General features: G+C 37.5%; 4 protein-coding genes and 2 long non-coding RNA genes across 10 annotated transcripts; 1 reads left to right on the top strand and 5 right to left on the bottom strand.

Annotated features, from left to right (window-relative positions):
- Nucleotides 1–25,825: 25,825 nt before the first annotated feature.
- On the top strand, nt 25,826–33,758 carry LOC103418946 (T-complex protein 1 subunit eta). 3 transcript variants are annotated; one of them, XM_070807350.1, is made up of 14 exons: nt 25,826–26,036; nt 26,145–26,405; nt 26,785–26,910; nt 27,029–27,229; nt 29,171–29,340; nt 29,429–29,564; nt 30,765–30,881; nt 31,027–31,146; nt 31,282–31,380; nt 31,468–31,557; nt 32,573–32,660; nt 32,892–32,980; nt 33,075–33,149; nt 33,298–33,758. In XM_070807350.1, the coding sequence occupies exons 1-14, from the start codon at nt 26,022–26,024 to the stop codon at nt 33,388–33,390; spliced, it is 1,680 nt and encodes a 559-aa protein (XP_070663451.1). In that variant the 5' UTR covers nt 25,826–26,021; the 3' UTR covers nt 33,391–33,758. The 3 variants fall into 3 exon arrangements, with proteins under 3 accessions (XP_070663451.1, XP_070663452.1, NP_001315758.1); XM_070807351.1 differs by having other exon boundaries at nt 33,263–33,758; NM_001328829.1 differs by having other exon boundaries at nt 25,931–26,036; nt 33,301–33,709.
- A 536-nt stretch (nt 33,759–34,294) lies between these two features.
- On the bottom strand, nt 34,295–47,989 carry LOC139189296 (NADH--cytochrome b5 reductase 1-like). Of its 2 annotated transcripts, none has more exons than XM_070807968.1 (9): nt 47,722–47,989; nt 45,506–45,647; nt 37,475–37,565; nt 37,296–37,373; nt 36,618–36,698; nt 36,419–36,508; nt 35,345–35,410; nt 34,711–34,797; nt 34,295–34,622 (listed from the first exon to the last, which is right to left on the bottom strand). In XM_070807968.1, the coding sequence occupies exons 1-9, from the start codon at nt 47,834–47,836 to the stop codon at nt 34,530–34,532; spliced, it is 843 nt and encodes a 280-aa protein (XP_070664069.1). In that variant the 5' UTR covers nt 47,837–47,989; the 3' UTR covers nt 34,295–34,529. The 2 variants fall into 2 exon arrangements, with proteins under 2 accessions (XP_070664069.1, XP_070664070.1); XM_070807969.1 differs by having other exon boundaries at nt 45,506–47,524; nt 47,722–47,922.
- Nucleotides 47,990–51,443: 3,454 nt separating this feature from the next.
- On the bottom strand, nt 51,444–120,787 carry LOC139189297 (uncharacterized). 2 transcript variants are annotated; one of them, XR_011573067.1, is made up of 4 exons: nt 120,522–120,756; nt 120,208–120,345; nt 119,532–119,589; nt 51,444–51,509 (listed from the first exon to the last, which is right to left on the bottom strand). It is a non-coding gene; the product is annotated as an uncharacterized lncRNA (long non-coding RNA). The 2 variants fall into 2 exon arrangements; XR_011573066.1 differs by lacking the exon at nt 51,444–51,509 and adding an exon at nt 118,511–118,630 and having other exon boundaries at nt 120,522–120,787.
- Nucleotides 84,071–87,021, bottom strand: LOC103413114 (zeaxanthin epoxidase, chloroplastic). The gene is made up of 5 exons (XM_008351605.4): nt 86,424–87,021; nt 86,117–86,181; nt 85,940–86,000; nt 84,927–85,073; nt 84,071–84,315 (listed from the first exon to the last, which is right to left on the bottom strand). Exons 1-5 carry the CDS (start codon nt 86,698–86,700, stop codon nt 84,194–84,196), a joined length of 672 nt encoding a protein of 223 aa, XP_008349827.1. The 5' UTR covers nt 86,701–87,021; the 3' UTR covers nt 84,071–84,193.
- On the bottom strand, nt 95,120–103,170 carry LOC103413115 (molybdopterin biosynthesis protein CNX1). The gene is made up of 12 exons (XM_029088745.2): nt 102,648–103,170; nt 101,856–101,986; nt 101,101–101,202; nt 100,869–100,952; nt 98,916–99,143; nt 98,543–98,733; nt 98,338–98,442; nt 97,879–98,184; nt 96,343–96,500; nt 96,130–96,236; nt 95,789–95,845; nt 95,120–95,593 (listed from the first exon to the last, which is right to left on the bottom strand). Exons 1-12 carry the CDS (start codon nt 103,027–103,029, stop codon nt 95,375–95,377), a joined length of 2,070 nt encoding a protein of 689 aa, XP_028944578.2. The 5' UTR covers nt 103,030–103,170; the 3' UTR covers nt 95,120–95,374.
- Nucleotides 108,938–112,204, bottom strand: LOC139189348 (uncharacterized). The gene is made up of 3 exons (XR_011573211.1): nt 111,537–112,204; nt 109,263–109,390; nt 108,938–108,975 (listed from the first exon to the last, which is right to left on the bottom strand). It is a non-coding gene; the product is annotated as an uncharacterized lncRNA (long non-coding RNA).
- Nucleotides 120,788–144,179: the final 23,392 nt, after the last annotated feature.

Genomic DNA, 144,179 nt, shown 5'->3' with positions numbered 1-144,179 from the left:
AAGAGTTCATAACTGGAATTTATCAAATTATATTGCACACATAATCATGGCTTTGAAATCACCTCTAGCCAAGAGGGGTTTAGCCACTCGTATTTACAACAAAACAAAAGGAAATGAATTTAAATATTAGAAACAAAAGAAAGAAAACACCTAAACGCTCCAACGATCCAAGTTGGACAGCAAGCACGTCCAAGCACTTTCCTTCCCTTCCTTTGCTACGACACAAGGTGTTGGTGAGTGTTTGAAGGTTTGTTTGTATGGAGGAATGGATGTGAAGATGAATGGATGTGTTTAGATGAAGGTTGTGTTGAAATGGGAGTGAATGATCTAACAAAGTATGAACTCCATTTATGTTACACACACTTCTTTTTATAGAGGAAGTGCAAGGCAAAGCATGGGTAGAATGGAGTGGTGTTGAAATGATTCAAAGGTGAAAGTGAAGTAATGATGCAAAGCATGGGTAAAATGGAGTGGTGTTGAAATGATTCAAAGGTGAAAGTGAAGTGATGATTGATGCAAGAATTAAACATGGATGGAGTGCACGGCAAAGGTTTGTTATGGTACAAGGAACCCTTAATTTGCGTCCTAAAATGCATAGGAAACCTTCAATGTTGCTGGAACTTAGGGATATTTAGGATTTAGGAAAGATCAAACCAAAATAGGAAACCTTGGCTTAACTTTCCTACTTCAAGTAGGAATCCTCATCATTAGGTCTTCATTTTCGTCCATTCCTTTAGTTCCAAGCATGTGATATTTATTCCAAGCCCAAAATTGCTCCAAAAGTCTCCAAAATGCACACTTTTGCATACTTTGTCCTTAGAACCTGAAATTGCACAAAAATGACTTTAAACCCTAAAACTACTAAGGAATAACAACATAAATGCATGAGAACAAGCTAACTCAGTCGCATAAATATGCTTCTATCAAATTCCCCTACACTTAGCTTTTGCTAGTCCTTGAGCAAAACAAAAAAAACAAACGAATCAAAACAAACAGAACACAACTTAACCTTCCAACATTTGCCTCAGGGATTTCCAATGCACATGACCTGTTAAAAATCATCATTCCCACAGCTTTTAGTTATCTTCACACTTGAGCACATACTTAATTACAGTCACCACTTACTAGTTCACAATTAACCAATTAAAACGATATTTTGAATGTAGTAACATGCCTTAGAGAATTTGCTCAATTCCTTACAAGATACTCTTTATTTTCACACACATTTTCTGACTACACACCCTACACTAGTTATATGTGAGCAGATTGATGTAAACATGGAAGACTAGTACTCACATATGTTATAACAAAGAAAGCAATTTTTGGAGTTAATAAGCATGTTTAGATATGATCTCATGAATGGAATGCTACTACTTAGATGCGAGAACCAGTGACACTATATGCTCATACCAATTTCAAACTCCACGAATTGAAACACAAAACACTCAAGATTGAAGTCAAGGGTTGTAACGGGGCTTGGGGGTAATGGCTAACAAAGAAAGGATAGGGATAGCAAACGTTCTTAAAGCGATAACAAGCAAAGTAATGAAATAGACACTTGGAATTCACTTAATAATGCAGAAATTAACTTTTAAACACAAATGGAAGATTCAAGCAACACTTAGGGCCGAATTCAATATTTTGGACCCTTTTTTAACAAACTTTTTTCTTTTCACTCTTTTTTTTTTCTACCCGTACCTTATTAAGGACTTTGGCACACACACACAAGAATCACTTCCCCCCACACTTGCTTTTTGCAATACATTGATAAAAAAAAAGGTTCATTTTAGGTCATGCTTTACTATGCTTCAAGAACAAGGGTATGGATGGTCCTAAAACTAGGCTAGGTAAGGATAGTGTGGATTCACAAAGAACATAGGCTTAACAAGGCTCAACAGGGTTAAACTTAAACACATAATGAAACAGGGGCACGGCAATTTGGCTTTGGTGGTCACTACACAACTTCATCTTGAATATGTGTTATGCAAATCAATAGCATGCTTTGAATGAAATAGGCATGAGTTTTAGCATTTGGAACTAAATGATGAAACGCCTTCTAAGTAGCAACCAAGCAAAGAAAAATGAGATCATGCAACGACTTTAGAAAACAATGATGCACAGATTATTAACTCTCAAAATAAACATTTAGGCTCAAGTCTCACAAGGTTGTAGCGTTCATTTGAGTTCCTTCCTTCAGGCATCTTACAAAAATTGATTTTTCCTTTATGATTGCATGTGAATTCATAAATTATAACCACAACCAAGCATACACCAAAGAGTAAATCAAATTTTCATCCATGTTTATAACTCTTTTTAACAGTCATGTAATTAAAAACCAAATCCTCGTCATTGTGTTGGAAGGTACCCTAAGACACAAACAAACACATAAAAACAACTCTCTTTTTGGGTTTTTCAAAACAATTTTTCAAATTTTTATGAGATTTTCGGATTTTTATGTCAAAACACACTAAAACACTCCAAAATAGCTTAAAACAGCAAGGAACAACACTAGAAGTAATGGGTGATAAACTCCTACGAATTTCATGCAAAACAACTTGGTTACCCCCCTCCCCCACACTTAAATCAAACATTGTCCTCAATGTTTCAAGCATAAACTCACACAAAAACAAGCAAAAAAACAAACAACGAATAAACATGACAAGTATAGCAAAGTAAAAACCAGACAGAGTAGAGTTTAAGAACGCAAATCTGGTTTTGGAGATAGATGATCTTGTTAACTTTCCACAGCTTTGATCTCGAACTGGTTTGGAATTCTAAGTGAGGAATATCAGAGTTCCTTGGTTATGCAGTCTACATTCTTCTCTGCTTGTTTCGACAAATTGCCCGTGATTCAGTAAACTGAGTGCATGCGACAGATGCTGACACGTCTGGAAAAGCAAATGCCTCTCTGATTTCTGAGCTTGCCTCTTCGATTTCTGGGCTCTGTCGAGTGCAGAGGTCGCATATGACAAGTGTGGACAAATCTGGAATAGAGGATGGCCCGTGGTTTCTGAGCAAGCCCAGCTTTTGAGAAAGCTAATGCCTCTTCAATTTTTGAATTGGCTTCTTCGATTTCTGAAATCCCGTCACGTGCTGATTTTTATAGAGGATAAGCAGTTCGTTTCTAAGCACACTTGAATTTCTGCCCATAGAAACTCCCTTCATTGCACTTTTAAGATCCCGATTTGTCCGACCCCTTTTTTCTTCAACACCTTTGAAAATGTCTGGCCCCTCCGACCATCGTTTTGACTTGAACCTTGGTGAAGAGGCATCCATGCCTTCTCCAAACAACATATGGCGCCCATCCTTCATATCCCTTACTGGTCCTCTTACCGTTGGGAATTCGATGATGAAGAATGATATGACCGCTACGGTGGTGGCCCGGAACCTTGTCACTCCCAAAGATAACAGACTACTTTCCAAATGGTCTGATGAGTTGGTTGTTAAGGATTATCTGGCTCTCAATGTGCAGTGTGCGGGTTCTGTGTCTAATATGGCCCAACGTCTATTTGTTCGAACCCATCAAGTTGAATCATTGGCGGCTGAAGTGATGAGTCTCAAACAGGAGATTAGAGGGCTCAAGCATGAGAATAAACAGTTGCACAAGCTTGCACATAACTATGCTACAAACATGAAGAGGAAGATTGACCAGATGCAGGAATCTGATGGTTAGATTTTACTTGATTATCAGAGGTTTGTGGGTTTGTTCCAACAGCATTTGCCTTCGTCTTCTGGGACTGTACCGCGTAGTGAAGCTCCAAATGATCAACCTCCAATACCTCCTCCTTCTATAGCTCCGCCGACTGCTAATGCTTCGCCGACTACTTAGACTTCTCCTAAGCAGCCTTTGTGAAGGCTCCTCTTGTATTTTTCTGCCTCCTGTTCATTTTCAACGAATTTTAATGTAAAATACCTTGCATATTTGTCAATGTTTCAAAAATAAACCCACAACAAAAACAATTAAACAGGCAACAAATAAAAAAGACAATCATGGCAAAATAAAATTGCAGAAAAGGGAAGGTTTTTAGGAACGCAAAACATGGGTTGCCTCCCAAGAAGCGTTTTCTTTAACGTCTTGCAACCAGATGAAACTTCCTTCTAAGCTTGGATAGGGCCCACGACACTGAGTGGGATTTCTTCCACAATCTGCCCCACATCACTCTCATAGTATAGTTTCAGGCGAGGCCCGTTCACTTTGAATTCGTCGTCGTTCCTTAAACTTTTAACTTGGACTGCACCATGGGGAAAAACATTAGTGACAACAAATGGCCCAATCCACTTAGACCGTAACTTACCAGGGAACAATCGTAGACGGGAATTGAATAATAGCACTTTCTGTCCAATTGAGAATGTTTTTCCCCGAATCATTTTGTCATGAAACGCCTTTGTTTTCTCCTTATAAATTCATGCATTCTCATAGGCTTCATTCCGTATCTCCTCAAGTTCATTTAGTTGGAGCTTCCTATTCATTCCAGCAGCATCTAAGTCTAAATTGAATGTTTTCACAGCCCAGTGCGCTTTGTGCTCCAGCTCCACAAGTAGGTGACATGGCTTACCATAGATTAGTCGAAATGGAGACATCCCTAGAGGTGTTTTGTAGGCAGTGCGATATGCCCACAGTGCATCATCTAAACGCAAGTTCCAATCCTTTCGGTTTGGCCCAACAGTCTTCTCCAAGATTTGCTTGATTTCTCTATTCTAGACTTCGACTTGGCCACTTGTTTGAGGGTGGTATGGCGTGGAAACCCGATGCTTCACATTGTACTTTTTAAACAGCGCCTCAATGGTGCGATTGCAAAAATGGGAGCCTCCATCGCTTATGAACACCTTCGGCATGCCAAATCTGGAAAAGATGTTAGCCTTGATAAAATCTGCCACCACTCTAGAATCATTAGTATGGGTGGCTTTGGCATCCACCCATTTCAACACATAATCAACGGCTAGCAAAATATAAGTAAAACCATATGAGGGCGGAAATGGTTCCATGAAATTCATACCCCATACATCAAAGATCTCCACATTAAAGATGGGGGTTTGCGGCATTTGGTCTTTGGCACCGATTGTACCTGTTATTTGGCATCTATCACAAGTTATACAAAATGTTCTAGCATCCTTAAACAATGTAGGCCAATAGAAACCACTCTCTAAAACCTTAAGGGTTGTCCTTTGGGTGCCAAAATTGAAGGATGATTTTGTGAAAACATGTTCATTTAAGCAACATCTATAGCATGCAATTAACAATTAAAAGGTGGAATCATGCTTGTATGCACTTAAAAACAAAACATTGCCCATTAAATTCAAAGCCTAGTAGATTGGTGAACCTTGACTCAACTTAAAACAACATTTGTTAGTTGAGAAATTATACCTTTGTAGATTCCTCTTTGCATAAGCAAAGGCTAATCACCCAAAGAGAGGGCCTTCATTCCTTGCATCTTAGATCTATGGATTTAGATGGATGAAATGGTTCTCCAAGTTCCCAAAATTGAGAACCTCTAAGTCTCTTCACCAAGGTTAGATTGGAGAAGAAATGAGTGACCTTGGAGTAGTAGGATTGCTAGCTAAACCCTCCAAGGAGGCCGGCCACTTTAGAGAGAAATGAGAGCTTATGTTCTCATCCTTTCCCCAAAAGAAAACCCTAAATGAATTTTGGCTATAAAGTCATATTTATACCTTAATTCATTGGAGTGGCAAACTTGTAAATAAGTCCAAAACCCACTCCATCTCTAAATGGCCGGCCATAGGGATTCATTGGGCTATTTGGGCCTTTGTGAATCATTATTCATTAAGTTGTCATACAACTTAAGTCAATGGACTTGACGTTCGAAGCCCATTGGGCCTTAAGGTCCAAAACTATCCCGAGGTCTTTAACGAACTTATTCGTTTGATTAATTAACATATTAATTAATCCTTGCCATAAATAATTAAACCATTTAATTATTCTTACTCATCTCCGATTTTTCTTCAATCTCTACCTTACTCGGTGTACGATCCATTAGGTTCCTTTTAGCGAGGCAGTGGGCGATTAAAACCATTTCAAATCGATTGTGAATTGAAACTTACTTTCAATTCTCCCTTCAGTGATTATACACGTTTAGGGCTTCCACAAACCATGAGTGACACCTAGCAGCATATTATGGTTACCCAAGCTAATCAGAAGATGTGGAGAACCTATTCAGTTTAGGATTACAAATGCAATACGGTCTTTCTCTAATACAATACTCTTGACCACATTGTTTGGTTTGATACTTTATTCATGTCTACTATCCAATGTGATTTGTGTGCTTATATGATTACCTTGAATGTGATTTGGAACGACTTCCTAAATCTCATTCATACTCTGGCCAGAGATTCTTAATCATATCATAGAGTATTCTCCCCCAAACGGTTTGAAGGTTAGAGATCCCTTGTTGCGCATTCACTTGCCTCCATGGCTATGAGGCTTAACCCCGACGATGCCGTGGACACCCGCGGATGGGGTGACTTTGACATAATCAAAGATCAAGGACCTAACCACAAGACAACTATGATACCTCAGGTCAAATGACTACTTTGCATTATCCCAACCATGAGTTCTCATGTGACATGAGTATGAGAACTTTTCGTTGATTGTGTTCAGTGAACTCATTCTCTATTGAGCACATACGTACTTGTCTTGATGTCACACACACCAATGACTCGAGACTAGTCACTCTCCCTGAGAAAAGACATAACACGTACTGATCTTAACAGACTGTCAAAGCCCAATTGGCAATCCTATGATCAGGAACGTTTAGGATATGTATACGAAAGAGAATGGTCTCATAAATCTAACTTGTTTAAATTACATTCTCCTAATTACATATTCCTTGGACTTATCGTTTAAGCATATAACATTTATATGAGACGGCTCAAACAATAATCTTTGCCCTTGATATTAAACTAGATTAGTTTAACATGTGAAATGTCCGTAAAGTATCATCATATGATTGGTTTTAGGGCACATTTCCAACAATCTCCCACTTGCACTAGAGCCAATCAACTTGGTCATCAGTGATGATACCTCTTCTATAGTCATTTCATAAATGGCTGAGTAGTAGGCCTAGACAATGGATATCTATATGTTATCCATAGAAGCAACCTTGAGAATAACGACGTCACCATTATACATGATTCTTAATCATGTGGTTCAGTCTCTCATTTGAGTTCGGATCTTGATGAGACCTTGATTCCCTAGCTTGAGTTATCGCCCCATTAGTGTCCTAGTGTCGGTACACTAGAGACACTTTCTGGTTGGAACCGAATAGAGAGTTCATAAATGAACTTTCCCATCCAAACAACATTGTTGTAAGCTTCTATATGGCAATATATTTTGCATTCATAATGGAACACACTAAAGTCATTACTTTTAATGTTTCCATCCAAATATCTCTTTAGTCATAATAAAGAGATATCTGATTATCTCTTCATTCATAATGAAGAAATATCCAATGATGGATTAGATTCATAATCTAATACATTTACGCTTCCATTACGTTACTCTAATTCTTCCTCATTCTTTGAGGAATCTATCCTTTAGTATTTCTTAAATACTTAAGGACTCACTTGACAGTTGCCGCGGTTCTGATCCTGGGCTTGCACTGATATCGTCTTGTACCTTTCTAGGTACAACTCATATCAATGTTTTTCATACAATATGAAATACATAAATCACCTCTATGCGTATGCATAAAGGATTCTATTTACGCATTATTTCTTTGGGAGTCAAAGGGTAAGTTCCCTATCTTGTGGTATAGGAACTAGGTTGTTATATTTGTTGATCACTATCTTGTTTCTTAAAGAACCATTCTTTGAGTTCTATCCCTCGTTCATTTGCTCTATCTTGGGCAAATCCTAGTGTAGGATTACAATGAACTACCCAACAAACAACATTTGTTAGTTGGTTTATAGAAGTGATATCCAAATGTTAATTTAAGGATATCCACAAGATAATTCTCAAACAAATATTGCTTATTAGCACACAACCCCAAATCTTAACATGATTAAGATTTGTCTTTCTTTCCAACTACATCTTATGGAGTCATGAAAATTTTGGAAGATATTCTAATTGACAGTCATATTGTCTTAGAAGCATATATCCTATATATGGGTAATTGATAACATCCAACGAACTAAATCTTATTCAAGTTCGTTCTTCTCCTAATGGAGAAATCCATTATCTTTTTATGCTTCTTTCCTTGATATTTTTCAAGGAAACTGTTCTAAAATGTTATCTTTCCTTGGATCAAATCTAAGGAGGCAAATACTTTAGACGTCTTACTCATCAACTTACATTTCTTGAATTCTTTGAAACCTTTTGCAAAGTATTCGGACTTGTGCTTATTCAAAATAAACTATAGTCCAACCGAGAGTGATCTTCGGTGAATGTCATACAACATGAGTAGTATTATGTTGTGGACAAGTACCACTAACATCTAAGTGAATTAACCTCAACAACTTTGTGATTCTTTCTTCTTTCCAAAAGAACAAAGATTCGAACATTTCGCCTCCATACAATTTTAATAAGAAGGTATTGGATCCGGATCTAACGATCTAAAGCATCCATCTTTGACCAACTCGTAATTTATGTTTTAGAGGTATCACAACTTTAGTTGGGATTAGTCACTACCTTGCAACCTTTTGGGTTTTAAGCATCGTTATATTCTAAACACTACCATATCATCTCTACTATAGAGACAATCAATTAGATTACTATAATCCAATCATTGATTAATAAAGAACAATGTTTTGTCAAACAAAACATTCATCCATCTCTACTATAGTGACAGAATTAAGTTCCTTAAAATTGGAATGTAAAGACAATCTTTGGTTTTTCCAATTTCTTTGGTAGTTCATATGAGGAAGTAAGTACTATCTGCTTTCGCAGAGATCTATATTTTATTCACGTTCCAAATGTGAAGCACATTTTTCTTCTCTCATATATCTTCTACTTCTTATTAGTCACACTTTTACAACGATTGTAAAACATAGTTACTAATACGGAATCAAGCATTCAAGTAGAAGAACCAACTGTTTTGAACTATTCAAGAACAATTTACAACACCTTCGAAAGGTGTGTTCTTGACACTTGCAAGACATTTCTTGCAAATACCCCTTCCAATGTCCATCATTTCATAAAGAAAGTTTGTTCCCTTGGAGTTAATTTTATCTTCTTTATTTGACTTCTCCTTTGACTACAATAGTCATGGTCCCTAAACTCCCACTATCTCTCTTGAAACTTATTTCAATTGTGTTATACATATCAAACGATTTGGAGATTGTGTGGTTATTGTTCACTATATAGCTTACAATAAACTTAGTGAACCATTTGGATAGGGACACAAAGGTGAAGTCCTTGCCTAGTTTCCGTTTCTAGAAGTGGTTTAACACTTCAACACTCAATGATTCAAAATCATCATAAGTCCATGTCGATGGACTATTTTTGTCAACCAACCATTATGTTCTAAACATAATTACAAACTTTCAAGAGTTGTTCAAGGCAACTCTCATTTCTTCATACAACAATTTGTAAGTGAAGAATCATGGCACATAAAGTGTCCATGCCCTTGTGCTTTCTTCTTAAGTTCCTTGTTCATGTAACAAAGAAACAAGCACTAATGTTTGCGTTAGTTAAGGGTTGTTCAAAGCAACTCTTATTTCTTCATACAACGATTTGTAATTGAAGAATTATGACTTTAAAAGTGTTGTCCTCTTTATGATAGACATTTTCTAACATATTCTTCTAATGATACATTATCAATAGGAAGACTGTGAGGATGAGACTACTTAGGTACATTTACAAGCCATTAAAGACAATCTATGGTTTTGTAGTACCAAGTCCGGAAACTAAAGCTTTTGGCTTTTCTTTGTCAAGTTTTGGATAGCGTTTGCAAATATATAGGTAAACAAATACAAACAAATATAAATTGATTGATTTTAAGCCATTTGATTCGGGTCTTTAAATCAAATTGCACCACCCACTATTTTTGGCAAATTCCATATCCCTCATTGGAATTCGAGAGTTTTGGAGGAAACTCTTAGTAGGGTATGGGAGACTCACTACTACCAAGCCCACCTCACAATGATATGATATTGGCTAGCATTAATAATAATGAGAGAGTACACTTACTCATTTGCATCTCTTGCAAGTACCGATCTAATTTGGTCTCTAGAGAATGTAACCTCACAATGATATGATATTGGCTCCATTGCACTTAGTTAAGTCATTCCCACCATGCAAGTTCGGGTAGGGGTTCAAGAACAACCTCACAATGATATGATATTGATCATTCTCGTTGCCTACCTTTCACAACATCAAGTATGCATATAGACTCCTCCTGAGTGTAAGCACGCACTTTGTACTCCCCCATGATAGGGTGAAGTCGGTGTACGAATCACAAACGATCGGAGCCTACCACGGTGGAAGGCCACAAAAGAGTGTTCAAAGCACTCTCACGCTTGTCAACTTAATAATGGTTTGGTTGAGGGTTTTTAGGTCTCATCACATATAAATATTCATTTTAATCTTTATTAAAACAATTTTGGTCCTATTACAACTATTGGTCCATTTGATTGTTTTAGTTGTATATAATACTCCCACTATGCTTATAAAATGGTTTTTAAAGCAAGAGTATATGATACTACTAACATAAACTTTGCATTCATTTGATGGACTATATAGTTGCCTTAGGGCCTTAGGGCCTTAGGATGACTATGAACCTTTGATTAGATTCAACACGAGCCTAGTGTTGAATCTTGGTCTAGGGATGGTGATTGATTTTAGTTACGCGTTTAAACACATTAAGGCGTGTTGTCTTAAGGGTGTTGGACCCTCTACTCCATTTTCATGCATATCAAATAATACAAGAAAGGAGTACTTCAAAGTAAAGATGAGCTTATGCTCTTTACAACATTTGAATAATACAAATTACTTTAAAGTAAAGAAGAGCTTATGCTCTTTTGCAACATTTGATCAAATCAAATTACAACCAAAATCTAATCTACACATTCCTATGGTTCAAACAAATTTGAAATGGCCTTTCACATAGCTCAATTATCGTAGGCTTAGGTTCATAATCACCCTTTAATTAATTAACGCTTTAACTAATTAAACTTGAATGCAACATTTTCATTTGGTTTTTTTATCCATAAAATTGATTTAAATGGAGCTAAATGAAATGAAAATCCAATTCTCATTTGAAGAGACAAAACAATTTTGTTCTCAACCTAATTTGGGCCAATATGCAATTACCACAACCTTTTGGGCTATATTGCAAAACACAAACTTTTGGGGTCACTTTGTAAAAACACAAAAGTCCACAACTTCATGTAATTACAACTAGAACCCAAAAATTTCAATAAATATAAAAACTTCATTAAAGGAGCAAAACAATTTGTCCTTTAGCGTTTTTAGGCCTTAACGTCAAAACGTAAAATTTCGGGTCAAAATACAAATACACAAAAGTATCAAAACTTTATGTAATTGCATAAAAGCCCCAAAAAACCCTATTTTAATTGGGTGGCCGGTTTTAGGGAGAAAAGAGAGAAAAGATAAGTCCACAAAAATTTGGAAATTTTTTCAACAAATTCATAAAGCCTTGAACCATGCAAGTGGAAATAAGTTGGTGTGTGTGTAAGAGAAGTACTTCTTACACATCCATCAACATTTCTATCACCTTACACAATTTCAATCACATTAAACATTTGATAAAGCACAAAACAAATACTTTATGAAATTAACCAAAACTTTGAATCAAAACACCAAACTTTATGTTCTTGGCAAGAACATCAAGAACAATGAAGAACATCCATGAAAACCCATAAGAGCTCCATGAACATTTTCACTCAATAAAACTCAAATTTTCTTCACTCAAAATGGGGCTAACATCCTGGGGTACTTAGGGGTTCCAAAAGTCACTTTAAAACACCTTTAACAAGTCAAACAAGAACCCAAAAATCCACCCTTTGGATTTGGCCGAATTTTCCCAAAAACATGGCACCAAATTTTAGCTCCAATATTCATGCTCATATGAACTACATCTACAACATTTGAGATGGCAAATTTTCCAACAAAATTTACATTCAAAGAAACAAGAATAAAGCTTGTAACATATTACAACATTTAAATCAAAGACTATGAACTACAAAACCCAAAAGGATTCACCAACTACTAGACCTAGGCTCTGATACCACTTGAAGGATGATTTTGTGAAAACATGTTCATTTAAGCAACATCTATAGCATGCAATTAACAATTAAAAGGCGGAATCATGCTTGTATGCACTTAAAAACAAAACATTACCCATTAAATTCAAAGCCTAGTAGATTGGTGAACCTTGACTCAACTTAAAACAACATTTGTTAGTTGAGAAATTATACCTTTGTAGATTCCTCTTTGCATAAGCAAAGGCTAATCACCCAAAGAGAGGGCATTCATTCCTTGCATCTTAGATCTATGGATTTAGATGGATGAAATGGTTCTCCAAGTTCCCAAAATTGAGAACCTCTAAGTCTCTTCACCAAGGTTAGATTGGAGAAGAAATGAATGACCTTGGAGTAGTAAGATTGCTAGCTAAACCCTCCAAGGAGGCCGGCCACTTTAGAGAGAAAAAAGAGCTTATGTTCTCATCCTTTCCCCAAAAGAAAACCCTAAATGAATTTTGGCTATAAAGTCATATTTATACCTTAATTCATTGGAGTGGCAAACTTGTAAATAAGTCCAAAACCCACTCCATCTCTAAATGGCCGGCCATAGGGATTCATTGGGCTATTTGGGCCTTTGTGAATCATTATTCATTAAGTTGTCATACAACTTAAGTCAATGGAATTGACGTTCGAAGCCCATTGGGCCTTAAGGTCTAAAACTATCCCGAAGTCTTTAACGAACTTATTCGTTTGATTAATTAACATGTTAATTAATCCTTGCTATAAATAATTAAACCATTTAATTATTCTTACTCATCTATGATTTTTCTTCAATCTCTACCTTACTCGGTGTACTATCCATTAGGTTCCTTTTAGCGAGGCAGTGGGCGATTAAAACCATTTCAAATCGATTGTGAATTGAAACTTACTTTCAATTCTCCCTTCAGTGATTATACACGTTTAGAACTTATACAAACCATGAGTGACACCTAGCAGCATATCATGGTTACCCAAGCTAATCAGAAGAGGTGGAGAACCTATTCAGTTTAGGATTACAAATGCAATACGGTCTTTCTCTAATACAATACTCTTGACCACATTGTTTGGTTTGATAGTTTATTCATGTCTACTATCCAATGTGATTCGTGTGCTTATATGATTACCTTGAATGTGATTTGGAACGACTTCCTAAATCTCATTCATACTCTGGCCAGAGATTCTTAATCATATCATAGAGTATTCTCCCCCAAACGGTTTGAAGGTTAGAGATCCCTTGTTGCGCATTCACTTGCCTCCATGGCTAAGAGGCTTAACCCCGACGATGCCGTGGACACCCGCGGATGGGGTGACTTTGACATAATCAAAGATCAAGGACCTAACCACAAGACAACTATGATGCCTCAGGTCAAATGACTACTTTGCATTATCCCAACCATGAGTTCTCATGTGACATGAGTATGAGAACTCTTCGTTGATCGTGTTCAGTGAACTCATTCTCTATTGAGCACCTACGTACTTGTCTTGATGTCACACACACCAATGACTCGAGACTAGTCACTCTCCCTGAGAGAAGACACAGCACGTACTGATCTTAACGGACTGTCAAAGCCCAATTGGCAATCCTATGATCAGGAACGTTTAGGATATGTATACGAAAGAGAATGGTCTCATAAATCTAACTTGTTTAAATTACATTCTCCTAATTACATATTCCTTGGACTTATCGTTTAAGCATATAACATTTATATGAGACGGCTCAAACAATAATCTTTGCCCTTGATATTAAACTAGATTAGTTTAACATGTGAAATGTCCGTAAAGTATCATCATATAATTGGTTTTAGGGCACATTTCCAACAAAAATGACCCCCCATATGCATAACTATGGCAAAATGCAAGAATTGAATTAAACTCGGAATTGTGCACACATCTACGAATAATCTGGTCAGGACAATACTTCTACAAATATGGATCATCCTACACATAAAATCGTGTATCATTTCTGAGTTTATCACGCTTGTATTTATCTATAGTGCTAGGAACTTGTTTTGTGACCAAATAATTGACCAAATCAGCATACCAGGGCTCACTTACCTCTAGGGATAGCAATTGCTCATCAGGGAAGGTCTCTAGAATGGGTAAGAAGTCATCCTCGTGCACCAAACGGCTGAGGTGGTCAGCCACCACGTTTTCACTCCCCTTTTTGCCTCTTATTTCAATGTTGAACTCTTAAAGTAGGAACATCCAACGAATCAGCCTTGGTTTGGCCTCCTTCTTGGTGAGGAGGTACTTCAATGCTGCATGGTCAGAATATACAATCAGTTTAGTGCCAAGTAAGTATAAACGAAATTTATCTAAAGTAAATACAACTGCAAGAAGTTCTTTCTCAGTGGTAGAATAATTCAATTGAGCATCATTTAGTGTCCGGGAAGCGTAGTGGATGATGTAGGGCTGTTTGTTCCTCCTTTGGCCTAAAACATCACCAATGGCATAATCAGATGCATCACATATTAGCTCAAATGGAAGGCTCCAATCTAGTGGCATGATGATGGGGGCCGACGTCAACATGTCCTTGAAGGTTTTGAAAGCGGTCTCACACTTCTTGTTGAACTCGAAGGCTACTTCCTTTTAGAGTAAACGGCAAAGGGGTTGGGCGATTTTTGAGAAATCATTGATGAATCTCCAATAAAATCCTGCATGGCCAAGAAAAGAACGAACCTCCCTCACCGAAGTGGGAGAGGGTAAGTAACGTACAAGATCTATTTTACATTTATCAACCTCAATCCCTTTTTCTGATATGATATGCCCCAAAACTATACCTTGTTTTACCATAAAATGGCACTTTTTCCAATTCAAGACAAGATTAGTTTCGATGCATCGTTGTAAGATCAGAGTAAGATTATTCAAGCATGCATCAAATGAGTCACCAAAGACACTAAAGTCATCCATAAACACTTCAATGATCTTTTCCACAAATTCTGAGAAAATACTTACCATACACCTTTGGAATGTGGTTGGTGCGTTGCATAGCCCAAATGGCATGCGTCGATAAGCAAACGTACCAAAGGGACATGTGAAGGTAGTCTTTTCTTGGTCATCGGGAGCTATCATAATCTGATTATAACCCGAATAGCCATCAAGAAAACAATAAAATGAATGACCGGCTAACCTTTCCAACATTTGATCAATAAAGGGCAGCGGGAAATGATCTTTTCTTGTCGTAGCGTTGAGCTTCCGATAGTCAATACAAACTCTCCATCCGGTTTGGATTCGGGTAGGCACAAGCTCATTATCTTCATTTTTTACCACAGTGACTCCGGACTTCTTAGGAACAACTTGGACCGGCAAGACCCAATGGCTATCAGAAATTAGGTAAATCACTCCACAATCTAGTAGCTTGATGATTTCCTTCTTCACAACGTCCATCATGGGTGGATTGAGTCGGCGTTGTGCTTCTCTAGATGGTTTGGCTCCTTCTTCCAAGAGTATTCGATGCATACAAGTGGTAGGGCTAATTCCCTTGATATCGGCCAATGTCCACCCAATGGCAATTCTGTATTCCCGAAGCACCCTCACCAACTTGTCTTCCTCTTGTGCAGTGAGTGAAGAAGAGATGATGACGGGCATCGTCTCTTGCTCTCTCAAAAACACATATTTTAAATGGCTAGGCAATGGTTTAAGCTCTAGGGAAGTGGGCTGGATTACAGAAGGAAGCAACTTGTTAGTAGAAATGGGAATTGAAATTAGGTTAGGAGTGTTGGAAATATGCCCTGAAAGTTAATCTTTGGAAGAAACCTTTCAGGACAATGAATGTGTGTATAGATGACTCTTATACATCAAAAGGCAAAGATACTAATTAGGACTATCTCAATAAACGATATATGTCCTAAATAGTGAATCCATGGACAATGGATCGATGTAAGAAGTAATCTAATGATGTTAGACTACAGAGACCTTCTTCACATAACCATCATGTCCAAAAAGGTTCCTGGTCATATGATTTTCAGAAGGACACTGACAATGCAAAGACCAGTACATACTATGTCCCCTTCAATTGGAAGGATGGAAAGTCTTATCCCATTCGTGTAGTGACACTAAGACAGGTATGTAGGTGCTCATTAAGGGAATGAGTTCACTGAACACAATTGAACGAGAGTACTTGCATGGAGGTCTACTCACATGTCAAGCAAGTAACTCTAATGGTTGGAATAATGTAAGTAGTCCTTTGACCTGAGGCATCATAGTTGTCTTGTGGTTAGGTCCTTAATCTTTGATTATGTCAAAGTCACTCCATTCGCGGGTGTCCACGGCATAATTGGGGTTAAGCCACTTAGCCATGGAGGCAAGTAAATGCGCAACAAGGGATCTCTAATCCTCGTTATGAGAGGAAGAATACTCTAAGATATGATTCGGGAATCTTCAGCCGAAGTATCGAGCGTAATAAAGGAAAACGTTCCTATACGACTCAATTGAATCATATAACATGGAATAATCACATTAGGGGGTTGACATAATATATCCATACCCTAATAGTGTGATTAAGAGTATTGTTTTAGAGAAGGATCGAATTACATTGTAATTCCAACTGAATAGGTTCTCCGAACAAATTCTACATTAGCTTGGGTAGCCATGATATATGGTTAGATGTCACTCATGGCTTGTGAGTTCTTCTAGATGATTAAATAATTAGTCATCAAAGAAGAAGGAGAATTAAAAGTAAGTTTTAATTCACTAAGTGATTGGATTAAATATAATCAATTGGATTGGTACCAATCACCTCACAGCCTTGCTAATTAGAACCTAAAATGATTGTACACCGATAAACTCTTGTAGTGAGACAACTAATGGATGATGGAAATAATTAATTGGATTGATTAAGTGTTGTGATTAATTAGAAAGTCTAAGAAATCATAAAAGCGATAAAAGATCGTTTTGGGCTTAAAGAAAAGTTCGGGTTAATATGGGCCCATTAAGCCCAAACCCATTGGGCTTTTATTTAAGCATAGGATGACTTGAAATAATAAAAGCCCAAAGCCCAAACAACACTAAAGGGGGCCGGCCAAATAAAGGGAAAGGGAGAGAGAGGAAGTCAAATTGTTGACTTGTTTCTTTGTGTTATAAAAGGAACTTTATAGTGAAAAATTAATTAGGGTTTTGTGTGTTGATTTTTCACAAAAGAAGAAAATCTCTCTCTCCCAAAAAACCACACACAAGGCCGACCACCAAAAGGGGGTTTAGCTAATCATCTTCTCACCCTTTGGTTATTCCTCCATCCATCTTACTTCACTAGTGGGTGTGGATTTTTAGAGGTCTTCAATCTTGGAGACTAAAGGAGAACCAAGGAGCACTCATTCTAACAAAGTGGAGGAGGCAAGGAGGGAGGCTAGGCTCAAGGACTTCCAAGAGCAAAGGGCTTGGAGGTGGTCTATCCTTGGTCTCAAGTCTAGATCAAGAGGTATAAATCTACTCCTACACTTTGTTCTTCAATAAAATGTTTTGATGCATCTTATATAAACCTATGCTTCTTGAAGGGGATTTGCATGACTATAGCTTTGATATTATTAGATAACATGCTTCTGTTGCTTATGTATATAAATTTTGAATTGTATATGCATGCTAGTCACTAGAAATCCCACATGAATCTCATTATTTTCCCTTCAAGGAGACTTACCAATATGCCTTGGATTTGACTCTAGGGCAGCAACCATCTCCACCAATTCTTTTTTAATAGGCACGGCAAGATGTTCCTTGTTGTTGCCGTGTGCATGCCTAAGTGCTAACCCTTTGTTTTTGAGTCCAATGCTTTGCGTGAGAGTCTTTTCAAGTGCATCCTCATTCAAATCATCAAGGAATTCCTGCGCCCAAGGGTCAATCACATCAATAGAGAAACAAGAGCGACCATCATGAGGATATCGCATAGCATCAGAAATATTGAAATTAATAACTTCCCCATCAAATTCCATGGTCAATGTTCCCTTGAATACATCTATCTTTGTACGGGCAGTCTTCATGAATGGTCGGCCAAGTAATATTGGTAATTGAGAGGAATGGTTCGAGTCTTCCATTTCAAGCACGTAGAAGTCCGCCAGAAAGACTAGGTGATTCACCTGCACTAAAACATCCTCCAAAACACCTTGGGATACACATTAGATCTATCGGCCAGTTGAATGATCACTCCATCATTTTTTAATCCTCCCAAGTTTATAGATGCATATATTGAATGAGGCATGACATTTATTGATGCACTTAGATCTAACATGGCAGATTCAAAGCGAGTATTTCTTATAACACAAGGAATTGTAAAACTGCCTAGATCTTTGCACTTAAGAGGTAGTTTTCGTTGCAACACAGCTGAGACATTCTCACTTACCCTTACCACCTCTTTGTTTGAAGCCCTTTTCCTTGTAGTGCACAACTCTTTCAGGAACTTAGCATACTTGAGGACTTGTTTAATTGCATCTAGAAGTGGAATGTTGACTTGCACCTTTCTAAATGTGTCAAGGATGTCTTTGTCACTCTCATCCTTCTTTGATTGCATAAACCTACGAAGAAATGGTGCATTGGTTGGAATGGAATTAGAAGTCATGGAATTTGAACCTAACTTACCTTTGGTGGTCGAATTAGGGTGTGTAGGTGGCTGCGGCAACAATTGCTCAATCCTTGCCGAGGGCAGGCCTTGTTCTTTCTCCTCAGATTGCATCTTTTCGTCCTCATTTTGATTGGATTTAGATGGGCTGGGATCAGATCCAACTTTTTGTCCACTTCGCAAGGTGATGGCTTTGGCAGATTCGAAGCCTCCCTTTGAATTCACATCCGTCGAACTAGGTAACTTACCTGGCTCTCTACTAAATTGCCCCATGAACTCAGCCATTTGTCCCATCTGTCTCTTCAATTCAGTCACCTCTCAAGCTTGATTTTGCACTTCCTTGGCGTAATTGTGCATATCTTTGGCTTGATTTTCCTGACCCTTCGCCAATGTGGTTAGTAACTGAATAACTTGAGCATTATCAAAAGACGAACCTGAGTTATTTTGGGCAGGTTGTGTTTGGGGTTGTGACGGTGCGTACGGCCTTTGATAGAATCCCGGAGGTTGTTGTCTGAATGCACTTTGTTGTTGGGTTTGTTAGGGCTCCCTCCATTTGAAATTTGGATGATCTCTCCAACCTGGATTGTATGTATTCGAGAATGGATCATTCCTTGGTTGGTTTTGACTTCTAAAACCCACGGCGTTGGCAGATTCCCACCCTCCGTTCTCGATCAATTGAGGGCACTTATCTGTGAGATGTCCATTCATTGAGCACACGCCACAAGCAGCTACACTTTGTTCTTTTGGTTTTTCAACCACTTGTGAAAGAAGAGTAGTAAGATTAGCCATTTGATTTTGAAGTTCAGAAATAGCACTTACCTCATTAACTTATTGATGCCATGGGTTGTCTTTTTGACCAACGCCTTCATATTGTTGAGCATTTAATGCTTGATTAGCAATTAAGGTCTTGGCAGCCATGGGTGTTTTGTCCACCAAAGCTCCTCCTGCTAAGGCGTCTAACATTTGGTGTTCAATTGGTAGAAACCCTTCGTAGAAATATTGAAGAAAAAGCTCCTCCTTCATCTGGTGTTGTGGACATGAAGCAACAAGGGTTTTAAAACGCTTATAGTAAGTGGGAAAAGATTCACCTTGGTTTTGCTGAATGCCACTAATCCTTTTGCGTAGTAGAATGACTCGAGAAGTTGGGAAAAACTTCTCCAAAAATGCCCGTTTCATACTCTCCCATGATGTGACAGTTCCGGGGGCTAGCTCATACAACCAATATTTAGCTTTTTCCAAGAGAGAAAAGGGAAAGGCCTTCATTTTCATAATGCTCCCATCAACATTCATAGGGGTCATGCTCGAACAAACAACCTCGAACTCCTTCAAATGTTTATTAGGATCTTCCATGGACAACCCATGAAACTTAGGAATATAATGCAATAAACTGGACTTTAATTCGAACTCGTCGGTTTTGTTTTGGGCCTCCCTTGGATATTGAATGCATAAAGGCAGAGCATTGTCCAATCCCGAAGCGGAAAGCTTCTTGATTGTTCGATTGTCTACTGCCATATCTTGGACTTCTTCAAAAGTCCTTGCCATGGCCTCCTCTTGGTCTTCTACTTTGTCTTCTTCAAGATCTGGTGCAAGTTGAGATGGTTGGGGATCTTGTTGATTCCTTGCTCGTCTCAAAGTTCGTTCAAAATCGTCGTCAAATTCAAAGATGTGCTTATGAACAGGTTGAGAACTTCGAGTCATAAACCACCTAAAACAAGAAAACAAGTAAAATCAACAACTAGGAACAAAAATACATGAAAATAAACAAAAAGAAATAATAAGGGATTAGCAAAGTTGCTAATCCCCACCAACGGCACCAAAAACTTGATGCGAAAATTATCTTAACATACAAATTTAACCCTTTTTTGACAATTGTAGTACAAGTATAAGTAGGGATCGTTCTGGACCGGGGATTATGAGGGCTTGCTAATAACCTCTAAACTGACTCAAAAACATAAAACTACAAAAACACTTAACAAGACTCACAAGACTCAAAGCAAACTTAAAATACTCAAAACAGCTTAAAACAACTAAATAAACTTAAACTAGACACTAGGAATGACTTTGGACGAAAATTGACTTTTACTTGAATCAAAACATTTAAAAACAGAAATTAAAACAGATTCTAACTAATTAGACACACTCAAGTAAAGAGGGATTCAGTTTTGGACGAAGTTGAAACAAACAAACTAGTATGAAAAACTAGACAGATTGTAAAACAAATTTGAGAAATAAGATGATGGATGGGATAGCTAGAGGCTTTTTCTCCACACATGATATGTATGCAAACAACTCGATTTCCAGTTACTACTTCATTGAATTATGAACGACAATGCTCCAAATTAACCGTGACATCACTAATTAACTCTCAGATTTTCCTTGTTTTATTGGATTGGATGACATCATTTGACAACCCAAAACATTCTTCTAAAGTTCCCTACATGACATCATAATAGAGATACAATCAAAGATCATTACGTTTAATGAAAATCATAAGCATTGACAAAGCACTTGCAACTATGACATCATGTCACTCATGCTAGGAATTGAACTTAACGCGATCGTTTATAAGCGACCTTCACTACATGTGAGTATAAGTTTGTAACGATTATGTGAAACTTCCTTATATTCTAACAACGGATTTATGCATGCCAATTAAGTGTCGATCCTTAATTAACAAATACAAATAAGTTATCAATCAAATAGTTAAGCCAATTGCATTCACGATTCAAGAGTTCATAACTGGAATTTATCAAATTATATTGCACACATAATCATGGCTTTGAAATCACCCCTAGCCAAGAGGGGTTTAGCCACTCATATTTACAACAAAACGAAAGGAAATGAATTTAAACATTAGAAACAAAAGAAAGAAAACACCTAAACGTTCCAACGATCCAAGTTGGACAGCAAGCACGTCTAAGCACTTTCCTTCCCTTCATTTTCTACGGCACAAAGTGTTGGTGAGTGTTTGAAGGTTTGTTTGTATGGAGGAATGGATGTGAAGATGAATGGATGTGTTTGGATGAAGGTTGTGTTGAAATGGGAGTGAATGATCTAACAAAGTATGAACTCCATTTATGTTACACACACTTCCTTTTATAGAGGAAGTGCAAGGCAAAGCATGGGTAAAATGGAGTGGTGTTGAAATGATTCAAAGGTGAAAGTGAAGTAATGATGCAAAGCATGGGTAAAATGAAGTGGTGTTGAAATAATTCAAAGGTGAAAGTGAAGTAATGATGCAAAGCATGGGTAAAATGGAGTGAAGTAATGATGCAAAGCATGGGTAAAATGGAGTGAAGTAATGATGCAAAGCATAGGTAAAATGAAGTGGTGTTGAAATGATTCAAAGGTGAAAGTGAAGTGATGATTGATGCAAGAATTAAACATGGATGGAGTGCACGGCAAAGGTTTGTTATGGTACAAGGAACCCTTAATTTGTGTCCTAAAATGCATAGGAAACCTTCAATGTTACTGGAACTTAGAGACATTTAGGATTTAGGAAAGATCAAACCAAAATAGGAAACCTTGGCTTAACTTTCCTACTTCAAGTAGGAATCCTCATCTTTAGGTCATCAATTTTGTCCATTTCTTTAGTTCCAAGCATGTGATATTTATTCCAAGCCCAAAATTGCTCCAAAAGGCTCCAAAATGCACATTTTTGCATACTTTGTCCTTAGAATCTGAAATTGCACAAAAATGACTTTAAACACTAAAACTACTAAGGAATAACAACATAAATGTATGAGAACAAGCTAACTCAGTCGCATAAATATGCTCCTATCAATGCACATCATAATAGAGATACAATCAAAGATCATTAAGTTGTATGAAAATCATAAGCATTGACAAAACATTCGTAACTATGACATCATGATACTCCTACTAAGAATTTAACTTAACATGATCGTGACCAGCGACCTTCACTACTTGTGAATATAAGTTTGTAACGATTATGTGAAACTCCCTTATATTCTAGCATCAGATTCAAGCATGCAAACTAAGTAGGCTTCCTTAATCAACATACAAGAATAAGTTTTGAATAAAACAGTTAAGCAAATTGCATTGACACTTTATGAAATCACAACTGGAATTAGTCAATTCATACTGCAAATATGATCATGGTTTCGAAATTCCCCCTAGCTATAAGGGGTTTAGCTTATCATGTTCACAAAACAAAGATACATAAACTTAGACATTGAAATCAAAAGATAGATTACACCTAAAAATGATCCAGCAATCCAAACTTGAATAACAAGCACTCTAAGGGTCCTCCTTCTCTTTGTTGTGGCACAAGGGTTGGGTGAAGGTTTGAGTGGTGATTTGTATGAAAGAATGGCTGAAATTGTGTATGGTAGTGAATGGATGGATTGTAGGCTGTGAAAAGGATGTTGGTGTGTGTCTCTGTGGTGATGAATGGTCTCTGTCGATTACTAGCTAAAAAGGCCACGGCCAGGACTTATTTATTTAGTTAAGTATGTAAAAACCCTAGTGAATTAAGGCTAGGGTGCAGCAGAATCTTTAGAGAAAGGGAAAATGGTTTTTGGCAGAAAATAGGAAAGGGAATGGTTTCCCTTGTGCGGCAAGGAAGAGGGAAACACTTAAGGAGGTGCGGCATCCTACTAGGGCTGGGATTTAGGTGTCCCAAAGTATCCTAGAGAAGAATGGAAAGGTTTTACATGGTTTAGGAATAGGGAAACATGGCAAGGGGAAATGCTGCATAAGGAGGGACAAAAAGGGGACAAAGGGGAGACAAGGTGCCACCTTTGTAGGAATAGGTTGAATTATGTCTTTCCTTGTCTTCCAAGCTTCCATTCTAACTTTTCTTGACTTCTAGCCCCTTTTGGTCTTCAATTTCGTCCATCCACCTTGCTCCATGCATATGCTATCCATTCTATACCCAAAACTGCTCCAAAAAGCCCCAAAATGCACTTCTTTGCCACTTTAGCCATTTGGACCTATAAACACACGAACTAACAACATAAATGTAAGAAAACAAGCTAACTAAGTCGCATAAATATGCTCCTATCAGGACAACACAGACCACATTTGAACTTTCTGTGAATATGGATCAATTCATTACATTCCTAGCTTTAATTTGGTCTTTGTAGAATTGTTTTTGGTTGAGAATCGAGCTCGTTAGGAGCTCTGGAAGTTGGACCTCAGGAACTAGTGAAGAAGGTGAGTACCGCTGCACTTGCAGGCGTGTGAGCGTGCGTGGTCTCACATGGGTCCTCAGCGCGTGCAGCCGCTTGTGGCAGTGTGTGGTGGTGTGTCCGGCCTCCGATTAACCTTCTGTCAATATGTGTAGGTTCGTGACGTTGAGTAGATCGATTTAGTATATTCAAACCTTATGTTTGGGCAATCTACGGAGGTTTTATTTAAGTTTCCATTTATGTGTTATTAAACTAAGTTAATTAGTAATTTCACATATAGGGGAAACGTATCTTGAGGGAGTACGGGGTCAAGTAAGGCTTGGAGGCTTCATTTCGACTGTGTATCTGTGAGTGGGCAGTTTTTTTGTACCTATACATATTTATAGTTTCCCTAAATACATAGTTACTTCACTTTTACGTTTATATTGCCAAGTATTTGTTATTGTGATATTAATTGTGATAAATGCTGCTATATGGTTGAGATATTATTGTCATGACATTCATACATATTTGTACATGCTCATCTTGCTGCACTAGTGTTAGTACTCGCCCCAGGGCCAGGGCTAGTCCTTCACGTGTATGTTTACATCGTACCGTTTGCTCGCCTTGTATCCAAGTTAGGTGCCAGTACTGTCGTGCAGATTGCATTAGGCAATTCGACTTGTATGTGATTGTGCTTCTGCACCAGCCTTCACGTAATCGTAGTACTAGAGCGTATTGATTAACTAGTTCTGTTCATGTCAGAAATTATATGTTCGAACTCGTGTGTCAGCTTAGATGGATGAGCACTTAGCTATACTTGATTATCACATGATTTTTATTATTGTGGCGTTGATACATCATGACTTGGCATATTTTCTGGTTATATTGTTGTTATTGTTGTTTACATACATATGTAGTATGCTTTAAGGAAACTATATTTGTTTTACAACGAGGGGTTACTATATTTGAAAATAAAGGTTTCATATAAGCATTGTTTTGCTAACCCACCCAACTTTATTTTTCACCCCTCCAGGTTTAGTAGTTGGGCTTACGTGTAAACGAGGGTTCTGGTAAAATCTCAGGAGATGGTTATTTTCAGTGGTATAACCCTCACCTTAATTACTGTACTGTTCTTATTCTTTACCATCACGAGTGAAATGGGTGCAATCCCTCTCACCGGCACACTTTTCTGTTTAGGCAATTTTAAGTTTAAATTTATTCACATTCTTTTTCCACTACACTTTATGACTTTGTCACCCTTCAGCTGTCGGTTAACACAACTCGATTCGGAGTTCAAGTGGACTTTCCAAATCAGGGTGTGTCACTTAGGATCCCATCCTTTTTCCCTTGAAAATCACCTCATTTTTTTTACTAAAAAATCTTCAGTAAGCTGAAGTGGCAGATTTTGAACTAGTAGATCTTAACGGATGGTTGGAATTAAAACTAAAGGACAATTAGGAACAAGGATTCAGAGGATCCATGTTTTTTTATTTTATTTTATATATATTTAGGAGGGGTATTTAATTGAGATTTTGAAGGATTTTAATTCTTTTAATGAATATATGAGTCTTCAATCAAGATTTTAAGTGATTCTTTGAAATTCAAGCTGTATTCAATTAGAATTTTAAGATGATTTATTAAAATTCTTAAAAATTCAGGTGTATTCAATTAGGATTTTAAAAAAATTTATAACATTTCAGGTATATTCAATTAGAAATTAATTTGAAAGAATTTGAGAAAGTTGAGGAATTAGAAAGAATTAGAGAGATTTTGTAGTGTATTTTAAACATCCACAAATCTTACATTTTTCTATAAAATTTCAAGAAATCTAAATCAAAATTTTATATAAAATATCTACAAATCATTTAAATTCTATAAAAGATTTATAAATTCATTAAAATATTTCAAATTCTCAATTGAATACCCTTAAATTTTGTTCGTGGGCAAAGGGGATCCAGGTCATTTCAGAATAGCAAAAAACTAGAAGGAGCCAGAGAAACTCACTTTTGAGTATAAACCCTAGCTCTCTGTTTCCAACGCTACTCCTTCGCTCTCTCTCACTCTCACTCTCTCTCTCTCCCTCTCTCTTCCCTCCTCCGTCGCTCCCTCCGTTGTCCGCCTTAACATCCGCATCGGCAACGATGTCATCCATGCTGGTACGCTCTCTGTCTTTCATTTTCTTTGCGTATGAGCTACTGTTTTGTGTTGTGCTTGCTAACTGTTTGTGAAAATGCCCGAACCGGACAAATTGAAATCGAAAACAGCAACCACAGATCATACTGTTGAAGGAGGGTACGGATACGTCGCAAGGGAAGGCGCAGCTGGTGAGCAATATAAACGCCTGCACGGCGGTGGCCGATGTGGTGAGGACCACGCTGGGTCCTAGGGGCATGGACAAGCTTATTCACGACGACAAGGGCAGCGTTACTATTTCCAATGATGGCGCCACCATCATGAAGTTGCTCGATATTGTTCACCCCGCTGCCAAGATCCTTGTCGACATCGCCAAGTCTCAGGATTCTGAGGTATGGGTTTTGAATGTTATCCGAATTCTATTTTACTTAATTACAAGCTCAAGAATTACGCTTGTGCTATGGAATTGCCGAATCAGTACTAGTGAATGTTTGGGAGTAATGCAGATGGAATGCCTACTTCAATTATATTTTTTTTCCAGCATATGTAGTGTTTGAAAGCGGGTGGGTGGCCTTGTAGCTTCGAAAGAATTTCTGTTAGGATTCAGCTTCCTGGCCAAAAATGAAAAATGAAAAATAAAAAACTAAAAAAGGAATGGTAGATCTGACAACCGACTTGGTATACTGCGGTATCTTCTGTTATAAGTGATGATAAAACCTTTCCATATTACATGGTTTAGAAGATTTTTAACCGTTTTTGTTTCCGGTGCAGGTTGGTGACGGAACCACAACAGTTGTTCTGCTTGCAGGGGAATTTCTGAAGGAGGCCAAGCCTTTCATTGAGGATGGGGTGCACCCACAAAGCTTGATAAAAAGTTATCGTACTGCTAGCTATTTGGTATGTGATAGGAATTAAATTTTCAATTACTACGTCTGATTCTTATAAAGAAATCTCTGTATGATTGAGATGTTTACTCTGGTATCTTTGTATCTTAAATATTATACATTGTGTGTAGGCAATTGAGAAAATCAAAGAACTTGCTGTAAGTATGGGCAAAAGCCTTGAAGAGAAGAAGCACCTGCTAGCTAAATGTGCGGCTACAACACTATCTTCAAAACTCATTGGTGGAGAAAAGGAATTTTTTGCATCCATGGTCGTGGATGCTGTCATTGCGATTGGTGATGAAGATCGTCTCAACATGATTGGAATAAAGAAGGTAAATTCCTAAAATAGATTTAGGAAGACCTCAATTTGAATGGTGTCCTTTGCCCATATTAAATATCTCTTTGTAATCCGCCAACTGTGTTAATAAGAGTTTTCCTGTGGCTTTAGACTTCTGACTGCATTTCAATAGACTGCATTCATTGAAATGATCAGAATAAGACATGTTCCATGAACCACTAGGATATTCGTTTAAGTTTGTTCTGAGCCCTTTATTGTTTGTTTTTTTCCGTACTAGTTAATCACAATGTAGGAGTAAAACATGAAGTTCACAAAGGGCTGCTTTACTGAAGTTCACAAAGAAGAATTTTGTCTTCTTTTCGGATCCTTTTTCTTTCTTCCATGTTGTTTGTGACATTTTATGTTCTTAAGATGTCCCTTGGATGTGCCTAGATTGAGACAGAAACATGGGCTAATTATTTCTGATGCGATGAAGAACATGTGGCCGCGACGAGATATGCCAATTAATAACTGCTCTATTGTCATGCTAAAGTCGGAGTATTTCAACCCAAAACCAATTGGCTATGGGTCGAGAGAACTCATGATTTTAAAATCGATATTTAATGCTTAGAAGTCCCATGTACTATGCATTTTATATGATTGAAATATTGAAACGATTTGACAATGGGTAAACCAAATTGTGGATAACACCTAGAAGCACAACCGGGTTTGAAAGGGTGAATCTGAATTTGTCCTAAAGTGTAGGAAGTCTGACTTGTTCTCACTATAAGCTATGGTTGATTTGGATGTCATTGCTGATGATGATGAATAGTATGCATTTAAAATTGCAAGTAAAATAGCCAACAAAATGCGCATTGAGACTTGGATTCTGATTCTGAATTTCAGACCAGTGGTTTCCGGTGACGGGGCAGAGCTGTTAACTGTTTTTCTCCATGAGTTTATGAAAACTAACTGTTAAGGACACCGTGAGGGTACAACAACAGCAAAGGAGGTTGGGAACGTACAGGCTGGTGCTGTGAGAGAGGGCTGGTGCTAAGGTACACGATTAGAGGGAGGGAGAGATGGGTTGGCAATGGGAGGAGTATATAGAGTTAAGAAAGAGAGAGAAAGAGGTAGGGGTGGGGGTGGGGTTGGGAATGGAAACTTAAGGATTGAGAGATGAGGGTGTGGGATATAGGTAAGTTAAAGAGGTTACAGGATTAACTTGGATAGGATAACTCACCAGTTTAGTTTCAAGGCATATTGTACGGAAAAATGGATGAATACTTCCAAATTTTGTCCAAGCTGAAGGTAGATGGTAGGCATGAAGGAAAGTTGTCCCTTCTAATCTTACTATTATTTATTGGGATTAGAAGGGACAACTTTCTTTATGAATAGTCCATCTTTTACCTTCAACCTGGACAGAAAATTGGGAAGTTTCATCCATTTTTTATTCAAGATGCGTTGAATCTAGTGAGCTATTTTATCCCAGCCAATTTTCCCTAACTCACCCTAAAAGATTTAACTTGTTGGATTTATATATCATCTTCTTCAAATGAGCATCAAGTTAAATAAAAGAACTCAAAACATGTGTCACCTATATTTAGTTTTTTTCACTAAAAAAAAAGCTTATGTATGTTAATTAAATTTTTGGACATTTGAATTTTGATTACTGTTTATGATAAAAGAGTTCCATACTGGTATGTTGTGATTGTTTTACATTCATTACACCATGTTTTATTGTCTCAACAAAAGTTACATTATCGTTTTTTTTTGGTCTTCAAAGTCTCCTTTTCCGTTTCTGTTTATCTGGCTTTTGATTTAGACTCTGGCACTATGTTCTGAAATTTTTTTGGGACAAGAATTGTTGTGGGTATTGATATTTCTTGGTTGTTTTCATTGTAGTAAAAGAAGGCTTAGTAGTGAACAACTAGTTTTGGCAGGACATGATAGCTTGAATTGAATGATGTGTAATGAGAAACTGGTTGCTTTACAGGTTTCTGGGGGCAACATGCGTGACTCCTTTTTAGTAAATGGTGTTGCCTTCAAGAAGACATTTTCATATGCTGGGTTTGAACAACAGCCAAAGAAGTTTCTTAATCCCAAAATACTTCTACTGAACATTGAATTGGAACTGAAATCTGAGAAAGAAAATGCTGAGATAAGGTAGGATTATTTGTTTCCTTTTGATATATTATAGTTGAATTCTATTACAATTTGTTTATACCACTTGAGGTTTTTCTTTCCACTGCAGGTTGTCGGATCCATCCCAGTATCAGTCCATTGTTGATGCAGAATGGAATATTATTTATGACAAGTTGGATAAGTGTGTGCAGAGTGGGGCCAAGGTTGTTCTTTCACGGCTGGCTATAGGCGATCTGGCAACACAGGTGGAAATTTTATCCTTGCTAAATGAGTTCAAAACTTGTTATCCACTTGATTGCTTTAATTTGTTTGGTAAAAGATCCAAAGAGAATTGGTAAAGTTTTTTCTGATTATTTTAATTTTTTAGGTAAATTCTGCACAAAATCTGTTTTCATGATTTCGGTAATGCAAAGAAGTGTATAAAAATCAAAGTTTGAATTGGCGTTGCACAAGGTGTTGCTTTGGGCTACGCAGTCTCGCACTATGTAGTGGTGATGCGTAAGCTATTCAAGACTTGCGTAGAGAATAGTGAAAAAAATATATACATACTTTCACCCAAAGCACAATTCAACAACATTTTCACATTCATGCATAATATAGAACTAAAGACATAGTTCAAGTTCAAGAACACCATAAACTTTAAAAAATAACCAAATTTTTATAAACATAATGATGATCTTATACTCCTATAAAAGCATCAGCACACTTATTTCACAAAACCCATTTGGTACAAATTAGAAGGAAAACTAACGAAGATCATCACAAAACCCAAACAAAATAAAAAAGTTACCCGGTTTGGCTGAAGGGCTGGCAAAATCGGAGGGTGATGGAGGAAGAGGCGTGAAACTTGATGGACCATGAAGGCTGCTGGAAAAAATTGAAAAGAAAAAGCACCAGGATATGAAAATTTATTGCACGTTTCATATCATATCTCATACATATTCACGAGATTTGGGGTATTCCGTTATATTTTTATGATATGTCACAAAAATACCGTCTGTGATTTGAGATCTCGCGTTATATTGCGCAATCTTGTGCGATATTTCAAATTATGATAGAAATTGAGAGCGTTTTGTCTGATCAGGCAAAAAGGCAATTTTCCCCTTAATTAAGTTTTATTCCAGGTTATACAATTTTAACCTTTTCACAAGATGACAACACAATCTTCATTTTATCACCGCTGGAAAATACAAATCTATGTTTAGCTCTGAGTTGTCCTAGTATGCATGACATTTGGTGGTTTGATTTTGATCCTGGTAGAACAACACAAGTAAAAATCAGTGATATTATGAAGTTTCATGGTTTCAATTTTTATAAAATGGTTGGATTGATAACTTGATATGTGATAATTTATATCATCCTGATAGTAAGTAAAATATCTTTGTGGCCATGTTAATGATGTAGAGTTTTATTGACAAATTTTCTTCTTTTCTTTCTGTGAACAGTATTTTGCAGATAGAGATATATTCTGTGCTGGACGCGTAACTGAAGAAGATCTGCACCGGGTAGCTGCTGCCACTGGTGGGACTGTGCAAACATCCATCAACAATGTTATTGATGAGGTTCCTACCTCATGCTCTTTCAGACCATATTTTATGTAGAATTGTGGGCATTTTTTCCTAGAGTTATGTTAGTGCCCTTCTTGAGTTGGGAAGCATCTCGCTTGTTCTCAGTCAACTGAAACTGTTTAGTTTTATTGATTTCTAGGTCCTCGGAACGTGCGAGTGTTTTGAGGAAAGGCAAGTTGGAAATGAGAGGTTTAATATATTTAGTGGATGTCCGTCAGGTAGGACAGCTACAATTGTTCTTCGTGGTGGAGCTGATCAAGTATGTCATTTGTTGAAGTTACTCAATTTGTCACATGTTCATAAGAACTCTTTGTTTCCTGTTTTCTTGTTTACTTTTTTGAAGTTTTGTTTTTTTCAATTCTGACCTCCATTATTCCCTGGGATTCTTATTTAGTTTATTGAGGAAGCTGAGCGAAGTTTACATGATGCTATTATGATTGTCAGAAGAGCGCTAAAGAATTCAACTGTAGTTGCTGGTGGTGGTGCTATAGATGTATGCATTTCTTAGCATTAGTGAGATCTCACGGTATCTGAGAAATATTGTAGGCCTTTATGATTGTTTTGTTAATTTTGATGGCAGATGGAAATCAGCCGGTACTTGCGGCAGAAAGCACATGAAATCAGGGGGAAGTCTCAGTTTTTCATCAACTCTTATGCAAAAGCTCTTGAGGTATGCTTTGTTGGGCTTTTATGTTACGCTGTAGTGGCTTAAACCAGTGCCAATACTTAAACTGCTCACCATTAAGAATTTTAAGGTCCCCGATAAATCTCTTATGTAATATGTATCTACTTCTGATTTCTAACTCATTGATATGGAATAGATGAACTTACTCATGCATTGTTTCCAAATTAATATTTAGTTTGAAACTTTTGAAATTAACATATAATCTTGGGTAATACTGGATTCTATGTTTAATAATTTAGTTTTTGCTTTGATCCAAGGATTTCAGTTCACTTCTCAATTGTAGTCATTGGAACTTGTTTCAAAGTTGGATTTTTATACTTTTAGTTTTTCCTTGGTCAACAGGGTCTATTCTTTTAGTTTAGCAGTTTTTGGATTTTTATTTCTTGAAGCTGTTCTCCTGAATTTCAAATGAGACAGAATGCCAGAATGAACTGTCATCACAGCCAATAGAGCTCTAGGTTTTTAATGTTTGCTTGGTTGGGCTTTGTGAGGAGTTGAACTGTTTTAGTACTTCAATGTAGCTGGGGTAACTATTGCCTCAAGCACCTAAGGTTAGTACTGCTTCTTTTATGTAGAGTGTAGTAAGATAGGGTTAACGTGTTTTTTCTGTTGGCTTATGTGTTTCATGGACTACTGGTCCATGCTTATCGTATTCATTGTGTTATCTCCGAATAATTGTTGTGTTTCTTATAAACAAAAAACAAAGAAGACTGTAGTACTCTTTGTGGCATTTATTTGTCATGATATCTAACCACTCTTGATATTAGTTTTACTATTTAAATAAATTTTTGTTTGTCTTGAATAACAACATTATTATGATATGTTTGGGATATAAGAAACATATCATAAACATGATACGTTAATGTTTTTTGTGCTGGGAATATAATGTCCAAAGGCTTTCTTAAGATGGAAAAAAATAAACGCTTTCTTTCTACTGCGAATGTATTTTGAATGAAGCGTAATTGTTGTCTTAATCAGCAGTGTTCCACTTATGTTGCAGGTTATCCCACGGCAGCTCTGTGATAATGCGGGATTTGATGCGACTGATGTGCTAAACAAACTTAGACAGAAACATGCGCATCCATCTGGTTGGGTTCTCACTTTATTTGACCTTGTTTATCTATGTATTTCATTATTTTGTTTGTAAGTTACAACTCATGCGTTGGAGCCAAAACAAACGTTCATTTCTTCTATTTATTGAAGGCAAGATTACTCTGTTAACTGCAAAGATGTAATGTGTTGGATGGTTATTCTAGTATTTGGCTTTTGATTAGTGATTAATTATATTTATTCGCTGAACGATTTAAACTTTTTAACAGGCGAGGGTGCACTTTATGGAGTAGACATCAACACAGGTGGAATTGCTGATTCATTTGCTAACTTTGTCTGGGAGCCAGCTGTTGTGAAGGTATCCTGTTATCTTTCTAACTGCGTAGATGTGTCACACACGAGTTAGTGATTTATTAGTTTTTAACAACGTAACACCCCATCATTTCCTGTAGATCAATGCTATAAATGCTGCTACCGAGGCTGCTTGCCTTGTTTTAAGTGTCGACGAGACAGTTAAAAACCCAAAGGTAATGTGATTTCCGTTTTCTATTTCTATGATTATGCCTACCTCACTTTCATATCTCCTGGAAAGTAGTCTTTTCGGACGTTCCTCTTAATCATAATTGTAGAGTTTATTTAGATATCAGGTAGCTAACTGTTGATATGGTGGTAAAGCAGTCCGAGAGTGCACAGGGAGAAGCTGCTGCAAGTGCCATGGGAGGTCGAGGGCGTGGAGGCGGTCGTGGGCGCGGGATGCGAAGACGATAGATTTGAGAAGGTTCTCAAAAACTCTGGAAGCTTTTTGTGTCAAGTCAGATGTGCTAAGTAGTCACTGGTCGGGAGGGATGTCGTATCTCTTGTTTGAACCAACGTTCCTGTCTATTCGCACTCTCCGCTGCCTCTCGGGGCCTTTTTATTTTTTTTAATTATGTTTTTACAAAAGACGCATCTTAAATTAATCTGAACTGCAAAAGAGGATTCGAACTTGGTTGCACAGAGGGGCGCACATTTGTTTAAGCCAATTTGGCAACTCTCACGTCTGCAGATTTAGGCATTGTTTGGTATCAAAGTGCAAAAGTATTTAACATTTTGTAGATGGATAATTCATTTGTTAATTTAGAATCAGTGTTGGGCTATGTGTTTTCAATTTTGGTTAGTTTTGTAAAAGTTAGAAAATGTAGGATATATTTCAATAGGTGACCCTTAAAATGGCCGTATTTCAAAAAATTTCCCAATGTTTTAGGGGTATAAATTGACAAAATCGGAAGGTCGTGGCCCACTTCGATGTACGCCCCCAAACGTTGGTGTAAAATGCACTCTATCCTATTTAAAAATACTCAAAAAACAGAGGAAATGACAGATTTTTGAATGAAGATGAAGATGGTCGATTGCGAATGTTGCAAATGCAATTTCGTTAAAAAATTTTAGTCATCCTAGCATTACCCTAGAGGCTAGGAGAGTGTTGGAAACATCTTAAAATTTAACCCAAAATAGTCATCCTGAACTCTCCTCTCTAAATTTTTGTTTTCAATAGGGGCGATAACGACGTTAAAATAACTTTTTGAGAATTTAAATCACGATTGAGAATTTACCAAAAATTGCAGTGCTTCTTAGTAGAAATGCAGCAAGCGCTTCCTAAAGAAGCACTTTGTCGTGTGATTTTGTCAGAAGCTGATTGAAGAGCCTTGCTTTTTCTACTTGGAATCAATGTTAAGGAGTTCCATCCATACAAAAGAAAAGAGCGAAGGCATTTCTGTGGTTAATGCTAAAACAAGTTATGAAGCAAATTTTGGGTGTCCGAGGACAAAATAAATAATGGTAATCCTGAACAAACACGCTCCTTATTTATGTTATTGCTAGAGATAGGAAACCCCGCCGGAGATCATCACAAAAGCTCCATGAATGACCTAAAACTGGAACTGCATTTCGGGACTGTATCCCAGACTCGCGAGGTTAGCAGCCATAGCCTTGTTCATCGGTGGTGGTCCGCATCGCAAAATCTGGTAACACCAAGGTTTCGAATTAGAAAGAAAGAAGGTTTGGAATTAGAGAGAGTGAGAGAGGGAGAGAGAGAGAGGGAGAAGTTACCTTAATATCCGGTGCTGGCGCCGGGCAGTAAGATTGAATAATTTCTCTTGATATGAATCCAACACCACCTTCCCATTGTTCAGGGGGCTGAAGATGGTATTTAACATTAATTATTTGAAATGCATAGAGAATATAAGCAAAGCAAGTTTCTGAAACGACATTCATCGTGTTCAAAACGAGAAAATCCAGAATGCCACACTGTTGTACATACTACAAAATTCTGAGCATCAATTTGTTTGACAGAAATGTGACAAATAGACAATCAAACGTATCAAACAAACACTAATCGCATACTGAACATATAACAACGCAATGTTGTAAGTTATTCATCTTTCACAAGATATTCTGAAAGGAAGAAATCCCCCCGGTAAAAGAATTTGTATTCAACTTCGGAAATAAATTTTGTGGAAAAGATCACGAGGCGCCCTTATGTGATTTCAAACTTTCTGGTATACCTAAAGCCTTTGCCACAAACTTTAACCGGATTACCTCGAGCTTGACGCTAATTTGACAATGTTTCGTTTGCAGTGTAATGTATCATATGTAATGATGTTGTGCAACACAGAGAGAAAGCAACTCGTCAAATTGGAAGTTTACAGACATAAGAGTGGCTTCAAAACCAAATTAAAGATACCTGATTCAAAACATAATAAATGTTGAAACGATTGGGAAAGTTACAGGAAAGATTGTCCAGCTCTTCCTGCATAGACAAAAATTATATAAAGTTAGACAATCGGCTAAACCTCCCAGTTTTACGGATTGTAAGCCAGGCAATTAACCATAATAAAACATCAATATTCGGCAAGTCTGTCAAACAATTAAGGATATATGAAGTTGTCAATGACATTATGCCATCAATGCTTTCATAAGAGAAACTGGACAGTAAATAGGACAAGTGATCCATCAAAAGAAAAAGAGAAGAGCATTGACACAAACAACTACATCTAGATTACGAAACCAAAATTAATCATGACACTGCAGACTTTTCCATCTTCAATAATATTGTACAGAGATGTGCTCCTAATGGTAAGAGAGACAGAAACCAAAGCAGTGCCCAGAACTTGACCTTGTCCCACACCTCCATTTCCTTCCCCCCGACATCTTCAAAGACCTACTGATTCCTTTCTAACCATATAACCCAACTCATGGCCACCATGACGACCCGTTTTAATCTGCCTTTTCTCTGCCACTTGATACTTTAAACTTCTCACTCGACAAACCCAACAAACATTAACCTCATTAAATATAGAGCATCACAGCTTTCAGCTCAATGGGCAAGAAAAGAAAAAACGTGATCCACTCTCCCCTGATCTTTTGCATAAAATACACCAACGTGAGCAAAAACAGGAAACTGGCTTTCGTGGAGTAAATCTCAGCTGTCAACCTTCCCATGTACCGCCAACCAAGCCAAAATATTTACCTTGTGAGGAACCTTTATTTCCAAATTAAGCTGAAAGGACAAGGACTGCCTGCTACGTGTCCAAACTTATTAGAATAGGATTTACAAGAAAATTTTGCCCTAAGGCTCAACTTTTACAACTGAACTTCTTGAAAGCATTGGTAAAAAAAAGATTACCTTACATGTATTGGACATATAGATATGAATACATACAACCTAATGTATAGATCTTTACTCTGGATATGGGTAAGTATTGAACGAATGGGAAAATGGAGCGCACAGAGAGAGAGAGAGAGAGAGAGAGTTTACTTTCAATAGGATGTCCTCATATGTGACGTTGGCATATAGAAGATGTACATTTGTTCTGTCACTGGGATTTTCCAATATGGCTCTAGCAACCTGTGAAACCAGAAGGACAAATAAAAACAATTATACCATCCCAAATGACGTGTGCAGAAAACAGAAGAAAAGTACCTTGTGTAATGCTCAGACAAACTCAATTACGTACCTGGAACATCGGAGTGACGCCAGTGCCTCCAGCTAGCATCCCAAAAGCTCTAACTTGGTTAGGTTGATACTTGAATCGTCCCTGGATGATTATATGGAAAAGGATTAACATCGCTTCAATTAATGTAGATAGTGCATTGCCTGAGAGATCTTTCGAAAATGAGGTATTAGTCCTAGAGAGAACTGAACGACAGTACTCCGCCAGTACTAATATATCAATTGTGGTGTCTGTCTCAACCAATAAGGGATGGTATCATAAACACATTTTATGGTTTCTCTACACCCGAGATTTTGAAAGTAGATTGACCTTGAATGCTTCAATAATTGCAGTAATTCCAATGAAGGGGAACACGTAGAATGTTAAGTTCCATAGACCTGTTAATCTATTTGGAGGGGATTAGAAGCTCCTAGCTTAAGTGTAGAAAGTCTGGAGGACTAACTTGTAGGGAAGTACTAGTTAACGTCATGAATGATTCAAAATCTCATAGAAAATACTGTATTTTTACCTAGAGTCTTTAACCTTGGTCCTAAAACAGCATCCTGATTATCCCGGGGTGATATTTACTGAAAATGCTGTTCAACGAATGGGTTTTAATGCTTTTTTCTTTTGTTCTACAGCTTTGTCTTCTTTGTTCCTTTTTAGTTGATATGGACTCTCAATTGATAGGAAAAAAATTACCTTAGGTCCTTTCACAGCTAGATAATCACCTTCACGCATCATTTGGAAGTGGTGAGACATCCTTCCTTGTGGATACATCTACCCATACGATAAAAAAAAAAATTAAAAAGTTATCAAACCATACAACATAGGCCAAGCAGGATAAGTGATTCATGAGAAATTTTAAAAAGAAAACAAACCTTTATGACTAATTCAAAGTATCCAACATCTGAATCCAAAGTTGTTGGGGTATATGGTTTGACGACTACTTCATTAAGGCTGTCCTTCCCTCTGTATGAAAACCCAACGAGTTACAAGAAACTAACCAATGAGTTACAAGAAACTATCAACAACAACAACAACAACAACAAAGCCTTTTCCCACTAAGTGGGGTCGGCTATATGAATCCTAGAACGCCATTGCGCTCGGTTTTGTGTCATGTCCTCCGTTAGATCCAAGTACTCAAGTCTTTTCTTAGGATCTCTTCCAAAGTTTTCCTAGGTCTTCCTCTACCCCTTCGGCCCTGAACCTCTGTCCCGTAGTCACATTTTCGAACCGGAGCGTCAGTAGGCCTTCTTTGCACATGTCCAAACCACCGGAACCGATTTTCTCTCATATTTCCTTCAATTTTGGCTACTCCTACTTTACCTCGGATATCCTCATTCCCAATCTTATCCTTTCTCGTGTGCCCATACATCCCACGAAGCATCCTCATCTCCGCTACACCCATTTTGTGTACGTGTTGATGCTTCACCGCCCAACATTCTGTGCCATACAACATCGCTGGCCTTATTGCCGTCCTATAAAATAAAATTTTCCCTTGAGCTTCAGTGGCCTACGACGGTCACACAACACGCCGGATGCACTCTTACACTTCATCCATCCAGCTTGTATTCTATGGTTGAGATCTCCATCTAATTCTCCGTTCTCTTGCAAGATAGATCCTAGGTAGCGAAAACGGTCACTTTTTGTGATATTCGCTAGATTGCTCCGGTCATTAGTGAGGATAAGTATATAAATGGATAGAGATAGGAAAGCAAACACAAGATGTACGTGGTTCACTCAGATTGGCTACGTCCACGGAATAGAGGAGTTCTTATTAATTGTGAAGGGTTTACACAAGTACATAGGTTCAAGCTCTCCTTTAGTGAGTACAAGTGAATGATTTAGTACAAATGACATTAGGAAATATTGTGGGAGAATGATCTCATAACCACGAAACTTCTAAGTACCGGAGTGTGGTATCGTCTTGACTTTCCTTATCTGTCTCATAGGTAGATATGGCATCTTCTCTGGAAGTACTCTTCCTCCATCCAGGGGTGGTATCTGTAACTGGTGGAGATGCACAAGGTAATGTATCAATGTCACTTGAAGCTTACTTGTAGTTTCAGGCTTGGTCAAGCGCGATACAAACCATGTAGTAGGAGTCCCCCAAGTCGCCGAGCTAGGGGATCTGCTGAAAGAGGTGACAGACAAGGTAAGCAATCAGAGATCCGGCTGATTGTTCACATTCTCCCTATCTTGCAGGCAGCATGAAGGATAAAGAGAAGAAAAATGAGAAAAGATGATATGGGATACTTTTGCTTTTGAAGAAGTAACTTTCCACAGGCTTATTCTTGAACTGGGCTGGAGGGTTTTCTGGTTTCCTCCAGAGTATAAGGCCGACTGAAGAATTTGAGGGTCAAAACAAGTCCATCAAATCTAGAGTACGTTCGACCCTGCTGATATAGGATACTTTTGCTTTTGACAAAGTAGTGGATGTATCGGCACTTGTGTTGTTACGCTTGTCTCCACATGCTTCCTTGTATCCTTCTCACTTGCCCTATCTGTTCCTCAGGCAGATGCGGTATCTTCCCTGGAAGCATAAGATGTTGAAGATGAGTACTCGAGAGCAATGCCAGGTAAGTAATCAGGTAAGGGGTTCCAGGCAGTCAGTTCCTGGCTGGAAGCTTGATTCCAAGTGCTGACTGATTGCTCTCTTTCTCCTTGTCTTGCAGGTAAGAACAAGGCCAAAGGAAAAGACGGGGAAAAAGCATGATATGGGATACTCTTGCTTTTAACCCTGATGATATGAGATATTCTTGCTCTAGTATAGCTTGTTTACAGAGGTATTATCGGGGGGAAAGAAAGCTGAATATTTCGAAAGGCTTCGTTGGGAGTGCCCTCTCAGATAAGAGGAAGGGTTGAGCATTTTTGCAGGTCTGCCTGTCCGTTGGGGATGGAGGTCGACATATATAGGAGTCTCCCTAACATCAAGTAATAATGCTATTCCTTTACCCTGCTTGGTCATAGCACGGTAGTGGGAGCTGCTAGCTTCACAAGTTTTAACTCTGTCAGAGCACTTTGAAAAAGTGGTCTGTGGTATCTGGAAAGTTGATGTTGCGTGTGAAGATTACAGACAAGCTTTATCCAAGGAGATCCAGCTCTTGAAGTTGGGAAAGTGGTGCCTCTTCGGTTTTCGAACAAGCAATCCTGTCGGGGATCCGGCTCTCGAGATTCGGAGAACGATGCCTCTTCGATTTTTGAGAAAGCAATCCTGCTGGGGGTCTGGCTCTCGAGATTCGGAGAGCGATGTCTTCGATTTTTGAGAAAGTAATCATGTTGGGAGTCTGGCTCTCGAGATTCGGAGGGCGGTGCCTCTTCGATTTTGGAGCAAGCAATCTTGTTGGGAGTGTTTTCTCGAATGTGAGTAAAGGTTGGGCATGTTTGCTAGTCTACCTTGCCACGAAGCACAGAGGTTGACACACAGGGACTTTCCAATTATCCAGCAGTGGTACTGTTCCTTTACCCTCTCTTCGATTTTTGAGAAAGTAATCATGTTAGGAGTTTGGCTCTCGAGATTCGGAGGGCGGTGCCTCTTCGATTTTGGAGCAAGCAATCTTGTTGGGAGTGTTTTCTCGAATGTGAGTAAAGGTTGGACATGTTTGCTAGTCTACCTTGCCACGAAGCACAAAGGTTGACACACAGGGACTTTCCAATTATCCAGCAGTGGTACTGTTCCTTTACCCTCTCTTCGATTTTTGAGAAAGTAATCGTGTTGGGAGTTTGGCTCTCGAGATTCGGAGGGCGGTGCCTCTTCGATTTTGGAGCAAGCAATCTTGTTGGGAGTGTTTTCTCGAATGTGAGTAAAGGTTGGGCATGTTTGCTAGTCTACCTTGCCACGAAGCACAGAGGTTGACACACCGGAACTTTCCAATTATCCAGCAGTGGTACTGTTCCTTTACCCTTGTGGGTAATAATATGGTAGCTAGACCTTCAAAATTTATGTGTCTAACTTTGTTAGTGTTGTTTCTTTGCTATTCTTTTACCCTTCTTGGTCAGAGCGATGTAGTGGGAGCTGCAAGCTTCACGTGACTCAACTTTGTCAGAGAACTTTGGCAAAGTTATATGTGGTACCCATGAGCTACTGTTGCGTGTGGGAAGTGGGTGATTGAACAGTACGATTCATGTGTTTTCTACTTCGCCAAAAATCTTCGACAGAATGCCCATAATTTCCGCAAAGCTGAGTGTGCGTGTGACAGGTGCTGACAAGGCTGGAAAAGTAGGTGCCTCTTCAATTTCTAAGATCGGCCCTCGTGGTCTCTGAGCAGCCCAGCTTTTGAGAAAGCAAGCCTCTTCGATTTCTGAGATCGGCCTTCGTGGTCTTTGAGCAGCCCAGCTTTTGAGAAAGCAAACGCCTCTTCGATTTCTGAGATCGACCCTCGTGGTCTCTGAGCAGCCCAGCTTTTGAGAAAGCAAACGCCTCTTCGATTTCTGAGCAGGCGCCTCTTCGATTTCTGAAGCTTCGTCGAGTGCAGATTTTTATAGGGGCTGACATTAAGTTCCAAAGCACACTTGAATATCCACCAGTAGAAGCTCCATTCTTGCACTTCTAAGATCTTGATTTGTCCGACCTCTTCTCTCTTCAACACCTTTGAAAATGTCTGGCCCCTCCGACCGTCGTTTTGACTTGAACCTTGTTGAAGAGGCAGCCCCGCCTTCTCCAGACAACATATGGCGCCCATCCTTCGTCTCCCCTACTGGTCCTCTTACCGTTGGGGATTCCGTGATGAAGAATGATATGACCGTTGCGGTAGTGGCTAGGAACCTTCTCACTCCCAAAGATAACAGACTACTTTCCAAACGGTCTGAAGAGTTGGCTGTTAAGGATTCTCTGGCTCTTAGTGTTCAGTGTGCAGGTTCTATGTCTAATATGGCCTAACGTCTATTTGCTCGAACCCGCCAAGTTGAATCATTGGCGGCTGAAGTGATGAGTCTCAAACAGGAGATTAGAGGGCTCAAGCATGAGAATAAACAGTTGCACCGGCTCGCACATGACTATGCTACAAACATGAAGAGGAAGCTTGACCAGATGAAGGAATCTGATGGTCAGGTTTTACTTGATCATCAGAGATTTGTGGGTTTGTTCCAAAGGCATTTATTGCCTTCGTCTTCTGGGGCTGTACCGCGTAATGAAGCTCCAAATGATCAACCTCTGATGCCTCCTCCTTCTAGGGTTCTGTCCAGTACTGAGGCTCCGAATGATCCCCCTCCGGTGCCTTCTCTTTCTGGGGCTCTACCGACTGCTGAGACTTCTCCTAAGCAACCTTTGTGAAGGCTCCCTCTTGTTTGTTTATTTTGACTCAAGTATATGTACATATTTGTAACTTATCGGGGATATCAATTAATAAGCTTTCCTTCATTTCAACGTATTGTGTTAAATACACCAAAGCCTTCTTCGCTAAGTTCTTTGAATTTTCTTTTGTTGAAGCTTGTATGTTGAAGCTTTGTGAGTAGAGCATGTAGGTTGAGGGAGTGTTCCCTTAATTTCCCGAGTGAGGAAAACTTCTCGGTTGGAGACTTGGAAAATCCAAGTCACTGAGTGGGATCGGCTATATGAATCTTAGAACGCCATTGTGTTCTGTCCTGTGTCATGTCCTCCGTTAGATCCAAGTACTCTAAGTCTTTTCTTAGGGTCTCTTCCTAGGTTTTCCTAGGTCTTCCTCTACCCCTTCGGCCCTGAACCTCTGTCCCATAGTCGCATCTTCTAATCGGAGCGTCAGTAGGCCTTCTTTGCACATGTCCAAACCACCGTAACCGATTTTCTCTCATCTTTCCTTCAATTTCTGCTACTCCTACTTTACCCCGGATATCCTCATTCCTAATCTTATCCTTTCTCGTGTGCCCACACATCCAACGAAGCATCCTCATCTCCGCTACACCCATTTTGTGTACGTGTTGATGCTTCACCGCCCAACATTCTGTGCCATACAGCATCGCCGGCCTTATTGCCGTCCTATAAAATCTTCCCTTGAGCTTCAGTGGCATACGGCGGTCACACAACACGCCGGATGCACTCTTCCACTTCATCCATCCAGCTTGTATTCTATGGTTGAGATCTCCATCTAATTCTCCGTTCTTTTGCAAGATAGATCCTAGGTAACGAAAACGGTCGCTCTTTGGTATTTCTTGATCTCCAATCCTCACCCCTAACTCGTTTTGGCCTCCATTTGCACTGAACTTGCACTCCATATATTCTGTCTTTGATCGGCTTAGGCGAAGACCTTTAGATTCCAACACTTCTCTCCAAAGGTTAAGCTTTGCATTTACCCCTTCCTGAGTTTCATCTATCAACACTATATCGTCTGCGAAAAGCATACACCAAGGAATATCATCTTGAATATGTCCTGTTAACTCATCCATTACCAACGCAAAAAGGTAAGGACTTAAGGATGAGCCTTGATGTAATCCTACAGTTATGGGAAAGCTTTCGATTTGTCCTTCATGAGTTCTTACGGCAGTCTTTGCTCCTTCATACATATCCTGTATAGCTTGGATATATGCTACTCGTACTCCTTTCTTCTCTAAAATCCTCCAAAGAATGTCTCTTGGGACCCTATCATACGCTTTTTCCAAATCTATAAAGACCATGTGTAAATCCTTTTTCCCATCTCTATATCTTTCCATCAATCTTCGTAAGAGATAGATTGCCTCCATGGTTGAGCGCCCTGGCATGAACCCGAATTGGTTGTCCGAAACCCGTGTCTCTTGCCTCAATCTATGCTCAATGACTCTCCCAGAGCTTCATTGTATGACTCATTAGCTTAATACCCCTATAGTTCATGCAATTTTGTACATCGCCCTTATTCTTGTAGATAGGCACCAAAGTGCTCGTTCGCCACTCATTTGGCATCTTCTTCGTTTTCAAAATCCTATTGAAAAAGTCAGTGAGCCATGTTATACCTGTCTCTCCCAAAACTTTCCACACTTCGATTGGTATATCGTCTGGGCCTACTGCTTTTCTATGCTTCATCTTCTTCAAAGCTACAACCACTTCTTCCTTCCGGATTCTACGATAAAAAGAGTAGTTTCTACACTCTTCTGAGTTACTCAACTCCCCTAAAGAAGCACTCCTTTCATGTCCTTCATTGAAAAGATTATGAAAATAACCTTTCCATCTGTCTTTAACCGCGTTCTCTGTAGCAAGAACCTTTCCATCCTCATCCTTGATGCACCTCACTTGGTTTAGGTCCCTTGTCTTCTTTTCCCTTGCTCTAGCTAGTTTATAGATATCCAACTCTCCTTTGGTATCTAGTCGCTTATACATATCGTCATAAGCCGCTAACTTAGCTTCTCTCACAGCTTTCTTCGCCTCTTGCTTCGCTTTTCTATACCTTTCACCATTTTCATCGGTCCTATCCTTGTATAAGGCTTCACAACATTCCTTCTTAGCCTTCACCTTTGTTTGTACCTCCTCATTCCACCACCACGATTCATTTTGGTGTGGGGCAAAGCCCTTGGACTCTCCTAATATCTCTTTTGCTACTTTTCGGATACAACTAGCCATGGAATCCCACATTTGGTTAGCTTCCCCCTCTCTATCCCACACACACTGGGTGATTACTTTCTCTTTGAAAATGGCTTGTTTTTCTTCTTTTAGATTCCACCATCTAGTCCTTGGGCACTTCCAAGTCTTGTTCTTTTTTCTCACTCTTTTGATATGTACATCCATCACCAACAAGCGATGTTGATTAGCCACGCTCTCTCCTGGTATAACTTTGCAATCCTTACAAGTTATACGATCCCCTTTCCTCATTAGGAGAAAATCTATTTGTGTTTTTGACGACCCACTCTTGTAGGTGATCACATGTTCTTCTCTCTTCTTAAAGAAGGTGTTGGCTAAGAAGAGATCATATGCCATTGCAAAATCCAAGATAGCTTCCCCATCCTCGTTTCTCTCCCCAAAACCATGGCCACCATGAAAACCTCCATAGTTGCCTGTCTCCCTGCCCACGTGTCCATTTAAATCTCCTCCTATAAATAACTTCTCCGTCTGAGCAATTCCTTGCACCAAGTCTCCAAGGTCTTCCCAAAATTTCTCCTTCGAACTCGTATCCAACCCTACTTGAGGTGCGTACGCACTAATCACATTGATAAGTTCTTGTCCTATTACAATCTTGATTGCCATGATTCTATCTCCTACCCTCTTAACATCTACAACATCTTGTGTCAAGGTCTTGTCCACGATGATGCCAACACCGTTTCTCGTTCTATTTGTGCCCGAATACCATAGTTTAAACCCTGAGTTTTCTAGATCCTTTGCCTTACGCCCAACCCACTTAGTTTCTTGTAGGCACATAAAATTTATCCTTCTCCTCACCATAACTTCTACTACTTCCATAGATTTTCCCGTCAAGGTTCCTATATTCCACGTTCCTAAACGCATTTTGCTCTCTTGAACTCTACCCTTCTGTCCTAGCTTCTTCACCCTTCCCCGTCTAATAGGATCAAAGTACTTCTTTTGTGTGTCCCGTGTAAAGTTGATAGGAGCATATGCTCCCAAACAACTTTGAGTGGAGTCGTTCGAAAAGAAGTTTCTATAGCCCCCTTGCTCATTTAACACTGCATCCGGGTGCCGATGGAGATACAGCGACCCTTGCTCACTTATCACTGTGCTCGGGCCACACAGCACGCCACTTACGGGTGACGCCCTAGCTTTAGCGCGATTTCGTTCTGGATTCATTTTCATAAGGATTCGACGTAATCATGGAGTGCCGGCTGTCGACTACCTGACGCCCTCCCCCTCCTCCTTTATCCGGGCTTGGGACCGGCAATGTAAGATAAACTTACACGGCGGAGTTAGTTACAAGAAACTATCATGATAGCAAAAATCAAGCATACAAGAATTATAGAAGTATCAAACATGTTGAAACTAAGCATGACCTGTTCAAAGGAATAAAAACGAACCAAACCTGCAACTCATATGCTGTCCAATAGGGAGTCCCAACACTGCTGATGGAGTTGGAAGAGCAAATTTAAATTTAGCAACATTATGGCTGAGCTGAGTGCGTTTAACAAGTTTAAATTCCTTGAATTTGTCAGGATCCAAGCAACCTAAGAAGACACATGGTATTAGGCATATTCTGCAAACGCATATCCACAGAAATATATGGAGCATACAGTGAAGACAAATGTTAATCAACTAGAAATTCCTTGAAAGTAGGACTTCTTGTTGTCTTGGGGATATGACATTTTAATTACAGAATGGTGAATGCCACAAAAGGTAAAATGCTAAAATTATGATATAACTATCAGTCGTCTGCAAATGGTTCTTTGCAATATCAAGTAAGCTTCCTGTGATTTGGTTTTACTTAAATTCTTATTGTATTCCTTCAGCTCCTGTACATTTGAAGCACAAGAAATGTCCAAAGGGGCTTTCAATATAGCAAATGTATAAAAATATGAGTGGCGGTTCGATTAGATTCCCACAAATAGTGAAAGCTGCAGATGTCCTCCAGCCATCTCGTTTGTAGTTCAATAATAAAAAAGGACTAACTTTTAGGTTCTTCAAGGTTCACTGCTTGAAAAAATAAGCAATATCGGAAATCATTTGATCATCTAAACTGTGATGACAAACAACCAATATGATGATGGTAATCAAATGGTTATATAAATCTTGATCTGGCTGATTATTTTGCAAGCATGAACTTAAAGGCGGACTCAAAAGATGGATAGTGCTACGCAAGTCAGAAGTGAACGTCCAAACAAGCAGGATTCATTCAATCACTGAATTTTCTTTCAACAGAAATATAAGTCTTTGGGAGATAACAGAACAGAGAAGTAGTTGAAACCAAGTGAAGAAGAATAAAAATAAAATAAGTAGCTGAAAATAACTATGCTTCTGCAAATGCAACAAAGGAAACTAATGACTGGAAAGGAAAGGCATGAATGACATGTACGTAGGAAGTCTGCAAATTCCAAAAGTCACTTGTTCTACTCTGCGGCCGAGTAAACTTAGAACAGATGAGTGTATAAAAACAAGAAGAAACAAAATATGTTTCTTACAATCTTTGATCTTCCTTCCACCATGAAGATAACATAAAGATGAGTCATACATTGCAAACAATCACACGTGCAATATGATGTCATCACGGCTCATATTGGTTGGGGTTAAAACTCTAGAAGGTCAAGCAAAAGCAGTAGATTGAACCTTTTGGATGCAGCATGTTGTTCTATAATGCATTGCACAGTCAGTATTAGCATGAAAGATTGATTTTGCTCAAATCAGAATCGTTGAACTTGTAGAATATTTCATAGGGTAAAAGGAAAGATAACTATTAAAATAGCAGAGGTGCCCAGCTCTATATGATAAGTGTAAATTTCTTTAATAAATAATGAACCTAATCATACTCGTATCAACAGCCACTCGCACACACGCCCTCAAGTCGCTAATCAATATTTTGCTTTTGTTTGTCCTGATTCTAACACCACACTGAGTACTCCTCCTTTGATTCTTAGAAACGGTAAGCTAGAACCGGCCTGCCAAATACATCTAAGTTTCTTACTAATAAATGAAGCCTAGTGGCACCCGCATAAATTCTCAAAGAACAAGCCCCCTACCGGCCATAGGAAAAGGATAAGTATCATTTCTGAAATCAAATATCTGCTTTCTATATATAATTATAGTAGGAATTGCAAAGTATTTTTCTTGTAATGACAGAAAACTGCGTTAGGAATTGTGAATGTAATAGATTCGTTATCATAGGGCGCCATGTCGAAAAAAGTTGATATAGCTGACCAAAAACTAGAAAGAATTAAGGTCTAGTAGAACTGAGAGTTTGAATCCGAATCGAATTTAATCACAGACTAGATTCATCATTCATAGCATAGCATAGCATAGCATAGCAATCAACTTGATATTTGAACCATGTCAGTGTCCCTGGAGCCCTGGAGCCCTGGAGCACATTGCGCGCGCACACACACATAGCAATCTGCTTGAAACCCATCATCAAAACAGTCAACGCAACAGGTAGAATCCAATCAGTCCATCTGAATGATATGGTTTCAAATGAATCCAGGTATATTCCGGAAAGCTTAAAAAAAGAAAACTTGGACTGACAAATAAAGCATAGAAAGGGAAGAATGGATGACTGGAAGAAGAAGAAGAAGAAGAAGAAGAAGAAGAGACCTTTCTGTTTTGTTTTGTTGGTGATGTAGAAATAGTAGGCCGTACCAACACCAATGACCACCACAGCCATTGCGATGCTTACCGTTTCTGCTCTGTGCCTCTGCAACAATTCCATTCTTCTTCTTCTTCCTTCCCACTCCCACACCAAACACAAACAAAAACTCAAGACTCACAACAACTCTCTCCCTTTTTCCGGTATGCAAAAATTTGGTCGCAGTTTTTTTCTGCTTAATTTCTTTTTGTTTTCTATTTATAAAAGTCGTCGGACATTTTTTGTTTTGTTTTGTTTTTATATTTAAAAAATAATAACTCACGCTCGGAATGCAGCACGTGTGAGAACTAGTGTCTTATTTTGGGGTCTTGCTCTCCCAAGGTTTCATCTGAGTATATGTAAGAATCAAATTCATATTAGTCACAAGATTGCATTAGTTTCTAAATGCTTAAAATATTTGACAAATTAATAAAGCAAAACTAACTTAAAATCTATCAAATATGTCACTTAGTACTAAATCTGGTGGTATTCCTCTTCACTTGTAAGTGAGTCATTTTAGGTTAAAATCTCGTAGATGGCGAATTATGAACCAAATTAGGTTGCTCATTGTGTGGCTTAACCGAACTCCTCCCTTCCCTTAGTGTAAAAATATATCTTTATAATAAATAAATAAAATCCATCAACCATTAGGAAACTTATTTTCTTGTTTTACTTTATTAAGTTGTTAAATATGTCTTTGGATCTAAAACTAATTCAATCTTGTAGCTAATATGCATTTGGTCCACGCAGGTCCTGAAAATGAGGACCTTAGGAGAGCATGGCTCTTGATGATTGTATAAAATGGATAAAACTTTCCTCCTCTATAAGAAGGATTTCATCCGACAAATAACATCATTAAAAGATCAAGTATAAAAATTATTCGCTTTGAAGACTATTTAGTCATCATATGAATCGAATAAAAAGGATCCTTTCGTTGTTAATAAAACTCTACTTCAACTCATTTTTCTCTAACAAAAAGAGTTTAATGTGTTTTGTGAATGATTAGGAGTATGACACTTGTCAATTAAGTGTTGCATTCTTGTGATTCACAAAGCACGTGATGTTGCCACATGACTGAGAATTTGAATTGTCACATTCCGGCCCAAGCCCCCCACATTTTGGGCTCGACTCCGCCGTAGCACGATATTATCCTCTTTGGGCCCCAACCATGTCCTCATGGTTTTGTTTATGGGAACTCACACGAGAACTTCCCAGTGAGTCACCCATCATGGGATTTCTCTCGGGCGAACTCACTTAACTTCGGAGTTCCGATGGAACCTGAAGTCAGTGAGCTCCCAAAATGCCTCGTGCTAGGTAGAGATGGGAATATACATATAAGACTTACATTATCCACTCCCATGGGTGATATGGGATGTTACAATCCACCCCCCTTAGGGGCCTGACATCTTCGTCGGCACACTCTCGGCCAGTGATTGGCTCTGATACCAAATTGTCACATCTCGACCCGGGCCCCCATCACATTCTGGGCTCAACTCCGCCGTAGCACGATATTGTCCGCTTTGGGCCCCAACCACGCCCTTACGGTATTGTTTTTGGGAACTCAAACGAGAACTTCCCAATGGGTCTCGCGCGAACTCGTTTAACTTCGGAGTTCCGATGGAGCCCGAAGCCAGTGAGCTCCCAAAAGGCCTCGTGCTAGGTAGAGATGGGAATATACATATAAGGCTTACAAGATCCATTCCCCTCGATGATGTGGGATGTTACATGAGGTGTGACATTACTCCCATCAAAATGAATTTGGTTTATACATATTACTAGAAAGCGCTGTTGCGCGTTGTCGTGGGTAAAAAAACTGCATCAAATAGTCTTGGAATGATGCAGAGATAGTGTCATAGAATATTAACATTATTGATAGCGGAAAGGTTTAAATATTTTTATAAAGAAAATGCTTGATATATGCAACCTGCATAGAAGAGATTGCAACATTTTTGTTTGTGTGCACACAAAAATAATACAGTCATCCATTATACTTTAGTAGTTTCTTATGGTTTTCGATTGGTACCAGCATTTATATACAAAAGATTATAAAATGCTGGTGTATATGCATGCAAAAAATATTGGGTGATCTAGATTACAGAGAGCTATTTACATGTCAAGAAATATCAGAAATGATGTTTGATGTACATTGGCAAAGGACTGTATATTTTTTGGGTGGAATAGTAGAAATTGTGATCGAGCATTTTTCACTATTAGCAAAGTAACCTAGGCAAAGGAAAAAGAAATTCAAACATTTTAAGAGGTGTTAAATTTATGGTTGAAGATACTATGATTTCTCTTAGCAACGTTTGTGGAGTTGTTGGTTCCAAGATTGTAACTTTTGAAACGTTGTAAATGAGAACATCATTTGAATTGAAGTTGTTTCTTCTATTTCCAAAGCAGAGGTGAAAATTTTTCTTTTGTCTTATCAATCATAAAAACTCATTTATTAATTGTTGTTGTTCCACTAATCCAAAATGTTTTTCACCGGATTTCCCAAGTATCAAAGCATTGATCTTATTGTTTCACCTTCAAGAACCAATGAAATATAAGTGTTTGTAAAATTATTTATGATGATCCTGTTTGTAAAATTATAGACTGTTATATGAAATTTGCTTTCAGATGAGCTGTATTAGTGATTTTAAACCAAATATTTGTTTTTGATGATTTTATAAAAATCTATGATTTTGTTGTATTTGCATTGCACACAATTTATCACTTTATCTAAAAAAATGTTTGACATTTTTATCAGTAATGACTCATTATTAATATGTAGATGAAAAAGATTAAATTTAAATGGTTTGAACATTTGAAGTTATTTAGATAACCACGTGAATATGCATGGGTAAACATGGGAAAAGATGTGTGCAAACTGAAAGACAAATTTTGTGTTATTGTATAAGAAAAAAAGACTAAAATCCGGATTCACAACACCTAGAGCAAAACTGTCAATAATTGTTACAAATCTGTGATCGTTATTTGTATCTCTTATTGTAGCTATATAACTATAAAAGAGCTTTTAAATGTTACAAAGTTTGTAGCAGATGTTGGAAACAAACAAAAAAAAATTGTTGTACATACATGGATTATATTGTTATTCATAGGTTTAGTCCCTGTATTTTCAAAGAGGGGCTAATTAATTTTCTAATTCTATTTAATATGCTTTTAATCTATAGTAGATTGAAGATTATATGTGTGATATACTATGATTGTAATATTTCTTATACCAATGTGTTAAATGCAAAATCATATGTATGTTAAATTGGCAAAACTATTACCCATTAACTACATTAGTATATGTTATAGAAAAAAAATTAAAGATGGAAATATTTGAAGTGATAAGTGACAAAATTGAAACACAGTGTGTTAGATATTAAATTTGGTTTGGGTGTTTTTGGCAAATCAGTTGTCCAGTTGCTGAATCCTAATGTATTTGTTTGACACAATTTGGACAAGCACTATAACACCACTTATAGCGATGTCAAAGCGTCTTAGACGCTTTGCACAAAAATGTATCGTCTTGTAAAATATTTAATAGACATTTGTGTAGGAGCAATTACTATAATACAACTGACACACCCCGTCCCGAAGGAGGGCATGCTGGCCGTCACGTGAGAGTGACGTAACCATTTGCACAGTACGGAAGCTTTAATTATACAATTTATAAGTTGATACACCCGAAGGTGAGTCCTAATTTTGTCCAATCTGTCAGAACCCCGCTGTATTCCTCGTAGTCACCACACCTTTGTGATTCCTGAACCTGGAGGGGCGCAAAACCAAAATTGAGTGGGTCAGTAAAACAATTCTTTTCCAAATCCAAACATTTTTCAAAACGTTGTAACCCCTCTCCGTAAAACCTGTATACTTTCCCAGAAATGTAAAATATAAATATACATATATATTCTCAAGACTTCAAGTCGTTAACTCAACATTTTCATAACAATTATGTCATGCCACATCATCTCAACATTTCTCATATTAATTATGCCATGCCACATCATCTCAACAATAATAAGGTATGAATACATCAACATAATCATATCAGGTGCAAGAAAGTAATCAACCGTAGGCCCTCTAATAGCCCTGTACGGTTGAACCTAGAGCTCAAAATCTATCACTATCACTCTACCGGAGTCACCTCTGTGACCTGTCCGGCCTTCTGCACACAAGTTACGCTCTAGTGCTTCTCATAAATCATCTGTGCACATAATCTAAGGTCACCCACCAGTCGGAATCTCACTAACACTCTCGCGACTGGCCTGTCGTACCCACTCCGCGTGGACTGTACGACTAGCATCTACTTGGATCCAAGGCGAGCGTGCGATGCGGTGAATACTATAAGCACTAAACCATGGTGCAGGATTTGAGCTCAATATATATCATCATCATCATAACAGTAATTAAATACTCACCTGTGCGTCCACCGCACCATTTCATACATATGCATCATAAATCAATTCTTACTTGTGCGTCCACCGCACCAATTCATACATATGCATCATAAATCAATTCTTACTTGTGCGTCCACCGCACCAATTCATACATATGCATCATATATTAATTCATGCATGGCATTTCAACTCACATTTCTATATACTTTTCATATCAATTCTATGCATGGTATTTCACTTCCCGTTTTTCCACATAACTCATATGCATTTCATTTTAAACATATTTTCATTTCAATTCAATTCCTGGGAAACGTCAAGTATATATATATATACGGAAAACAAAACTGCCCACTCACCTGGAGTTCGCCCTACAACTCCCTAGCACAATACGCCAAGGCGTCATGACGATCGGCGCCTAAAACAATAATCAATTCCAACCTCAGAATTCATATCGATAGAATATATAACTTATATAAAATACGTCACTACGTAGATTGATCCGGAAGATCCACCCCTCAGATTTTAAATCCATAACTTCCAGAGGTCCACATTATACCTCTAGGACAACAACCTAAAATTTCATTACCATCCAACGGTCGGATCTCCGTCAATTTCCAAAACTAAGTGACGGTTAACATTTTATATTATGGACTTACAATTCCAATTCCGGAAGATCCGCAAATCGGATTCCCAATCTGTAAGTTCCAATAATCCTCAAATATTACGTATTGCAACGTATCAAAGTTTGGTGACGATCCAACGGTCGGATCGTCAATTCACATTTTCACCTAAATGTGAAAATTATAAAACGTTATTTGAACACCTAACCAACAATCCTCAATAACTTTCTCATACGGTGTTCAATTTAGGTATATGAATATACCACAGTGATCTACTCGACGTCACGAACGTCGACATATTTTTAAAATAATTTTATTTTTATTTTTTATTTTTACTGTAGCACCTTCTTCTTCCTTGGGTCGCCGGACTGGTTTTTCCGGCGGCCGTTTTCCGGGCAGTTTTTCAAATTGCCATAACTTTGTCATTTATCAACGAAATCAAGTGATTCAAAAACGAAAGTTGTAGCCCTTGAAGAGACAAAGAGAATGGTACCTTGCACAACACCTAGTTAGCCGTGGTTTGGCCGGAAACTGCCTCGAAAGCCTCGGAGGTCGCCGGAAACTGGGTATTTTTCAAATGGGTATAACTTCTTCAATACTCAACGAAATTGAGTGAAACAAAAAGGAAAGTTGTAGTACTTGACGAGACGAAGAGATTGATACCTACCTCTACTCCTAACTCGCCGGGGATTCGCCGGAAAACGCCTCGAAAGCTCCGGCCAAACTTTGAACTTGTCGATCTCCGTGTTCTTACGTCCAAAAACTTCCAACTAAGCACTCCGAGCTTCCTTGGGACCTTACTAAACTCGCTGTGATCTTGTTTTAGCCTAAAATTTAACCAATTCAAAGCTCATGAACAGTGTCATCTCACGGCAACTTTAGAACTAGGGTTTTCGAAGTGAAACTCACCTGAAATTGGTATCCCCGTGCTCGTGAAGTCCCCAGGATCACGATGGTGGTCTTAAATGGAACGTTGGTACAAGATTGTGGTGGTTCTTGGTGGTTGCCGTGAGTTCGAGAGTAAGAGAGAGAATGAGAGAGTTTTCAGAAAAGAATAAGAGAGAGAGAGTCTGGAATGAAAGAAGAAGAGAGAAGAAAGGTTACGGGTTTTAGGGAGGGAATTCAGGGTAGGAGGCCCTACCTAAGTCCAAGCACAAATTAACACATACAAATATAAATCTAACCCTAGTTTAGGATCTTAAAGTAAAACAAATGTCATACATTTACACACCTTAATCCCGTTTAAGGTCACATTGGTCATCTCACGTCCTCGGAATTAATAATTCCGGGACGGGCTGTGACAACAACTGTGACTAAAGATGTAAAAATATAGTTATAGGTTCTTAACAAAAGATAAAAAGCTGTAATGACGTTTTATACCTTGTATAAATCAGGATCTAAAAGAGCTAACTCGTCAACTATGACTTTCTTGGTTGTCTGCATAATTTCAGCTTCTTTTGCTTGCTTTGAAGAGGGTGACAATATTTTTATTAGGTTCTGTGCAATTGAAAAACTGTAGGATTTAAAATATGATATTATTTGAGTAACTTTATAAAAAAAAAATATTTCTTTTGTTATAAGAATAATAAATATGCTTTTATTTTCTTTTAAATATGGTAAATACACTTACATTGATATGAATTTATTTCCGGGATGTCTGGATCAATGAAGAAAAGTGTAGAACCAGTGTTGTTTAAGACAAAAGTTCTTTGTGTGTAAAAAAAATGATAAAAAAAACGTGTAAACAAAGCAATAATAAATATTTTAAATAACGTAATCTAAGTTTAAAAAATAAATGCAATTTGTGATTCATACAACTCCAGGTTTGGCTAAATATAGCTAGAAAATAATTAATCACAATTATTGAGCACCAATAAATTTAGACACTTGGAAGCCAATCACTTACAAAGAAAGGAAGCGTAGAATTGCAAATTAAAATTGGGAACTTTAACGAAAAGCACCCGGTACTGTTCACTTTAACAAAAAACCACATTTTTACACTAAAAAGTCAATCCTGGTACTATTCATTTTACCCTTTATTTTGTCCTTATCATTAAAACTCAAAGTTTTCAAGCCTTTTTCATTAGTTTTCCTATTAAAATTAACAAAACAATTGTATTCCAAAGCAATTAAGAAAAAGTAATAACAATTGTGTTTTCAATTATTAGATTGTAAACAAAATATATGAACATTGGTTTTAGCATTTATACTAAGGCCCCGTTTGGGATTGAGGTGATTTTAAAAAAAGCCACTGTCAAAAAAAGCTGAGGATCATTTTTGTGTTTGGTAAACTGAAAAAAAATGGCTTATTTTGGAAGCTGCTGTGAGAATAAGCTGAAAATCAAAGAAAAAGCTGAAGCTGCTATTTGCTGCTTTGAAAAAAAGCCAGTTTTTTCAAAGCACACGGAGCTACAGTGCTCCTTTAATGAAAAGACACACTATCATCCTGCTTTTTTTTCCAAAAGCACTTTCACAAAAAAGTTTACCAAACACTCTACTGGCTTTATTTCACAGCCGCTTATTCTCACAGCACAGCTGCTTATTCTCACAGCAGCTTTTTTTCAAAGCACAGCAATACCAAACCAGCCCTAAATCTTATAAAAATTTGATTATAAGGAGTAGATACCTTGAATGTGACGACCCGTCCCTAATTTTCCTATGTAATTTCTCCCCGAGTTTGTATTTTGACGATTATGCCCTTATGGGCAAGTGACGTGGACGTCTTCGTATCGTTTTTATTCTATTTCTCGCTACCGTATCTAAATTGTGCACGTTGTTACAAGAGTACAATTATTTTTTTTTACAGTGTGAAAACACTATTTCGGATAGATTTTTATACCCCATTTTCTGTACAAATCTAAAACCCTATCCCTAGCTTTTACCTAGCCCATCCCGTGCACCCTCCTCCATTATTCACTCTCTCACCAATCATATCTCTCCCTCATTTCTATCCCCCAATCAGAAAAGAGAAAAAAGAACTCTCTTTCCCTCTCTCTCTCTCTCCTATATGCTCTCTCTCTGCAAAACCTTCAAACGAGCTTCAAAGCTTGTAGATCGAACCCAAAAACCACACCATTGTACTCCTCTCATCTTCACGATCACAACCATGTTCTTGAAACCTGGTTTAGACAAGTTTTGACTCGTTAACTCGTGAGGTCCGAACTCGGGCACACTGAGTTCGACGTATCCTACTTATGATCTCGAATTGGCAGCGATCATCTTTGCTTTGAAAATTTGGAGGCACTATCTTTATAGGGGAAAATGTAAGATCTTCACTGATCATAAGAGCCTTAGGTATATCTTCACTCAGCCAGATCTTAATCTCTGGCAACGGAGGTGGGTAGAGTTGCTCAGTGATTATGACTGCATCATTGAGTATCACCCAGATTGTGCCAATTCGGTAACTAATGCTCTTAGTAGGAAGTCTCATGGTCAACTTAATGCTCTTTATGCTAGTCGCATTCCTCTTTTGACTGACCTAAGATCCACTGGAGTAGCTTTGAAAGAGGGTCGTCGGGGGGCCCTAATAGCCAGTTTTCAGGTCAAACCGGTTCTGTTGGATCGTGTTCTCGAAGCCTAGAGGAATGATACAAAATCTCAGGAATTGATACAGGCAGTGTCAGACGGGAAAAAGAAGGACCTCTGGATTAGAGATCCTGACGACATGCTTATCCAAGGGGATCAGATGTATGTATCGAATGTTGAGGAACTAAAGAGAGACACATTGGATAAAGCACATATTTCTGCTTATGCGATGCATCCAGGGAGTACCAAGATGTATCATACCGTTGGACACTTCTATTATTGGCCGGGTATGAAAAGAGAAATTGCAGAGTATGTTAGTTGTTGTGCAATTTGCTAGCAGGTTAAGGCAGAAAGGAAAAAGCCATTTGGATTGCTACAACCACTCCCGATACCTCAGTGGAAATGGGAAGATATTACAATGGATTTCGTGTACAAATTACCTTGTACGCGAAATGGTTACGATGGTATCTAGGTGGTAGTCAATCAGCATACCAAGTCAGCGCACTTCATACCCGTTCGTGAAAATTACTCATTAAGTTAGTTGGCCGAGCGATTCATCTCTGAAGTGGTTAGGTACCACGGAGTTCCAGTTAGTATTATTTCTGACCGGGATCCCCGATTTACTTCGAAGTTCTGGGTAGCATTTCAGGAAGCTTTGGGATTGAGATTACTCTACAACACCGCCTATCATCCTCAAACTGATGGACAATTAAAGAAAACTATTCAGACTTTGGAAGATATGTTGAGATCGTCAGTTCTACAGTTTGGAGACACTTGGCACAAGCGCTTACCGTTGATAGAGTTCGCGTACAACAACAGCTTCCATTCTAGTATTGGTATGGCACCATTTGAAGTGTTGTATGGGAAACCGTGTCGTACTCCACTTTGTTGGTCTGAGGTCAATGAACGAGTTTTGGTGGGCTCGAAGATCGTGGATGAGACGACACAGAACATTTAGGTGATAAAGGCTAACCTGAAAGTGGCCCAAGATCGGCAGAAGAGTATCACAGACAGACATTCTACTGACATAGTTTATGAGGTTGGTGATTGGGTATTCTTGAAGTTATCGTCGTTGAAAGGTGTTGTGCGATTCGGAAAGAAAGGGAAGCTCAGCCTTAGGTACATCGAATCGTACCAGATAGTTGAACGAGTTGGTGAAGTTGCTTATCGACTTGCCTTGACACCAGAGTTGGCAAGAGTGCACAATGTGTTTCACGTATCGATGCTACGAAGGTACGTCTCTAATCTGTCACACGTGATTCCTCATCAGCCATTGGAGATCAATCCAGATTTGACCTATGATGAAGTTCCGGTGACTATCCTTGATTGGAAGGATAAGGTTCTTAGGAACAAGACCATGTGGATGGTGAAAGTTTTGTGAAGGAACCACTCGGTCGAGGAAGCTACTTGGGAGATGGAACGTATGCGAGATATGTATCCACGTCTGTTTTATGGCTTTGATTTGTAGTCAGTGTTGAAATTTCGAGGATGAAAGTTTTATAGGGGGGTAGATTGTGATGACCCGTCCCTAATTTTCCTATGTAATTTCTCCCCGAGTATGTATTTTTATAAGGGGGTAGATTGTGACGACCCATCCCTAATTTTCCTATGTAATTTCTCCCCGAGTATGTATTTTGACGATTATGCCCTTATAGGCAAGTGACGTGGAAGTATTCGTATCGCTTTTATTCTATTTCTCTCTACCGTATCTAAATTGTGCACGTTGTTACGAGAGTATGATTATTTTTTTTACAGTGTGAAAACACTTTTTCGAATAGATTTTTATACCTCCTTTTCTGTACAAATCTAAAACCCTATCCCTAGCTTTTAAATGTCCCTTAATCAGAAAAAAGAAAAATGAACTCTCTTTCTCTCTCTTCCCCCTCTCTCCCGTATGCTCTCTCTCTGCAAAACCTTCAAACGAGCTTCAAAGCTCGCAAATCGAACCCAAAACCACACCATTGTACTCCTCTCATCTTCACGATCACAACCATGTTCTTGAAACCTGGTTTAGACGAGTTTTGACTCGTTAACTCGTGAGGTCCAAACTCGGGCACACTGAGTTAGGCGTGTTTTTGAACGAGTTAGGACATTTTGAAACTTGGGAAAGCTTCTACACGTCATTCTAAAGGTCCTAAGCTTGTTTTGGAAGAAGGTCGACGTGAAACGACTGAGTTTCGAAAAGTTCACTTTTGGCCGGAACTTTTGAGGCTTTTTCCGGCGACCTCCGTCCACTTTTTGGACTCCAAATAGATATAACGCGATTCTACTCTTTCCTAGCTTCAAATCCATATATAGTACGTCGAAAATGGTTGAGAAATGAAGGAGAATAGTGAATTTGAAAATTTTCCAGAAATCCGGCAAAAAACAGAATTGCAAACGGCGGCGACGGCGAGGCTCACCGAAGAACGAGACGGAATATTTCTGACTGCGTCAGGTAACACCGTTAACTTCTGTTAGCTTTTAACAGAATATTCCGTGGAATATTCCTGACGGATGTCAGGCACTGGCTTGGGCGTGGGGCTCGTCTAGCCGTGCCCTTGATGGCGGGTGGGGGCGCGTGAGCCGTCCAAAATTTTTTTCTGTTAATTTAGGGATGTTCGTGACATCGAGTAGGTCACGATGGTATATTTAAACCCTAGGTTTGAGCAGACTATGGGGGTTTTATTTAGGTTTCTGTATATGTGCTTTAATTAATTTTATTTTAGTTATTTCACATATAGGGGAAGCGTATCCCGAGGACGTTTAAGGCCAAGCTAGGCTCGGGGGTTATGACCCAGTGACGTACTTGTGAGTGGGCAATTTTTTTTCATACCTATACATATTTATAGTTTCCATAAATGCGTATTTACTTCACTTTTGCGCTTATTTTTCCAAGTATCGTTCTTGTGATATTAATTGCGATAAATACTGCTGTATGATTGGGATATTACTGTCATGGCATTCATACAGATTTGTACATGCTCATCTTGCTGCACCCCGATGTTAGTATTCGCCCTAGGGCCAGGGCCAGTCCTTCACGTGTATGTTCACATCGCACCATTCGTTCGCCTTGGATCCAAGTTAGGTGCCAGTCCTGTCGGGTAGATTGCATTAGTCAATCCGACTTGTATGTGATGTGTTTATGCACCAGTCTTCACATGATCGTAGTACTAGAGCATATTGAATACACCCAGTCCTGTTCGTGTCAGAAATTATCTGTTCGAACTCGTGTGTTAGTTTAGATGGATGAGCACTTAGTTATACTTGATTATCACATGATTATATTATTGTTGCATTCAATGCATCATGATTTGGCATACTTCTGGTTATAATACTGTTATATTATTGTTGTTTTATTGTTAACATACTTACGTAGTATGTTTTAAGGAAACTATACTTGTTTTACGGTGAGGGGTTAGTATATTCGAAAAAAAAAAGGATTTCGTATAAGCATTGTTTTGCTGACCCACTCAACTTTGTTTTTTTTCCCCTCCAGGACCTAGATAGCTGTACTCTTTGTGGCACTCGAGGAATCTCAGCAGTTCTGACATTCTCTTCTGATTTGACGTACGAACTTAGCACTGTTGTGTAATAAGTGTACTTTAGTTACTTTGACTACTCTTCTGTAATCTCACTGTCTATTTCGCTCTGAATAAGTGTAGTGGGTTCATCCCACGATTGCGTACTCTTTCCCTTTCATTATTTAGTATAATTAGTTCTATTTAGCTTCAATTTCTTTCACTTTCTGCATCACTTACCCTTATGGTTACGTCACCTCACGGTGATGGCCAGCATGCTTTGACCTTTCTGGGTCGGGGTGTGTCATTGAACTTTTACGATGACATAACAACTGTATTCCAAAGCAGTTAAGAAAATAACATATGTAATAACAATTGTGTTTTCAATTATTAGTTTGTAAACAAAAGATATGAACACTGGTTTTAGCATTCATTCTAAATCTTATAAAAATTTGATTATAAGGTGTAGATACCTTGAACTTTTACGATGACAAAACATCAACATTGTTTAGATGTAATAATAGTTGAAAAAAAAACAAAATAAAGATATGAAATAGGTTTTTGATTGAGTTAAATACTTAGGAACAACTTTACTTTTAAACTTGTGAAAGCATCAATGATTAGTGAGGACACGCTTCCATTGACAAAGAAGAAAAACTCTGTAACATTTGCCCATAATGTAATCCTCAACTCTTCTTTTTCTGTGGGAAAAACAAATTTCAAACAAATTGTCAAGAGGCAGTGAAAAATCTATTTAAATTTTTATTAATAGGGTGACGAGTTAATATGATGAGCATTATTTAATTGTTTAATAGCGCACAATTGTTAGCTAACATTTCAAATTTTTGTAATGTCAATATAACAGATGTGCAAAACAATTTACAGTCATAGTAATTACAGAGAAGAAACTACTTGATATTTTCAATAACTATGTTGTACATGTGTGTAATTCTTTGGTTGATTTGTTTCGGTTCCAAATGTTGCACTGCAGTTATACGACCCATGATATCTCGCAATTTAACAGATAAATATAGGTAGATTGTCAAAATCAATTTTACAAAAACATACTAACGTTTTCTAATGTTTGTATATATATATATATATATATATATATGCATTATTATTACCTGTAAGGATGCCAAGTCTGTTGAGGCGAGGATAAAATGTGTTATAGTCTTGCAACAAAATCAGTGTCAAGGGATAGGTGGAAATACACTTGTAATTTTTTTAAAGTAGTTTTTCCAGTGAACACAACCCGTGTGTCATGTGGCACGACTCTGTATTGAGCTCTCATTCGTATGGAAGTCCATGATTTCATAGTAGCTACCAGCTTCAGTTTTTGAAGTTATGATTTCATAATCGATGTTTGCTACAAATGCCTTAACCGCAAGTTGCTTTACATTACTAATGCCAAAAAAGAAAAAAAAAAGGTTACAAATGTAATTAACAAACAAATTAGAATAAAGACTACACCTTCAACAATATAAATAACTGTGTATATATTGAATAGTAACCGTGGATGCATAATAGAAACAGTCAAATTACTTTCACTAATGTTTAAAAAATATTTATACACTTAAAAAAATTAATATAAAAAATGTAATTGTTTGAATATAACCAAAAATGTCAAAAATGAAAGAAATTTGAAACATCACATAAAGCTTGTTTTAAAATATTTGATTTCCATGTTTAGCCTCAATCTGAACACATTGTACTATTTTGCTGAAAAAGTGTGATCTTAGCTTTATTAAACAAAATCATATCTGAAATAAAAAAAATAAAATACTTAATTACACACTTTATTCACCTAAGTAGATTTAAGATTTATTATTCAGTATGTATAAAAGCATCAGAAACAAAAATATTGTGTCCATTGTTAATTATTTCTTGCTATCAACTTTAATTAAAGAGTGATTTCTCATTGTTTCATCAACTAATATACAGTTTAGAGTTGTATCCAGTGTAAAAGATAAAAATAAAAAACAAGAAAATTCTATTTCCACCTTTGCCGAAAATGTATGCAACTTAACTTCTAGATGAATAGTCTTTTTTTCCTTTAAATGAAGAACCCTAATTATAACAGAAGAAACATGATACCAGGTAGAAAGGTTGAAAATTTAGAATTTAGGGTTTTGCTTTGAGAATAATTTAGGGATTTGTTTCGAGTTTAACCACCCTAGTGCTAGCCTAGCAACTCAATCACTTTGCCACCTCCATAGCAAAACTCTATCGAGCCAAGCATGATTGAGATTTCTGTAGCCACAAACTCATCATGTGACACCCGTCCCTAACTTTACGTTTTTATTTATTTTAACCGGGGGAATTGACGAAAATGCCCTAGAGGCAAGGACTTGGACTTCCGTTGACCATCGTTAGAGAAACGTATGACTTATTCTTTTAGCGTATTTAAGTAGTACTCATTGGTACGAACACATAGGCGAAAGCCGTTTGCGAGTCCAGATTATATCAGTACAGTTATGAACGTTTGAAATTGGTTATTTTAAGTTTAGTTTTGATTAAATTGAACTCCCATCTTGTGGGAATATAACCAATTAGTTTTTAAGTGTAGTGGAGGAAAAAGAAATGAGAGGGAGCTACGGGAGAGAGAGGAAGAAACAAGGGACGAATCAGAGAAGGGAAATATGAACCAATCAAAAGGAGGGGAGAGTGACAGCCAACCAGAGGAAGAGAGAGAAAAGGGCTCCAGCCCTTCGCGTCGACCCATACACCTTCGACTACCCGGTTTTCAACCCGGCCAAATTCCGGCCACTTCCACTATCTTTTCAGATGATTTCACCCATCCACTACATGTAACCAAACTCCACGCCCTTCCATCCACCATTTCCGCCCAAGATCGAAGGATTTTAGGTCCAAATTCGTGAAGAACATCACCGGAGGGACCGAGAGTTCTTGACGGCGATCCATCGAATCAAAAGGTCCCAACCACCACCATCACTTCCAAATTACTCCTTGGGGTGCCAGGAACAATCCCCAAACAACTGTAGGAGCAGTGGAGCACCGGAGAAGGAGAATCAAACACACCAATTTCTAGGGTTTCTGACGGGTTTGAGTGAAATTGGAGCCTTTCTAGGGAAAATTGGACTAGGCTGTAGGGATAAACTTTGCTCTGCTCTTTGAGATCTTCATTTCTGGAATTTTTTAGAATTATTAAAAATAGTTGAATTTTCCAGTGATTCGGGGCGACCGACAGCCACCCACTGCGGCGCGTGGCGAGGGGGTCATCGATGCTATTCTTAGGATAAATTAGATGCCTTGAATTCAGTTCTGATAATAGTATGACGCAGGTTAATCGTTAGAACCTAAATTCTCTATAATACGTGATTAGGTCATTATATGAATCGACGATCCGACCGTTGGATGATAGGAGCATATTTATGCGACTTTGTTAACTTACTTCTTTGCATTTACTTAGTTAGTTTCTATTTATAAGAGTGTTTTAAGCTATTTTTGTGTGTTTGTAGGTCCAATTGGCAAATGTGACAAGAAATGGCAATTTGGAGCTGTTTTGGATTTGGAATGGATAGCATGCGCATGGAGCAAGTTGGATGGACATTTTTGAAGTTTAAAAGAGGCTAGGAATGTGCTACAAATCTGGAGAAATTAAATCAAGACTTGGAAGATAAGGAATCAGCTAAAAGGAAGGAAACCTAAACCAACCTTATCTTATCCAACATTATCTTAACCAACAGTATCTAATTCTATCCTATCATTATCCAAACTTACCTTATCTTATCCAGTCCTGTTTTATCTCAACCTTATCTTATCTTATCTTATCATATCCTAATCCTACCTTACCTTATATCTAGCTGCAAGGGGGATTCCTTATCACATTCAACCATTTCTAATCTGATTTAAGGAATCCTAAAATACTACAAACAACTCAATCCTTTTCCACCACAAAGTAGGCCGTGCCCTAGCCCTATAAATACAAGTTATTGCCGCAGTTTTCAGAGAGAAATTCAGAATAAAAAAAAATATAAAGAGTGTTGCAGCTTTGCAAGGAAGGAAGGAGAAGAAGAGCTTTGTGCCGTGACCTGCCATCCAAGGCCGTTGGAGTGCTGGAGCATTCCTGGGTTCTTTCTATCCTTAGTTTTAGTTTAATGTTTAAATTAGATTGGTTTCGTTTAATTGCAAACATGTGGAACTAATTTCGTTTTAGCTAGAGATGAATTCGAAGCCATGATCATATGTTTTATATAAATTGATTACATCCAGTTATTGTTTCATAAACCATGAATGTGATTTACTTATCTATTTTATAGAGAACTTATTCTTGTATGTTGATTAAGGACACGTACTTAGTTTGCATGCAAGGATTTGATGCTAGAATATAAGGGAATTTCACCTCATCGTTATGAACTTAGATTTGCAAGTAGTAAAAGTCACTAGTCATGATTGAGTTAAGTAAATTTCTGACAGGAGTATCATGCAGTTCATAATTACGAATGCTTTGTCAATGCTTATGATTTTCACATAACTTAATGATCTTTGATAAGTATCTCTATCATGCAGTTCATATAGGGAACTTGATAAGAATAATTTGGTGAAGGGATAATAATGAGATTTATGTGGGATTTCTAGTGACTAGCATGCATATACAATTCTAAATTTATATACATAAGCAATGGAAGCATATTATCACATATTATCAAAGCTATAGTCATGCAAATCCCCTTCAAGAAGCATAGGTTCATATATGATGCATCAAACAAAATATTTAAGAACAAAGTGAAGGTTGAGTTTTATACCTCTTGATCTAGACCTTAGACCAAGGATGGACCACCTCCAAGCTCTTTGTTCTTGGAACTCCTTGAGTCTAGCCTTCCTCCTTACTTCCTCCACCTTGATAGATTTTGAACTCCCGAACTTTTCTTTAAGTCCTAAACGATCTTTCATCATTTCTATGATTTCTTTAGATTTTCTAATTAATCATAACACTTAATTAATCCAATTAATTAATTCCATCATCTTTTAGTTGTCTCACGACAAGAGTGTATCGGTGTACACTTGTTTTAGGTTCTAATTAGCAAGGCAGTGAAGTGATTGGCACCAATCCAATTGATTAGTACTAATCCAATCACTTAGTGAATTAAAACTTACTTTTAATTCTCCTTCTTCTTTGATGACTACTTATTTAATCATCTAGAAGAACTCACAAGCCATGAGTGACATCTAATCATATATCATGGCTACCCAAGCTAATGTAGAATTTGTTCGGAGAACCTATTTAGTTGGAATTACAATGTAATTTGATTCTTCTTTAATACAATACTCACAATCACATTACTAGGGTATGGATACTTAATGTCAAACCCCTAATGTGATTATACCATGTTATATGATTCTATTGAGTTGTATAGGAACGCCTTCCATCATTACGCTCGATACTTCAGCCGAAGATTCCCGAATCATACCCAAGGTATTAAATATCGATGATATCGGAAATATCGGTAGTCCAAAAACACGGAAATGTCGATGGAAATATCGGGATATTATCGATATCGATAAAAATAATATGGAAACCACGGAAATTGTAAGAAAAACTTGGAAATTTTTATTTAAACTTTGCAGGATGTTTATTTAGTCAATTATCTATTAGTTTATCACAAAACAATGGAAGGAAATGCATTGCATGATGGATTTAACTGATTTAAGTTGATTATATAGCGAGCTGGCAAATTTTTCACTCTTTGAGGTTCAAATTCTTCACTCTTTCCCTGAAATTATATATTTTCACTCTTTCCCTGAAATTGAGTCCTTTTTCCTAATCTAATCTGGACCCCCAGATTAATTTATATTTTCACTTTTTCCCTGAAATTATATAAATTGTGCAATTGAGTCCTTTATCCTAATCTAATCTGGACCCTCCATCTTGATTCTCACTCTCCGTCACGCTGCCAGGTGGCAGCCCACTAACCCTCACCCTATCTCTCTCTCTCTTTTCCCGAGTCTCTCTTGGACCCCTCACTATCTCTCAGTTCTCAACTCTATCTCTCTCTCGAACTCTCGTTCTCTCACTCTATTTCCCCGATCGTACCCATACCTAGGCACACCCAAATTCGTCCACCCCGATGCCAGCGCAGCATCTCCACCACCCTCCTGAACTCTCCCTCCCTCTCCTCCGTCTCTGGGAAGCACATCGACGCGCAGAGGACTCCATTTCCCCGATCGCACCCACACCCAGGCACACCCAAATTCGTCCACCCCGATGCCAGTGCAACATCTCCACCACCCTCATGAACTCTCCCTTCCTCTCCTCCGTCTCTGGGAAGCACGGCGACGCGCAGAGGAACCCCAATGACCCCAAGGACACCCAACCCATATTCCGGCAACCTCCAGAGAAAGGGGATTGCTCATTTTGATAGGTCTGAGCATGGATTGTAGAGAGGGGCGCAAATCTTGGCAGTTGCGACGACGGAGCCTCGGTTGCCATTGCGACGACGGAGCCTCGGCGATATTATCCTTAATATCGATAATATCGCGATATTATCGATAATATCACGATATTTTGACGAAAACCCGTTGGATACCTATTAAAATATCGGTAACGTGAAAAATCGATAATATAGGCAAAATATCGCCGATAGTATCGGCATTTCGGACATTGATCATACCTAAGAGTATTATTCCTCTCATAACGAGAATTAGAGATCCCTTGTTGATCATTCACATGCCTCTGAGAATAAATCACTAACCCCAACAATGTATAGAACACATTTAAGATGAGATGTGGTCACGTCTCATTATCAAATGATCAGCAACGTATCCCCAAGACAACTATGATGTCTCAGGTCAAAGGATTTCTTACATTATTCCAACCAATAGAGTTACCTGCTTGACATGTGAGTAAACCTCCATGCAAGTACTCTCATTTGATTGTGTTTAGAGAACTCATTCCTTTAATGAGCACCTACATACTTGTCTTAGTGTCACTACACGAATGGCATGAGACTTTCCATCCTTCTATTTGAAGGGGACATAGTATGTATTGGTCTATGTATTGTCAGTATCCCTCTGACAATCCTATGACCAGGAACCTTTTGGACATTACGGTTATGTGAAGAAGGTCTCTGCAGTCTAACATCATTAGATTACTTCTTCCATCGATCCATTGTCCATGGATTTACTATTTAGGACGTATATTGTTTATTGAGATAATCCTAATGAGTGACTTTGCATTTTGCTGTATTAGAGTCATCTATACATACAGACATTATCCTGAAAGGTTTCTTCCAAAGATTGACTTTCAGGGCATATCACAAACATTTGGTTGCATCACTAAGTCCAATTCAATGAATTTAGAAAAATCTGAGAGTTAATTTGTGATTTTCACGATTAATTTGGGGCATTGTCATTCATGGTTTATAGGAATAATAACTGGAAATCGATTTGTATGCATATATGTCATGTGTGGAGAAGGACCCTCTAGCTAGCCTTTCACCCATTAAGTTACCTTAGTTTCGTATCACCCTCACTTTGTTTCTGCAACCTACTCAGTTTTAGTTTAAAATTCGTCCAAACAAATCCCCTTTTAGTATTTCATGTCAATTTACTTCAATTTTCATCCAAAACACCCCTTAGTGCTTAGTTTTGTGTATTTGAGTCTAGTTTTTAGTTTTTGAGTCAAGTTAGTGTAGATTAGCATCTATCCTAATCCCCGGCCTAGAACGATCCCTTCTTGCTCATACTACAGCTATCTAAAAAGGGTTTAATTTGTGTGTTAGTTTTTATCACATCATTGTATCGTCATCAAACTTTAATAGGTTATTGATCATAATATTTGAGGATTATAGGAACTTACGGATCGGGAATCCGAAGCACGGATCTTTCCTAATTTGATTTGTAAGTTCGTAAAATAAAACTTTAACCGTCACTTGGTTTTGGCAATTGGGGAGGATCGGATAGTTAGATCGTCCCGAAACTTTAGGATATTGTTCTAGAATTATAATGTGGCATTTGGAAGTAATGGATCAGAAATCTGTGATGCGGATCCTCCGGATCGAATTACGTAGGTATGTGTTTTACGTAAATTATGTGTTCTATTGTTATAAACCCTTAGACGTGATTTGATAATTGTTCTAGGCAACGATGGTTCGTGATGTCTTGATATTCGCGCTAGGGAGTCGTAGCGCGAACCTCAGGTGAGTGGGTTTTTTCCTTTTATTATATATATATATATATAATTGATAATTCTACAAACGCTTTTAATTTGATTTATGCATATGTAAACCATGTCATACATATATTTATATAGTCTAAGATACTAAGATACTATGATATTGTTGAGTGTTAGATTGCATTATGGCATATCTATATGCATATTACCTACATATAATGACTGTGAATGCTTTGACGTACTAAGTTGAACTACGAATGGCTTGATCCCGTTTGAGGGTATGTAGGTAGTCTAACAAGACAGTTAGATGCAGCCATAAAACAATCCAAATTTAACATGATATTTGATTTCTTTAAAGAAAGAAGTTATGATGGTTAACATCATAGAGATTAACCTTGATTTTATTCTGGTCTATCACTGGGTATAGTTCCGATTAAGAATGTTGGGAAGTTAAAGTGGTTATGCCAAATGACGATGCAGATGCTAGGTAAGCTCAGGTGAGTATATTGATGGTAGTGAGAATGATTGTGTTGAGATGTATTTATAGCTCATTGTCCTGCACCTCGGTGTTAATGCTTCGCCCGAGGTAGGGCCTAACCTTCATGTGATCGTTCACCTCCTGCACCACACGCTCACCTTGGATCCAAGGTAGGTGCTAGCCTATTGTACAGATCACATTAGGTGGTTCGGACTCGTAGGTGACTTGCGATACTTCGTACAGCCTTCACGTGATCGTAGCACTTGAGCGTATTTATTTACACCTAGCCTGTCGTACATACCACTTTAGGTGGTTCCGACTCGTGAGCAGGAATTGGTAGATGAGCTATATAAGTGACTCCGACTTATGTGCTAGCATTGATTGATGAGATATGGGTAAGTCGTACAGGTCACTATAGGTGACTCCGACTTATATGCTAGCATTAATTGATGAGATATGGGTAAGTCGTACATGTCACTATAGGTGACTCCGACTTATGTGCTAGCATTGATTGATGAGATATGGGTAAGTCGTACAGGTCACTACAGATGACTCTGACTTATGTGCTAGCATTGATTGATGAGATATGGGTAAGTCATACATGTCACTACAAGTGACTCCGACTTATGTGCTAGCATTGATTGATGAGTTATGGGTGCAGTCATACAGGTCACATTAGGTGACTCCGACTTGCGTGCTAATATAGATTATTGAGTAAATGATTATTTATATTGTTGATGAGATGATGTGTCGTGGTATATTTATGGAATTACTGTTGATATACTTTTGAGTTCACATAGATACGTGGTATGATTTTCTAGAAACTATACAGGTGTTGCAGCGAGGGGTTATAATGTTTTAGAAGGTTTCTATTAAAATTTTATTTCCAGGGCCATTCACCCTTGTTTTGTTTTCACCCTCTAGGTTTATTAGTTAAGTTTTCTTATTGACGAGGATTCGTGGCAAATCGTAGTATTGGAGATTTCTTTCGATGATATGATTCTCAACCCACTATACTGTACTTACTTATGCTCTAACGTCCTGTGTGTAGTGGGTTCATTCACTCTCACCAGCGCACTCTAGTTCTTAGGCACTCTTAGGTTTAAATTTATTCACATTTTTCCATACCATCACACCTTATGGCTTCGTCACCTTCCAGGTGTTGGCCAACACAGTTCGATTCGGAGTCCTAGTGGACATCCTGGGTTAGGGTGTGTCAGTTTAGTATCAGAGCATAAGTTTGGGCAGTATTGCGTCCATCACACGCGTGAAGTAAGTATTCTTGGTTCTTGTGTCTAATGTTCGAATCTTGCCACCTTGTCGAATACAGAAAAATATGCTAGATTTTCCTAAGTTTTAGACAGTTATGTTGTCTTCACGACATTTTAGAAGATCATTTTGGCAATGTCCTTAGAATTAAAACAAAGATTTTCCTTGTGGAGGAAAGGTGTAGATTTGAGGCAAGTTGATAGCCTAAGTTAATGTATTGATAACCGTGTATCAACAGAGATTTTACCAAATAATTCTATCATTATTCTTCCGCCATTAGTATTGATCATTTTGAGATTGGAAATCTCAGCTAGTCTTGATTTCTTGGTAGCATTTCACGGAAGATCATCTGAGGGATAATTACTTTTGGTCCCTGTTAACACTAATATCTTCAAACGTACTTGTGTTCATGTTGGATCTTCAGGAGGTTAGTAGAAATCCCTGAAGTAGAAAGTATTATCCCTAAAATGTTTTGAATATCGAGAAAACTGTGAAGACCTTTTAGTCCGTGGTGTAGATGGGGGTTAGTAGCTTAGCACATTTCAGGGAGGTATACCTTTGGCATCCTTTCTCGAAATTTTACTTGGAAAACTTTTCGGTAACAGACGCTATTCTCATTAATTTTTAAAGGAGTTGAGATTCTTGTTGTTGTTGAAGTTGGACTTGGATTATGAAGATCTAATTTATTTTCAATAAACATATTCCTTGAATTTCGCATAGGTCTGATACTCAGTGTATAATGGCTTGAGATTCCACCGTGGTCATAGTTGTACGAAGATCAAGCTTTGCTCTGAATTTCTCTAGAACTTTGACAATCCTCACAAAGGGTGTGAATTACGAAATGTTTTTGGCTTTGTCAAAAATTTTAAGCAGTTCTTAACTATTTGTGAGCTTAGACCTATTTTCATTATGGCTAAGAACTAGTCAACTTGACTGTGATGATTAATCAAACAATCATAAACAGTGACTTTTATTTATGCATTTTCACCTTCCTTCGCTTGTTGTTTCTCACTATAAATTGGAAACATGCCCGAACTTTACAATGAAAGTCGTATTCAGGTAGTCGGCTGATTACATCACCATCTTATTGTAATTCTTTGACATTACATCGCACTCTAGTAGTTCTTTTCAATGTTGTGTGTTTGTCTCAACGCATCTTTTCACTACTTCACTCAGAAACTTTTGTTCTTGTGTATGTGGACTTTGAAACACTTCTAGAAAATTGGTTTGGTGCACTTGGGAAAGGTCCGACAGCGCAGTCGAGATGAGAATAGGACGATCTTTACACTTCTAGCGAAAAGGTGTGCACTCTCTTGGGGTTTTCAAGTTGATCACTTGCTAGTCCTTCTTTCTACCAACAACTAACTTGTTTGACTAGAAATCTGCAACTAAGCAAAAATGGAGATGTGGTTTGAACACTACAATAGCTCCCAAGAGTTACTGTTTGTTGGGAAATGTGATTTTCTCGTTGTCTGTTTGCTTAGTTCAAGTTTTTGGGTTAATATTAACATGGTAGCCATTTTCCCTTGAATCTCAAGGTATAGTTTTCAAATAGATTCGTTTAGGCAAACAGAAACCTGACCAGATTATCATCTGGACAAGTGTATTTTGTAATTCCCCGTGCTATGTGTCTTATTTCCAAGTGTTTTGGGAAGCCTTCTTAAAGGCCACGTGCAGTAAGTTGTCGTTGACTACATTAACCCCTCAGACTAATGGCTAGTCTGTGCGATTTACCCGGGCCTTCATGGTGGGTTACATTTATTTATTACTCTATGATTGTAGCATGATCGTATATGACATTTATCTCTGCTAGAAATGCTTGTAACTACGGTTACAAAATTTTTGGTCCTTGTTGTGACATTATTGAGATTTGGGAATGGAGATTCTTTGCTTAGCACTTGTTGACAGAGGAGTTTTACGAACAAGTGTTCAATTGTGAGAGTTCACAATATAGAATTGTTTTATTACTATTGTTACCCAAGGAGGGTAGTGCGTGAGCACGATCGAGACTTTGATTATACATTGTTATATATTTCCCAATGGGGGCATGATTGTAATATTGCACCCTCAGAAATTTTTTACTTGCTTGTCATGTCATGCAAACAGTGAGTTGTTGATATCGCGGGCTGCAGACCGTAAGATCAATAACCTATTTGTTGGATTTGTTAAGTAAGTAAATAGTTAGATCTTTTACAATAGTGTACTTATTGTAGTATTCGTTGCTTCCACCTGTTTATTACTTGGGCTCGACCCAAGGATGCTATGTACTTACTTTTGAGTACGCAACTTTCGATTGCGTAGTTGAAAATGCTATTTTCAGTTCTAAGTATCAATACAACTAGGGGTGTGCTATCCACACACCCATTTTTACTTCTCACACACCCCTTGTTAATTTCTGTCCGTTGATCTTCTTTAATTCATCCGATCCGACGGCCGAAAACCAAAAAGGTGTGAGAGAAGTAAAAAAGGGTGTGTGGATATCACACCCCATACAACTATTCTAACCTTATGTTGCTATTTATATATATATATATATATTTTTTTTTTTTGACATGATGTTAGTACATATAAATATTTTTGGCACTTTGTTTTTGAGAAAACTATTATATTATAGGATGGTACTGAAGAAGAAAGAGAGTGAGTTAGAGGCAGAAATAATGCACTCTAAGTTGCAACGGAGCGGCATTTCCCTTTTGATGTAACCGCTCTCACTTAATTTCTTCGTTACGTACATATATTTTATTCTTCCTATCTTCGAAGTTTGTGAAGCAAATGATTTTAAATTTTAGGGAGGAAATTTTCTTAAGGAGGGTAGATTGTGACAACCCGTCCCTAACTTTACATTTTTATTTATTTTAATCGAGGGATTTAACGAAAATGCCCTAGAGGCAAGGACTTGGACTTCTGTTGACCATCGTTAGAGAAACGTATGACTTTTTCTTTTAGTGTATTTAAGTAGGACTCGTTGGTATGAACACATAGGCGAAAGTCGTTTACGAGTCCAAATTATATCGGTACAGTTACGAACTTTTGAAATTGGTTATTTTAAGTTTAGTTTTGATTAAATTGAACTCCCATCTTGTGGGAATATAACCAATCAGTTTTTAAGTTTAGTAGAGGAAAAAGAAATGAGGGGGAGCTGCGAGAGAGAGAGGAAGAAATAGGGGACAAATCAGAGAAGGGAAAGATGGACTAATCAAAAGGGAGGGGAGAGTGACAGCCAACTAGGGGAAGAGAGAGAGAAGGGAGGCTCCAGCCCTTCGCGTCGACCCATACACCTTCAACGACCCGATTTTCAACCCGGCCAAATTCCGGCCACTTCCACTATTTTTCAGGTGATTTCACCCATCCACTACCTATAACCAAACTCCACGACCTTCCATCTACCATTTCCGCCCAAGATCGAAGGATTTTAGGTCCATATCCGTGAAAAACATCACCGGAGGGACCGAGAGTTCTTGGCGGCGATCCATCGAATCTGAAGGTCCCAAACACCACCATCACTTCCAAATCACTCCTTGGGGTGCCAGGAACAAGCCCCAAACAACTGTAAGAGCGGCGGAGCACCAGAGAAGGTGAATCGAACGCACCTATTTCTAGGGTTTCCGACGGGTTTGAGTGAAATTGGAGTCTTTCTAGGCTAAATTGGACTTGGATGTAGGTATAAACTTTGCTCTACTCTTTGAGATCTTCATTTCTGGAATTTTTTAGAATTTTTAAAAATAGTTGAATTTTCCGGTGAGTCGGGAAGGCCAACCGCCACCCACGGCGACGAGTGGCCAGGGGGTCATCGATGCTATTCTTAGGCTAAATTAGATGCCTTGAATTCAGTTCTGACAATAGTATGACGCAGGTTGATCGTTAGAACCTAAATTCTCTACAATACGTGATTAGGTCATTATATGAAACAACGATTCGACCATTGGATCGTCATCAAACTTTAATAGGTTATTGTTCGTAATATTTGAGGATTATAGGAACTTACAGATCAGGAATCCGATGCACGGATCTTTCTAAATTTGATTTGTAAGTTCGTAAAATAAAACATTAACCGCCACTTGGTTTTGGCAATTAGCGAAGATCCGACCGTGGGATCGTCTCGAAACTTTAGGATATTGTTCTAGAATTATAATGTGGATCTTTGGAAATAACGGATCGGAAATCCGTGATGCGGATCCTCCGGATCGAATTACGTAGGGATGTGTTTTAAGTAAATTATGTGTTCTATTGTTATAAACTCGGAGACGTGATTTGATAATTGTTCTAGGCGACGATGGTTTGTGATGTCTTGATATTCGCACTAGGGAGTCGTAGCGCGAACCTCAGGTAAGTGGGTCTTTTCCTTTTATCGTGTGTGTATATATATATATATATATATATATATATAATTCTGCATACGCTTTTAATTTGATTTATGCATATATGTGTCATACATATATTTATATAGTCTAAGATACTATGATATGGTTGACTATTAGATTCCATTATGTCATATCTATATGCATATTACCTACATATAATGACTGTGAATGCTTTGACATACTAAGTTGAACTACGAATGGCTTGATCCCGTTTGAGGGTACGTAGGCAGTTTAACAAGACAGTTAGATGCAGCCATAAAACAATCCAAATTTAACATGATACTTGATTTCTTTAAAGAAAGAAGTTATGATGGTTAATAGCGTAGAGATTAACCTTGATTTTATTCTGGTCTATCACTGGGTATAGTTTCGATTAAGAATGTTGGGACGTTAAAGTGATTATGCTAAATTACGCTGCGGACGCCAGGTAAGCTCAGGTGAGTATATTGATGGTAGTGAGAATGATTGTGTTGAGATATATTTATAGCTCATTGTCCTGCACCCCGGTGTTAGTGCTCTACCCGAGGCAGTGCTTAGCCTTCACGTGATCGTTCACCTCTCGCACCACACGCTCACCTTGGATCCAAGGTCGGTGCTAGCTTGTGGTACAGACCACATTAGGTGGTTCCGACTCATAGATGACTTGCGATACTTCGCACAACCTTTACGTGATCATAGTACTTGAGCGTATTTATTTACACTTAGCCTGTCGTACAAACCACTTTAGGTGGTTTCGACTTGTGAGCAGGAATTGGTAGATGAACGATATAAGTGACTCCGACTTATGTGATAGCATTTATTGATGAGATATGGGTAAGTCGTACAGGTCACTATAAGTGACTCCGACGTATGTGCTAGCATTGATTTATGAGATATGGGTAAGTCGTACAGGTCACTATAGGTAACTCCGACTTATGTGCTAGCATTGATTTATGAGATATGGGTAAGTCGTACATGATATTATAGGTGACTTCGACTTATGTGCTAGCATTGATTGATTAGATGTGGGTAAGTTGTACAGGTCACTATAGGTGACTCCGACTTATGTGCTAGCATTGATTGATGAGATATGGGTAAGTTGTACAGGTCACTACAGGTGACTATGACTTACGTGCTAGCATTGATTAATGAGATATGGGTAAGTCGTACATGTCACTATAGGTAACTCCGACTTATGTGCTAGCATTGATTGATGAGATATGGGTAAGTCGTACAGGTCACTATAGGTTACTCTGACTTATGTGCTAACATTGATTGATGAGATATAGGTAAGTCGTACAGGTCACTATAGGTAACTTCGACTTATGTGCTGGGATTGATTGATGAGTTATAGGTGCAGTCGTATAGGTCACATTAGGTGACTCCGACTTGCGTGCTAATATAGATTATTGAGTAAATGATTATTTATATTGTTGATGAGATGCTGTGTCGTGGTATATTTATGGAATTACTGTTGATATACTTTTGATTTCACATAGATACGTGGTATGATTTTCTATAAACTATACAGGTGTTGCACCGAGGGGTTATAACGTTTTAGAAGGTTTCTATTAAAATTTTATTTCCAGGACCACTAACCCTTATTTTTCTTTCACCCTCCAGTTTTATTAGTTGAGCTTTCTTATCGACGAGGATTCGTGGCAATCGTAGTATTGGAGATTTCTTTTGATGGTATGATTCTCAACCCACTCTACTATACTTACTTATGCTCTAACGTTACGTGTGAAGTGGGTTCATTCCCTCTCACCAGCGCACTCTGGTTCTTAGGCACTCTTAGGTTTAAATTTATTCACATTTTTCCATATCATCACACCTTATAGCTTCGTCACCTTCCAGGTGTCGGCCAGCACATCTTAAGCAGGTTATTATAGACGGTTTGTTAAAGATTTCTCAACCATAGCATTACCACTGACGAGGTTGACTAAAAAAGATGTTAAATTTGAGTGGGATGATAATTGTGAGCAGAGTTTCCAACAACTAAAGTATTGTCTCACTCACACACTTGTTTTGGCGCTTCCAGACTACAGTGGTAATGTTGAGATTTACAGTGATGCTTCTTTGCATGGTCTGGGTTGTGTGTTGATGCAACATGGTAGGGTGATTGCTTATGCTTCGCGATAGTTGAAACCTCATGAGATGAATTATCCTACTCATGATCTTGAGTTAGCAGCCATTGTATTTGCCTTGAAGATTTGGAGACATTATCTTTATGGAGAAATATGTAAGATTTTCACGGATCCTAAAAGTCTTTAGTATCTTTTCACTCAGAGAGATCTTAATCTTCGCCAGCGGAGGTGGATAAAATTGCTCAGCGATTATGATTGCACAATTGAGTATCACCCTAGTCGTGCAAATGTGGTGGCAGACGGGCTTAGTAGGAAATTTCAAGGCAGACTTAATGCCTTATATGCTTGTTGTGTTCCCCTTCTCACGTATTTGAGATCCACTGGAGTGAAGTTAGGAGTGGAAAATCGGGAAGAAGCTTTACTTGCTATTTTTAGGTCAAACCATTTTAATTGATCGTGTGCTCTTGAGTTATCTAAGGTGCATGATGTTTTTCATGTTTCTATGCTTCGCCATTATGTCTCTGATCCATCACACGTGATACCTCCTCAACCACTGGAAATTAATCTTCATTTGACTTATGACGAGGAGCCAATGACGATTTTGGATTGGAAGGATAAGGTTCTGAGGAATAAAACTGTGCGTTTAGTGAAAGTTTTACGGAGGAACCATTCAGTAGAGGAAGCAACCTGAGAGACGGATGATCGTATGATAGATATGTATCCACGCCTGTTTTATGGATATTAATGGTTTGTTATATTATTGTACGAAATTTTGGGGATGAAATTTCCTTAAGGGGTAGGTTGTGACGACCCGTCCCGAATTAAAATATATCTTGTCTTCGAAAATGTGGAAATGACGATTTTACCCTTGAAATGATGTGTTGTGAATGTATAAGTGAGCTAAGAAAATGGACTAATTACTTCACTTCCTATTTCCTTGGATCCAATTGGAAATGGGATTGTTTTGGATTAATTTTAGCCCTAAACTTGGTAGCCCAATTAGGACTTAACATTTTTTTATATACACCCAATCCGGACCACATGCACACATGTACACGCACGTATATACCTTCACCCTCTCTCTCGATCCTTCCCTCGTCCGTACATCCATACACTTGACCAGCTTCATCCTACACAGATCGAGTTAGTGGAAGCCATTTTTGAATTCCTTGCAAGTCCAGGAACACAGTCATACCATTAGTTTAAAGAAAGGACCTTAGGAACTCGGGAACTTAGGAACTAATGAGCTCCGGCTAGGTGCTCTGCTACTCCGACGTGATCGTGGGCGTTTCACGGAGTTTTAAAGCTCAAGGGAGTCTTAAAACAACTTAACAAAGATCATAAAGAAGTTTTGGAAGGTTTTGGACGTCGGAATAAGTTAGTTCCTCAAGTTGCAATTTTGACCGGACTATCGAGGAATTCTCCGACTATTTTTCGTGAGTTTTAGGACTTCAAAGTGGCAAGAACGTGTTTTACTCATTTAAGGCTTCATTTTGGTATAAATTTCATGAAATTTGGTTGAAAAATGAAGAAGATATTAAGGTTTAAAGATTTTCCAGTTTCCGGTGACACAGACGGTGGGCGGCGACGGAATCCGATGAACCACCGGAGAAGAAGGCGAATATAACATCAATTTTGACGAAATATACCTAACGGCGTCAAGTATATTTAACGAAATATTCTATTATTTAGTGGAATATTCTTTAACGGCGTTAAAGATTCCGTCCTTGTGCCAGTCACGTGTCTGCACGTAGCTGACGCGTGAGGGCGTGTGAGACATCAGAAATTTTTTCTGAAAGTATGGGAATGTTCGTGGTGTTGAGAAGGCCACAATGGTATATTCAAACACCTCAGTTGAGCAACGTATGAGAAGTTATTACATAGTTTTGGTTATGTGCTTAAATTAACGTTAAAATAGTTGTTTCACATATAGGTGAGATGTTTCCGGAGGACGAGCGCAGTCAGGCAAGACACGGGGGCTACGACCCTACCACGTACCAGTGAGTGGGCTTTTGATTTTATATATATACATATATATGCTTTACATTTTAGAATATGCATTAGTATAGTTATGCATATTGTTACGTGATGCTGCGAACGCTTAGGTAAGCTTCAGGTGAGTATATATTGATGGTAGTGATTGTAATGTGTATGATTATGCTGAGATGCATTTAGAGCTCATAAACCTACACCCCAGTGTTAGTGCTCCCACCCGTGGCCAGAGCACAGTCCTTCACGTGATGTTCACCTCCCGCACCGCACGCTCACCTTGGATCCAAGTTTGGTGCACAACCCTGTCGTACAGACCTGATAGGAGCATATTTATGCGACTTAGTTAGCTTGTTTTCTTGCATTTTCATAGCTAGTTTCTACTTATTGTAGTGTTTTAATCTATTTTCGTGTGTTTGTAGGTCTAAATGACAAAGTTGGCAAGAAAGTGCAATTTGGAGCATTTTAGAGCAGTTTTGGGCCAAGAATGGATATCACATGCTTGGAGCACTTTGGATGGACGTTTTTGAAGTTCAAAAGGCTAGGAATATGCTGAAGAGATGAAGAAAAAAAAGTCAAGACAAAGAAGATAAGGAATCAGCTAAAAAAAAGGAACATTATCCAAAACCAAACTAACCTTATCTTATCTTATCTTATCCTAATCTTATCTTACCTTAATTCCAACTGCAAGGGGGAATCAATTTCATATTAGATCACCTAAAAACATGGTTCTAGAAGCCCTATCACATGTCCTAGATTGGTGCCGCACCTAGCCCTTCTAGAAGTGATGTTTCCTGCAGCAAAGACCAATCATTTTCCTCCCTGGAATATGAAATTGAAGAATCCTTATTCCTTGATGATTTGGAGTCCTAATTCCCCTCCTACACAACCTTGCAGTGCCTTCTATTTTCCCTATAAATATATAGTGCCAAAGCACTCAGAAATCACCCACCTTCCATCACAATTTCGTGCCATACATCCCTCATATACATACATCCCCATTGTGCCGCAGCTGTGCAAGGAAGGAGAAGAATGAACCACCTGGAGCCGTGCTTGCCATTCAAGATGTTGGATTGTTGGAGCGTTTCTAGGTGTATTCTATCTTTGTTTTCAATGTTTAAATTTAATTGTCTTTGTTTAATTGCCAACATGAGGAACTATTTCGTTTTAGTTAGAGGTGAATTCAAAGCCATAAACATGTATGTGATATGAATTGATTACATCCAGTTATGATTCCATGAATTGTGAATGCAATTTACTTATCTGTTTGATTGATAACTTATTCTTGTGTGTTGATTAAGGGTGCACATTTAGTTTGCTTGCAGGGATTTAATGCTAGAATATAAGGGAATTTCACCTAATCGTTATGAACTTATATTCACAAGTAGTAAAAGTCACTAGTCATGATTGTGTTAAGTGAATTCTTGGCAGGAGTATCATGCAATTCATAGTTACGAATGCCTTGTCAATGCTTATGATTTTCATAGAACTTAATGATCTTTGATATGTATCTCTATTATGCAGTTCATGTAGGGAACTTGATAAGAATAATTTGGTTGCGTCGCTGAGTCTAATTCAATGAATTTAGGAAAATCTGAAGGTTAATTTGTGCAGTTCACGGTTAACTTAGGGCATTGTCATTCATGGTTTATAGGAAGAATAACTGAAAATTGATTTGTATGCATATGTGTCATGTGTGGAGAAGGACCCTCTAACTAGCCATTCACCCATTAAATCACCAATTTCGTCCAAAGTTATTTAGAGTCTTAAATCTGTTTAGTTTGGGTCTTAAATTCGTCAAAAACCAACTCCCCCATTTATATGTCGTGTCTTTGGGTTAGAATCTGTCCAATTGGTGTTTTATTAGTGTTTTGAAGAGTTCTAGTACTGAGATGTAGCCATGACTGCTTATGTCGAAGCGGCAATAGCATTGGTCAAAGAGTACATGGGATGCACCATCACCCAAATCCCGAGGACAGAAAGTGCATAAGCGGACAACCTTGTAAGGTTAGTATCAACGTCCAAGGGTGATATGATGTGGTAAAAACTAACACACAAATTAAACCCTATTAAGATAGTTGTAGTACGCGTAAGTAGGGATCGTTCTAGGCCGGGGATTAGTTAGGGATGCTAATCAACACAAATTAAACCTAAAAACTGAAAACTAGACTCAAACAACTCAAAACAAGCTAAACTAACTCAAATAACACAAAACTAAATCAAATTGACTCAAAACAAGAACTAGAGGGTGATTTGGACAAAAATTAAACTAAAAAGACTCAAAACAATGAAAAGCAACCAATCTGGACAATTCTAACTAAAAACACGAAATATAAAGGGGGGAGTGGTTTTTAACGAATTTAAGACTAGAACTAAGTACTTGCAGAAACAAACTAAAGGTAATACGAAATTGGATGTTTTTAGGGTTGTAAGGCTAGTTAGAGGGTCATTCTCCACACATGACACACATGCATACAAATCGATTTCTAGTTATTCTTCCTATAAACCATGAATGACAATGCCCCAAATTAATCGTGAGAAGCACAAATTAACTTTCAGATTTTTCTAAATTCATTGAATTGGACTCAGCAACGCAACCAAATTATTCTATCAAGTTCCCTATATGAACAGCATGATAGAGATACATATCAAAGATGATTAAGTTCTATGAAAATCATAAGCATTGACAAGGCATTCATAACTATGAATCGCATGATACTCTTGCCAAGAATTCACTTAACACAATCATGACTAGTGACTTTTACTACTTTTGAATATAAGTTCATAATGATTAGGTGAAATTCCCTTATATCCTAGCATCAAATTCATGCATGCAAACTAAGTAGGCCTCCTTGATCAACACACAAGAACAAGTTATCAATCAAACAAATAAGTAAATTGCATTCACGATTTATGAAATCATAACTGGATGTAATCAATTCATATCACAATGTTCATGGCTTTCAATTCACCTCTAACTAAAACGAAATTAGTTCCACATGTTTGCAATTAAACAAAGACAATTGAAATTAAACATTGAAATCAAATAAGGGTAGAAAGAACTCTGAGACACTCCAGCAATGGCAGATTCGGCTCCTCCTCCCCTTGCAAGCACGGCACACTTTTAATTTTGCTTCTCTGAATTTCTCTCTAAAACCCTCTCTCTAAAATCTCTCTCTAAAATCTCCCTCAAAGCTGCGGCAAAAATAGGTTTATATAGGGTAGGGTTCACGGCACCAATCCTCGGAGGACAAGGATAGGGCACGGCAAACTTCTAGAAGAGAAGGGATTAAATTCGTCAGATTTCTAGGGGAAAAGGGATTAGGTTATTTGCATTGTTTAAGGGCTTCTAGAATCAGATATTAGGTATTCTAATGTGATAAGGAGTCCCCCTTGCAGCTGGAATTAGGTAGGATAAGATTAGGATAGGATAAGATAAGATAAGGTTAGTTTGGATTAGATAAGATAAGGTTGGTTAAGATAATGTTCCTTCCTTTTAGCTGATTCCTTATCTTCTTTGTCTTGACTTTATTTTCTTCATCTCATCAGCATATTCCTAGCCTCTTGAACTTCAAAAATGTCCATCCACCTTGCTCCATGCATGTGCTATCCATTCTTGGCCCAAAACTGCTCCAAATTGCTCCAAATTGCACTTTCTTGCCAACTTTGTCATTTGAACCTGAAAACATACTAAAATAGCTTAAACACTCTAATAAGTATAAACTAGCTATGTAAATGCAAGAAAACAAGCTAACTAAGTCACACAAATATGCTCCTATCATGATATTAAACAATCAATACCTATCAAGCACTTGGATAAACTGAGCATATTGAGACCCAGATGTTCGAATAATAGAGGTTAACGAGATAGACAATTGGATGACTCCACACTCAAATATGTGGTTTATGGGTTTCTTCCAGGTAACTAGTTAGAGTCTTGACGCCTAAGATTCCAAGTGGCTAGGTACACGATTATCAATAGAAAACTCTACAAAAAGGAGTCTGTGCTCTATCTATGGTGCATAACACTTGATAAAGGGGACAATGTCCTCAAAAAATCATGATGGAGTTTTGTGGCGACCACTCAGTAGCCGAACGCTCAGAGCCAAGGCTGTCAGATTAGAGTACTTTTATCCTACTATGAAAGCATATGCAACACAAATAGTATAAAGTTGTCAACCATGCCCATATTATGTAGATTCGAAGAAAAGACCGCCTAAATTAAAAGAAGGGAGCTTCTTGAGAATGGTTGTTTATACCCTAGAAACTCTCGATCTTGACTATTGAAAAAAGAAGTGATAAAACCACAATATGCTGACATGGGGCAGACCACTTGCATCAATTTGAAACACATAACTAGTTACTTGCTTACCAAGCCATCCTAACAAGCTCTTCCATAAAGTACTTTACATTTGTAAGGAGCTTATCTCATTCTTATTTGTCAACTATAAGATTGACTTCACATCCCACGACATCACTCCTACCCACTATGCATTCAATGCAACGCTTTAATTTCTTCCCATCAGAAAGCCAACACATGCTATGCATGCACTAGAATGCCAGACCGCCTCATTTTCCATCATGCAAGGAGTTGGACGTTTAGAAGCATTTTGTATAATCGGGTGCTGGGCGCTTTGAACATGAAGGAAACCAGAGAGCTAAGCACTACCAAAAGAAAAAAGAAAAAAAAAAGAAACAACAACTTTACATTATTCTAAATAAGGCCCCGATCGGCAGTGACAACTCTATGCCCAAGAAGAAACCCTTGAACAATGAGTTGGGGGAATTGTAAATGGAAGGTGCTTTTAGACTCATTAAAATAATGGATAGTTGTCTAAACCTCAAAGATGGGCCTTGAGGGACTCCACAAAGTGATGAAAGATAAAGAAACAGGGCTCTTGCACCAAGAGATTTAGTAAACAGAGCACTACTTCAATTGAAAAATAACTACAGTCACTGATGACCACCCAAGGCCCTGGATTGTCTACTGACAAAAAGGAACGAGCACTAAGCTTAAAATACTTTTGCAACTGCTCAAGCCAGTTGGTAAGCCTGACAACTTTAGAGCGCGAAGCTCTAAAGACAGGTTTATCCAAACATCAACTCCAAGCCACATGTGGACCACCAATGAAGAAGAAAGTCTATGAAACGACACTTGTCAGACCTAGCAATTGGCTTAAGTGCTTTCCAACCACCCTCTAACGAGCGCTGCACTTGAAAGGTATCGACTTGGAAAACCAAGCAAGTAGCCTTGCAATGATATCACTTTTTTTCACGTATTGCTCAGATAGTGGAGAAGTCGCTTGTAGACCAATGTGAAGCCCATTTATTAATGGGGCGGTGAGAGAATTAAAAGCCCAAGACTTTTCTGGCGCAATCAGGGCCTATGTAATGGAGATGAGTACTCCTTATAAGGGGTCTGATCCACAAGAATAGAATTGAATAACACTATCCTTGAGAGCTACTGTAGTTAAAAACAAATATATATCTGATTTTCTAGTGGATCAGTGCCTCCGTTAGGAATAACCTACAATCTTAGATCATGATAAGGATTCGCAAGCGAGCAACCCATTTTCAAGGGTTGACCATACTAGTCCTTTGTTGATCTCTCAATTTTGAACGTTAACAATCTACACTAAAGGAAGGGGAATAGTTTAAACCTAGAACGCATTGGGTTGAAGAGCAAAGCCTTAACCACCAAAGCAATCCATCACTTACCTTGCTAATCGAACATGTAGATTTCTGTGTGTATCACACATTATATATTTGTTGCATGGCAAAGCAAGCACAGTTTTTGGTTGGCAATTGTTGAATGGTTTTATATCATATATATCTAGAAAATGTTTTGAGCGGAGGGTTGTATACAGATGACCTTAGGATTCGATATCAGGATCCTCCTAGTAAGTCTTTTTTTTTTTTTTTTATTTACTTCCAAAAAATAAAAATTAGAAAAATTAAAAAACAAAACTCTACAGTGAATCAAAATTTAGTAAAGCTCTCTTTAGATTATTTCATGGAGATTTATTTCCATATGAGAACATTATTTCCAAGCTATTTGTAGTAACTTGTTCATTTATATATGCCTTACAAAGATATCTTGTATATATTTCAACTTCTTGTACTTTCAATTGGGATATCAGTCTCTACTTTATCTTGAGAAGGATCTGGATTGCTTGCAGCTTCCACATTCTCCAGTTTTGAGACGCGAAACACAGCCAAGTGCTCATCTCCTGCAACAAATTAGGCAGTTCAACATCAAAACTTGAACAATTCCGTTTGCCAACAGAAAACACTAGCAATATACAATTTACGTAACACCATTTCAACTAGGTAAATTTTAAGCAAGAAGGCCAAAAGAAAGACAAAAAAATCAGACAGTCGATCTTCACCCCGATACTAGGTTTCTTATTTCCTCCAACTTCTATCAATCCATGAAAATAACAAAGAAAAGAAGGAAAAATAAATTTTATAGAGTAATTCTGTGTGTAAATCTGTTACGTCTGTGTATTGTATTGTATGAGAGTTTTAAGGTTTGTTGATAACTTCTGAGGTGATTGATAGGGAAAGACAAACCCATTGTTCCCTGCATTGTGTCGGAATCTCACCCTGCCCCAGCCTTCAGCAAAGATTTAATTTCTTCGACTTCAAAATTACCAACACTACATACAATCCACGATTCAACAACTGATTTGTACAGACTTTACTGATTTCTTTTCTCTACCTACACTCAGATCAGAAATCTTGTGTTCTGCGTGCCTCATTTGATATGAGCATATGTATAAGTTTCCAAAATCAAAACAGAGAAGATAAAGAAAGAAGAAAAAAAGGTTAATGTATATACCAAACGTAAGACAAGACCCAGGTGGTACTGTGGCAACTACTCCTGCGCTCAACCGTTTGTCGTCAATGAACGTCCCATTTGTGCTGTCCAAATCTGTTACTAATAGCTTCCCTTCTTTCTTTTGGATGCGAGCATGCACGCCAGATACTGTAAACCCGGAGAGCAACACAAACATGAACCAATGAATATTACTTCATCTTAAACTTCAAAGAACTGAAGAATATCCGGAATTGCGGAAATATTAACTCAATGCTTTCCGGATGGTAACTTATTGCCTCCATTGATTTAGAGAAAGTTGGTTCACATATCAGCTTAAAGGTAATATCAAAGAACTAAATGTCTAAAGAAAAAAAGAAACCAAAATTAATTTTAAACCCTCTAAAGAAAAAAGATTACTGCCATCTTAATTTTTACCGCGGAATGAATGAATGTTTAATGTCTCGGTGACAATGCCATTGCTTTGTTCTGCACATTAATTTCCCTACAGAATCCACTTTGAAAGCATCTTTTGCTTATTTATACTAAGACATGGATGCTCCTCTACTTCTAGCTTAAAGTTCGAGTACGAGGTATCAAAAAACCCTCCACATATATATTCCTGGGCGAGAACTTATTCAGATTCAGGGTAGGATTACTAAACCCTAGACACATGTATGTATCGGTGTACTCCACGGCAGTCAATGTCATCAATGGTGGCATGGATACATCGAGACCAAGTTCCTAGCTACAGCCTATACTATAGCCAAGGTGAAATGTTAACTTTAATTAAGTGATGTAGTAAACCAAATTATGATCAGAATGGGATGGGATGTGATCAGAACAAATGACAAGAATGCGTGGAATCACGGTCTAACAGTAGCAGCAACCTAGCTAGGTTAATTTATCTCTGCAGATTGATCAATATATGTACTGAATGAACTACACATACTAGTCATACTCCTGATATAATTCAACCACCTTTCTGAGAAGAATTTGGAAATACGATTATTGTGTGTAATACTATTACTAGGTACCTGTTGCAACTGGAATCACCATATCAGCTTTTTCCGGGAGGCGGCCAACAGTCACCTCATTCTAGATTAGAACCGAAACAAGCAAGCAGTCAACTATTTCAATACTTGAACTTAAGAATCAATACATACATAATGTACAACTAACTAAAAAGAAAACATGAATAAAAAACAACTTACAGAAGAAATTTCAAATGCATTTGGCATCGGAACCTTGAAACCTATATGCCTTGAATCTCCATCGCCTGTTAGTGTTAGGTAGGAAATTAAGAAGAAATAGTCACTCCTTCATCCAAAAATGAAAAACTAACAAGAAACAGATCTGAGTAAATGCCGGAACTGTAATACATACACACATATATATTGAGCCCTGTTGAAATTAACAAGTTTCAAAATTCGAATATATAACTGGGTAGATTTTCTACACAAGTTAACCACATATGAAATTAAGAAATAATGAGACAGAAGTGGGCATATATATACGTACCAACGGGCTCCAGAAGCCATTTATCTGGTGGAGTCTGAACCGAGGAGGAAGAGGAGGCGGCATAAATTGTTCGGTGGTTTTTTGATTTTGGTTTGATACTAAAAAGTAGCGGTTGGCGTTGGCGTTGGAGTCGGAGGAGCTGTGGACTTGTACTATTAATACTGGAGGAGCGCTGCCGAAAAGCAACAACGTGACTCAGAGCAGCATGAGCTGCATGAGGAGGAAGCTTGGGAAGAACAAGAGACTTGTAGCAGTGGCAGTGAGCACTGACTTCCATTTCTTTTTTCTGCAGTTTCTATGGCAGCACAGCACTCACATCCTGAAACCAAACAAGAAAAAGAAACTAGAAAACCACTTGGACATGGATTTGAGTATGTGGCAACCATTTAATGCTTTGACAAAGATTTGGATAACAATATCTTCACCCTTACCCAAACAAATACGGCTCTGACCTTTGGCCCTATTGAACAAGTCTCAAGGGATGAAAGGTCGAATAAAGTTACCCTAAAAGATCGTTGTGACAAGTTCACAGGATTTTAACTTATGGATCAAAGCTCCAAGTCGACTAAAATTCAAAGACCAATACTCCAATTTTCTCACACTCATTGTTCTAAAAATCCGCACCTAACATCGCGTAAGCCCCGCCTAGGCGCTAGGCGGCTGGTTACCGCCTAATAGTCTCTAGGCGTTTGAAATAAGAAAGTGCAACTAGACCCGTTTAGGCATCCGTCTAGCCCACCTAAACCCACCTAGGTCGCCACTCTAACTTAGACAGAAAATCAATAACTTTCATTTTACATTTTAATTTTTCAATAAAATGTGAGGTTTGTTAAATATTTAGATGAACATTCACTACATGTTTGTTCCCCATGTTTTTAATATGTTCTAATACTTTATAATTTATATGTCATTTTATTTTGCAATATATGTATTCCAATATAATAATGTGTTTTTAAGTATCAATAGACACTTATTTATCTAAACTACATATTAATAAAACTCACTTTGTCAACCAAAACTCATTGAAATTACAATTATAACCTTGAATATCTAACTTAAAAAAAAATATGTGAGAAAAGAAAAAAATGGTGGCATTAAAGTAATTTCGAACAAACAACTTTTTGTTTTTTTGTTTTTTTTTTAAACCTTACAGTCATGTCACCATAGAATACAAGCTGGATGGTTGAAATGGAAGAGTGCATCCGACATGTTGTGTGACCGCCGTATGCCACTGAAACTCAAGGGAAAATTTTATAGGACGGCAATAAGGTCGGTGATGCTGTATGGCGCGGAATGTTGGGCGGTGAAACATCAGCACGTACATAAAATGGGTGTAGTGGAGATGAGGATGCTTCATTGGATGTGTGAGCACACAAGAAAGGATAAGATTAGGAATAAGGATATCCGAGGTAAAGTAGGAGTAGCCGAAATTGAAGGAAAGATGAGAGAAAATCGGTTACGGTGGTTTGGACATGTGCAAAGAAGACCTACTGACGCTCCGGTTAGAAGATGTGACTACAGGACAGAGATCCAGGGCCGAAGGGGTAGAGAAAGACCTAGGAAAACTTTGGAAGAGACTCTAAGAAAAGACTTAGAGTACTTGGATCTAACGGAGGACATGACACAGAACCGAGCGCAATGCAGTTCTAGGATTCATATATGGGAAAAGGCTTTGTTGTTGTTGTTGTTGTTGTTGTTGTACAATCATGTCACCCTAACACTCAGGCCTGGCAAATGGGTCGTGTCTGTCGTGTTTGTGTCGTTTTCGTGTAACAACTATCATCTTAACGGGCCATGTCGTATCACATCCGTTATCTTAATGGGTCATTAACATGTCGGGTCACTTTACCCGTTACTTTACCCAACGGGTAAAGTGACCTGACTCGTTATGATCCGTTAAGAATTTTTTTTTTTTCTTAAATTTGCACAAACCACACATTGCCACATAAATATTACTTCAAAACATTAAAACACATTTGTCGTTTAAGTACTACATCTACATTCGAAAATAAGAGCCTAATAAACAAATATTCATACACTACTAGTCTAATACAAAATATTAAAAGTGCAAGGATATGCAAAATGAAAGAGTTTTTGTTTACAAGGTTCTGAATCCTATCTCAAAAGTTTAAACCTTGCCAATGGAACTCAAAGCTTGCATGTTATTCCTTTTACAAAATCCTCAATTTCATTGATCATCATGACATAAGATTTTGTGGTATCCACTAGTGTAAATATTTTAAATTGAAGATCGAATTCATTCATTGTATTCATATACAGTCAAGGAGTGTAGCTGTAAAAAAGTCATCAAAATCAGAGTTAAAATAACAGTTAAATCATGATTTTTCGTTGATAACCGTCGAAAAGTTTTGTCCCATTACTTGATGTTTGAATGTTTATTTTTTCCGATTTTTTGCGTATGCGATCTTGAAGCATATACAAATAAGTTTGACGTTTAGATCGTCGAAATTAGTTTTGTAGAATGCGTATCCCATCAAAACGATAAATTCACTAACACTTAAGAGTTTATTCATACTTTCATTAAGTATAACATGTAAATATTTTAAATCGAAGATTGAATTCATTCATTGTATTCATATAGGGTCAAGGAGTGTAGCTGTAAAAAATCATCAAAATCGGAGTCAAAATAACCGTTAAATCATGATTTTTCGTTGATAACAGTCAAAAAGTTTTGTACCGTTACTTGATCTCTGAATAAATTTTTTTTTGCGATTTTTGGCGTATGCCATCTTGAAGCATATACAAAAAATGTTTGACGGTTGGATCGTTGAAATTAGCTTCGTAGAATGCGTATCCCAACAAAACGATAGATTCACTAACACTTACAAGTTTATTCATACTTTCATTAAGTATAACATAAGATTTTGTGGTATCCATTAGTGTAAATATTTTAAATTGAAGATCGAATTCATTCATTATATTCATATAGGGTCAAGGAGTGTAGCTATAAAAAAAATCATCAAAATCAGAGTTAAAATAATTGTTAAATTGTGATTTTTCGTTGATAACTGTCGAAAAGTTTTGTCCCGTTACTTGATCTCTGAATGTTTTTTTATTGCAATTTTTGGCATTTGCGATTTTAAAGCAAATACAAACAAGTTTAACGGTTGGATCGTTGAAATTAGTTTCGTAGAATACGTATCCAATAAAAACGATAGATTCACTGACACTTAGAGTTTATTTATACTTTCATTAAGTATAACATAAGACCACTATTGTAAATATTTTAAATTGAAGATTGAATTCATACATTGTATTCATATAGGGTCAAGGACCGTAGCTGTAAAAAAATCATCAAAATCGGAGTTAAAATAACCGTTAAATCGTGATTTTTCATTGATAACAGTCAAAAAGTTTTGTCCTGTTACTTGATCTCTGAATATTTGTTTTTTGCAATTTTTGGCGAATGCGATCTTGAAGCATATAAAAACAAGTTTGACGGTTGGATCGTTGAAATTAGTTCATAGAATGCGTATCCCATCAAAACGATAGATTCACTAACACTTACGAGTTTATTCATACTTTCATTAAGTATAACATAAGATTTTGTGGTATCCACTAGTGTAAATATTTTAAATTGAAGATCGAATTCATATAGGGTCAATGAGTGTAGCAATAAAAAAATCATCAAAATCGGAGTTTATTTATACTTTATTTATATAGATAATTAACAATTAAACTTTATTTATACTTTCAATTAGACTTTATTTATATTTTCATTACGTATAACATAAGATTTTGTGATATCCACTAGTGTAAATATTTTAAATTGAAGATCGAATTCATTCATTGTATTCATATAGGGTCAAGGAGTGTAGCTGAAAAAAAATCATCAAAATCGGAGTCAAAATAACCATTAAATCGTGATTTTTCGTTGATAACTGTCGAAACGTTTTGTCTCATTACTTGATCTCTGAATATATTTTTTTTTTGCGATTTTTGGTGTATGCCATCTTGAAGCATATACAAACAAGTTTGACGGTTGGATCGTTGAAATTAGCTTCGTAGAATGCGTATCCCAATAAAACGATAGATTCACTAACACTTACAAGTTTATTCATACTTTCATTAAGTATAACATAAGATTTTGTGGTATCCACTAGAGTAAATATTTTAAATTGAAGATTGATTCATATAGGGTCAAAGAGTGTAGCTATAAAAAAATCATCAAAATCGAAGTTAAAATAACCGTTAAATCGTGATTTTTCATTGATAACCGTCGAAAAGTTTTGTCCCGTTACTTGATCTCTGAACGTTTGTTTTTTGCGAATTTTGGCGTATGCGATATTGAAGCATATACAAACAAGTGTGACGGTTGGATTGTTGAAATTAGTTTCATAGAATGTGTATCCCATCAAAACCACAGATTCACTAACACTTAAGAGTTTATTCATACTTTCATTAAGTATAACATAAGATTTTGTGGTATTTTGATGACCGTCGAAAAGTTTTGTCCCGTTACTTGATCTCTGAAGGTTTGCCTTTTTCGATTTTTTAGGTATGCAATCTTGAGCATATACAAAGAAGTTTGACGGTTGGATCGTTGAAATTAGTTTCGTAGAATGCGTATTCCATCAAAACGATAGATTCATTAACACTTAGAGTTTATTTATACTTTCATTAAGTATAACATAAGATTTTGTGGTATCCACTAGTGTAAATATTTTAAATTGAAGATCGAATGCATTCATTGTATTCATATAGGGTCAAGGTGTCTAACAATAAAAAATAATCAAAATCGGAGTTAAAATAACCGTTAAATCTTGATTTTTCGTTGGTAACCGTCGAAAAGTTTTGTCCCGTTACTTGGTGTTTGAAAGTTTTTTTTTTGCGATTTTTGGCATATACGATTTTGAAGCATATAGAAACAAGTTTGACGGTTGGATCGTTGAAATTAGTATCCTAGAATGTGTATCCCATCAAAACGATAGATTCACTAACACTTAGAGTTTATTTATACTTTCATTATGTATAACATAAGATTTTGTGGTATCCACTAGCGTAAATGTTTTAAATTGAAGATCGAATTCATTCATTGTATTCATATAGGGTCAAGGTGTGTAGCCGTAAAAAATAATCAAAATCGGAGATAAGATAATCTTTAATTCGTGATTTTTCGTTGATAACCATCGAATAGTTTTGTCCCGTTACTTGGTGTCTGAACGTTTGTTTTTTGCGATTTTTGGCATATACGATTTTGAACCATATGCAAAAAGTTTGATTATTGGATCTTTGAAATTAGTTTCGTAGAATGCATATCTCATCAAAACGATAAATTCACTAAAACTAAGAGTTTATTTATACTTTCATTAAGCATAATATAAGATTTTGTGGTATCCACTAGTGTAAATATTTTAAATTGAAGATCGAATTCATTCATTGTATTCATATAGGGTCAAGGTGTCTAGCTGTAAAAAATAATCAAAATCGGAGTTAAAATAACCGTTAAATCTTGATTTTTCGTTGGTAATCGTCGAAAATTTTGTCCCGTTACTTGGTGTTTGAAAGTTTCTTTTTTGCGATTTTTTGCGTATACGATTTTGAAGCATATAGAAACAAGTTTGACGGTTGGATCGTTGAAATTAGTATCCTAGAATGCGTATCCCATCAAAACGATAGATTCACTAACACTTAGAGTTTATTTATACTTTCATTACGTATAACATAAGATTTTGTGGTATCCACTAGTGTAAATATTTTAAATTGAAGATGAATTCATTCATTGTATTCATATAGGGTCAAGGATTGTAGTTGTAAAAAATCATCAAAATAGGAGTTAAAATAACTGTGAAATTGTGATTTTTCATTGATAACCGTCGAAAAGTTTTGTCCCTTTACATGGTTTCTGAACGTTTGTTTTTTGCGATTTTTGGCGTATACGATTTTGAACCATATGCAAACAAGTTTGAGTGTTGGATCGTTGAAATTAGTTTCGTAGAATGTGTATCCCATCAAAACGATAGATTCACTAACACTTAGAGTTTATTTATACTTTTATTAAGTATAACATAAGATTTTGGGGTATCCACAAGTGTAAATATTTTAAATTGAAGATCAAATTCATTCATTGTATTCATACAGGGTCAATGAGTGTAGCTGGGAAAAATCATCAAAATCGGAGTTAAAATAACCGTTAAATCGTGATTTTTCGTTGATAGTTGTCGAAAAGTTTTGTCCCGTTACTTGATCTCTGAATGTTTGTTTTTTTTTTAATTTTTGGCTTATACGATCTTGAAGCATATACAAACAAGTTGACGGTTGGATCATTGAAATTAGTTTCGTAGAATGCTTAACCCATCAAAACGATAGATTCAGTGACACTTAAGAGTTTATTCACACTTTCATGAAGTATAACATAAGATTTTGTGGTATCCACTAGTGTAAATATTTTATATTGAAGATCAAATTCATTCTTTGTATTCATATAGGGTCAAGGTGTGTAGCCTTAAAAAATAATCAAAACCGGAGATAAAAAAACCGTTAAATCCTGATTTTTCGTTGATAACCGTTGAAAAGTTTTGTCCCATTACTTGGTTTTTGAACGTTTGTTTTTTGCGATTTTTAGCGTATACGATTTTGAACCATATGCAAACAAGTTTGACTGTTGGATCGTTGAATGCATATCCCATCAAAACGATAGATTCACTAACACTTAGAGTTTATTTATACTTTCATTAAGTATAATATATGATTTTGTGATAACCACTAGTGTAAATATTTTAAATTGAAGCTCGAATTCATTTTTTGTATTCATAAAGGGTCAAGGTGTTAAGCTGTAAAAAATAATCAAAATCGGAGTAAAAATAACCGTGAAATCTTGATTTTTCGTTGATAACTGTCGAAAAGTTTTGTCCCATTACTTGGTGTCTGAAAGTTTGTTTTTTGCGATTTTTGGCATATACGATTTTGAAGCATATACAAACATGTTTGACGGTTGGATCGTTGAAATTAGTTTCGTAGAATGCGTATCCCATCAAAACGATAGATTCACTAATACTTAGAGTTTATTTATACTTTTATTAAGTATAACATAAGATTTTATATCCACTAGTGTAAATATTTTAAATTGAATATTGAATTCATTCATTGTATTCATATAGGGTTAAGGAGTGTAGCTGTAAAAAATCATCAAAATCAAAGTTAAAATAACCGTTAAATCGTGATTTTTCATTTATAATTGTAGAAAAGTTTTGTCTCATTACTTGATCTCGGAATGTTTGTTTTTTGCAATATTTGGCGTATGCAATCTCGAAGTGTATACAAACATATTTGACGATTGGATCGTTGAAACTAGTTTCATAGAATGCGTATCTCATCAAAACAATAGATTCATTAACACTTAAGAGTTCTAGTGTAAATAGTTTAAATTAAAGATCGAGTTCATTCATTGTATTCATATATGGTGTAGCTGTAAAAAATCATCAAAATCGAAGTTGTTGAATCGTGATTTTTTGTTGATAATTGTCGAAATGTTTTGTCTCATTACTTGATCTCTGAATGTTTGTTTTTTGCGATTTTTTGCTGATGCGATCTCGAATTATATACAAACAAGTTTGACAGTTGTATCGTTGAAATTAGTTTTGTAGAATTCGTATCCCATCAAGTGCAATGGTATATATATATTTATTAAGTAGATTTAAATTTATTTATTTTGTACGTATAACACTTAAGAAATTGAATGGTATGTATATTTAAGCCGATCCAATGGTCACCAATTTTGAATATTTAATTTAATATGTGTGTATATATATATATATATATATATATATAATTATTATAGTATTTTTTAGGGTTATAAAATTATAAAATTAATATTTTGCTTATCGTATATCGTGTTACTCACGTGTTTATCGGGTTACCCGATAACTACCCGATACATTATTGTGTCGACCCGAACACCTATTAATTTCGTGTTGTGTCGTGTCGGGTTATTGGATTGTGTCAGGAATTGCCAGGTCTTTAAACTCACTCTCTCTCTCTCTATCTTTTTCTCTCTCCATAACTGCCAGCATTTTTATTTTTATTTTTATTATGGTTGCATAACTCCTACCAATTAATTTTGGGAGTTTTAACGAAAAGCCCACGGTACTATTCACTTTAACGAAAAACCACATTTTTACACTAAAAAGTCAAACATGATACTATTCACTTTACCCTTTATTTTTTCCTTATCGTTAAAACTCAAAGTTTTCAAGCCATTTTCATTAGTTTTCCTATTAATTTTTTTTAAACAATATTTAAAAATAAAAATAAAAATAATATTTCTCACACATAGAATGTGACCTTTGCTAATCAAGTATGATTCCTAAGCAAAGACATGTTAACTCTCAAACAAATCAAATATGAATAATTCCGTCCAATTTGTCATATTTACTTAAATCTTCCTAATCCACCTAGGCGCCAAGTCCTAGCCCGCTAGCCGATTAGCACCTAGCTTCTTTTAGAACCTTATTCACACTATACAAAAACTAAATTTTCATCCATTTATGATTCCTAAGCAGAGACATGTTAACTCAAACAAATCAAATATGAATAATTCCATCCAATTTGACGTATTTACTTACTCGAAGTGGGAGTGGAAATGCAAGATACGAGTATCAGTGTCATTCTCATTCCTAATATGTCATATGCGTTTTCTAACACGTAAACAAATGAAAAAGTAAGTGAATCTCACATTGTAAAAACATTTGCATTCTCAATTCGGTATCAATACCAAAAGGAGGTTGTTTATCCCATATCCCAAATATTCGACATAATTCCCTTTTTTCGAAATTTGAATTTGTATAACAAGTACACGAATCTACGCATATCTTTAGCAACCGCATTTTCCCTATCAAGAATAAACTATAAAGGCATACAACAATACCATTATTACATTTGATGAGATGCAGGACAAAAAATACACTATTACATGCCTTTATTCCTCCGTATTAACGGCAACAAGAACAACCTGGCTCGGTGCCACTAGCTGAGGCCAGCTTATAACTTTGTTCCCACACATCCGTAGTTGCCCCTTGTGCGTGAGGGACGTGTTGGGGATGTTTTTCTCTCTTGTCTCCCCTTATCTGCTTTAATCCATGCTTGAGGGCAGGCAACAAAGCCTCCATGCACTCAGCAACCGCGTTTGGATTCCCAGGCATGTTAATGATCTGAATGTATACAGTACGAACAAAGACTACACAATTAGGGAGTCAAACCAAATCATCCATACAATCCAGATGTTTAAAAAACCATATCAATCTAACATCACTGACCGTCGACAATGTTTATGCAACTATATAGTTCACAGTTCCACATCTACTAATGCGAAAGATAAGGAATGCACAACGACATCGTGACCTTACCAGTGATGACCCTCTTATTCCTGCTGCAGACCGCGAGAGCATAGCAGTTGGTGTCACCTGTCTCAGTTAAGGAAAAATTAGAGTTTAAGCTAAATAAATCTTTGATGTCAATTCATCAGCATAGGTGCTTATGTCATTATATAGTTCGCTGTTAAGTATCCGTTAGCTAAGAGCTTTCTGTCATCAAGATTAAGTATTTGTCATTAGGATTACAGAAACCAACCTACACCTTAGAGTTGCACTTAAATACTATGAAAATCACATTCAAGAAATAATCAGCAAGAGAAATAATATTTGAATTCATCATATAGAAGCATATTTTTCCATATATGTTAAGCTACCTTCAAACTCTCTTGCATCATGACATGAAGAAGACCAGGTGTTTCTTTCTCAATCAACTCTTTGGTTGCTTCCGGGGTTACATCTCGTGGGGTGAAGCCAGTACCACCTAAATTTGAGAACATAAAATTACTTCAGAAGAATTCAACAAAACTGTATTAAAGAGGTGCTAGTTCATCGAAAGAAACAAGCCCACTAAAAAGCAAGAAAATCACCGAGGGTGAGGATGAGATCCATTTGCTCAATATCACTCCATCTATGTAGAACATCCTTTATTTTGCTTACATCATCCGCGACCACAGCTGTTGAAACAACCCTAGCTCCCCCCAACGTTTCTGAACAGGAATTTACAACAGAAACTGCCCTTGGACCACTGCAAAACAAGACACAACAAAGAAATACTCATAGATGAATGCAGAATGCACAAACACGAAGAAGATCCATGTAATATGTTCAAATACATTCTTATAAGGAACAGAAATTCACAAAATTTAACCAAACATAAGGTTGTAACCTTTCAGCACATCTTGCTGAGAAAGATATAATTCAATGTTATGTGGAGTCTACTTTCAGATACATGAACAGCATACAACTCTCCATTGCACTGCACTCTCCAAGAGTGCTTGTTCCATGATTAGAGTGTTTACTAACCACAGGAGGACTTTATATACACAGGAACAAGAAGTTAAAGCGAAGGGTTCATTATAATGTTGCAAAGCATAGAGTGCATCTCATGTTGCACTTTGACAAGGAGCAATATCAGCTTTGCGTTGTTTCTTTGGCATCTATTAAGTGACCTCCTTGAAACAACCATTCAAAAAGGAGTATCTAGATGCATTTGAGTTCAATTATGGTCTACCTAAGACAGAAAACTGTAAAGAACTATTTCGTACATTGAGCAACCCTAGAAACCCCCCAAGCCCCTGGAAAAGCACCTTGTGGTTGAGAGCCAATGCCAGAAGAGTAATGAATCGACTAATTTCTGTCCAAAAGTGAAGTCATTGATTTTTCTAAAATGAATTTTCCAGCAATTTTAAAAGAGATTCAGCTGTGAGAAACAGCTCCTACATAATATTTTGCACAGCATTCACCTTTTCCATATCAAACTTTGATAATGAGGAACATCAAATGTGCTGTCGTTCTAGCATCTACAAATTGCCCTCATGTAACCAAAAACTCAAAAAGGCGTATGTTGATGCGACTAGATTAACTGAAATTCTTGACCGAAGACTTGGTTCACAACTTATCAGGAAACAAAGAGTAAAAAAGCAATTGCATTTGGATAAATTTTTTCTTGGGAGCATTTGACTTCAAGATATTTAAACACATATTTAGGTTAAACAAAATATGTTAGACTCAGGTAAGTTTACAAAACTACTACGAGACAGGGAAACAAACTTTTATGGGGAGATCGTGAAGAAGGCGTATGTTGATACAATTAGTGTAATTGAGTACTCATTCTTAAGGTCCTAGTAGCATATTATGAGTTAGGGAAAGTTTACAAAACATGTTAGACAAAATATGTTAGACTCGAGTAAGTTTACAAAACTACTATGAGGTAGGGAAACAAACTTTAATGAGGAGATCATAAACTTTCACCATGTGGAAAGTACTACAAAAATTATCTCATTTTACAGAACATAAAAAGTTTCATGTTCACAAGGTCATTAAATGAGGTCGAGCTTTGCAGCCCTTAAGATAATATATGGACACATATATATGCACTATGTGTGTTGGTAAGAATACCATACCTTCTATCAGGCCCAGCCCCTGATGCAACAGTATCACTCACTGTAAGAATTGCTACTCTAACCCCGGCATCCTGAGACTCAGCTACAGTTCTTTCTTGCAGTATAAATCTTTGGAAAGGTGATGCTGAATTAGGTGACGAGGAACTTTCGCAAATAGCATTGCTTATATCAGAAATAATGATGGCTGGCACAGAAGTCCCAGCTGCTATTACACTGCCTGTTGCTGGCAACTCCAACAAAGCATTAGCAGACTTCATACTTAAAATCCGACTGCTCCTCTGGTGGCCAGTACTCTCAGCAACAAAGCTGAAAAGCAAAATAGAAAGAGTTTTTCCCTTAATGTAAACAGAGGATTAAAACATATAAAAAACAATGATTTGGCATATAGGGAAAAAGGTATTTTGACTCTGAAAGGAACTAGACAAGACACCTACATGACAAGTTCCTTAAACAACTTACCCAGGATATCCCAATCCATCATTTAACTCCCATCCAATGATAGCACGATGAAATTCTGGGCGTCCAGGATCTGTCTTTAGCGGCTGACGAAGACGAGCATGCACTCTATACATAGAAATTTAAAAAGTAAGGTGGGAGAGAGAGAGAGAGAGAGAGAGAGAGAGAGAGAGAGAGAGAGAGAGAGAGCTTCAGAAGTTTCAGCAACCTCAAAAGATGAGGATTTTTCCATCCAGCAAGACGGCGGATGGTAGGGACCACAAATACATGGAAGCAGACAAGACAGCTAACTGGATTTCCAGGCAACCCGAATGCAAAAATTCTTTTCACTGGCATATTCTCTTCAGGTCTGGAATTGATCTCCGCAAAATTTAAAGGCTTTCCTGGTTTCATCCAAACCTGAAGAGCTGGTTAAATTCTAAACTAACATTATATATTATGTTCTATAACAAATATCAAACCACCTTTCAGTTCAATACATCATCACAATTGGAATTTGGTTCCTATTTCCTACACCCATCGTACAAGGAAATATAGAGTGAGAAAGAAAACATATGAGAATGACTGCAGATTAAGCCCACCTTACTAAAATGCACTGTCCCTCTCCTTTGAAATAGTGGTTTGACATAGTCCCTGTCTCCCATGGAAACACCTCCAGACGTAAGAATAACATCAACTCCAGCAGAAATGGCAGTATTGATGATATTCTCCAGTACTTCTTCATCATCTCTAGCAATACCTAGGTCAAGAACTTTGCAATGATGCTGTAGTGAAGCTGCCAGTATCATAGCGCGGTTGGAGTCCCTAATCTGCACAAGAACTGCATCAGCCTACTCTGTATTCTTACCACATGTGAAGTAGCAGCATCATTGATAACGGTACTGCCAATACAATTGCAAACACTACTTTTAACAACAGACTAAAACACCTACCCTTGTCTTGTAATGTGATGAGACACGGGTAGGGTATGACTCTGTGAACCAAAGCAAAGGACACAATGATGAATAAGTAGGGTTAATTACACTAACACCCCTTGAGGTTTATTGAGTTTTCACAAAAACCCCTCACGTTTGAGACATTACACTAACACCCCTTCAAGTTTTAATTCACTTTCACATAACCCCTTCAGTCAAAATTCTGCATTCACTTTCACATAACCCCTTCAGTCAAAATTCTGCTAATAAATTGACAACTTACCCTTATAATTAATTACTTGAACAATAAAGAAAGTCTTTATAATTATATAGAAAAGAAAATATTCAACAACAACAACAAAGCCTTTTCCCATTAAGTGGGGTCGGCTGTATGAATCCTAGAACGCCATTGCGCTCAGTTTTGTTTCACGTCTTCACTTAGATCCAAGTACTCTAAAATCTTTTCTTAGAGTCTCTTCCATAGAAAAGAAAATATTAAAAAAAATAAATAAACATTAAAAAAGGGAGGGGAAGGATGCCCTAAGAATGAGGGCTAGCGTCCTCAAAGCATGTTCGAGTCTTTGTGCTTTTGAACAAGGAAAGCAAATCCATGCCCGTACCATCAAGTATGCGTTCAGTCTTGTAGTACCAATTAGAAGTGCTCTTTCAACCATGTATGCAAAGTGTGGGAATTTGGAAGACAACAGTCTGGTGTGTAGGAGGATGCCAACGAGGGATATAGTAACTTGGAATGCAATGATATCAGGGCTTTCACAAAATGGGAGGGGCATCAAGGCTCTACAAGCATAGACGTTATGAACTTTATTACGTTATTCAGCAGGTAAAAGCAACTGTCTGCTTATTTTTTGGTTCGAAAGAATAGAATTAGACCAAAATACAAGAAATTTCATTACAAGTTGCAAATTCAGTTGATTCCTCTTGCGCCTTTTGACTTGTTTTGGCATATCAAAGTAATTTTTCATGAAACTGAAATTTTGTTGCTGTTAATTATTTTCTTATGGATGCAAGCAGAATGCTTATGAAGTAGAATCCCATTGTTCATAAGCATTCTTAGCAGGGAAAAAGAAGATGAAGATAGTGATACTATTTTAATGTTTAATTTATTTTTTGTATAAATTATAAAGATTTTTTTTATTGTTTAAGTATTAGTTATAAGGGTAAAGTTGTCAATTTATTAGCATAATTTTGACTAAAGGGGTTATGTGAAAGTGAATTAAAACGTGAGGGGGTGTTAGTGTAATGTCTCAAAATTGTGGGGGTTTTGTGAAAACTCAATAAACTTCAGGGGGTGTTAGTGTAATTAACCTTGAATAAGTATGAATTCGTGGAACATTGAATTAATAATACCTAAGAATCCGAGGTTTTAAGCTTTGTTGAATATTTTTCTACCATTTTCTCCTGACTAACAATGGTCTAGAACTTACATTAGCACCTGAACCATGCACGACTTTTTAAAACTAAATTGGCCACTCGCACACTGTTATTTTTGTACTACAAAGTGAAGGACCTTAAACATGTGCACGGAGAGAGAGAGAGAGAGAGAGAGAGAGAGAGAGAGAGGGAGAGAGAGAGAGAGAAGATTTCAGTAGCTTACAGTACCTGGCCACGATTTAAACAACCTGTCATTGGCTCCACGAGTTCATCTCCTGTGGAAAGCACACCAATTGTTGGAGTTGGATATACCTACATGACATTTGGCTCTCAGTGTCAATCTATTATTATTATTATTATTTTATAAGGAACAAAAGTTCATTCCTAAACAAATGGAAAATATACGGCATAGTTGCTCTCAGTAACAAATTACTAAGCACAACATTAATTCTTTTACTACCTTCACCATTGTCACTCCTACAGTGGCAAGCAAACCAATTTCTGAAGCACCAATTCTTTGCCCAGATGTCAATACTACAGCATCTGCTTCAATGTCACAACCCTTGCAAACAAATTTTTGAATGAGCTTTTAAAACTTCATTAGATTAAACAAGTACGAGAACTGTAAGTTTGCGAAATAGATTCTTTTTTTTCCCCTTATAGAACATGACTGACAAAAGGTACAAATGAAGATATCCATCATGGAACAATGCTAAATATAGTCGCTTATGCAATTGTAGGTGCACACTCTCCCTTTACTGCCCTCCATGTGATTTAATAGTTCTAAGAAACTCTCCCCAAATTCCAGTTTTGATCCTCTGTCAAACCCATAAAGCATTATGGCCATCTTTTTCCAATTAATAAAAGGGAACTATGCACACAGACCAGGTTGTCTTCAGTCAAGTTTACTTTTCGTATTTGGGAATTTTGGTTGCACGATTAGTTTTAGCATCCTGGTGTAATGTAGCCTTCATTGGGTTCTAGGTGAGACTCCTAGGAGACCTTTGTTAAATTCTAAGGTATTGCTCTTCTTTCTCTACTTCCTATTTTTGCTCCACCAGTGATCCAACCTATTTCAAGTAATAGGTACTTTATGCAAGAAACAAAAATGTATTAATACAAAGGTGCAGTACATAGGAGGACGAGACATTCTCAAATGAAAAGGAAGAAACCCAAAGAAAAATGTTAATCAACCATCAAAGGATGACATCATACCACCGGACGAATATCTACTCCTTTGCTTGTTTGTATCAATATTCTTACTTGCCCTGAATCAAGTGAATGCTCTTCAATTTCTTCAGTGTCCTCAACTTGTACCACTGCATCGGCACCATCAGGTATTGGTCCTAAAACAATGCACACCGGGAGAATGGATTAAAGGCAAAAAGACTAATACGTCGAGACCCAAAACCTACGGAAAGAAAGGCTAGTGATCGCTAGGGTTATAAACTACTGTATACGACAGAAAATTCTGACGAGTACAAATTTCATTAATGTCCAGAGTTTTGGACTATAGGAAACACGGTTCCTAGTACTAGGCTGGGGGATCATGATGCACAAATGGTTTGTTGGCTTGATATTCTCCAAGGATGATGGGTAGTGACTGTAGGAAGTTTGCGAGTTCATTTTGTTTGGTGTCTAGGACTGGATTGGATAACTCACTTTATTCAAGGTATGTTGGACGAAGAAATGATAAAAAATATGTCCAACTTGAACGTAGAAGATGGATATTCGTCAAGGAAACTTTTCCATTCCAATCCCACCTCCCCAAACACAAAATGATAGGATTAGAAGAGATAAAAATTTCCTAATGTCTACTCGCCTTATAATCCCCTCAGAATAAACAAAATCATTCACCTCTACTTTCAATATACCTCGAAGTTTACTAGTTACTCAATCCAATCCAATCCAATCCAATCCTATCCTATCCTATAATACAAACATTTGTAAAGCATCCATCCAAATAACTGAGACTGCCAAATTAATTCAAAATATTTATTATGTTACCTCCAGTGGTAACATAGGCTACAGTTCCAGGAGTGACGGTGATGCCAAGTCCATCGTTGCCAGCTCTTGACTCAGCGATTACAGGATACTCGCCTGGCCCATCCGAAGCTACCACCGCATACCCATCCTTCACCGACGCAGGGTAAGGCGGCAGAGGTTCACGCGCGCGAATGTCCTCCGCCAGCACCTTCCCAGCCGCATCGTGGAGGGGCACAGTGACAGGCGGCAGCCGCTGGACCACTCTCAGAACTGTTTCGAGAGCGTCTTCTACTGAGATCACCGTGCCTTTCCTGCTGTCCTCTCTCGCCGTCTCCCCCATCGTCAACTGTGACTCTTTAGCCAAGGGTTCCCCCCACCAACCTGGTTTTAATGAAAATGTCATATTAGGATTCACTCTTACTCATTAGGATTTTTTTTGGAGTGAAAAGTCTGAAATGGGTAAAAAAAATTCTTTATTTACTATTTTGTAATCATTCCATTCATCATTTACATTTTTGGTGCTATAATGAAATATTCTTCACTTATGCTACTTCTCATCTTTTGCTTATCCGCTATCAGCTCTTTTATGTTTCTATTATATTGTCGATATTGTGCAGTTCTTCTTTTATCAAATTGTTTCATTATTGTTCATTTTCGTCTTTTAATTCTACTTCTCTTTCACTATTTTCTTTTATCTTGTAATAGGTTTTTAAAGTTTCGTCTTTAAAATTTTGAAACTTTTAGTAAGATTGGTGACAGACATTTGTCTTGCTGTAAATATACTTTTCTTCTTCTACTACTACTGATATCATATCATACTTACTCATCTAAAGCTAACATCTAGACTCTTCAATATCTCAAAATATTTTGTTGTGAAGAGTTCATAAATAGGGTGATATAGAAAACAGCCTAAAAGATCTTTTTTCATGGCTAAATGCCCAGCTTCTTTCTTGTGCATATGCATATACCAATATGGAGGACTGCTGTTAAAACTTATACAAATTTCTTTCCAAACTTCTAAATAATCTTCTGCTACTTTCTTAAGCTTAGCAGGGAATAATTCTAATTAGGAACTATGGTTAATAAATATTTTATCAAGATAACCAAATTCTAATAGTAACGTTGGGTTAACGTCTACTACATTATTCTTTTCTTTATGCTCAAAACTAAAAGGTCATGGTCTAGTCTCTTACATTAATCCTAGCCAAAGGTATACTAACCTCTGGTTTACAATTACAATTCTCTGTACTATCAGAAAGACATGGTATGACACACCCCGACCTAAATTGAGGTGTGCTGGCCATCACCCTCACGCCTCAATTTAGGTCGAGGTGTGTCAATTTGGTATCAAAGCCAATCCTTAGCCGGAAGTGTGCCGACGAGGACGTCAGGCCACTAAGGGGGGTGGATTGTAACATCCCACATCGCCCAAGGGAGTGGATCCTGTAAGCCTTATATGTATATTCCCATCTCTACCTAGTACGAGGCCTTTTGGGAGCTCACTGGCTTCGGGTTCCATCGGAACTCTGAAGTTAAGCGTGTTGGCGCGAGAGCAATCCCATGATGAGTGACCCATGGGAAGTTCTCATGTGAGTTCCCAAAAACAAAACCGTGAGGGTGTGGTCGGGGCCCAAAGCGGACAATATCGTACTATGATGGAGTCGAGTCCAGGATGTGGTGGAAGCCTGGGTCGGGATGTGACATGGTAGATATATCTTTATAATATTATCAATCCTTGATTTTGGATCAAAGATGGACTAATACAGAGCACATTGTAACCGTAATTGAAGTTCCTACATAGATTGTGATGCTCTTTTCAGGATCTCATATTGCATGTCTAATGACAATATTCTTAATTTTGCTTTTGGTATTTCTTCTAACAAAATATTATCACTTATCAATTCTAATGGTAAGGTCTTAAGAAACCTTTCATGCTTTTGTTGTTTATCTTCTTCGGTCTGATGCTACTCCATTTCAATATCTTCTTCTAAAAACTCAATTCTGATCTCTCCCTCTTTAATGGGCTCATTAGTCTCTTGTTCTTTATTGGTGGGTTCAATAACCTCTTTTTTTTAATCTTATGTTGATCACATTCTATGCCAATTCTTAGTTACTTGCCTTTTGCAACATTCTAAGATATTGGAGTTTTTGCTTTGATAAATTGGTTAATCAATGCCATGTGATCTCTAGGAAGTGTTTGGAGACTATTTTCAAGAGAATGAATATGGTGTTGGCTTTAATGAAAATTAAATTTATCAATGCCATGTGATCTCTAATAATTTTCTCATGTCCTAACCTCATGCCTAGCTATTTATCTGGATGTTTGAAAAGTTATTGTCTAAGAGAATCTGTTGCCTATTAGTGAGTCCTAGTACCCTTGTCCTATACCTCAAAGTTTGATTTTTTTTATTCCTTCAATTATAGTGCTATTAAAGTCAAAGGTGAGTATTGGTGGTGACGCTGCTTTACTTATGCTATTTTGAAATCTAGTAAATGGTGGAGGCCCATGGTGCATCTTATGCTATTGAAAGTTACTCTTATAATTTGTGGTCTTCTGTTATTTGAAGATTATGGTCCATGATAGTCATTATTCGAGGATGATGGTCCATGATATTCCATTATTGTTCAATAAACAAGTCTTGATAAGATATTAGCTAGTATATTATCGCTACCTTTAATATGTTCAAAAATTGGCTTAGAACCATTCCCCGTAAATGAATCAATAAAATTGACACATCTTCAGGCTATCTATTCGTTAGTATGTTTCTTATTGTAATGAGAAATTATATTTTGAAAATATGTTCTTACTGTAATTACTTCATAATGTAAAAATAAAGAAAATGCTCCAAGTGAATTAATTATTCCTAAAATTTCTAGATTTGTTATTTTTAGAAATTTAATAAGATTTTTTTTTAAATATTAAATTTCTAAATTGAAGGGAAATAAGAAAATTGTCCATTGGTGGGTCAATAATCCTACGGTACAAAACCTCAATCGGAAAGGTATTGCAACTTTCCAGGAAGTTGTATATGGATTGATGACTTCTCTTGTGAAAAGTTACAATCAAATTTTGATTAATTAATTCAATGGACAAAGGAGCGGTGTCCCTGACTTGATTATGGAGTGAGGCATCATTGCACCTGTTTACCCAAAAGATGCATTGGTTATATGTTCAAATTTAGGCACACTCTTTCCGAAGGGGCTCATTAGCATCCATAAATAAAGCAATCATCCTGCATCATACATTCATTCCATCCACTGCATCTCAACTACCAAATAGAAAGATATTAGAATTTCATCCCATTCGTGACAGAGTTTCCTGCATAATCTGGTTCAAGGATCCTTGTGAATTGAAGTGCTGCTTTCACAAGGAAGTGGAGTCATTGTATCCTGGGAGGCAAGCGCGGGTAACCATTAGCACCTGTGTGGGGCGTAATTCGTCTTAAGGTCAGAGCGTCCAACGCTTGCCTCGACTTAATTAAGGTTCTTCTAAACTTATTTAATTTTGTATGCAAGTTCCATTATAATTATTGTTTAACAGCAAATTAGCACTATATTTCCAACAAACTTAAGACGAATTATCTGTGATATTTGCTATTAAAGTGTTAATATATGTTTTGAGTTTCTGTGTTCTTCTACCAATCAGAATAGACTGCAGTTTTATTTGGTTTATAATTGTGAATCACTCTATTCGATGCTTTTCCATTAATTCTATTTTAAATGTTGTTTGTTTGATAAGTTCCGTATAAATGTTAGAAACCTTCAAAGCAATTAACGTGTTGAACCTTCTTTTCAAATAAGCAAATCCTCTTTTCCTTTTAATAGCCACATGTGTCATCTTGTGTTTCTTATTACCTTTTGTTAATTTAGTTTGACAAGTTTCATAACTAATTTGCATCTCTATAATTTGTTTTGTTAGTTATATAATCAGTAGCTTTATATGCTTTGAACTTCTATCAAGTTGTCTAGTTTCTGGCTTTATTTTATACAGTATTAATTTTAAGTTTGACATTGTAAAGTAAGATAAAAAAGGTCGAAAGTATCTCAGAAGGCTAGTGCCCTTGCCAATACAAAATTACAAATTCCTTTGTTGTTGCTGCTCGGCACTATGCAGATTTTAACTTATCTGCTGTCATGTCTGAAGTCAATTTGGTGAGCAATACTAGTCTACTAGAGCATGGTGGGTGGATATTGGATATTCGAGCCTTATGTCACATATGTTCTGACAGGAACATGTTCTCTACCTATGAAGAAAACGATAATAGTGAGCATTTGATTATGGGAAATTCTCCCACCTCCAAAGTTGAAGGCCAAGTGAGCGTGGTTTTGAAAATGACATCTAGGAAGGAAGTCACTCTTAATAAAGTGCTTCATGTTCCTGACATTCGGAAGAACTTGGTTTCTGAATCGCTGCTTAGTAAGAAATCGCTGCTTAGTAAGAATGGGTTCAAAATAGTTTTTAAGTTTGATAAGTTTCTACTCTCCAAGAATGGGTGGAGAAAGGGTATCTTATTGATGGTATGTTCAAGATTAATACAATGGCTGTTGTACCCAAAGTTAATAATAATACAATTAGTTTTGCTTGTATGATTGAGTCATCACATTTATGGCATGGTAGATTGGAACATGTTAATTATGAAAAATTACGTAAATTTATTAACATGGAACTAATAACATTGATTATACTAAGAAATGTGAAATTTGTGTTGAAGCAAAACTAACAAAATTGTCATTCCATTCCTTAGAAAGAAGTACAAAACCTTTAGAGCTAATTCAAACTGATATATGTGATTTAAAAAGTTTATACAAATTAGAGGTGGTAAAAAGTATTTTATTACTTTTATAGATGATTGTACAAGATATTGTCAAATATTTTTCCTCAGGAGTAAAGATGAGGCAATATAAATGTTTAAACATTACAAGAATGAAGTTGAGAATCTAACTCAACAAAAAAATAAAGGTACTAAGAGGTGGTGAATATGAATCATTTTTTGGTGTATTTTGTTCCCAACACGGAATTATTCATCAAACTACAGCTCCTTATTCACCTCAGCAAAATGGTATTGCTGAACGCAAGAACCGAACTTTTAAAGAAATGATGAATGCTCTTTTGGTAAGTTCTAGGGCACCCCAAAATTTGTGGGGAGAGGCATTGCTTTCTGCAAATCATATTCCCAACAAGTTGCCTCATAAATATCTAATAATGTGGGGATGTCTAGCAAATGTGGCGGTCCCAAACCCCAAAAAGGTTAAGATAGGATCAAAGACCATTGATTGTATCTTTATTGGTTATGCTATTAACAATAGTGCATATAGTTTCCTTGTACACAAGTCTGATATATCGGATGTACATGTGAATACAATTATTGAATCTAGAAGTGCATCATTCTTTGACAATGTGTTTCTTTACAAAGATGCACAAGAAAGAAGTTCTCTTAAAAGAACTTTTGATACTGTTAGTAATAACTAGAAATTACGCCCGCGCGTTGCTGCGGGAACCAAATGTTTCAAGCGTAATCGGATGAATAAAACACATCTAAGTTGAATAAATTCAACATAATTATGAACAAACAGAGGGATACATGAGCGAATGAGGTCGATATGATAAGTAATTTTTCTTTTATAAACATTCAAGTGAACATGCATATAAACACATTGTACAATGAAACATCCACACTGGAATAGGGGATCCTTCAATGTTATGAAACATCCACACTGATCCTAAAACTACAAATGTAAGCACCGAACATTGTAAAGGAATCATCTCTGATACAGCATTTGCATATTTGCCTTCTCTCATCCCCTTCACATATATACTAAACCATTTTTGTGCACTACAAATTTGAGAAATAATCAAGTCGGCCTCTGCCATGCAAATGGTTTGTTCCACTTCTTTTCTCCAGTTCCCAAAACTATAGATACGACCGTAATAAAACATACATGGCCCTCACACAGTGCAGCCCCCTAACAATCTAACAAAGAGAGAGATTTATTTCAAAAGAGAAAAAGAAAAAGAGCTTTAAATGCCAGTTGTTTGGTGTGGTTTTCGTTTTCTCTTCTTCTTTTACGGAGTAAGCATACACCTATCCATCCATCTTCCCTTTTATGTATAAATCTATATATACACACATATATTCACACACACACATCTATACACACACATATATTTAAATATACACAGTGAGAACATTGAGTTCAATCCAAATCTGTAGTCCTAACAATGTACTTAACACTTCAGAAACATAAATCTAATGTACCTCCAACAGAGATTTGAACCATCTTTCATGAGTCAGCATCACTTTCCTTTGCCCTTTTTCACTTTCTAATCTCTGCAGATCCTAACTTTTATCTGGAAACATATAAAAACTACAAAATCACAACTCACTTATACTCGATCAACGTTTTGCTCTGAAATCTTTATTTTAGACTTAGTATCCAGAAACAAAAAGTCTTATATGAAAAAGATAACTTATTCATCACAAAGCAACGATACATTTGCAGTAACTGTTTAAGTCAGAACATATTGATCATCATGAATTGCAGCATTAGCATTCTAATTAGAAACTTGTAGCCATCAAATTTAACATTTCACTACCACGTTTGATCGCATTAAACAATCAAATTATTGATAATTACCTTAGTAGAAGCTTGAATTTCTCTGGCAGTCACATCCAAAGCAAGTGCATAACCTTAAACCCTCCGATTTCTAATCGTATACCTAAAAATAGCAAGGAACTGGCTTCTTCCTCCCACAACTAAAGTTCCTGAAATTTCCAAAGAAAGTAAATCCGTTTAAATTCAGAGAAATTGGAGGACCAAATCGTATAAAATTTGATTTAAATGAGCAAATGTACACCAATTAAATGAGACTAAACACATTTCGAATCTATGAAATAGAAGAACAATCATGTTAAGACTCTCAAGATTGTGTGCTGAGCACAAAATTATAGGTTAATAAAGGTAAATCCCAATCCAAAGCTCCAACCTTTTAACCCAAAATGAAAACAAAAAGCATGGAACATATATTTCAATTTTATTATTAGATTTCTAAATCCTCAATTTGAATGCGTTGTAAAGATAATACCACCAACTAAGGATGGCAATCTGACCATGGTTGTGTATGTCATGACGACTCTATGCAACTGAATATATAAAATTTAAGCAGCCCCAGACAATCTCCTAAGCATCTACAAACTATTAACATTATTTCCCCAATTTTATTTCTCAATTTTATCAAATGCTGCATAAACGATCACAATTTACTCCCTTCTAATTCCCACATAACTCCGAACAAACAATATTGATAAATCTTTATCATCACCTTTAACAAAACAAGTTACATCGAAAAGAAAAAAAAAAGTTCCTATGCAAACAAATTTAAGCAGTTTCAGATAGTCTCCTAAGCACAAAATTATAGTTGAATAAACAAAACTCCTGATCCAAAGCTCCAACTTTTTAACCCAAAATGAAAACGAAAAGCATGGAACATATAATTCAATTTTGTTATTAGATTCTCTAAACCCCCAATTTAAATCCATTGTAAAGATAATACCACCGACTAAGGGTGACAATCACAGAAATGGAATCCAGGTAAAACCAAAATACATTAAGAATCCTCAATAGTTAAACTGCAAGCTAAATCGATTAAGTGCTCCGAAGATAAATGCACAAATTTGCAAACAAAGCAAAGAAATTGAAACTGTGTCATGAAAACTAATTAAAGTTCATATAATGTGATTGTATCATTAGCTAAGAGGCCACATAGAATGTTGGTACTGCATGGCACAAAAGCAATGTAAAATCTACATGTATAGGCAATATCATCACGCTTGAGAATTCGAAATGAACAAACACTGGACACACACACTCACACACACCAGAATTCATATTATGATACAGAAGCTTTCAAACTACTAATCAAAAGCAAAAGCAAGATATAAGAAATGAAAATGAAACAACAAAATGAAAGCAAAAGCAGAATGAAAGCTAACATGTCTTGGCCAACATATTTATAAGATATGGATACCAATCCACTGGACTCCAAACACCAAATAGTGACGAATTTAGCTAAAGAATGTTAGCCACAAAAATCCTATTAATGAATCTCAAAATTTACCCTAACCATTAAAATAGTAATGAAGCTCAAAATATTCCCTAAACACCGAAACCCACAGTACATGCCGTCTACCTAACAAAGATAAATTAAAAATAACAACTGCAATATCAATAAAGACTTTGTGAACTGCAACGATTAAAAGGGCCGGATAAACACTAATCTAGATGAACAAAAGAAAGTACACATTAAAGAGCACCAAAAAGGCAAACACTTTCAAGGCTGTCAAACAAATTTCAATTCAAGGGTTTGAACCCATTGATCAAACTGCAGACATACAAAGGACAGAAGAAAAAATGCAGAACGAAAAACTTTTAGAAATACAAACTTAAAATCCATCATGCTAGCCGCTTCTTCTAACACAATTACTTTCACCTTTCTAATATCATAGTATTTTTTTTATTTCTGCAATCAATACCGTCCAATCTTTGAATTTTTCATTAAATTGGAAGGTAGTGTAAAGCCTAAAAAATGTTAGGCATGCTGCTACAAAGATAGTAAAGCCCAACAGCTCCATCTAACTCGCCAATTGCTAAATGTTAAATTTCTTGAACTACACAACCTATTACTAATACCCGAACAGTTAGAGAACATTGGACATTCGTTGTACTCAATCTGCATATATCCCAGCACCAAGAAAGTTATGAAGAAATAGAAATGAAACTGTACAGCAGGTATACAGCAGGGAACAAACACTATAAAAGTGGCACTCAAGTACTGTAAATCAGATTTAGAACATTTTAAAATCCTTTGAGCAGCAGAACATAAAAATCCAACAGAAAGACAAAGCAGCATACCAGTTCATGTGGATCTTCCTAACTTGTCCAAAAAACCGTGCACATAGTTCACCTGCAAACACTAGAAAATTTTGAAGAAGCACAAAAATGAGCAAAGTGAAACCCAAAAATCGAATTATGGTTCTAACAAAGCAAAAGGAAAACAAAACAATAAACAATTAGTTTGAAACAGTGCATAACCTATTCAATCAGAAGGAACAACCGAAAACCCATACCCTGCCATACACCCCTCTGTGACTCTCTCCTCACTGACCCTGTGCACTAACCCATTAATTAATCCCAAAAAATGCACACATCCATGCTTTCTTCTCTCTCTATCTACCTCTATCTCCCTATCCATCTCTCTCTAGAAAATTACAAATCCCCCAAAACCGGACCTAACATACTAAACAATCAGAAAATCCAAGGCAACATTAAATAATACAAATTTAAAAAAGAAACTTATCTTTGGATTTCAGGCATGCAGCGCAAGATTTGGTACACCTCACCCTCAGTAGGGTTTCTCGATGTCCCCTACCCCGTCTCCTTGAAATCCCGACGACTCATGTGGTCTTCTCTGCCCATACCCACCATCCTATCTGCATCAATATTGGCGAGACCCCTACCCTTCCCCCTTGCTTTCCTTCCATCGCCATCTCTCTCTCTCTCTCTCCTCTCTGTCTCGCATGCCCTACCTGAAACCCTTACCGTTTGGTACGTGGGACGGGATGAAACAGAGTGGGACGAGGTGTTCCGTCCCACGTTTGGTGCGCCTAAACGGGTGGAACGCGCTGTTCTACGGGATAAATTTTGGGTGAATTTTCATTCCGCCTCACCCCCCTGAAACGACTCGTTCCACATCCGTGGAACACAAAATTATAACCTCTCTGTTTCCTTCTTCTTCCTCCTTATTTCCATCCGAGGGCATCTTTGCTCCCTCTCCGTTCTGTCCCGTCCTGTCCTGTCCCATCCCATTCTGTTCCGTCCCGTCCCGTCTGTATACCAAACGATAATCGAACGGGACCAAATGATAGCTACCCGCTGACCCTTATCTTGCCCAAATCTAAGAGGACAAAATTGCCCTTCATAATAAACCATGCCCACCATTGGATTGTAATATGTGATGGGCAAAAACGTAATTAAATATTTGGGCCTTACTAAGGGCCGGGCTTCCCAGCTAAAGCCATCGAGCTGCTGGCCCAAAACCAACAGAAATACCAATGGCATGGTTGTAATTAATCTGAAATTCGGATCAAAACACTATTCATTTCTACAGTGCCAATTCCAAACCTTTCTTTAGACTAAAGTAATAATAATCAAGAGTATCAAGACAATGAAAACCAAGAGGCTATAGAACAAGAACCTGAAGTTGAACCTAGACGTAGCAAAAGTGCCAAGACCACTAAATCCTTTGGTCCTGATTTTTTAACTTTTATGTTAGAAAATAAGCCTCAAACTTGTAAAGAAGCAGTGTCTTCTCTTGAAGCTCCATTTTGGAAGGAGGCTATTAATGCTGAAGTGGAATTTATCATATAGAATCACACATGGCAACTAGTTGATCATCCTCCTGGAAATAAACCATTAGGTTATAAATGGATTTTTAAAAGGAAAATGAAGGCTGATGGATCAATAGACAAATATAAAGCAAGACTTGTTGCCAAAGACTATAAACAAAAAAAAAAGGTTTAGATTACCTTGTCATTTGTTCACCTATTACAAGAATTACATGAATTAGAATGTTAGTTGCAATAGCAGCTTTGCATAATCTAGATATACATCAAAGGGATGTTAAAACAACTTTCTTAAATGGTGATGTAGATGAGAAAATTTATATGGAACAACCAGAAGGAATTATTTCCTGGACAAGAGAAGAAAGTGTGTAAACTTGTTAAATCTTTGTATGGCTTAAAACTGATAGGAGCATATTTATGCGACTTAGTTAGCTTGTTTTCTTGCATTTTCATAGCTAGTTTCTACTTATTATAGTGTTTTAAGCTATTTCGTGTGTTTGTAGGTCCAAATGACAAAGTTGGCAAGAAAGTGCAATTTGGAGCAGTTTTGGGCTAAGAATGGATAGCACATGCTTGGAGCAAGGTGGATGGACGTTTTTGAAGTTCAAGAGGCTAGGAATGTGCTAAAAAGATGAAGAAAATAAATTCAAGACAAAGAAGATAAGGAATCAGCTAAAAAGAAGGCACATTATCTAAAACCTTAACCAATCTTATCTTATCCAACCTTATCCTCAACAAATCTTATCTTATCTAGTCTTATCTTATCTTATCCCATATTATCCAAACATTATCCTATTTTATCCAACATTATCTAAACTTATCTCCAGCTGCAAAATGAGTCCTTATCCTATTCTAAATCCTTCTCATCTGAATTTAGGAGTCCTAATCCATCTAAACACATTAATTCTTTTCCCCCTAGGAATCTGCCATGCAAATCCTTCTCCGCTACAACCTTTGCGACGAACCCTAGCCCTATAAATACACCAAATTCGCACCATTCAGGGCACCACATACACAAGAGCCAAAACATCAGAAAAATACAATTGTGCCGTAGATTTGCAAGGAAGGAAGGAGAGGAGACCCTTTGTTGTGCCCTGCCATTCAAGCTTGGATAGCTGGAACGTTTCTAGGTGTATTCTATCCTTAGTTTTAGTTCAATGTCTAAATTATATTGGTTTCGTTTAATTGCAAATATGTGGAACTAAATTCGTTTTAGTTAGAGGAGAATTCGAAGTCATGAATGCAATTTACTTATCTGTTTGATTGATAACTTATTCTTGTGTGTTGATTGAGGGTGCACACTTAGTTTGCATGCAGGGATTTGATGCTAGAATATAAGGGAATTTCACCTAATCGTTATGAACTTATATTCACAAGTAGTAAAAGTCACTAGTCATGATTGTGTTAAGTGAATTCTTGGCAGGAGTATCATGCAGTTCATAGTTACGAATGCCTTGTCAATGCTTATGATTTTCATAGAACTTAATGATTTTTTATATGTATCTCTATTATGCAGTTCATGTAGGGAACTTGATAAGAATAATTTGGTTGCGTCGCTGAGTCCAATTCAATGAAATTAAGAAAATCTGAAAGTTAATTTGTGCTTCTCACGATTAATTTGGGGCATTGTCATTCATGGTTTATCGGAAGAATAACTGGAGATTGATTTGTATGCATATGTGTCATGTGTGGAGAAAGACCCTCTAACTAGCCTTTTTACCCATTCAATTCACCTAATTTCGTACCTAGTCCACTTTATTTTGCAATTTGTTTAGTTTAGTTAATTTCATCCAAAACAAGTCCCCTTTGAATTAAGTGTGTTAACTTAGTTATAAATGTGTTTGAATATGTTCATTTTAGTGTTTTGAGACTTACTACTCTTAAATTCGTCCAAATAACTCCCTAGAGTCTGTTTTGAGTCTAATTGCTAATATTGTGCTGTTTTGAGTCTGCTTAGTGTGTTTTAAGTTTTTAGAGTCTAGTTAAGTGTTTTTAAGTCTAGTTTTTAGTTTTTAAGTTTAATTTGTGTTGATTAGCATCCCTAACTAATCCCCGGCCTAGAACGATCCCTACTTTCACATACTACAACTATCTAAATAAGGTTTAATTTGTGTGTTAGTTTTTACCACATCAAAAACAAGTACCCAAACAATGGCAATATAAATTTGACAAAGCAATAATGTCAAATGGATTCAAGATCAAAAAGTGTTACAAATGTGTTTACACTACAAGCACTAAAGATGATTTTGTCGTTGTTTGTCTTTACGTGGACGATATGTTAATTATTGGTAGCAATATTGGCATGATTAAATCTACCAAGAAAATACTAACCAATAATTTCGACATGAAAGGTATGGGAGTTGCGGATGTAATTCTAGGAATTAAAATTTCTAGAACATCTTATAGATAGTTTTATCTCAGTCACATTATATTGAGAAAGTGCTTGAAAATTTAACAAGTATGACATTAGTCCACAGAGAACACCATATGTCCAAAATCTTAAGCTTGTGAAGAATGATGGTCATCCTATGTACCAAAAAGAATATGCTCGTATCATTGGGAGTCTAATGTATCTTATGAACGGCACAAAACCTGATATAGCATACTCTATCAACAGACTAAGTAGATATAATAATAATCTAGAAAGGATCATTGGAAGGCTATAGTCAGAGTTCTAATATACTTAAGACAAACGAAAAATTATGGATTGCACTATACCAGATATCCTGTTGTACTTGAAGGATACAGTGTTGCTAACTGGATATATGATGCCAAAGACACAAAATCCACAAGTGGATATGTCTTCACAATTGGTGGCTCAGTTGTTTCATGGAGATCCATTAAACAAACATGTATAGCAAGATCTACTATAAAATCTGAGTTCATTGCTTTAGATAAAGAGGGAGAGGAAGCCGATGGCTATGTAAATTTTTAGAGGATATTCCATGTTGGCCAAAACCAGTGCCCTCTATTTGTATACATTGTGATAGCTAATCCGCAATTGCAAGGGCACAAAACCACATGTACAATGGTAAACCGCCACATATACTTCGAAGACATAATACCGTGAAGAAACTGCTCTCTAGCGGTATAATTACCATAGACTACATAAAGTCAAGAGACAATATAGCGGATCCGTTTACTAAAAGTTTGAATGGAGAGCAAGTTTACAGATCATCGAGGGGAATGGGGATAAAGCCTATGTCTAAAGAGTTGTCATAGTGAAAACCCAACCTAGTTGACTGGAGATTCCAAGATCTAGGTTCACAAGGGACAACTAAATTATGATAACTCGAAAATAGCACTATGGAGATATAATCTCCTACCCATGTCCTATGATGATATAGTGATGTATGTAAATTATTTTACGTTAAGCTTTGCTTTTAATGATTCTTATAGCTTGGAAGACTTACACATCCAAGTGGGGTATTGCAGGATACTTTTAATGGGAAGTCACCTATCTAGAGTGAGGAATGAGGCCGTTCCTATGAGAATTTTCTGAAGGGCTTAATTCTCTAGAGCACTCATGAGAAACCAGAAATTGTTCAGGGTCGAAATGAACACAAATGATCGAATCAGATATGTTTAGAAGGATACTGTGTACGTATTAATGTCTTGGTTTACATGAACAGCTGAATAGTTCAAGATATCATGTTCATTGATTAGCCAAGTAAATCCGATTTTACCTCACTATGGAAGGTTCAAAGCCAAAAAGTTACCTATCCTGATGCAATATTTTTCTAATTGGAACTCTCTCAAATGTCTGCATTTCATTTGCATAATGTTGAGCCATATTTCCATTCATGTGGGGAACTGTTGGAAATTTAATAAGAAAATTTTAAATATCAAATTTCTAAATTAAATGGAAATAGAAAATTGTCCATTGGTGGGTCAATAATCCTACGGTACAAAACCTCAATTGGATAGCTATTGTAACTTTCCAGGAAGTTGTATATGGATTGATAACTTCTCTTGTGAAAAGTTACAATCAAATGTTGATTAATTCAATAGACAAAGGAGCGGTGTCCCCGACTTGATTCTGAAGAGGCATCATTGCACCTGTTTACCCAAAAAATGCATTGAATCTCTCTTCAAATTTAGACACTCTTTCTGAAAGGGCTCATTAGCATCTATAAATAAAGCAATCATCATGCATCATACATTCATTCCATTCACTGCACCTCAACTACCAAATAGAAATTTATTAGAATTTCATCCCATTCGTGAGAGAGATTCCTACATAATCTGGTTCAAGGATCCTCATGAATTGAAGTGCTGCTTTCACAAGAAAGTCATTCGTGAGAGAGTTTCCTGCATAATCTGGTTCAAGGATCCTCGTGAATTGAAATACTGCTTTCACAAGAAAGTGGAGTTGTTGTATCCTAGGAGGCAAGTGCGGGTAACCATTAGCACTTGTGTGGGGCGTAATTCGTATTAAGGTCAGAGTGTCCAACGCTTGCCTCGACTCAATTAAGGTTCTTCTAAACTTATTTAATTTTGTATGCTAGTTCCATTATAATTATTGTTTAACAGCAAATTAGCACTATATTTCCAACAGTTGCTAGTAGTCTTGACTGTATGTCGCTAAACTTTTCTGATGCACTCGCTAAACTTTTCTGATGCATATCTTAAACTTGTTCTCCTTTGATGAATTCTTATGTTTTTTCTAATATAATATTCACATCTATACTAATGATGAAGCATCTGTTTCAACTATCTTATAACAATCATCTAATGATAAAGTTAATAATTTAAGTTTGGTAATTTCTTGCTTTATATTTGAACTAATTTAACATCCTCGCTACTAAAATATTTTTTGTTCAAATTTGCTAGTTTTACTATGTAATACTTCTATTTTTCTTCCTAAATCGGGAATAAAATTCCTTGCATAATTTAACGGCCCTAAAAAAGCTTGCAAATGTTTTTTATCTTCTAACCTATCAGGAAATTCTAAAACTTTTTTAGATGTATGATCTTGTAATTGTATTGTACCCGACTTAATACACATTTCTAAAAATTTTATATCTTGCTTTTCTAATGCTATTTTAGTTTTGCTAATCATAATGCCATTATTGATAAATTCTTGCAAAACTATCTCTAAATGCCTCATTTTCTATTTTTACTATGTATTAAAATATCATCTACATACACACAACAAAAATTACCAAATTCCTAGAAAATTTGATCCATCTTTCTTTGAAAGATGGATGGAGCAATTTTTTAATCCAAATAGGATAACAAGTCATTCAAAATGTTCTTCTAGACAAGTACAAGATGTCCACTCAATTGATTCTTCTGCTAATGATTTGTCAAAAACCTGATTTACAATCAAATTTATTAAAATATTTACTCTCTTAAATTTTATTTATGAACTCATCTTTATTAGGCAATTTATAATTATTTTCATATGTGACACACCCCGTCCCGAAGGAGGGCGTGCTGGCCGTCACGTGAGAGTGACGTAACCATTTACACAGTTCGGAAGCTTTAAAAAAAAAATTCCAATTACTAAGATAACACACCCGAGGGTGAGTCCTACTTTTGTGAATTCTGTCAGAACACCGTTGGATTCCTCGTGGCCACCAAAGCTCTGCTAACTTGAACCTGGAGGGGCGCAAAACAAAATTGAGTGGGTCAGTAAAACAAAGTTTTTCGAAGACTTTTCATTTAAAACATTTATAACCCCTCACCGTAAAACCTGTATACTTTCCCAGAAAATAGCATATATATAACATATATATAAGCAAAAAGCTCAAATCTCAAACCTTTAACACTTTTCAGAAATATATATATATATATATATATATATAGATATATAACCATATGAAATCTCAAAGCTTGAATCCCAAATCTTTAACATTTTTCAAGAAAAACATGCCATGCCATAAATCAAAATATAAATCAGGTGAAATAAGGAATCAATCGGAGACCCTGCAGTTGGTCCTATACGATTAATTCAATAGCTCAATATCTCACTAAGCCGGAGTCACCACAGTGACCTATACGGCCCTACTCTGCACATCACTCGGAACTACGTAAGGTAGTCTATACGATGAAAGGTGTAAAATACGCTCTAGTGCTTCTCTCATCATATCATCAGCGCGCATATCTAAGGTCACCCACCAGTCGGAACCCCTCTAATGGTCTGTACGACTGTCATGTCGGAACCCTCACATGGTCTGTACGACATCCACCTACTTGGATCCAAGGCGAGCGTGCGGTGTGGTGAATAATATAAGCACTAACACCTAGGGTGCAGATTATGAGCTCAAACATCTCAACAACAACAATTCAATGAATAAACGAACTCACCTGACTTACCTGTGCCTCCACAGCACCATGCAACATGTATGCCTCATATATCAATCATATAACTCATATGAAATTCACATTTTCCAATTAATTCTATGCATGGCATTTTCAAAACATAATTTCGCATAAAAGCATTTTTTTCTGGGAAAAACAATAGTATATAGGTAATACGAAAACAAAACTGCCCACTCACCTGGAGTTCGCCCACAACTCCCTAGCACCGTACATCAAGGCGTCATGACGATTAGCGCCTAGAACAACAATCAAATCCAACCTCAGAAATTCTGCCGATAGAATACATAACTTATATAAGACACGTCACTACGTAGTTCGATCCGGATGATCTGCAATTCAGATTTCAAATCCGTAACTTCCAGAGGTCCACAATATACCTCTAGGACAACATCCTAAAATTTCATTACCATCCAACGGTCGGATCTTCGTCAATTTCCAAAACTAAGTGACGGTTAACATTCTATTTTATGAACTTACAACTTCAATTCCAGAAGATCCGTAATCGGATTCCCAATCCGTAAGTTCCTATAATCCTCAAATATTACGTATTACAACGTATCAAAGTTTGATGACGATCCAACGGTCGGATCGTCAATTCACATTTTCATCTAACCACGAATCGTAACCAACTTAGGTTCAATTATTCAATTTACGTCCATCAATTATCAAAACAGAACCTAGAACCTTAATCACAAGCTAATAATGACATTGGCGGGCCATTGGCCACGCGCCGCCGCGCGGGCCGCCGCAGGTGGCGGTTGGCCGCCCCCGGCTCGCCGGAAAATTCAACTATTTCCAAAAATTACCAAAATTTGCAGATTTGAAGATCTCAATGAGTAGAACAACTTTCATACCTGAGACCAAGGCCAATTTGGCCTGGAAGTGCTTCAATTTCACCAAAACCGTGAAGAACCCTAGAATTTGGGTGTTTCCAATTCGACCTTCAAACTTGTTCCAACGCCTCAATTACCTCTTGGGCTTTGTTCTAGGTCCTAAAGGAATGCTAAAGGTGTTAGTAATTGAAAGAAAACATTTCAAAATTTGGAGAATTTAAACAAAAGGGTCGCGGCACCCGTAGGGGTGTTCTTCGCGAAATCACAACGAAATTCAATGATTCTTGGGGTGAAACGTAAAGAGGGAAGGCCTAGATGATGATTAGGAGTGGTACCTTGACTCAATTCGTCGGAAATTTGGACGAAATCCATCGAATTTGGGCGTGGGCACCGCCGGGTCGAAACGACCCACGGGTTCTCCCCAACCCATTTCCTCTTTTCCTCCGCTTCTCACCCTCTCTCCCTTCCTCCTTTCCCTGTTCCGATTGGTCAGTTTCTTCCCCTCTCTGCCTCTGATTCGCTCTCTCTCCTTCTTCTCCGATTGGGCAGTTTTTGCCCAATCTCTCTTCCTCTTTTCTGTTTTCTGGTTCTTCCCACGCACACACCCACACAAAACTTTCATTTTTCTCATCCCAGCCATCCATTTCAAAATCCTTTAATCTGGGCCATCCAAATTTTAATAAAAGAATTTCTATATTTTACTAAAATTATAATTCCTTAAAATTCCAAATTTCAAACGTTAATAACTTCTTCGATATAACTCCAAATCACGAACCGTCTGCGCCCACACGTCCGTAACGACGAGTACTACGAGGATATGTCAAGAAAACAAATCTTAGATGGCACGACACAACGATTAACCTCGAATGATGTGCGTGCCTCGAAGGGCATTTTTGTAAAATCCTTTATTAAAACTTTAAAAATTCTTAAAATTAGGGACGGGCTGTCACAATATGTATTATTATTTAATCTCTTATAATTATAAACTATTCTAGCTTTATCTCACTTCAACTCTGAATGTTTTCTAACCATGAATGTTGTTGGTCTGTGTTTGGACTTAGAAGGTCTAATTACTTTTAAGTTTAGCAACTCTTTTACTTGTTCAACTCTTGCTTATCAAGTAAACTACAATGCATGTTTGCCATCTTAATGGTTAAATCTAGATTAATGATATCTAATTTGCTAATATTTCATTTTTGTTCCAATGTAGCCTTCCCCAATACGTTTAGTCTGTTATACTAATTGTAATAATTCTTCTAAACATTTTGGTCTATCTAATTTTAATATTTCTATAGGAGCTATTTCTTATAACACTGGATATTCATGCTCAAAAATTTCTTCATCAATTTCTTCTATTTTATTATGCTCATCATTTTTTTCGTTTTTGAATTCTAAATAATAATTATCCTGATTAGTAGATTCCTCTATACTTATGCTTTTATATGCTTCTAAAGTATTACTTTGGTCAATTATTGTTGCATCTCTTAAAAAATGTTATGTTAGGATTCATAAACAAGAAACCTTTGTAAACTTTTCAAAAAGTTTAAACCTAGAATAAATTGGTATGATCCTACTGGTGAAACAAATGTTAATGGTAAATTGAATTGTTGTTCTTCCACTTTAATAGACTCATTATTGATGTAAAGTGTTAAAAAAAAAAAACAGGCATTTCATCAAATTGTGTTATTCACACTAGTTTTGCTAATTTTTGTCTATATTGTCCTGATACAAATTCGTCTCTTATGACACTCTTTGTGATACATGTGTCTGTCATAACTGTTGTTTGTATTTTATGATCTTTTTGCTAATTCTACTTCACAATTTAGGGTAATTAATGAAATATTTTTTTGTTTCTTTATACTATTAACAGTATTCCTAATATTTCATTGCTCTCCACTGATTTTGCTGAATTTATTTATATAACCTATTATTATAACACAATTTACACAATACTGAGTATGTGTTATAATATTTGTTTGCAATTAATGTAACAACCCGTCATTAATTTTATGATTTTATTAATTTTAAATGAGAGAATTGATGAAAATGCCCTTAGAGGCAGGGATTTTGACTTTCGTTGACCATTGTTTAGAGAGACGTGTTGTAAACATGAAAATTCTGTAACGAATGAAACAAGAACACGTGTACAAAGTAGATTTGTATTGATGAATTTGTAGGGTTACAATCTCTATTTACGAATGAATCGAACGTCGTTACAAGTTTTAAGCTTGAAATAAAGTCTTGAAGGAATCGGCACAAGTGCTTATTGATTCTTCATGGGAATGCTTCGGCTTTGGTCGAAAGAAAGTTTCGGCTTTGGTTGTACGTTCTTCGAAGGGAGCTTTGGCAACATATTAGTCTTCAAAGATTTGGTAGAGGTTCTCCTTTTGAGAGAATTTGGGCCCTTCAATGTAGAAATTGTCGACCTTTATGCTTGTCTGAGGACCTTGTATTTATATACTTCTCAAAGCTTGCATTTGGATGGATTTGGCTTTGATTTGTGTCTTGATTCGTTCATGGGAGAATTTAGGCATGTTTTGTGTCTTAATTTCAGCCATTTTCCCTTGCTTGGCCTAAATCTATAGGGCTTTCTTGCCTATTTTGCAAGCAATCTTCAATTCTTGCTTGTTTAGTGAAGATGCTTTAGCTTTTGTTCTGGTTTTGGGAGCAATTTGGGCCCCTTGCCGATTTTAAGGAGATTTCTTCCCCTTTGCCGCATTTTAGGAATGCTTTTGAGCTTCATTTGCTTGATTTGTGCCACATGTCATTGATGACTTGTCCATTAGTGATGAGTCATATGCCATGTGGAGCTTTGTGATGCATCATTGGCATGCAATGAAATTTATATGTCTACAAATGCCCCAACTTCAATGCGCGTTGTAGGCATGTGCTTGTCACATATAGAAAACGTGTTTTGAAGTCCTGCAATATGAATGTTCTAACTCAAGGGTCGTCGAGATTTGATCTTGAGTTAATTTTCTTCTTCAAGGGCCGTAGACGCGTATTTCTTCAAAGAAACATTTCTTCAAGGGCCGTTGAGGCATATTTCTTGAATTGAAAAGATGAATTTCGTCAAGAGCCGTAGAGGCTTAATCTTGAATAAAAATGAAATTTTCTTCAAAGGCCGTAGAGGCTTGATCTTGAATGAAATGAAAATTTAATTTAAGGGTCGTAGAGGCTTGATCTTGAATGAATTTTTTTTTGAAAATGGATAAATTGGCACATACTTATTGTGCATATTGATTTTCCATGATTTTTTTGACAAAATACATTTGGTGTATTTTGAGGCTTGGATTTTTTCCATGTGGGTGTGGGAAAAGTGCTTTTTCCTTCCTTAAGTAGGAACCTCCAATTTTGGCAATGAGGGTGATTCTTCAAGGTTTTGGAAAACTTTGGTGATTTCCTTCAAGGTTTTGGAAAGCTTTAATGCTTGTCCTTGGGTAAGTAGGATTTGCATTTTTTTTCGTTTCCCTTTTCATTTTTTTTTTCAGCCAAGGAAGGTGTTTTCCCCTTTGATTTGGGAAACTTGAAGACTTGTCCTTGCTTTGGAGGGATTTCCTTTTGTATTTTGGCAAGGAGATGTACTTTCCTTTGATGTTTTTTGGAATTTTGAAGCCCTTTCCTTAGTTTTTTTTTTCTTTTATTTTCTTTCCTGATTTTTTTTGCCAAAAAAAAAAAGCAATTTTTTCCCTTTATTGCAGTGCATAAGCATTGCCTTTTTTTTTATTGGAATTTGTTTCCTTCTTGTAGCTAGAATGTGCTTCCTTCTTTTGCTATTTGGTATGTATTTCCCTTATAGCATTAGGAAGCAATTGACCCTTATTTATAGGACAATTGGGTGTGTGCTTTGTCACAGACCACCCTTGTCGTGCATTGCCTTTGTGCTTGCCATGTGCTTGTTGCTGCTTGGTGTTTGTTGCAGTGCGTCACTTTTTACCGCGTGGTGCTATGCAAAAGACTGCAGCGAGGTTACGTTGTGTAGTGCCTTTTGGTCACAATTTCCCTCGGTGATGACATGTCGTGCAGTGTAAGAAACTGCTTATGTAATCGATGCGGGGTTGCGTAGTGTGATTGCATAGCATTTTGGTTTTCTTTGGTATTGTAGCATGCTTTGAAGGACCGTCTTATAGCTGCCCTTTTTGATGTGCCACTCAAGCTTTGTGGCTGATTTCTTTTTGTCGTTGTGACTTTGTCATCGCCATCCTTCAACGCTCATGAGGTTTGTCTTGTATGTCTTTTGCTTTAGTGAAGTAATTTTTTTCTTCTTGCTGCCCCACTTTTATGCTTATGTTGACTTGTTTGTTTTGTTGCAACCATGGTATTTTTCAAGTGCTTTAAGAGCAATACCATCACTATTCTTGCGAAGGAAGGCGATTAGCAAGATAAGGGAATGACGTTGAAGCTTTGTGCACCGTTGACTGGCCCTAAGGCGCTTGTTCTTCTTGCAAAAGATAACTCGATGCATATCAAGTTGTGGTATTCTGAAGTATCTTGGGAGGTGACAGATTTTGGCTGACCAAATACGAAGAATAAGGCATGTACATCGAGGATTCTTATCTTGAATCCTTCGCACCAAGTTTGTGACAATCCACCGGCTTCGTTTGAGCTTCTTGGCGATCGCATCCATAGCAGAGCTATGACTTAGAATAACACCTTGTTGACTACTGGAAAAGTCGTCTTTGCTCAGTTTTACTGGGAGTGGCTTGAAGATGTCTTGAGCTTATCCAAAGAAGCTTTATGTCATGTGCAATTTAGGCTCATGCAGGTGAGGAGCATTGCTTGTTTGGTTTAAGGGTAGTAACGCTTCAAGAATCTGCCATTGATAGGGTTGATCTTTAAGTAGTTTTCTACCATTAATGGGGCCGATCTTTAAGCCATTCCATCCCACTTTGATGTGACCTTGCTTTTTGTCTTGTGAGTAATGATGATAGGCCTTCGTGATGCCAAGACAAGATCTCCAGTTTGGAAAGACCTTGGGCGGACCTTCTTGTTGAATGCCTTGGATAACCATGCTTAGTAGCATTCCAAGTGTTGTCGAGCTTCGAGCCTTCTTTCGTCGAGTGCTTCCAACTCTTGAAGTCGTAGCTTTGCATTTTCTTCTTCAGTCAAGCCTTCTTTTATAGCCATCCTTAGTAAGGGGTGACTTTCGAGTAGCAGAACAGCTTCCACACCATATACGAGAGAATAAGGTGTAGCTTGGGTAGGAATTCTATGTGTCGTCCTATATGCCTAAAGTGTTTCGCTTATTCTTTCGTGCCAGTCTCTCTTTGTTCTGTCGATTACCTTTTTCAGGAGGTTGCATAATATTTTGTTGAATGCTTCTGCAAGATCGTTGGCTAAAGCATAATACATGGAAGACTTGTGATGCTTGAACTTGTATTTTCGCAGAGCTTGTACATGAGTCGATTGAATAACTATTTTCCGTTGTTAGTAATGATGTATCGAGGCACACCATATCGGTGGATAATAAACTTCTTGATGAAATGGCGACAGTTTCCTTCTTGACTTTCCTTAAGGGTATAGCTTCAGCCCACTTGGAGAAGTAATCTGTTGCAGCTAGGATGTAAGCTTCTCCTGCAGATGACTTTGGTGTGATTAGTCCTATGACATCCAATGCCCATGCATCAAACGACCATAAAGCAATTGTAGGGTGTAATGGCTTAGGTGGTTAATGTATGAAGTTGGCATGGAAGTGGCAGGCTTGGCACCTTTTAGCATGTTCAAGGCAATCCTTCACCAATCTCAGCCAGTAGTAACCCATTCTTTTAAGCTAGAAGTGTAGTTTTGGTCCAAACTAATGTGCATACGCCTGAGTGTGCTTCTTCTATGGCTTGATTGGCTTTTTCCTCGCCTAGGCATCTTAGAAGTACTCCTTCAAAAGAGCGTCGGTAGAGTGTTCCTTTGTTGTAGAGGAAGCAAGGTGCTCGTCGACTTATTTCAGAGCGATGTCTAAGATTGTCTGGAAGCTTTCCATGCTCCAAGTAGTCGATCAGTGGTTGTCTCTATTCTTCAGTGTCGACTGGAAGTACTAAGATGATGTTTGTGTCTTCTAGTAGCATTTCAGTAATGTGTGGATCACCCATCTTTAGCAAACTGGCACGTCCGCAACTTCGTCTTCTTATAGTGCCATACTTGAGGCTAGATTAGCTAGAGTGTCTACCATTTGATTTTCTTTTTTTGGCACATGTTCTAGCGTCACGACCTCAAACTTTTGTAGTAGTTAAGTTACTAGCTGAAAGTATGGGATGAGATCATCTTTCCTTACTTCATATTCAATTAAGGCTTGATTGATTATGAGTTTGGAGTCACTATACATTTCTTGTGTTGTGATTTCCATGTCGATCGCCATTTGAGTTCAATGATCAGTACTTGGTACTCAGCGACCTTGTTGGAGCATAGCTCGCTTAGACAGAAGGAATAGGGTAGTACTTATCTTTATGGCGACATAAATATTATTCATGCCCCCACTTCGTCCGTTCGTGTGGATCTATAAAAGAAAATTGTCCTTGTTGGGAAGATGTCGATATAGAACACCTCATCGTCAGGCAAGTCATCTGAGATTTTCCTATCGGTAAGGAAGTCTGCTAATGCTTGTCCCTTGATTGCTTTAGCTGGGACGTAGATGATCTCGTATTGATTTAGAAGCAACGCCCATTTAGCTAGTCTCGCTGTCAAAACGGGTTTGGACATAACGTACTTGACTGTGTCGGCTTTAGCAACCAAGTGGATGGTGTAAGCATGCATGTAGTGCCTTAGCTTTTGGATGGTAAAGACTAGGGCAAGGCGCATCTTCTCGATCGATGAGTAGTTAAGCTCAGCACCAATGAGAGTTCTACTTAGGTAGTAGAGCGTTCTTTCCTTTTGGTTTTCATTTTCTTGTGCCAAGAGTGCTCTAATGCAACCTTCTTGTGCGGCAATATTTATGAGCGTTTTTCTAGGCACGGGAACTCCTAAGGGCTGGTTTAGTATTGCTGTGCTTTGAAAAAAAGCTGCTGTGAGAATAAGCGGCTGTGTTGTGAGAATAAGCGGCTGTGAAATAAATCAGCAGTCTAATAGTGGGTCTTTTCATTAAAGAAGCACTGTAGCTCCATGTGCTTTGAAAAAAAGCCAGTTTTCCAAAGCTGCAAATAGCAGCTTTAGCTTTTTCCTTTGATTTCAGCTTATTCTCACAGCAGCTTTCAAAATAAGCCCTTTTTTTCAGTTTACCAAACACCTAAAACCCTCACAGCTTTTTTTCATGGGTGCTTTTTTTTTAAGCACCTCACTCCCAAACTAGGTCTAAGATAGGTGGGCTTTCCAGGTACCTTTTTATGCTCTCAAAGGCATTGCGACAGGCATCATCCCATATGAAAGGATCGTCATTCTTCATGAGTTGACTGAAGGGTTGACAGGGTCCAGCGAGGTTGGAGATGAAACGTTTGATGAAGACTAGCCGCCCTTGTAGACTTTTTAGCTTGTGTAAGTTCCTTGGTTGGGGCATGCTTTGGATGGCCTTGATCTTCGATTGGTCTACTTCAATGCCACGATGATTGATATTGAAGAGTGAGTACCTAACTGTTGAAGACCCATTGGCTCTTTAGAATGCAATGAAGAATAGATATAAATACCAGAAAACGGTGATTCTCCCAAGAGCTCGTTATGAGTGGATACATATGAGAATCCAAGATTTTAAGATGGTTGAGTATAACTCTGTAATGTTCAGAATTAGCTCCCAAATGAAACTTTGTGTGATACTATCACTAAGGAAGATATGCTAGAAAAAACTTTTCGTACTTTTCATGCCTCCAATGTGCTCATGCAGCAGCTGTTTGGAGAGCCAGCTTTACTAAATACAACCAGTTAATATATGTGCTCCTGGTGGCTTAACAGAATAATAAGCTTCTGATAAAAAATAATCAGTCTGAACCAACTAAATCGACACCATTCCTAGAAGTGAATGTTGCTTCCCTTGAAGCAAACACCACCTCCTCTCGTGGTAATAATTACATACGAGGACATGGCCACAAGCAAAGGCAATGGAATGGGAAGGGCAAGAACTATGGTGTTCAATTTTAGAACCAGGGTCCGAAGCATAATTCAAACTCAAGCTTCAAAAATGTAAACTACCACAAGGATAAAGCTCATATGAACAACACTCCTAGAAATCCTGAAAGAGTCTGCCATAGGTGTGGTGGCAATAGGCACTTGGCACGTACCTACAGTAACCCACAACATCTTGTGGATCTGTATTAAGCCTCTCTTAAAGAAAAGATGTCGAAATCAATTTTATCGACCAGGATCTATATCAAACCTCTCTCAAAGAAAAAGATGTCGAAATCAATTTTATCGACTAGGCTAAACCAATGGATATATATGATCCACTGTTCAGACTTTGTTGCTGAAAGAGGGAATGAAGTATATCGGTCCGATTAAATCATTTTTATGTTTAATGTACTCTTGCTTAATTATCTGAACTTATTGATAGGAGCATATTTATGCGCCTTAGTTTAGCTTGTTCTTGTGCATTTATAGTGTTTTTCCTTAGTAAAGTAGTCTTTTAAGCTAGTTTTATGTGATTTCAGGTTCTAAGGGCAAAATATGAAAAAGGATGCATTTTGGAGCCTTTTGGAGCAATTTAGAGCTTGGGATGGACATCATATGCTTGGAGCCAAGAGGATGGACGAAATTGAAGATTTGAAGATGATGTTTCCTACTTGAAAAAGGTTTCCTAGTCGAAGTAGGAAAGTGCCGAGGTGAAGATGGAATCCTAGTTGAATTAGGATTCCTAGTCAAAATGGGTTTCCTAGTTGAATTAGGATTCCTTGAAGATGAAGATTCCTACTCAAACAAGATTTCCTACTTGAGGTAGGAAAGTCAAAATCCAAATGGTCTCAAGTGAAGCAACAAAGAAGTTTTCCAAGTCCAAGAAGGAAAAGGAGTCCAAGATGAAGAAGGAATGACAAAGACAAGGTTTCCTAATCCTAATAAGCAAAGTTTCCAAGTGCAATGAGGAATCCTTATCCATTTAGGGCACCTTATCCATTTAGGATACCTCATCCTTGTTCTAGAAACCTTATCCATCCTTGCCGTGAGTTTTCCTTGCATTAGAGGGTTTCTAGAAGCCCTAATCTGCCCTATCCTTTAGTGCCGCATCTATCCCTTCTAGAAAACTGATTTCCTTGCCTTGCAAGGCCATCTAGAAGCCTTATCCCTCTAATCCATCCCTGCCGCACCTAGGAGGACCTTTCCTACCCAAAATCTGATTGTTTTAAGCCCTTTCCTGATGGGATTTAATCCTCCAAGTCCTAATCTGATTTGCTAGACTTTTAGGACCCTATAAATACATGGTGCCGCACCTATTCATTCACACCACCTCTCATACACATTCATTCATTCCACAAATTCAGAAATGCGTCCAAACACCTCTCCACCCCTTTGCCGCACCATCCCCATCCCCTAAACACTACTACATCCATCCATAACCATGCATCCATACACCTAAGGTCCTAAACCTGTCCCTAGACCCTTTGCCGCACCAAGGAGGAGGAGAAGGAAGCTCGGAAGTTCATGCCATTCAAGTTCGCGTCGCTGGAATTTCTAGGTGTTTCTTTTCCTTTGATTTCAATGTTTAAATTCAATTCTCTTTGTTTTGTGCATATGAGGAACTAAACCCCCCCTTGGCTAGGGGGGATTCGAAATACATGTTTATGCTTGCGATATGATTTGATTACTTCTAATTGCGTTTCATAAGTTGTGAATTCAATTTACTTATCTATGTGAATTACATTGATTTGTGTGTGTTGGTTGAGAGTGCACGCTTAATTATCATGCATAAATTGAATGCTAGGATATAAGGAAATTTCACCTAATCGTTATGGACTTATATTCACAAGTAGTAAAGGTTGATGATCTCAATCGCGTTAAGTAAATTCTTGGCATAAGTTTCATGCAATCATAGTAACAAGTGCTTCGTCAATGCTTATGGTTTTCATAGATCTTAATGATTCTTGCTTGTATCTCTATTATGCAATCATGTAGGGGACTTGTGGGGAATGTTTTGGGTTGTCGTATGCAATCATCCAATTCAATAACGTTAGGAAAATCTGAAGGTTAATTTAAGCGGAACTAATTAACTTGGGGCATTGAGAATTCATGGTTTATTGAAAAGCAATTGGAAATCGTTTTGTATGCAAGTGTAACATGTGTGGAGATGAACCCCTTAGCTGGCCTTCCATTCACCCATTTAAATCAAATTCATTTTTACAATCTGTTCTAATTTACAAAGTTTGTTTTGTTTTAAATTCGTCCAAAACCAATCCCCCTTTGTTTTAAAGTGTCAAATTAGTTAGTAAGTGTTTTACTTTGTGTTTTTAAGTGTTTTGATTCAAGTTAAAACCCAAATTCGTCCAATTTGGTGCTTAGTGTCCAAAATTGCCCAGATTGTGTTTTTAAGGCAGTTTTGAGTGTTTTGGTGCTGTTTTGAGTCTTTTGGTTTGTTTTGGTGTTTTAAAGTTTAGTTTTGCATTCTTTGAGTCTATTTTAGTGTTTTAAACTTGTTTTTACGTATTTGAGTCAATTCCAAGTGATTTTGCAATCCCTCCTAATCCCCTGTCTAGAACGATCCCTACTTACATACATTGCTACAATTGATAAAAAGAGGGTTAATTTGTGTGTCAATATAATTTTCACATCAAATTTTGGCGCCGTTGCCGGGGATTAGCAACTTTGCTATTCCCTTGGATTGTTATTTTCGTTTTTCTTATTAGATCAAATTCTTATGTTATTTTGTTTCTTGTTTTAGGTACTTGTTTATGACTCGGAGTTCTAATCCGGTTCAAGAACATATTTTAGACTTTGACGACGATTTTGAGCGTGAGTTGAGACGAAAGAGGAAGAACCCGGAACCTAGTGAATCAAGTGCAAGTTCCGAGTCTGTTTCTGAAGTTGAAGAGGAAGTGGAAGACATGGCAGCGGACAACCGAACGATCAAGGAGCTTTCCGCTTCGGGATTGGATAATGCTGCACCTCTATGTATCCAGTACCCTAGGGCGGCTCAGGACAAAACTGCCGAGTTCGAATTGAAGTCAAGCTTGTTACATCACATTCCGAAGTACCATGGGCTGTCCATGGAAGATCCAAACAAGCACTTGAAGGAGTTTGAAGTCATTTGCTCAAGCATGACTCCGGTAAACGTGGACGGGAGTATATTGAAGATGAAGGCTTTCCCCTTTTCTCTTATGGAAAAGGCGAAAGATTGGTTATATGAATTAGCTCCCGGAACAGTCACATCTTGGGAGAGCATGAAACGGGCTTTCTTAGAGAAGTTTTTTCCAACCTCTCGAGTCATTCTCCTACGAAAAAGGATAAGTGGAATTCAACAAGAAGAAGGTGAGTCTTTTCCTACATATTATGAACGTTTTAAATCTCTTGTTGTTTCTTGTCCACAACATCAAATGAAGGAGGAGCTTCTTCTACAATACTTCTACGAGGGACTTCTACCAATCGAACGACAAATGCTAGATGCCTCGGCGGGAGGAGCATTGGTGGACAAGACCCCCACGCAGCAAAGACCTTGATTGCAAATCGAGCGTTGAACGCTCAACAATACGAAGGTGTTGGACAAAGAGGCACTCCACGACAACACCAAGTGAATGAGGTAAGTGCCATAACCGAACTTCAAAATCAAATGGCTAACCTTACTACTTTGCTTTCTCAGGTTGTGGAAGGGCCAAAAGTTCAAAATGTAAGTGCGTGTGGCGTATGTTCCATGCAAGGACACCCTACGGACAAATGCCCACAATTGATCGAGAACGGAGGGTGGGAGACCCTCAATGCCGTGGGTTTTGGGCAGCAATACCAACAAAGGAATGATCCATTTTCTAACACCTACAATCCCGATTGGCGTGATCATCCAAATTTCAAATGGCGAGAACCCCAACAAGGCCAACAACAAAGCACATTTAGGCAACAACCCCTGGGTTTCTATCAAAAGCCATTTGCACCAACTCAACCCCAAGCACAACCCATCCAAAAATCAGGTTCGTCTATTGATAATGATCAAATTTTTAATTTACTAACTTCTATGGCGCAGGGAATGCAAAATAGGGACAAAAAGGTGGACGAGTTGGAAAAACAAGTAGGGCAAATTGCCGAGTTCATGGGGCAGTTTCGAGAACAAGGCAGGTTGCCTAGCTCAACCATTGCAAATCCGAAAGGAGGCTTTGAATCTGCCAAGGCAATCATGTTAAGAAGTGGGAAACAAGTAGGAACAGCCCCACCACCATCCAAATCAGCCCCAAACAAGGTGGAGGAAGTGATAATTGAAGAGGAGGAACAAGGGTTGGCCACGGCAAGGAAAAAGGTTCCTTTGCCGCAAGTCTCCATGGCTCCTAAGCCATCCAATCTGCCAAATAAAGGTACAACCATGTCCAATTCCATTCCTACTAATGATTTTCCTTTGAATGTTCCCTTTCCTAGTAGGTTCAAGCAAACAAAGAAAGAAGAAGCTGAAAAGGACATTCTAGAGACGTTCCGGAAAGTGCAAGTCAATATACCTCTCCTTGACGCAATTAAGCAAGTACCTAGGTACGCCAAGTTTTTGAAGGAACTATGTACAACAAGAAAAAGAATTTCAAACAAAGAGGTTGTCCAGGTAAGTGAGAATGTTTCCGCTGTTTTGCAAAGAAAATTACCTCCTAAATGCAAAGATCCGGGAAGTTTTACAATTCCATGTGTTATAGGCAATACTAAATTTGAACATGCTATGTTAGATCTAGGAGCTTCAATTAATGTCATGCCATACTCAATATATGCATCCATGAACTTAGGAGAGCTTAAAAACGATGGTGTTATAATTCAATTAGCCGATCGTTCTAATGCATATCCGAAAGGAGTTTTGGAAGATGTGTTGGTGCAGGTGGATAACTTGATATTTCCAGCGGATTTCTACGTTTTAGAGATGGAGGACTCACCAAATGTCACCCCATTGCCGATTCTACTTGGGAGGCCATTCATGAAAACAGCACGCACCAAGATCGATGTATTTAAAGGGACGTTGACAATGGAATTTGATGGGGAGATTATTAACTTTAACATTTCTGAAGCTATGAAATTTCCTAAAGATGATCATTCTTGTTTTTCTATTGATATATTGGATGAATTGGCGCAGGATTATCTTGATATGTTGGAAGACGATCCACTCGAAACGACAATTGCACAAGGATTTGGCACAAAACCCAACATGGCCGTACCAAATGATGAACATGCCGAGCTTGTGGCTGCCTTGGACTCATTGCCAAAACATCATGGTAAGCCGTCTAACCCAATTCCAATTCCCGTTTCCACTAATACGTTGTTACCTTCTGTGATTCAGGCCCCCGTTCTTGAGCTTAAACCGTTGCCGGATCATTTAAAGTATGCATTCTTGGGAGAGGGAGAGACGTTGCCCATCATTGTATCTTCATCACTCACGGCATTAGAGGAAGAAAAGTTGATTCGGGTGTTGAAAGAGCACAAAACAGCCATTGGATGGACATTGGCCGATATTAAGGGAATTAGCCCTACAACATGCATGCATCGCATATTTCTAGAAGAAGGGGCTAAACCAACTCGAGAGGCTCAACGCCGGCTCAACCCTCCGATGATGGAAGTCGTGAAAAAGGAGATTATAAAGCTTCTCGATTGTGGAGTGATTTATCCAATTTCGGATGGCCGTTGGGTCTCACCGGTTCAAGTTGTCCCAAAGAAGTCCGGAGTTACTGTGGTGAAGAATGCCGAGGATGAGCTTGTGCCAACCCGTATTCAAACAGGTTGGAGGGTGTGCATTGACTATAGGAAGCTCAACAACACACCACAAGGAAGGATCATTTTCCACTACCATTCATCGATCAAATGTTAGAAAGGTTAGCCGGTCATTCTTTTTATTGTTTTCTTGACGGTTATTCGGGATACAATCAAATTGTCATAGCTCCGGACGACCAAGAAAAGACCACCTTCAGGTGCCCATTTGGTACTTTTGCTTACCGGCGCATGCCATTCGGATTATGCAATGCACCGGCCACGTTCCAAAGATGCATGGTAAGTATCTTTTCCGATTTTATTGAGAAAATTATTGAGGTATTCATGGATGATTTTAGTGTCTTTGGCGATTCGTTTGATGGTTGCTTGGAAAATCTCACATTAATCTTAAAACGATGCATGGAAACTAACCTTGTTTTAAATTGGGAAAAGTGTCACTTTATGGTAAAACAAGGCATAGTTTTAGGGCATATTGTTTCTGCAAGGGGAATTGTGGTTGATAAATCGAAAATAGATCTTGTACGCTACTTACCCTCTCCGACTTCGGTTAGAGAGGTTCGTTCGTTTCTGGGACATGCAGGATTTTATAGGCGATTCATCAAGGATTTTTCAAGGATTTCCACACCCCTTTGCCGACTTCTCCAAAAGGAGGTGCCCTTCGAGTTCAACGAGGAGTGTGAAAAGGCGTTCAAACACCTTAAAGAGATGCTAACTTCGGCCCCCATCATTCGGCCACCAGATTGGAGCATTCCCTTCGAGCTTATGTGCGATGCATCCGATTATGCTCTAGGCGCTGTTTTGGGACAAAGGAAGGACAAACAGCCACACGTCATATATTATGCCTCTCGGACCTTGAACGATGCTCAATTGAACTACTCCACAACAGAAAAAGAACTCATTGCCGTTGTTTTTGCTTTAGATAAGTTTCGTTCTTACTTACTTGGTACTAAAGTAATAATTTACACTAATCATGCAGCATTGAAGTACCTGCTCACGAAGAAGGAGGCTAAACCAAGGCTTATTCGATGGATGCTTCTTCTCCAAGAGTTCGATATCGAAATCCGAGACAAGAAAGGAAGTGAGAACGTTGTGGCTGATCACTTGAGCCGTTTGGTGCATGAAGAAGATGTCATACCTATTCCAGAGACATTCCCGGATGAGCAATTGATGTCCCTAAAGGTTAGTGCACCTTGGTATGCCGATATTGTTAATTTTTTGGTGTCAAAACGTATTCCAAGTGAGTTCACTAGGCACTAACGTGATAAACTTAGGTATGATGCACGGTTTTATGTGTGGGATGATCCGTACTTATGGAAATTTTGCCCCGATCAAATTATACGTCGTTGTGTTCACGATTCTGAATGTCATTCAATTTTGAGTTTTTGTCACACTTATGCATGTTGGAGGGCACTTTGGCACACAACGCACAGCCCTCAAGGTGTTACAATGTGGATTCTATTGGCCTAGTATTTTTAAAGATGCTAAAACTTTTTGCTTAACATGTGATAAATGCCAACGAATGGGTGGTATAAGTGCTAGGGACCAAATGCCGCAGGTTTCTATCCTAAATGTTGAAATTTTTGATGTTTGGGGTATTGATTTTATGGGTCCCTTCCCTTCATCGTATGGTTTCATGTATATTTTGCTTGCGGTTGATTATGTGTCGAAATGGGTGGAAGCCAAGGCCACTCGGACTAATGATTCTAAAGTGGTTGCAGATTTTATTAGAACTAACATTTTTGCAAGGTTTGGAATGCCACGAGTGATCATTAGTGATGGAGGGTCACATTTTTGCAATCGGACCATTGAAGCGTTATTGAGGAAATACAGTGTCACCCATAAGGTTTCTACACCTTACCATCCTCAAACGAATGGCCAAGCCGAGGTTTCGAACCGAGAGATCAAGCAAATACTTGAGAAGACAGTTGGGCCAACAAGGAAGGATTGGAGCTTACGGTTAGATGATGCACTTTGGGCGTATCGTACGGCGTACAAAACCCCCATTGGGATGTCCCCCTTCCGACTTGTCTATGGCAAGGCGTGCCATCTTCCTGTTGAATTGGAGCACAAAGCACTTTGGGCCATCAAGAAGTTTAACATGAACCTCGACGAAGCGGGAAGTCAAAGGAAATTGCAATTGCATGAGCTTGATGAGATACGGCACGAGGCGTACGATAATGCAAGCATTTACAAGCAAAAGACCAAAGCTTTCCATGACAACATGATCCATGGGAAATCATTCTCAATTGGGCAGAAAGTGCTATTGTTCAATTCCCGTTTACGTTTGTTTCCCGGTAAGTTACGTTCTAAGTGGATTGGACCGTTTATTATTACTAATGTTTTTGTTCATGGTGCAGTCCAAATCCAAAGCTTGAAAACGGGACAAGAATTCAAGGTGAACGGGCATCGTTTGAAGCCCTATTATGATACCTTTGTGGAGCATGCCGTGGATGACATACCCTTGCATGCCATGGGCCCTAGTAAGGAGTAAATGAGGTCTTCGTCCGGCTGTACGACGTTAAAGCAAGCGCTACTTGGGAGGCAACCCATGCATTCAACAAAGGAGGACATAGAGAGCACTACAATTCCAGATTTGCGTTCCTAAACTCTTCTCTTTGTTGTTCAATTCGTTTCTGCTATGTTAGGTTGTTTAGATGTTGTTTTGTTTGTTTGTTTGTTATTTGTGTGAGTCTATGCTTGAAACATTGAGGACAATGTTTGATTTAAGTGTGGGGGGGTAAACAAAGTGTTTTGATGCAAATTCGTAGGGTTTTGTCACCCATAATTTCAAATGTTGTTTCTTGCTGTTTTTAAGCCTTTTTAAGCTGTTTTGGTGTGTTTTAATGTGTTTTGAGTCAAAAATCCGAAAATCCCATAAAAATTTGAAAAATTTGTTTTAAAAACCCAAAAAGAGTCGTTTTTGTGTGTTGTTTGTGTCTTAGGGTACCTTCCAACACAATGATGAGGATTCGGTTTGTAATTGCATGACGGTTAAAGAGAGTTATAAACATGGATAAAAGTTTGATTTACTCTTTGGTTTATTCTTGGTTGTGGTTATAACTTATAAATTCACATGTAATCATAAAGTAAAAATCCGTTTTTGTAACATGCTTGAAGGAAGTAACTCAAACTAATGCTACACCCTTGTGAGACTTGAACCTAAACGTTTATTTGGAGAGTTAAAATCTGTGCATTCTTTGTTTTCTAAAGTCGTTGCATGATCTCATTATTCTTTGCTTGGTTGCTACTTAGAAGGCGTTTCATCACTTAGAACCAAACACTAGAACTCATGCCCATTTCATTCAAAACATGTCATTGATTTGCATAACACACATTCAAGATTAAGTTGTGTAGTGTCCACCATAGCCCAAAAGCCGTATATCCCTATTCCATTATGTTTTGTAGGTGTTAACCCCGTTGAGCCTCGTTTAGCCTATTTTTCTTGTTATCCACATTAGCCTTACCTAGCCTAGATTAGGACCATCCACACCCTTGTTCTTAAAACATAGTAAAGCATAACGCAAGATGAATTCCTTTTGATCAATGTGTGCGGGAAACAAGTGTGGGGGAAGGATTAGTGATATGGGGATGTGCCAAAGTCTTGAATGAGGCACGGCAAAGAAGAGAAAAAAAATGAGAAAAGAAAAAAAAAGAAAAAGTGTGAAAAACATGCAAAATAGTTGAAATGCATGTGAAAAAGAGTTGCATTCGGCCCTAATTGATTATTTGAGTCTTCCCTTCTGTTTTGAAATTGATTTCGGCATGCTAAAGTGAATTCTAAGTTTCGATTTCCATACTTTGCTTACTATTGTTTTAAAGAACGTTTGTTTTCCATATCCGTTTTTGTTAGCCAATACCTTAAGCCCTGTTACAACCCTTGACTTTAATCTTGAGTGTTGTGTATTTCAATTTGTGGAGTTTGAAATTGGTTTGAGCATATGGTGTCATTGGTTCTCGCATCTAAGTAGTAGCATTCCATTCATGAGATCATATTTATAAACATGTTATTAACTCCGGAAATTGTTCCCTTTGTCATACATATATGTGAGCATTCGTTTTCATATTTACATCAATCTTCTCACATATAACTAGTGTAGGGTGTGTAGTTAGAAAATCTGAGTGAAAATAGAGTGCATATCTAGTAAGGAATTGAGCAAATTCTCTAAGGCATGTTACTACATTCAAAACATTGTTTTAATTGGTTATTTGTGAACTAATAAGTAGTGACTATGATTAAGTATGTGCTTAAGCATAAAGATGGCTAAAAACTGTGGGAATGATGATTTTTAACATGTCATGTGCATTGGAAATCCCTGAGGCGATTGTTGGAAGGTTTAGGTTATTCTACTTGTTTTATTTCGTTTTGTTCTTTTCTTTCGTTTTGTTTTGCTCGAGGACTAGCAAAAGCTAAGTGTGGGGGAATTTGATAGGAGCATATTTATGCGCCTTAGTTTAGCTTGTTCTTGTGCATTTATAGTGTTTTTCCTTAGTAAAGTAGTCTTTTAAGCTAGTTTTATGTGATTTCAGGTTCTAAGGGCAAAATATGAAAAAGGATGCATTTTGGAGCCTTTTGGAGCAATTTAGAGCTTGGGATGACATCATATGCTTGGAGCCAAGAGGATGGACGAAATTGAAGATTTGAAGATGATGTTTCCTACTTGAAAAAGGTTTCCTAGTCGAAGTAGGAAAGCGCCGAGGTGAAGATGGAATCCTAGTTGAATTAGGATTCCTAGTCAAAATGGGTTTCCTAGTTGAATTAGGATTCCTTGAAGATGAAGATTCCTACTCAAACAAGGTTTCCTACTTGAGGTAGGAAAGTCAAAATCCAAATGGTCTTAAGTGAAGCAACAAAGAAGTTTTCCAAGTCCAAGAAGGAAAAGGAGTCCAAGATGAAGAAGGAATGACAAAGACAAGGTTTCCTAATCCTAATAAGCAAAGTTTCCAAGTGCAATGAGGAATCCTTATCCATTTAGGGCACCTTATCCATTTAGGATACCTCATCCTTGTTCTAGAAACCTTATCCATCCTTGCTGTGAGTTTTCCTTGCATTAGAGGGTTTCTAGAAGCCCTAATCTGCCCTATCCTTTAGTGCCGCACCTATCCCTTCTAGAAAACTGATTTCCTTGCCTTGCAAGGCCATCTAGAAGCCTTATCCCTCTAATCCATCCCTGCCGCACCTAGGAGGACCTTTCCTACCCAAAATCTGATTGTTTTAAGCCCTTTCCTGATGGGATTTAATCCTCCAAGTCCTAATCTGATTTGCTAGACTTTTAGGACCCTATAAATACATGGTGCCGCACCCATTCATTCACACCACCTCTCATACACATTCATTCATTCCACAAATTCAGAAATGCGTCCAAACACCTCTCCACCCCTTTGCCGCACCATCCCCATCCCCTAAACACTACTACATCCATCCATAACCATGCATCCATACACCTAAGGTCCTAAACCTGTCCCTAGACCCTTTGCCGCACCAAGGAGGAGGAGAAGGAAGCTCGGAAGTTCATGCCATTCAAGTTCGCGTCGCTGGAATTTCTAGGTGTTTCTTTTCCTTTGATTTCAATGTTTAAATTCAATTCTCTTTGTTTTGTGCATATGAGGAACTAAACCCCCCCTTGGCTAGGGGGGATTCGAAATACATGTTTATGCTTGCGATATGATTTGATTACTTCTAATTGCGTTTCATAAGTTGTGAATTCAATTTACTTATCTATGTGAATTACATTGATTTGTGTGTGTTGGTTGAGAGTGCACGCTTAATTATCATGCATAAATTGAATGCTAGGATATAAGGAAATTTCACCTAATCGTTATGGACTTATATTCACAAGTAGTAAAGGTTGATGATCTCAATCGCGTTAAGTAAATTCTTGGCATAAGTTTCATGCAATCATAGTAACAAGTGCTTCGTCAATGCTTATGGTTTTCATAGATCTTAATGATTCTTGCTTGTATCTCTATTATGCAATCATGTAGGGGACTTGCGGGGAATGTTTTGGGTTGTCGTATGCAATCATCCAATTCAATAACGTTAGGAAAATCTGAAGGTTAATTTAAGCAGAACTAATTAACTTGGGGCATTGAGAATTCATGGTTTATTGAAAAGCAATTGGAAATCGTTTTGTATGCAAGTGTAACATGTGTGGAGATGAACCCCTTAGCTGGCCTTCCATTCACCCATTTAAATCAAATTCGTTTTTACAATTTGTTCTAATTTACAAAGTTTGTTTTGTTTTAAATTCGTCCAAAACCAATCCCCCTTTGTTTTAAAGTGTCAAATTAGTTAGTAAGTGTTTTACTTTGTGTTTTTAAGTGTTTTGATTCAAGTTAAAACCCAAATTCGTCCAATTTGGTGCTTAGTGTCCAAAACTGCCCAGATTGTGTTTTTAAGGCAGTTTTGAGTGTTTTGGTGCTATTTTGAGTCTTTTGGTTTGTTTTGGTGTTTTAAAGTTTGGTTTTGCATTCTTTGAGTCTATTTTAGTGTTTTAAACTTGTTTTTACGTATTTGAGTCAATTCCAAGTGATTTTGCAATCCCTCCTAATCCCCGGTCTAGAACGATCCCTACTTACATACATTGCTACAATTGATAAAAAGAGGGTTAATTTGTGTGTCAACATAATTTTCACATCACTTATCGTTTAAAACTTTTATTTCAATTCAATAAAAAGTGGCATTACAATTTCCTTTTATTATGAATAAATTGTTTTTAACTCTAATTCTCCTGCTCAGAAAGCATGGATAAAAACTAGTTGTTCTCAAAACAAGAACGGCATAGATATTTATCTTGCAGATAGCGTAACCATGCATACAATACTTCGAGATCGAAAATATTTCTCAAGTTTGATGCTTACAAAAGTAAAGGTAACAACAATATCAGGCCAATCAGATGTAATTGAAGGCTCAGGAAAAGCCCAGGTCATGTTGCAAAAAATGGAACAATATTGTCCATACAAAATGCGTTGTACGCTACTCGATCTACAAGAAATTTGTTAAGTTTTAAAGATATACGTTCGAATGGATACCGCATTGAAACGAAAAGTGCAAATAATGTGGAATATCTATGCATTACCTCACATGATATCCAGAAGTATACATTGAAGAAGTTGAGTGATTTATCGAGTGGATTGTATTATACATACATAAAGACAATTGAAGCACATACTGTCATGAACCAGAAGTTCATTGATCCAAAAATTTACATGTTTTGGCATGACAGTCTGTGGTAATCCAGGATCCACCATGATGCATAGGATCATTACCAACTTTCAGGGGCATCCATTATTGAGCAGACATATTGCTATATCAAATGATAACCCTTGCAAGGCTTGTTCTCAAGGGAAGTTAGTAATTAAACCATCACAATCAAAGATTGATGCTAAATCCCCTTCATTTTTGCAAAGAATTCAAGGGGATATTTGTGGGCCTATTCAACCACCTTGTAGACCATTTCGATATTTCATGGTTTTGGTTTATGAGTCTACCCGATGGTCACATGTTTACATCTTGTCTACTCGAAATGTAGCTACTGCAAGACTTCTTGCTCAGATAATTAAATTATGAGCACAGTTCCCAGATCATCCTATTAAGTCGATCTGACTTGATAACATTGGTGAATTTACATCTCAAACTTTTGATGATGATTGCATGACACTAGGCATTGATATTGAACACTGTGTTCCTCATGTCCATACTCAAAATGGTTTAGCATAAGTATTTATCAAGCGGCTTCAATTAATAGCTCGTGCTCTGCTTATGAAAACAAAATTGCCAATTTCTACATGGGGACATGTCATCCTACATGCTGCATCATTAGTTTGATTGAGGCTTATTGCCAACTAACAATACTCCTCAATATAACTCGTTTTGGGTATCAGCCAAACATTTCATATTTTATGAGTTTTTGGTTGTGCTATTTATGTGCCTATTGCACTGCCACAACGTAGTAAAATGGGACCTCAGCGTATATTGGGAATTTATGTTGGCTTTGATTCACCTTCTATTATCAGATAATTGGAACCCTTAACAGGTGATATTTTTACCGCTCGCTTTGCGTTTTGTTGATTGTCACTTTAATGATTAACATGGGACGTACCCACCTTGTCTCATTTCGATCCATGAAGCACTCAATGTGAAAATGAAGTGCAAAGAATCGTCTTTCTTCAAAGTATTGCTAAACAAATGCTAGATGCATTTAATGATGCAACGAAAATGACAAAATCACATATACCAGCTGCAAGTCCTTGTTGAACAAAACAAAGTGGTAGAAATTATTCATCTAATGCACGCCTAAAGCATGGTTGACCCCCAGATTCAAAAGATTCAGCTCCTCTAAAGACAATGATAAATGCACACCTGAATCCAAAAGAAATCATTCATGAAAAAAAAAATGAATGACGAGTCCACAATTCATGATTATGTACTTCCAAAAAAAGAAAATGTCATTGATGAGATACATGCCCATGAAGAGACAGGAGTACATGAAAGCAAATAAATCTCCATAAATTATGCATGTAATAATGAATTGTGGGATCCAAATGAAATAATCATTGATGACATGTTCGCATTTGCAATAGCAACTGAAATCATATTAAACGATGATATTAAGGCCCTCTCTATTGATGAATGCAAACAGAGACAAGATTGGCCTAAGTGGAAAGATGCAATCCAAGCAGAATTAAATTCTTTGGAAAGGCAAAGTGTTTTTGGACCAGTAGTCCAAGCCCTGCTTGGCTTGAACCTCGTAGGTTACAAATGAGTATTCACAAGTAAGCGCAATGAGAAAAACGAGATTGCAAGATATAAAGCACGACTCATTGCATAAGGTTTTTCACAAAGACCTAGAATTTATTATGAGAAGACATACTCTTCTGTAATGGGCAATCACATTCCGTTACTTAATAAGTTTGGTGGTTTCAGAAGAAATAAAAAATAAAAAATTGATATGCGACTTATGGATGTCATCATTGTATATCTATATAGATAATTAGATATTGATATCTATATGAAAATCGCATAAGGACTTAAATTTCCTAAAACGACTAACAAACACAATGTATGTGATAGGAGCATATTTATGCGACTTAGTATGTTTGTTTTCGTGCATTTATGTTCTTAGTTCTTAGTTATGTTAGTAGTTTAAGCCATTTTCGTGTGTTTATAGGTTCTATGGGCCAAGGAGGAAAAAGATGCATTTTGGAGCATTTTGGAGCATTTTTGGGCCAAGATTGGATGGTGCAAACATGGAGACATGAGGATGGACGAATTTGATGATTCAAAGGGCTAGAAATCTGCATGTGTGTGTGCAAAGTGTTGGCCTACAATTTCAAACATCATAGATGCCATGTGATGGCAGAAAATGTGTTTATTGCTAGCTAAATGGATGAAGAACATGTATGTGCAAGTATAAACACCACATGGGCAGCAAGAAGGAAAGAAAACAGCAAGGAACACACCACATAGGCAGCAAGGAATCAGAAATTAAAGCATGGAGGAGTGGGAAGTGATGAGGATAGCACACACACACACACACACGGCAATGGAATGGAGTTGGCAGATTTCTACAACATTGGTAGTGAATGGACAGCAAGGAATGGCAGAAATTGGACCACTATGAGGTGGATTTCTGGTTGGTCTTCCACTTATAACTTTGGGTGGCTTTGGAATAATTGTTTCTAGGTGGAAAGAGCACAAAAACAGCACATACACATGCAAAATGGAGCTGGCAGCTTCACATCCTTCCATTGCCGTGAGTGCCTTGTCCATTACCTTGCATTGCTTGACATTTTCAACCTCTATATAAACACCATTCAGCCTTCAAGGAAGACACACAGCCATTCATACACATTTCCATTAGTTCCAAGGCTTGCAAAGAAGGAGGAGTGCTTGGAGTTGTGCTAGCCATTCCATTGGAGTTGTTGGAACATTCTAGGTGTCTTCTACTTTGTTTCTCTATGTTTAATATCAATTGTTTTTGTTTAATTGCAAGTATGAGGAACTAAACCCTTACTTAGCTAGGGTGAAGTTCGAAGCCATGAACATGTTTGAGATATGAATTGATTTCTTCCAATTGTGATTTAATAAGTTGTGAATGCAATTCAATTAACTACTTTCTTCAAAACTAATTCTTGTATGTTGATTAAGGATGCATACTTAGTTTTCATGCATGAATTTGATGCTAGGATATAAATGAGTTTCACCTAATCGTTACAAG

Source organism: Malus domestica, chromosome 11, assembly GCF_042453785.1.
Source record: "Malus domestica chromosome 11, GDT2T_hap1".
Classification (NCBI taxonomy): Eukaryota; Viridiplantae; Streptophyta; class Magnoliopsida; order Rosales; family Rosaceae; genus Malus; species Malus domestica.
This window is presented reverse-complemented; position numbering and strand designations above follow the sequence as displayed.

Coding starts and splice junctions, on each gene's coding strand:
- LOC139189296 (XM_070807968.1), bottom strand. CDS start 47,836: ATGGAATTGTTGCAGAGGCACAGAGCAGAAACGGTAAGCATCGCAATG. Junction 37,374..37,474: donor ACTTTGAATTAGTCATAAAG/GTTTGTTTTCTT, acceptor TCGTATGGGTAG/ATGTATCCACAAGGAAGGAT. Junction 34,623..34,710: donor CGCCAGCACCGGATATTAAG/GTAACTTCTCCC, acceptor TGGTGTTACCAG/ATTTTGCGATGCGGACCACC.
- LOC103418946 (XM_070807350.1), top strand. Junction 26,911..27,028: donor ATCGTACTGCTAGCTATTTG/GTATGTGATAGG, acceptor CATTGTGTGTAG/GCAATTGAGAAAATCAAAGA. Junction 31,558..32,572: donor CTTATGCAAAAGCTCTTGAG/GTATGCTTTGTT, acceptor CTTATGTTGCAG/GTTATCCCACGGCAGCTCTG.
- LOC103413115 (XM_029088745.2), bottom strand. CDS start 103,029: ATGACATTTTCATTAAAACCAGGTTGGTGGGGGGAACCCTTGGCTAAA. Junction 98,443..98,542: donor AAAAATCCTCATCTTTTGAG/GTTGCTGAAACT, acceptor TTCTATGTATAG/AGTGCATGCTCGTCTTCGTC. Junction 98,185..98,337: donor GATGGATTGGGATATCCTGG/GTAAGTTGTTTA, acceptor TTTGCTTTTCAG/CTTTGTTGCTGAGAGTACTG.
- LOC103413114 (XM_008351605.4), bottom strand. CDS start 86,700: ATGGAAGTCAGTGCTCACTGCCACTGCTACAAGTCTCTTGTTCTTCCC. Junction 86,001..86,116: donor ATGCATTTGAAATTTCTTCT/GTAAGTTGTTTT, acceptor GTTCTAATCTAG/AATGAGGTGACTGTTGGCCG. Junction 85,074..85,939: donor GGTGATTCCAGTTGCAACAG/GTACCTAGTAAT, acceptor CCGGGTTTACAG/TATCTGGCGTGCATGCTCGC.